This window comes from Sciurus vulgaris (assembly GCF_902686455.1).
Source record: "Sciurus vulgaris genome assembly, chromosome: 2".
Lineage (NCBI taxonomy): Eukaryota > Metazoa > Chordata > Mammalia > Rodentia > Sciuridae > Sciurus > Sciurus vulgaris.
The window spans coordinates 198,752,940-198,866,672 of NC_136462.1; the positions used below are offsets into that span (position 1 = coordinate 198,752,940).

At 58.9% G+C, this 113,733-nt stretch overlaps 1 protein-coding gene across 1 annotated transcript; it reads right to left on the reverse strand.

Moving 5' to 3' along the window:
• Nucleotides 1-20,418: 20,418 nt before the first annotated feature.
• Nucleotides 20,419-90,708, reverse strand: BMP7 (bone morphogenetic protein 7). Its single transcript, XM_079129443.1, has 7 exons — nt 89,816-90,708; nt 62,598-62,790; nt 42,225-42,373; nt 30,608-30,805; nt 24,860-24,936; nt 23,478-23,588; nt 20,419-21,307 (listed from the first exon to the last, which is right to left on the reverse strand). The coding sequence occupies exons 1-7, from the start codon at nt 90,231-90,233 to the stop codon at nt 21,158-21,160; spliced, it is 1,296 nt and encodes a 431-aa protein (XP_078985569.1). The 5' UTR covers nt 90,234-90,708; the 3' UTR covers nt 20,419-21,157.
• Nucleotides 90,709-113,733: the final 23,025 nt, after the last annotated feature.

The following is a 113,733-nucleotide window of genomic DNA, read 5'->3' on the forward strand; positions in this document are numbered from 1 at the left end:
TGAGAAATCTGAGTCACGGTGAGAATTCGCCAAAGCTGCAGTGCCCACGGGCAGGGGCATGGACCCTGGCGCGCCGTCCCGCCGCCTGCTGCCTCGGAGAGTGAGGCCTGGAGAGTTGCAGCCGCAGCTCGAGGCTCCAGCTTCTTTGTTTAACCCACGCGCTTTCCTTTTTAAAACCAACACGTGTTCCTTGCAACATGCTACACGGTTTTCAAAGGCAAGTACATGGAAACGCATGCGGTTGAAGGACCACAGACTTCCAGCAGCTCTGACCCAAGGCCTGGGTTTGGCGGGCTGAGATCCGTGGCTGGTCCTCTTGCCCTGACCCTGACCCAAGGGTATCTTTAACACCAGCAAAACAGGGCTGGTCCTGCCTGCCCTGCGTAGCAAGGCCCAAGGGTCAGCCCCTCTAAGTGCCCGCCGCCACCTGCAGCCAGGGCTGTGCCGTCTGGGAGGCTGCTGGTCCCTCTGCAGCCACGCCGGACGCCTGGCCAGCTGTAGGGCTTGACGCAGGCCATTTCCCCGCCGGCCTCCAGGCCGGAACACTCTGCCCACACTGGATTCTCAGGAAGACTGCTGTGTCCTCCCACTTTTCAGGTGGAAAGCGGAGGGTGGTCGGGACAGACTTCCTGAACCTCAGGGTGTTGCTGGAGCTGGGGTCCCGTGCAGGTCCCTCAGCGCAGACAGGCCAGAGGACTCTGCTCCGCGCCCATCGCGTCACCAAGGCTGGTCCACAGCCATCCTGAGCGGGTCCCTCACAACCCCACTCTGCAGACGGGGAGACTGAGGCTCAGAGATGGGGCGAGATCTGACGGAGACCACAGTCTATGCGGGAGACGCAGATATCAAGGGTTGGTGAAAACCCTTCCTTCTCAACTTCAACCCAAGTCAAGAGCTCGCAGGATCCCTTTGTGACTGGTTCCAGGGACTTCAGTCCTCAGACAGGCCTGGGGTCAAATCCCCACCCTGGGCCAGGTGCTTAATGAACAGTCAAACTAAAGAAATTAGGGCACGTGGGCTCCATATATGAAGAAAGGGATAATCAACTCACCTCAAGAGTTCACTCAAAGGCAGGGACTGGACAAAGCACTTTGTAGGTACAAACTAGATTAATTCTCACCACGACTCTTTGCTCTAGCTACTGATTTTATTCCCATTTCATAAAAGTGGACAGTGAGGCACAGAGAGGTTGAGTGACTTCTTGAGGTCACACAGCTCCTGACTGCCAAGGCCGCATTTGCAATCCAAGCTGCCTGACTCGGGTCTGTGCTCAGCTTCTCAGCTTGCAGGCTGTCTGTGGAGCAGCGTCTGCTCACGTGGCAAACCTGCAAGTTCAGTTTAAGAAGCAGATCACGATCAGCACGGATGCTTGCTGAGTTTTAAACTTTGACATGATGCTGACTCTCGGTGCTGGCAGCGCGGGGACTTGATTCTCAACACGTCCTGGCGTGGGCGTGGCCATGGACATTGGTGGCCTGAGGATGCAGAAGGCTCTGCCTCAACCCCGCTCACCTGCCACCGAGGAGAAGCTGGGGCGGAGACCAGAGCCGGGCTTCCAGGACGCAGGTGCTGACGGCAGGCGCACAGCCCCAGGGGACACACGCAGGCTCCGAATGGCAGAGGGCGTGGCCGTGCTCCCAGCCGCCCCAGCACTGCGGGGGCTCCTCTGAACACTCGCAGCGTGCTCGGTGGCCCCGCTGCGCAGCTGGGCTTCTCGAGCCTGAGTCGGGGATCCAGGCCAGTCCCACAAACCGGCAGCTTTGGCTGCAGCAAGTGGGAGCCAGTGCTGTTCTATGGCCACGAGAGCTGGGAGCCAGGTGTCCCCATCCGGAGGAGCGGCCTCCGAGCCCCACCCCAGCCCCACACGGAGCTCCAGACGACACGGGGGTGACAGGCTGAGAGGCTGCCCCACGTGCAGGCCAGATGCAGAACCAGGAGCCAGAACCACATCAAAGGGGCCACAGCCCTGGCCGGAGCGGAAGGGCCGGAGGAAACACAGGACGCAGTGACGAAAGCCCCAGCCCTGTCCCTCAGGGCCAGCGGGGACACAGGGATGGTGGAGACAGGCCCAGGTCCCCAGTGGGGCTGAGAAGCTGGGGACCCCAAGCTGCCTGCACCTCTGAGCCCAGGGGGCTGGGCTAGGCTCAGGGCCAGCAGGGTACAGAAGGGTCACAGCTGCTCTGTGACCAAGTGTCAGGAGGCACCATGCCCCACAGGGTGGGGCCCTGGAGCAGAGGACCAACGCTCAGGTCACAGCTCGGCCATTACCAGGCTCTCTGGCTGCCCGGAGCCTCGGTTTCCCATCCACAAAACGGGATGAGAAGCTCAGCCTCCTGGGCCAGAGCATGGAGCATTCGGCACAGCGTCTGCACAGCGGGGAGCACCCGGGAAGGCCCGGAGAGCCGAGCGCAGCCTCGGCAGGAAGGAGAGTCGGGGTCCAGGCCCCGCTCCCCTGCTCTGGAGGGCTCGTCCTGCACTGCCTGCCCGGGTCCCCACGCCAGGATCTTCTCTGAACGTGCCCGGCTGGCTTCCTCACCCCCTGGCCTCACCCGCCCAGGCCTCCCATGGCTGCCTCAGTGCCTTGCAGACCCCCGCCCCTGCTGGGACACCTGTGCCAGTGACCGGGGCCAGGGACGCACCTCCTGGCACAGGTCTCCCCTGAGCCAGGCAGATGCCACCACAGCTGGCAGCTGGCCAGGCGGCAGGAGGGCTCCCTGCTGAGCCAGGAGGGCTGGCACAGCCAGGCTGTGACTTGGGGGGCCACTGAGGGAGCCGTTGGCTCTGCAGCAGGCAGGGCCCCTGGGTGGCCTGGACACCGGGCGGCCTGGACACCAGGCTGTGCAGCCCCAGGAGGCGCCAGCCTGCCCGACACTCTCCTTCCTGCGCTGAAGTTGTCAGGGACTCGTAAACAGGTCTGAGTTCCCACCTGGCACCAGGGCTGGAAACCCAGGCGGCCGCTCCAGGGAAATTCTCTGGGCCTCAGTTTCTTCCTCTGCTCTGAGAGGGTGGCCCGGTGTCCGGCGGGAGTATCAGGGGACAGTCCAGCACGTGCCTGAACGAGAGCTGCTCTAACAACCGACAACCTGACGCCCTGGGCCAGGTCTCCTGGGCACCCAACCCAGGCCACACGTGCTGGATGCCCCCATGAACTCCTCAGCCCCAGAGAGCAGCCCCACGGGGAGGAACCAAGCCCCCGGCCCAGGAGCCCTCCCCGACTCACTGCCCCTGCATTCCAAGGCAGAAACAGGCCAGAGAGTCCCGGTGGGACATGTGTGATGTAGGCCTCCCTTGGGCAGGGCCAGCTTCCTGCCTGAGCCCAGAGGTCAAGTGCCTCCCTGCCTGCTTCAGGATGCTGGGGACCAGGGCTCAGGACATCGGTGCCAGACATGGGGCTTCCCAGAGCAGTGACATTCCGATAAAGCTGTGGTGACACAGTGGGTGGTCTCTCCCTTCCTCCCTTTCCCCTCCTTTCTCCATACAATCCCCAAGTTCATTTGTGTCTTTCTCCAACCCTCTGATTCTCAGGTGAGAATCAGCTCAGTAAGGGAGCTCACAGCTGCAGTAAGGTAGCTGTGCCTCCAGACATCACATCCTTATCCCAGGAAGGAAGGAAAAGTAGAAGAAACATTCATCAACATCTCAAAATATTTTTTCAGACACTTGTGACAGAGACAGAACAGAAATGGATGAATGTTTGTACGCCCCTCTTTTGCCTGTGCACCCTCAACTATGGCCATCTGCAGGGATGCCTCATGTTCACCTGCTCCATTTTGCCCCTCGTCTATGCCCTCAAACCAGCCCAGTCTGTTCCTGGATTTTGAGAAGCTCAAGAGGGAGAATTGATAGGAATGGGGCTGGGAGGCCAGAGGCGGGGAGGGAGCAAGGGGTGCCCCCAGCTCCCGGGGTCCAGGAAGCCGGTCAGTTCTGTCCTCTGGTCCTACCGACCCAGCCCCCGCCTGACGCAGCGAGGGCCCATCGTCCCTCATCCATCCTTCACCAGCTCGCGACTGGCCCCCGTCGTCCCGAGGCCCAGGGGCTTTTTGGGAGCCCTCTCCAGGCCACGCTGACTGACCTGTGCCGGTCAGTCTCCCCCAGGGGCCTGTGAGCTGCGGAGTCCCTCGAGGACAGCCATCCTGCATGCTGCAAGCCAGGTAGGAGGGTCGAGGGGTGCAGGGCACGGAGGCTGGGCGGCGATGCCTCCTGCCCAGGGGAAGTGCCGCCACTCAGAAAGCTCGGGTCGAGAAGTGGGACCCCGGGTGCTCCTGGCCACCTTTCCACGGCCTCCTGGAGTGGACGTCTTGCTGACAGCTGGGCCTCCTCTCCTCCACCGTCGACACCCCCAGCGTGGCTTGATCCCCCTCAGCGGCTCCAGCCCAGGAACTGGGAGCATCTCCTTGCTTGCCGGAGGCGGGTGGAGAGGCTCCCTGCCGGCTGTGCTCCGCTCGTCCAGGACCCTCGGAGACGCCTCCGCTCAGCCTGGACCAGCTGGAGCCAGGAGGGGCAGGTCTGGTTGGACGGCGGGCTGGTTAGCCGGATTTCGGTTAGTTGTGGTCTCAGCCAAAGCTCCGCTGGAGGCCTGTTCCTCCCAAGGCCTGCCGGGTCCCCATGGCCACCTGCAGCTTAGTGGGGCGTCAGCTGGGCCTTGAAGAATAGTCAGATACAGTGACAATACCGTGAGATCATGAGATCATCAAGCCAAGCTCGCGAGGGCCGTTTCTCCTACAGCTTCACACAGGCCTGCGAATCGGGCGCCATGAGCACACCCGGCTGCAGATGAGGAGACGGAGGCTCAGGGGAGCTAAGGGCACAGCCGGCAGGTGGTCAGGGTGTGGGAACCACGCGGCACTGGGTGGCCTTGCTCTCTGACCCCTGCTGCCTCCGACTTGGCCTCCGGGACGGCAGGGGTGGGGCGCCTTCCCCTGCAGAAGGAGCTTCGTCCTCTGCCCGAGCTGAGCTGGGCACACCCCAAGAAGCTTGCCTTCTGTCCCCTGCTACGTCACTGAACGCTTGGTGACTGGCTGGATGTGGGCGGCGGCGGTCACAGGAAGGCCTCTCGCACGCCCATCCCCATAGGGACCGGGGAGCCCAGAAAGGCCCGTCCAGCCCTCCAGCAGCACAGGGCCAGCCCCCTCCGCCCACCTGGGCCCCGCGTCCCCCAGGCTCCTCCAGGGCTGCCCAGCCGCCCGCTCTGCTCCAACAGTGAAAACGCCATCTCATATCACAGGGGTCGCGAGGCGGGGGCTGCTCACCGGAGCCCGCTGCACTCCCGTGTCCGTGCAGTCAGCAATTTCAGTAATGACAGCTGTTTGTCCTCGGGGTTTTCAGAAACACAAGGCCTTTTGCGGACACTTGCTGTGTCTGACGGGAGCGATCCGGTCTGCAGCGTTCTCAGTGGCCACCGGGGCTTGGGGCTCCGGGTGGTGATCAGAACAGGCGAGGCAGGGTCTGCCCTGGGGGGACATTTCCCGGGAGGCTGGACTTGCGTTTTAAAACCAGCAAGACCCAGGCAAACCAGGATCCTGGGTCGCCCTACTTCTGTGCCCCAAGGGAACTGAACCGTGAATTTTCTTCCTCCAGACCTTTGTTCAAAGGGAGCACATGGATTGTCACTTAAAGGGACAAGCCTAAAGGACAACAGGAACAGGTGAAGAGACGCCATGAAGGGGACCCACAGGACCCTGCAAAGCAAACAGAGGAGTAGTGGAGCCAGCAGGAGGAAAGCCCCTCAGGAAGGACCCCTGCACCACCGCAGGAGACCCCAGCTGAGCCCCTGGAAGGGGAGCAGGAACTTGTAGGGGTGCCCCAGGCTCCCCAGAGCTCAGGGCAGCACAGGGAGGGGCAGCAGAGCCTGCGTGGAGATAGGACACAGGCGCGGTCCCTGGTTACCGTGGGCACTCCCAGGCCTCCCGCCTCATCTAGGTGACCAGAAACCAAAATGCACAGGCAGAAAAGACCAAAGATGTGGGAAGAGAGGATGCCGGGAACAGAGATGCTCTCAAGGAAAAGGGGAAAGCCCTTGTTAACACCCTCGCCAAGACCAAAGCCCTCGTTTGTGGAACAAGAAGGAAAAGTCATCCAAAAAGAAAAGAAGATCGTCCAGAAGGCAAGAAGGCTCCTGTAAAACTGTAAGAGCTGACGGAAGAGTTGACGGATCAAGGCGAGTCAGACTCCCAAAACCTAGGAAAGCACGGAGAGAGGAAACCAGAAATAAGAGTCAATACAAATCCGAGGCTGACTCCTGGGACCGCACTTCCAGCTAGCAGGAGTCCTCAGAAAGAGAAAAGGGAACACAGGGGACGTCAGCGCTGCGCTGCTGCTTCCGGAAAACTGGGGACAAAGAAGGCGGCAGAGTGAAGGGAACGTTCAAAGGCAAGCTACAGAAATCAGAGCAGCCAACCTCTGGACAGCCACAGCAGGACACCAGAGCTCCCAGGGACAGGGCCTCTCCTGGCTGGCCCTCGCACACACATGCACGTACATCTGCAGCAAGACTGTCCCCAAGTGGGGCTGCGCTGACAAGGAGGGAGATGGGGATGACCCAGGTTCAGGTCTGGAACGATCCAGAAAGTCTCCTCCGTGCCTGTCACTAGGCCTCCCCTGGGGAACCCGCCCTGGCTGCTCAGGATTCAGGAAGGGGAGGGCAAGGGGACACACGGGTCAGTCACAGTGGGGGCAGCAATAGGTCCCCAACAGTGCACAGGCCTGGGAGCCACTGGAAGGAACCAGGAGAAGCAAATTAAAGACCACCCGAAAGACGACGGGGTGTTCCCTGGGAGAGTCGAGACGAGACGAGACAGTGGACATCAAGGAAACTCAGCATCATTTTCTAAAGGCACCATGACCTCCAGCACACGCAGAAGACTGCCAGGTGCCCAGGTACAGCGCACATTAGGCCACTCCTGCGGGGTGGTGGGATCCCAGTCCTCGCTGTCCATTCGGCTGCGCTAATAAAATCCCATGCCCGGGGAAGCCTACGTACAGCAGGAAATAATCCGTCATGGTTCTGGAGGCCGAAACCCCGAGACCACGAGGCCGGCACATCTGGTGCCCGGTGGAGGCGGCTTTCCCGTCCCGAGATGGAGCGTGTGGCTGCGTCCTGGTGGGGGCGGGCTGTCACCTGCGCTTCCTTTGTAAGCACTAATCCCACAGACCCCGCCGCCCACAGAACGTACACCGTCACCTTGGGAGTTAAGACTTCAACTTGTGAATTTAGGGGGACGTGGACACCCAGACCACAGCAGGGGTACGTCCAGGACAGGGCGGGAAGAAAGGGCATGTTACCTGGCAACAGTGGCGTCCATCACAAAGAAGAGCTGAAAGGGGAGGAGCCAAGCAGGGCTTCCTCTGCAGGGCACACCTGTCCACATCTGAAGGACCCGGCCAGTGCCTGTACAGTAAACTTCAACATGAAGGACACCGGTCGGTCGCCCACTGAGAGCGGGGCCCAGGACAGCTGAGAGTGTGGTTCAAGGTCACTGGGGTCTGACTCCTTATTTACCATCGTATGCACAAGAACTGAGCTGAAAAGCAACTGTGGGGAAAAACGCAACTGGAGTCCTGATGGGGTGCACAGCCGAGGGCCTGGGCGTCTGCCTCCAGAGCCCAGGAGGTGTCACTGGGGGCGGCCAACTCGACCTCAGGAGCACGGCAGTTCAGCCTCCTGAGAAAGCGCCTCAGTCTCAAGTTGACCAGACGGCTAGTCGCCCCACCAGGCCTCCAGGGTACCACCTGGCACTCAGATCTGACTGGTGGCCTCAGCCTTGGTGTGACTGTCCCGCCCCCACATGGCCATCACCTTATCTGCTACCTCTACAAACATGTCACTCCAATTCTACTCTCACCCCCTGCCCCCACTTCATGTTTAAGGTTTAACCCTGATTTTGAGCCTCCCTGGACTTTCTGGAGGCCGGCCATCCATAGACCCGGGATCAGTAAAAGCGCCCCTCCTGGGAGCAGGTTCACCGAGGCAGCTCTTCCCATAGACGCCGACCCCAAGCCTGGAGCAGCACCAGTCCCTGCCCTGCGGCCGGGACGGTGGCAGCGCTCAGACCAGCCTGGCCCCGGCCAGCTCACAGAAGACGGCAGGTCTCTCTCCGGCCTCGGTTCCAAACATGCCACTAAGCAGCCATGTGTGGTTGTGACCCTCCCATTAAAAAAAAAAAAAATGATTGAAATCTGGAAGTTCAGAATTCTGCGGCACAGCGCTGGGGTGGAGCTCAAGGGTGGAGCGCTGGCCCCGCATGCACGAGGCCCGGGGTTCCATCCCCAGCTTGGCAGAAAGAAGGAGCAACATCCAAACGCAAGCAAGACGCCGGGGCAGAGCTCACCGAGACGTGTGCCAAAATGAAGTAGACGGGGCGGTGCGCTGGCGAGGATGCCGGGCCCCGCTGCTGGCCAGGCGCAGGGCACCCACGCCCCTGGACAGAGGGTGCCAGAACCCACCCTGGAGGAGGGGCCGCAGCGACTGACCACAGCACCTGATCCGCAGTGCTACCTGTCCCTGGGATCAGACCCAGCAGAGGCGTGTCACCGCCCCAGCCTGCGGGGCCCCCAGCCTGCGGGAGTGCAGGGGGGCTCATGGTGGCCTCTCCCCTCAGGCAGAAGCTGGAAACCACCACAGGCCCGCCCATGAGCAGTGGCAGGGAGACACCTGGCTACCCCTGCTCGGGGACACGCGGGAACAAGAAGGGTAGACTGCAACTAACCCATCTACTCGGTGCTCAGAAAAAGAGGCCCGGACTACATGCTCGTTAATAGAACCTTCTGGAACAGCCAAACCAGTTCCCACCCTGAGAAGCCAGGCGGCTGCTGCCTGCAGGGGAGCAGCAAGGGCTGAGGGCCGGAAGGGACAAGGACGGTCTCTGGATCTGTGCCACTGCTGTGCTCATCTCGCGAACATCCGTTCCTGTAACTCTGGGCCCTTTCTGCATGGCTACCTGACCTCCGCAGAAAACTGGAAATAAAGACAGCTGTATGAACAGGATTCTGCTTCCTGCTGAACGAGGAGCCGAGGGTGCAGGGTGACGGTGAGTCCCCTTGTCACTCTCTCTGCTGAATGCCACCTCCCAGAGGAGCCCCTACATCTCCCCTCAGGAGCAGGTCGCCCCTGCCTGCTGCTTCCTGTGAAGAGCCCGGCTTCCCAGGGCCGAGGCCCAGTCGCTGCTTCAGGTTCTGCTGCGGGCTGCGTTCCATGCGTCTCCTCCTCAGAATGTGAGTGTCTGAAAGCAAGGCCTATCTGTCTCACTGCACGCCTGTTTCTAGAACAGTCCGAGGTGCAGCATAAGAGCAGAGCGAGGGCTCGCGTGTGTGCTGGTGGGAAGGACCAGAGTCCTATCTGCAGAGCAGAGTGGTGAAGTGTGTGCCTGAGTAGGTCCTGGCCAGCAGGCCCGAGTCACAGGAGCCACGGAGCCCAGGAGGAGGGGCTGGAGGGCGGCTGGCAGCGAAGGACAGGCAGGGAGAGGGTCCCGGGGCCTCAGCAGCACTGACGCCTCCCTGTGGAGTCGACAGGAGGCCACCAAGTATCATCCTTTGTAAAATATGTTCATTCATAGATTTTTAACTCACATATGTATATCTCAAGTGTATCTGAATACTTCCTTAAATATATACAGTTACTCATTGGAGAAAGTCCTAAGACTACAATCAAAAAGAAAAGAAAGAAAGAAAGAAAAGGAAAAAATACCCCTGATGATCCCACTAATCTATGAGGCCAATATCCACATTTTACGTATTTTCTTCCAGATTTTCTTCTATACACAATGTGGGCATGAGGGAGGTCGGGAGTCCCAGGGTCTAAGCAGGAGGCGGGCCACGCAGTTGCCTTGGACAGAGGCCAGCACAGGGGCAGGACCAAGGCCACCAGGAAGAGGCTGGTGGAGCCCAGGCAGCAGGTGGGGGCAGCAAGGCTAGAGAGGGGTGCCCTCGGGCTTCCTGTGGCGGGGAGATGACCAGACTCGGCTGGGGTTGGGGCAAAGGGAGACAGTGGGGCAGCTTCCTGCCTGTGGACCTCGAGGGGCCAGCAGGACCCTGCGTGAGGGGCAGAGGGGTGCGAGGCTCATCCCTGAGCACACCTGCAGGGGGTCCCCGCCCCAGCCCCCAGCTGGCCTGCCAGGGTGAGCACTTGTTCTCTGAGGTGGGGTGAACCTCTGGGGTGCTGGGGCCTGTCTGCTGACAGCCCTTCTGCAGGGAACCACCTCCAGGTCTCCAGGGGGACTTGACGTAGGTCAGGGACAGGGCAAAACCACAGTCACAAGAGGCCTCAAGAACTTCCAGAATCTCAGCCGATGCACGCAGTGTGCTGGAGCCTGGTGAGAAGGTCAGGGAGGGAGATTCCATCCCATGGTGCCAACGGAGCCCATGGACTGTCGTGGGGACTTGAGGAGGAGGATCATCAGGAGGGTATGAGCTGTGAGCAGGAGAAACACAGGCTTATGTCCCATGCAGGTGGAGCATCTGAAATACGCAGAAATGTGGGCATAGCAACACCCACGTCCCCGTGCCCAGAACAGCCCCGAGCATCTCCACGTCTGTTCCAGATTGTTAAAAGTGCTAATAAATAAAACCCACACCAACCTCATGAGATCAGCCCCAGGCTTCACAGGAGGGAACACAGGCTCAGAGGACAGTGAGTCCTGAGGTTCATAAAGGAGAGCCCAACCTGACCGAGAGGCCTCCTCCTGGCTGTTAGGCCCTGGGCGTCTCCTGGTCCTCTCCTGGTGTCACGTTCCCCGGCTGTGGAGCAGCTCATGTGCAAGCAGGTATTTGGCAGAGTGGGCTCGGTGCTGAGCTGGATGTTGCCCCGGCACCCGAGCAGCTCACTGGACGTCTGAGTTTCCCGGCCAACAGAGTGTGGGCTGTGGGCGGCCACCCCTGCTCAAGAGTGGCCACACAACTGGCTGTTGCTGGGTCCCTCGACTGCATTACCTCAGTATGCATGCACTTCCCTGCCCAGAGGAGAATAGGCAAAGGGAAGGCAATAGAAGATGGCAGTGATCATGATGGTGGTGGTGGTGATGATGGTGGTGGCGATGGTAGTGATGATACTGATGATGTGGTGGTGATGGAGACAGTGGTGATGACGATAATGGTGATCATGATGGTGGTGGTGATGGTGGTGATGGTATAGTGATAATGGTGTTGATGATGGGAATGGGGGTCGTCATCACGGTGATGATGGTGGTGGTAGTGATCATGGTGGTGGTGATGGTGGTGGTGATGGTGGTGGTAGTGACAGTGTTAGTGGTGGTGGTAGTGATTGTGATGGTGACGGTGGTGGTGATGGGGCTGTAGTGATTGTGATGGTGGTGGCGATGGTGATGGTGATGGTGGTGATGGTGACAGTGGTGATGACGATAATGGTAGTAATCATGATGGTGGTGGTAGTGATGGTGGTGGTGGTGGTGATGGTGGTGGTGGTGGAGATGGTGGTGGTGGTGGTGGTGGTGGAGATGGTGGTGGTGGTGGTGGTGGTGGAGATGGTGGTGGTGGTGGTGATGGTGGTGGTGATGGTGATGGTGGTGGTGGAGATGGTGATGATGGTGGTAGTGATCAAATGGTGGTAGTGATGGTGATGGTGATGGTGATGGTGACTGAGGACAATGGCAACTCTGCAACTTAAGCACTTTACGCATTAACCCATTGAGTCCCACAACACTCTTAGGAGGTTACAAATGGTTGCAAACCCCATTTTACATGTGAGAAAACCTAAACGGAGGCTAAGTAGCTGCACAAAGTCTCACAGCTCTACATGGTGGAGCTGGGTGTGAGCCCCAGACAGCTTGGCGCCGAGGTGCCTGCTCAATCAGACCAGAGGCCACCCTCAAAGAGGGTGCTGAAACTAGACTGTGGTCCTGGGCCTCATGATCTGGCGAGCGAGATGAGGAGAATTACAAAATAGAATATATTTTGTATTAAAAATGCTAACAGAGCATTATAACTGAGGTTAGGAAAAAATCTGGAAATAAGTGTAGCCAGTATCCGTGCATCCAGTGAGAGGAGCAGACCTGACTTGGGGCAATTTTCCACCTTTCCCTGCATGTCATTCCTCGTTTCCAGATCATTCCGGGATCTGGAATAGTAAGTGTGTACAACAAGAGCGCCTAAGATAAGCTCTCAGCAGCCAGAGAGGCACCACAGGCATGACCCTGAGGTGGCACCGCCAGCTAACACAGGGCCCGTGAGGTCAGTGGGCAGGCTGGGGGGCTGAGTCCCCTCCGGCCCCAGAGCTCGGTCCCAGCTCTGGTTTAGGACATGTGGACAGAATGGCAGCAGGTCTCTCTGTGCACGTGACGTTGGTGGATGTCACGCCAGGGGCCAGACTGTGCCCCACATCATGTGCGTAATCAGCTGTGTGGCCATAGTGGCCTGCCAGACCACTGGTGCCCCTTGGAATGCAGGGAGCAAAGGCCTTTGCAGTTTGCCCGACACCCTGGCCTCCGCCCCGTCTCGCCCATCTGCGCAGTGTCGTCGGCAGGCCCCTGCACAGATAAGAGCTCTGCCTTGGCCCCACTAATGGTGTTATTTTAGGGACCACTCAGGGGACAGGCTGAGACGGAGACCCAGCTCATCCGTCATCCTCTCCTCCATCAACACCCCACCCAAGCATCAACAACCAATAGCACTTGTCTGGAGGGCTGAGAGGCTCCAAAGGCAGCTGGGAACGGAAGCGGTTCAAAGCCGCTATTTCCATCCCACACGCAGCACCTCTGGGTGACTCACCCACAGGCCAAGGTGACCTTCAGGGTGGAAAGGAAGAGCATTGCTGCCTACCCCAGGCCAGAGGGAATCTGTAAGGTGACAGGCCACCACCCCTAAGAGAGATCGGGGCTAGATCCAGTTAGAAAGGTCAGCGCTCAAACACGGGCCTTCTCTGCTGCTCTCAGCATCCACACTGTTTTTCCAGACTCTAACTTAATTAGGTGGCACCACCGAGGGCCAGGTGCAAGGATGCGGACCCCGGAGACCCGGGCAAAGCCGCCCCTGCACCCACCCGCCTCTGCCCCACGCCCCTGGCGCGCACGTCAGCTCCTCCTGGGGACTATTTAGTCTGTCACTCGGTGGCTTGCTTCTGGCATTAAACAATGACGTGAATTTGGCAAACACGGCTGAGGTCAGATGTGCCTCACTCCCAAGCCACTTCCTTTCCAGAACAACAAAAGAAGCAGAGGGCTTGGAATGAAGGCCAGGGGGCAGGGCCACGGCTCCTTCAGCCGGTGGCCCGGGCCCTGGGTCCTGGGCCCACTTACTGTGAGAGCTTCTCTCCACTCTCCTAAAGGGGTGTCCAGCCGCCTCCCTCCCTGCGTCCTCCAGGGGAACCTGGGGCCAGACAGCCATCGCTGGTCGCCGGCCTGGCAGGCGGGCCATCTTTAGGGCCTGTAGGGGCAGCTGAGGCTCCTGGCCCAGCTCCCTCACTACAGGCCCGAGGGTCCCTCAGGAAGTGGACTTTACCCCACTGGCCACAGCCTCCGTGGCAAGCTCTCAGTTCTTCATGCCGGGTTCTCAGCTGGGAGCCATCGTGCCCACCAGGGGAGAGATGGCAAGGTCTGGGGCACCAGTGGCAGTCACAACTGGGGGTGCTCCCGGCACTGAAAGGTAGAGGCCAGGATGCTGCTGCACAGCCCACCACGCACAGGAGAGCCGGTCACAGAGACCCGTCCAACCCCAAAGAGTGCCGAGCTGGGACGCCCGACCGACCAGCGGCGCTCCGCTCAGGCCTGGACCTCGAGGCTGCAGCAGGCTCCACACTCTACTCTCAGCCCTGGGTGTGCGGCCTGGCCTCCTCCTGACCTCCAGCTGGCCTCCAGCTGGAGTGCAGTCCATCCATTCTCTGGGTGACTCACCCACAGGCCAAGGTGACCTTCAGGGTGCCACTCTGCCCGGCCTGCGCCCCTGACCGGCCTTTTCCTTCCTGACCTACGTTCTCGCTTGTCCTTTCTCTGCCACTGAAGATGCTATCCACGAACAGGGCCCTGGTCACCCTGCTGTCCACAGCATGTCCTCCATCCTTGGACATCACCTGCAGCCCACAGGTGCTCAAAATGTGCTTGTTGAATGACACACGTGGCAGAATTCAGTCGGACCTGGGACCTCGCGCTGCCCACGGGGCACAGGCCCTGCCACGGAGGCTGCGGGGCCCAGGGCAAGATGAAAACGAGGGGCCCTTGTCCAAAGTGACCAGTAAATCCAAGATGGCAGCAGTGGAACTTGAACCCCCAGGCCCCTCTGGGCTGGAACCCGTGTCCTGGCTGGCTGACGGCTGGACTGGTCTTGCAGCAGGGGCCCTGGGGCAGGCTGGGCCACCTCTGAGCAGGCCTGGTCCTCACACCCACCCACAGGCTGCCCAGTGGTCTTCATGACAGAGTTGAGCTGACCCTGTCTGCCTCGCCCACCACCTCAGAGCCGGCGCGGGGCTGGGGGGTGCCTGAGCCCCGGGGCCGTGCCGCTGGCCAGGTCTACAGCGCCACCTCTGGCCACGCAGATGTGGAGACGCCCAGGTCTTGGAGAGCTCTGTGTTCTCCTCTTCTACTTTTATTTCCTCAAATCTAGGACCAAAAGGGGCCAGCGCCAGAGCCCGAGGGGTCTGAGCCAAGGGGAATGGATCCACAGGCAGAAGGGAAACGTCTGGAGAGGTCACCCCGAGTGTCCCTGGTGGGGACGGACAGACACCAGCCTGATAGAGGGGCTGGGGACCGGCAAGGGCTGGGTCCCAGGAGGGAGGTCACCGGACGCCCCTGACCCGAGGTGGTCAAGGAAGCTGCACCCCCACGCCTGACGGTCCTCAGGCCCAGTCCCTGGGACACCACTTACCCGGCAGCACACACGGGTGCTGTGGCCACTTGGGCCGTGGTCTGAAGAGGGAAGGCCAGCCACGCCAGGGCGCTCAGGCCTGTGAGCACAGAGGCACAGCACGGGCCTTGGCAGGGCCCGCCCAAGGGACAGCTGGCTGGCTCTGCGCTCTCCAACGGCCCCCCGGCCGTCCCATCGCCTTCCCCGGGGCACCCGAGGGGCGGGGGTGAGGAGCGACCTTATAAAGAATTTTGGACTTCCGTTAACGGTGTCAGGGGCAAAAGACTTTCAACAAATTGCTCAGCTAGTTGACAAGGTGGGGGAAGCTTGTGGGAAGAGCACGGATGCCGCCAGAGCCCCATTAGCTCCTGGTGTCTAGTCATCAGGGACTCTGGTTGGCACCTGGTCGCTCTCTTCTAAATCCTCAGGTGTGCAGCGTAACTCAGGCGCTGCAGAAGGCCAGGTATGAAGGAGGCTCCCAAGAGTTCTGCCCTCTGTGTGAAGTCCCCACCCAGCGAGCATGGCGTTGTTCCCAAAGGAAACAGCGCCTGGCTTGAGCACGGTGTCTTCATTCCACAGGGTGAAGGTCTCCTGCAACATGATGGTGGTCCCTCGTTGTTGGTTTGACCTATGGCAGGGGTCATACTGGTGGGTCTGACCTCATCAGGTGAGCCCCTGAGCAAGGCTGCTGTGTGGTGAGGGCCAAGGAGCAGGCCCACCTTCAGAGCTGAAGGAGCCCTGGCTGATGCCCTCAGGAAAAGGGGGGACCCCATCTCATAAGCACAAGAAACGAGCTGGTCCAAAACCTGACCGGGCTTGGAAGAGGCCCCGCACTGCAGAGGAGGACACCGTACCACACCTTTCTTTCAATTGGAAGCTGCTGGGCAAAAAACCCAGCCAGGCCGCATCTGGACTCCTGTCCATGGGCTCCTAGGACAGCAGGTGGGCGTGGTGATGAAAGCCCCTGAATTTGCCGTCATTATTGCACTGCACAGAAAACTAGCCTAGAGAGCTAAAGAGGCATGTCCAGAACCCACAGATTCTGGTGGCAGTAGGATCCCGACCTGGCTTTTGGCTGTGTACACTACCACCCAGGATAAGTGCTTATAGTTCCCAGGTTTCCTTGCAGCTCAGCTTGACCACATGACTGCATTTTTGCTAAGGAGAGCTGAGTGGGCCTTTTGTGTCTAATCTTTGGGATGGTTACCAAGGCAGCATACAGCTTAAAAATAAATATGATGGCAAGCACTCCAGCAGCCTTCTTGGACCACGAGGTACAGAGTGAGGATGAAACCATAAATTAAGATAGCACAGCAAAAAGATAAGAAGAACCTAAACCCTTGACAGCACAGGACAGCTCCACCTTGACCTTGGAGGCTGACCTTCAGGCTTCTTGTGAGGGAGAGGTTTTGTCTTCTTCAAGCTACTAATATTTTAGGTTATGTCCAGCTAATCTTAAACATCCTTAATAAGGGTGGGGACCATACCCATCTCACAGAGGAGGAAACTGAGGCACAGGATAGGTAGTGGTTTGCCCAGGAGGAGGGCTTGCGGCTAACTCGGGAGTGGGGCGGGCTCTGTGCTGGGCAGGGTGGCTCCCTGTGTACACTGCTCTTGCTCTGCAGCCTGAGAAGCTCCTACATCTTGATGAATTTCTCTAAGAAGGTGGCAGGTGTCTTTGCCAGAGGAAGTGAGTGCCGTCCTCTTAGCTGCTGGGTGACACCTCCTGCCCCACACCCTGGGCAGAGAGGCCGGATACTCCCCGACTCCCAGCCTCCGCAGAGCTGCCTCCGACGGGGAGGGCAGGATCCAACTGGGGCAAGATGGAATTAGGATGCTGCTTCCTCCAGGAAGCCCTCCCAGGCCTCTACTCCACCCCCATCATGCCATCCCTGGCCTTGGCGCTTCGCGTGGTGCTCAGCTCCTCACATGAAGCCAGAGGCCCTCCGTGGCCCCAGGACCCGTGCCCAGCCTTATTCCTGCTGTCTCCGCTGCAGCCCCCTCGCCCCCGTCTCTCTTCCTCCCTCCTGCCTCTGCCCCTCAGGGGCAGATGCTCTGCCCTTGGGCCACTGTCCCCTTCACAGGCCACTCCATCCCCAGGGGCCCCCTGGGAGTGGCTCCTGGTGCAGGGCCCAACTTGGCTGCGGTCAGGTTGGCGTCTCCACCACGCATAGGACACCAGGGCCCGGCCAGGGTGCTGCTAGGGGACCACAAAAATATTTTAATGTCCTTTAAAATCAGAAGAAAAGAAACGCATATAATCCAACCTGGTTTATATTCGTCTTTATGCCGACGGGTCATAAGGTAGAATTCTTGTTTTATTTTTATGGAGGAGGCCCAACGAGCACACTGCCGCGGTGTGTTCTCTGGGTTGCCCGAGAGCAGCTTCCTGCCTGCAGACGCTGGGCTTTGCCCCGTCCCACTGCCCACAGCGGCACCTGGGCAGGAGCGGGCCGAGGAGCCGCACTCCCTGCGAGCAGCCCGGCTCCCCACACAGCCAGTCAGGTCCCCAGACCCCACCCGCGCCCCCACTCCCTGCCCAGCTCTAGAGCGCACCCCCAGCAGGCGGGCGGAAGCCAGGGGGCAGGGGCGGAGCTGGGAGAGTGACCTGTGCCCGCACCGCAGTGGGTGGTCGGTGCCTCCAAAACAGGTGTGTCCACCCCTGAGCCCTGGAACCTGTGCATGTGACCCCACCTGGGAAAAGGTCTTTGCAGATGTGACAGTTACAAATCTGGAGATGAGATGACCCCGGGTTGTCTGGGAGGATCCTGTGCCCATGACCGGTGTCCTTACCAGAGACAGAGAGCAGACAGGAAGAGGGCCATGCGGCGGCAGAGACGGTGGCACCGCCATCAACCAGGAGCCCCCCGAGGCTGGAAGAGACGGGGAGGCCCCCGAGAGCCTCAGAGGAAGCACAGCCAGGGTACGCCTCGACTTTGGACATCTGGCCTCCAGAACTGCAAGAATAAATATTTGCTTTAAGTCACCAGTTTGTAGAAATTTGTTATGGCAGCCCCAGGAAACACATGGTCACCTTCTCCAAAGACCTGGAGAGAGGAGACTCAAACGTCCACGGGAGAAGCTCCTACCAAGCAGGCCGATGGTCCCTGCCAACGCCCCCAGTGCCCAGCAAAGTCCATGCAGGGTGATCATCAGGCACCGGGTGGCAGAGGGGAGGGACTGCAAACGGGCAAGGTCCATGGGGTGGCAGGTTGGGCCATCGCCCCAGCCCTGGGAAAGCAGGGGTTCCGGGTCCTGCCACACAGGCTGGAAGCAGGAGGGAGACCTGGGTCCCGAGCATGGTCCAGACTCAGCCTGGACTCAGACTGACACTCAGGGCTGAGAAGGACATTGGAGGGTTGGAGCTAGGGGTCAGGAACCCCCACTTTTCAGAGCAGCCCAAGGGGATCCCGACTTAGGTGAGCACAGGGGGCCGCAGTTACTAGCTGGGGGACTTGGGACAAATTCCATCCCCTCTCTGCCCCACCAGCAGGACTCAGAGGAGAGATAAGGAAAGAATCCAAGAGGAAGATGCTCAGGGAGGGTGGGCTTGCTCCAGGGCTGCCCAGGGCCGGAGCAGGCCAGGCAGCGGGTGGAGGCGCTGGCCCTCCAGCAGCTCTACCCCTCTGTCACTTTCCTGCTTTACGGGGACGTGTCTGCCATTTTTAAAATGGCCACTGGCCCTCACCCCTTGGTGAGAGGGACCATATCGAGTGGTGGGGACTTCAGCCTGGGCTGCCCATCTGCTCGGCCAAGAGCAGCCATGCGGGAAGGGCCCAGGGTGGTCGCATCTGCCGATTGCTCAAGAGAAGCCAGATGAATGGATTTTTTGTTTCACCCCAAACTTCTGATTTTCAAAAACCCGTTGGCAATGAATTCACATTTTTAGAATCGTGTAAACAGAAAGCAGGGGACGAGGCCCGTCTGCGAAGCTACATCTGGGCCTCCGCCTGCGACTCTGGTCTTCGGCCTGGAAAACAGAACAAAAGCTAAACTGCACATCAGGACAATGTCAAGAGGGTTTGGAAATCACAGGGGCTGGAACTTGTTAGGAGCTTGGTCTGAGGCAACAGGGGAAGAGAGAGAGCGGCGTGTCCAGGCAGCAGGCTGAGAGGCTGGATCCTCAGGTGCCTGTAGTGCAGATTCAAGCAGAGAAGGCAGCCACAGTCGGCTCCCCACCCTGGTGCTGAGTGCCCCCCGGGGCATAGCCCAGCACGGGGCATCCCGCTTCACCAGGCCTGTGGCCAGGCACCCGCCTCCAGAGCTAGGCTCCGTGGCAGCCCCCAGCCTGACCACAGGACACAGCCCGGGCCACGCCGGTCCCAGGGCCAGTGGGGCTTTGGAGTTTTGGGTGTGTGCCCCCTTCTCTCTTGTGCCTCTGTTTTATTGGGATGACTGAATCTTTCAACTATGTTAGCAGTAAACACAGCTCATTTACCCCCTGCCTCTTTGAAACAGCTGCTGACAGCTGAACTGTAATCCGACCAAGGATCTCCGCAGCCCGGCGATCAAATGCATTTGTTGTTTGGTCCCATCTCCGCCCGGAGCCCACGCAGCTGCACCCAATACCGAGCAGCCAGCGCGGCTTTGCCCCCAGGCCTGCGCGGTCAACAGGCGCCCACGGTGAGGCCAGGGCAGGGTGCTCAGCAGCTGGAGAGCGCCCGCCGTCCAGCCCCAGAGCGCGGAGGGAGAGCGGCGCGCACAGACACACACGGGCCCGAGAACCAGAACCAAACGTCTCCTTTTATTACAAATCAAAACCCTTTTTATTTTGTCTTTGTACAGAATTTTCACAGAGGGCAGCCTGCCACAGCCGTGGGTACATCGGTCCAACTGTTAATAAATACTCTTAAATAAGAAAACAACCAGGTCAGAGGCCAGCGTTCACGGTCCTGAACGAGGGGCAGGGATGGTTTCAAAAAGAGCTTCAGACGGAAATAAATAATTTCTGTGTCTCGTCACAGCTATTTACAGGTTTAAGTGAACACAGGACGCTAACCGGAGACTGGGAGCGGCAGTGGGTGGGGGAAATCGGACCAAGGAGGGGACACAAAAGCCCCCACTCTGCCAACCAACAGAACAAATAGTAACAAAAATAAACTTTCCCCATGACCAGGCAGAAGGGGCTGCAGCCCAAGCTACTGAAGAAGAAAACAGAAAAGCAGAGGCCCGAGGTTTCCAGGAGAGACCTGACGGAGCTCCCCACTGGGCAAGGTGCTGCCTCCTTCCTGTAGATGCAGGAAACTCTGGCAGAGGGCCAGCCGCCCCCCCGGCCTTGCGTTTGCAGCAGAAGCTGGGTGAAACCACCGCCGAGGCCAAGGGGGTATGCACCCAGAACCACGTGAGAGCCGTCACCCCGTGGGGATTCGAGCCTGGTCACCCTCCTGCTTGGGGTCAGAGTCGGTGGCCCTGCGCCTGTCCGCCCTCCCACCGGGGTCTCTTGCCTACTTTAAGGAGCCAGTCTGTTTGCAGAGCCCTCTAATAGGGTCAGCAAGTGAAGAGAGGAAGCCACAGTGACTTCCTGTGGCCCAGCTTCAGATGCCACCAGAGGGGAGCTTGGGGTCCTGCTCAGAGGAGGAGCGTGCCCTGCTTCCTGACCTCAGGCTGCCCCCGAGTTCTGCCCTACTCTGTCCCAGCCCGTCTGCGACTTCACCCTGGTCTCCTCGCAGGGAAGACCCGTCCCCACGTCCATTCCTGCCCCAGCACACCTTCTTGGACCAACACGCCCGCCTTGCGGGCACATGGCCCTTCCCCCCGGGCTGTTTGGGTCCAGGTAAACACAGGCCCCTGCAGCCTCGGACTGAGACAGGAATGGAACTGGGGACCTCCAGCCCTCCGGTGGCCACACTGCTGTTTACGAATGATCCAAGAAACGGGGATGGATTGCTCAGGAAAATATATCTGTAACATCCCGGCTGTTTCCATTCATCGGCTTTATTGTGACATTTGTTACAGGACCTTCCCCGCCAGTTTTCCTTCAGCTCAGCCACACGGATCCGCCCCTGGCCACACCCTTCCTCCCTGCGCAGTGGCCTGGTCTCCCTGTTGCCTCCAGAGCCGACGAGTCAGTGCGTGGGGGACACCGCGCAGCCAATGACAGCGACCGAGATTTTCCTTGAAGAGATGTTTCCTGGTAGGTTTTGCCTAGTGGCTTGAAGGGTCCTGTCCACAGGGTGCTGCCAGTGCGAAACAGACCCCCGGCCATTTGACACCCAAACCCTGAAACTCCTCCAGCCTACAGCCGAAGGGGAAGGGAAGGTCTCAAAACAGGCAGCTGGCCTGTTGGCGCCCAGCCAAGGCCGGGGCGAGACACTGGGCAGGGTGACACCTGGATCCAGACAGACATGGCCCCAGGGTCAGCTTCCAGCAGGGGCTAGTGGCAGCCGCAGGCCCGGACCACCATGTTTCTGTATTTCTTCAGGATGACGTTGGAGCTATCATCGAAGTAGAGGACGGAGATGGCGTTCAGCTGGGTGGGGGCGCAGCAGGGCTTGGGCACTGTGTCCGGGTTGATGAAGTGGACCTGCAACACACCCAACGTGGACCGTGGTCAGAGGCGGGCCTGGCCCCCACCTTTCCCTACGGGATATCAGCTGCCCAGGCAAGATGACCCGGGTGACATGGACCAAGACCCTGACCTAGGCGTGTTGCACGCACTCACTCAGTTCTGGGACTGTCCCTGTGTTGTGGGTGGGGACTGGCACAGGGCGTCCTCACAGGCACCGCAGGTATAAAGGAGCAGGCTGATGAGATGTCTGGGGCCAAGTCAGCTGCGCCAAGGGGCTGACCGGCCACTGCGGCTGCTTTCTCTGGCTTGTGGGCACCAAGACCTGTGCAGAGCACAGGCTGGAACAGGAGCAAGACAAACCCCCACCTGCCCACAGAGACCACATGAACGCTGTGACCAGCCAAGTAGGCAGGAGCAGGCCCCAGGGCACAGTGGGGGCCACGGCAAAGGGAAGGGAGAGCTGCCACTCAACCCAAGCTGACCAGGACCAGGACCACAGGGTGTGCCCAGTGCTCAAGACAGACAACAGATGGAGCTGTTCTGCTTTGTCTTTAATGGAAGGTTCTGGAGTAGTCGCACAGTAGGGGTGCTAAGCAAACAGGAGCCTAGGCCTCTGCTCACAGCCTCCAGGCTGGGACCTGACGTGGCTTCCTACATCCTTAAAGGTGGGCCGTGAGCATCCTCCTCCTCCCCCCGCGCTGTGAATGATTTTAAAAGCAAACCCAGACATGGGCTGGCTTCCTCCATGCGCATTCCACCCGGATTCCCTGAGGGCCAGCAATCGCCCCTTCCAAGTATCATCGCACTGTCACTCGGAACAGTCTTAAGCACTCTGGTGAGAGGCTGACTGAGGCCACCAGGACCGTCAGAGGGCCGTGAAGGGGGCCTGGAAGAGCTCATGGATGTGCTCCTGGCATCACGGGTGACATGCCCAACACCTACACGGTCCCCAGGGCAGGGCCTCCCTAGGATGCTGACTCCCCAGAGCAGGACGCGGGCCCAGGCCAGCTAAGGACCCTCAGTCCAGAGGACTTTGGAGTTTACAGCCAGGGAAGGAGAGGCTTTGGAAAACCAATGCTTTGAAAACATTTTTTTTTTTTTTTAAATAGCCTTTTCCCCAGGGGACCAGAGGAAGGGAACAGAAAGCTGTTCTCCAGGCCCGAACGAGGAGGGCAAGACAGGAGAGAGAGGCCGATGGCTGGATGAGCACTAAGCCCTGGATCGGGCAGGGACCAGCATGGGGGGAGCAGCCCGGGTGGTGGGCTGGGTCACCAGCAGCTGTCGGGAGCAGCCCAGCTAACCTCGGGGCAGGGAGCCAGATAGTCGAGGTCCCTGCACCTGGGATTCCAAGCTGAAGAACAAAGTCCCCACCTCTGACCACTCTTGTTATTTTGGGTAGAGTAGCAATGATGGCATCCTCTGAGCGTCTCTGTGTGCTGGGCACTGAGCTGTGAGCTTTGACCCCATCAGCATGCCAAATCTTCCCAGTGACCCCGTGGATGAACTTGAACTTGCCCGGGGCTTCCCTAGCTCTCTACTGCACTACCCTCTTTGCCATCTTCCTGGCAAGCTTCTCCCTCTGAAATTTCTTCATCTGTCTACTGAACTGTCTTCCCCACTGGAAAATGAAGCCCAGGGGCCAGGGACCACTCCGGGCTAGCCCCTGCAGCGCCCCTGGCACCTGGCACGTTGTCCACACACTCTAGACACTCGATACGACACAGACAGGTCGAACGACAGCCTCTCCAAGTTCAGAACTGGGAGAGGCATCCAGTAGATCACTCAGGCTGACCATTCCCAGGGACGCCGGGAGAGCAGGGACCCTGAAGGCAAGCCTGTCCCGGCACAGCACAGCCATCTGACGCCCAAGAGCATGGTCCAGACTGACGGGCAGCACCAGGCCCACTTCCTGGTCAGGCACAGCGACGGTGCCTGGTACCATAGGAGCTCATGAATCTGCTTTACTGTTAAAATGAGGAGAAATCAGGGAATTTTACAGCCAGAGACCATGATCATTGACTCCAATGAAGTCACAAAATACAATTCCTAGTATCTTTTCACAGAGCCAGGGGCCCACGGAAGCGGCAGCGTGGCCCTGGGCAGACGGCTACTCGGCTCCGGCTTGACGGCAGCCCACACCCCGTACCCCAGCTGACCACCCACTGGACGGCGCCCAGGCACCCACCAGTGTCTGCACGATGGCGTGGTTGGTGGCATTCATGTAGGAGTTGAGAGGGAAGGCGCACTCCCCCTCGCAGTAGTAGGCCGCATAGCCTTCGGGGGCGATGATCCAGTCCTGCGGGAGAGAGGAGCAGGGGGGCGGTGCTGGCCACTTTCAGAACCACGCCGACAACCTGAGTGGCAGGGCCCTGCCCCCACGTGGACACCCTCCTCCCGCGGGCCGTGACCAGACAGCCGGGGCTCAGGGCTCTGCCACTCCACAAAGAGCAGGGTCCCCAAGAGGCAGGAGAAACAAAAGCAGCCGGGAGCCCCAGAGGAGGACGTGAGAGTCACCACGGGGGAGGCCGGGCCCAGAACGGACACCCCACGACTGCATCTCCTGGACAGGAGACGGCACAGCAGAGAGGACTCTGGTGTTGGAGACGCCAGGGGAACCGACCCTGCCCCTCCCAGGTGATGACCTGTGGCCTTAGCCAGACCTCCACACGGTACACCTGCCTGGAGACCAGAGACCTGCCCTGCTGGGGGAGGGGCCCAGCAGCGCGCACCACCTGCCCACACGGCTCTGTGGGCAGCACGCGCCACGCTGGCCTCTGGAGCCTGTCCCAGCAGTCCAGGCACCCCACCCCCCATGGACTCTAGGGGCACAGACTCTTCCAGCAAAGGCCCTTGGAGTTCAGATGCTGCCCTTGGAACATGGACGCTGTCACTAGTCCCAAGGACAGACTCACGGTGGGTGCCCAGCGAGGTGCGTGCACCTTGCCCTGTGGGTACCTGGGCACGATCCCTGTGGAAGAATCTGGACTATCCCATCAAAGTACAAGCTCCTCATGGGCAGAACAATGTCATGAGTTGCCCCATGATCTCGGGTCAGTGCGCTGAGCTCCGTGGGACAGACACATGACCAGGTTCCTAGCTGCATCTCAGCACCCACGGCAGGCCCAGGGGCCATGGATGCTCAGTGTCCGCGAGTGAGTGTCCATCAGGACTCGCAGCAGACACCCATCAGACTGCAGGACTCCACTCCTTGCCTAGGTTCATCCTTGTGCCCCGCCCCCTTCATCCGAGTGGTTCCAGAGCGAGGTGAAGGGAACTCCCCCAGGCAAGCAGCAGGATTCCCAAAGTGGCCTGGCCACGTGACAGAAAGATGTCCCGGGTGGGAAGGAGGTACACCCGGACCAGGAGGCTGAGTTCAGCGCTGGGGCTCCGGGATCTGGTTTGAGGCCCACTTTTCTGCTGTGGGTTTCATGGGGTGTCCCCATATCCCTGGTCCCCAGCCTCTTCCCTGGCTAGGCCACGTGACACCCAGAGCCCCAACGGCAAAGATGAGGTTCGTGGCTCCTGCCGGGGAGCACAGGGGCACAGGGACCGCGGCCGAGCCCTTACCTGCCAGCCCAGGTCGCGGAAGCTCACGTACAGCTCGTGCTTCTTGCAGGCCTGCCTCTGGTCACTGCTGCTGTTCTCTGTGGGGACGAGGTGGAGGAGCAGAACCCAGGGAGGAAAAACACAGAGGCTCAAGTCCCCTCCGTGCGAGGCAGCAGGGGCACGATCGCTGGAGCTGGGGGGCAGCTGGGAGGCCTGGCTCACTCTGCCTGCCCAGCGCCCCTCCTCTCCCTCGCCGCTCAGCCAGACCCCTCCGGACACCGGCTGCCTTTATGCCTAACACGTTGGAATGCTGGCATTTGCCTGGAGCCCACAGGGGGTCCTGCTCCGAGGGTCTGCTTCAACCATGCTGCCTCGAGTGAGGCCAGAGCACCCCAAGATGCTCTTCCATGGGGGACAAGAGGTACACAGAAGGACCTGGAACAGAATCCCCACCACACCCCCAGGAAGGGGACAGCAGCCCAAGCCACTGACCGCAGGACACACACCACTGCGGGTTCTGTGGGGAGCAGAAATGGTGCCCTGGGGCTTCCCGAAAGAGGAAGTAGGTCAGCCTCTGGGTCCGGCCTGGGCACTCAGCACTGCTGCAGCTCCGCTGCGCCTCCCGCACACCCTGGCTCCTGCAGCCTCCTCCACGGCAGCTGGAGCGCCTTCTCCTTAACCACGACCTGTCTTTCCTCCACTCGAAACTTTCTATCACACCCAGAGTGACGTCCACCTTCCTTTCCTGGAAGGCCTGGGTGGCCTGCTCCTGAGCCAGCAGCCGCGGGCTGCTCCTTCCCAGGTCCCTGCGTTCAGCTGCTTCTCACAGCCTGAAGCTCCACCCGGGTCCTCAGGTCTGGTTCCTACTCATATTCTCGTCTTGGCTCCAACGTCACCTCCTTGAAGAGGCCTTGGGAAGTGACCGCTGGATGCCCAAAGACTTGAGTCCACACTGCACACGTGAAGGAGGGCCAAAACCTCGGCCTCACTCACTCCTCTGATGCTCTCGGGCCCGAGTGCCCCAGTGGGCAAGGTGGCCGAGAACGTCTCACAGGACAGAGAGGGAAGGCCCAGGAGGTGACAGGAGAGCTTGCTGTGCTGCCTGACCCAAGGTCACAGGGCTCAGGTGCTTGTGTCCCCCACAGCCTCTCACAGACCCAGTGTGGCCTTCCTGGGAGACGTGGCACTACCCTCATGGCCACTGCCCCTCCCAGTGACTGGCTGGGAGCCCCAGGCCTGCCCTCGCCACCAGAGGCAGGCACTGTTCAGGGAAGGGCAAGCACCTCCGCTCAGACCGTGGGCCTGGGGGCATAGGAAAGGGTGTCCTCCGTCCTGCACGTTCTTTCTCCCGTTGCTTGGCAACAAAAGAATAATGAGGCCCCAGTGGCTCTGGGTGGCCAGAGCCCTGAGATGGCAGGGCAGAACCGCCAGAGCCAGGGCTTCGCTGCCACTGATGAGCTTCTAGATCAGAACCTCGCCTCGGTTCTGTGGGCAGTACACATTCTACTGGTTGGCAAGAATGGATGTGGGTTTCTGAATCTGCAGGCAGATCATCCCACCTGGTCCCGCCAGCGCAGGCTCATCCCATGGCAGGCAGGTGGTCAGCTAGAGCCCCGGCGGAGGCCCTGGAGGTGCTGGCTCTCCCAGCCCCTGGCTGCAGCGGGCACCTCCGCGGCCAGGCCAGCTGCCCAAGTGATCACAACAGTCAGCCAGGCCTCTTCCACAGAGGGGTACCATGCTCCTGGCCTACCCAAGGGAAACTTAAAATGCACACAGGCACAACGTTCAACCAGAGGGTGGGGGTGCGTCCCACAAACCAGTGACAGGCCAGGAGGGTGTCTGACGGAGAGGGACCCCCGCACCTGCCTCCCCCATCTGTGGGAATTCCAGGTTGGTGAGAAGCGGCACAGGGCCAGGCTGTCACTAAAGCACAAAGGTCACGCTCAGATGCCCTGGGAGGAGGGCCCAGGAGCTGGAGGGGGGCCTCCCCTCGTTGCGTGGAAATCTCGGACAGCCCGCTTGCTGCGGCAATGCAGGACGCGGGCAGCTCCCCCACCCCGTCTCCTCCTCACTCTTCCCTGGCAGGGAGCATCCTGCAAGCTGGGGACATTGCCGACTGCTTGGTGTCCTCAGTACAGGAAGACCCTGAGCTGACGAGAGGGCTCAGAGCCACGGCAGACCAACTACGTCTGCCACGAGCAGAGGAAGGGTCCATCGGCCCAGGGCCACCTCCCCAACCCGTCTGAGAGCCACGCAGCGATGTTCAGGTCAATGTTCAAGTCCCAGGCCCAATGGGGGATTGTGGACATGCTATGGGGGTGGACACTGGTTCTGCCATCAGGGACCCCAGACACCCGTTCTGCACTTCTAGTCTCTTGGGATCCTCAATGTCCCCAGAGAAAGTCCTGGAACTCCTGTGTCTCACGAGGATCTCGCAGCAGAAAAGCAAGGGACTGGAAAAGAGAGGCTCCCAGGCCCTGGTCCTCCAGGCCGCCCCACGCGCCCGCATAGCAGAGCTGGAGGCAGCGCGTGCCACTGGCCCTGGTGGCCTCGGTCTCCACGAGGCCCTGCCCAAGCAGCCAGCAAGTCACGACCAGTGCTCGGACCCAGCTGCCACCCCCACGGGTCGGCTGGTGGAGATGGCTCATCTCCAGGGCGTTGGGCCTGAGCAGGGCAAGGGACCCAGGTCCTCCACCCCAAGCACACCATCTGAAGAGCCGTTGGGGCCCGGGGGAGGGCCTGCAGGCAGGCGGCAGGCTGCAGCCTGTGTCCCCCACCCCCACACCGAGGCTGCCTGCCTGAGAGAGAGGGTTCAGCCTGTGTGGCCCCGGAGCAGGGTTCCTGGCCTGTCGCGTCACGTGAGGGAGCAACGCCAAGGCACGGGCACACACGCCCGAGCGCAGGCGGGAGCGGGCTTCCTAAGCCAGGGTGGGGCCCAGACCTGGGTAGTGGTTTGTTTTTTTTTTAATTAAACTTCCAGGCCGTGTATAGCAGAACTTAAAACAGGCCAGGGGGTTGAAACCCACAGGAAGGAGGAGGAGCAGGAGCACAGCTGCCACGTGGAGGTGAGGGTCCAGCGGGAGGACAGGGGTGGGAGGCCAGGACCTCGAGGCCTCCTTCCCAACACACCCCAACAGGGCTCCAGGGCAGAGCCTGCTGGCATGGAATTCGCCAGCGCTTCCAGCTGGGGGGTTTGTGGAAGCCTTTGCCAAGCCCCCAGACGCTGAGCAGAAGCCATGCCCACCACGTGCCATCCTCAGAGTGGCCAGATCCATCTCCCACCCCACTGCACACAGCTTGGGACTCGAGCTTCTCTGAGCTCCTGGGCTGAATTTCAAATCTGAGAAGCAGCACAGGGAAGGACACACACCTGCCACAGCCACACAGCCACAGGTGCCGGGGGACCTCGCACACGAGCCCTCGAGCTACAGGCCCATGGCCTACAGCACACCTGGGAACAGCTGGCCTGGTCAGAGCCCCCAGTTCACTGCCCAGGGGACGGCTTCACTGCACCCAGCATGGACCTGAGTCCCAAGTCACTGTTCCCCTCTGTGGGCCTCTCACAGAGCAAGGAGAGAATGACGCCCACCTCCCCCATCTCGAATTAGCTCCGGGGCAGCCCTTGCTGAGCTTCGTGCTGAACCCCAGCCCCGAGGGCTCGGCACAGAGGAGGCCCCCATATGAAGGAAGGGATCAGGTGGCCTTTGATTTAGGGAATCACAGACCCTTTCAAGAAGCCAATAAAAGGTTCCACCCGCCAGAAACAAGTCCAAGCAAAACCCTGCACACACTCTGCAGCCACATGGGCCACTGACGTCCACCTGGGGTCAGGAAGCCCTGCTCTCAAAAATGCCTCCTGTCCCAGCAGGCTGCCTCCCCTGGGGCCCCGCTGGGTGAGGCAGGAGAGGCTGTGGGCAGCGTGAGGTGGGTCGGGGCGCCCTGCCGCCCCAGGCCCAGGGGGACACCCAGCTCGTCAGCAGAGAAGGCCACTTGGACAGCCACAGCCAGCTCCTTCCCACCCCTGGTGCGCACCACCACACACAGCGGCTCCAGACCACACAGACTGCTCATGTCCTTCAGCTCGGGAGTTCAAGTCCAGCACGGGCCTGCCAGGTAAAGTCTGAGTGTCGCAGGCGGCCTTCCTTCTAGGGGCTCTGGGGACAGTCCATCTCCACCTTCTCCAGCTTCTGGAGGTCACCTGCTCTTCCTGGCTCAGGTCCCCTCATCCCCAGGGCCAGCAGCATCCACCTGTCCTCACCTCTGCCCACAGGAGGAAAGGTCCTCCTTAAAGCACTCACAGACTGCAGTGCACTAAGCCACCAGGATAAGCCAGGGTCATCCCCCACCAAGGCTGGCTGACAGCGATTCCAGGGGTCTCCACTCTCTTGCCCTATTCCCGCGTCAGTGAAGACAGACGTCGAGGGGCCGTTACCTGCTCACCACAGCCCCCTGGGGAGCCGGAGAAAGACCAGCAGGTCACCTGGAAAGAGGGTGGGAAGGGGGTTTCTTCCAGCCACAACCTGGGACCCTTGGATCTGGGTAGCCGTCGCCAGTCCCCTGGAAACCGTCTGCTGGCGACCTTAGCTGACTTCCTTTCAGTCGGGGAGGTTACGAAGGCGCATCTCCCACTAGCACGGGCACCGCTCCAGGGCAGGGGAGCGTGAGGTGGGCTGGCCACGGTGTCCACAGGCCCCTAACTCAAGATCAAGGTGCACCATCCTGATCCCAGCAACCCAGGCTGCCAGGCGCCATCCGTGACCCACTCTCCAGTCAGCCTAGGGGGACAGGGACCACGTGCCAGCCAGCCACGGTCCCAAAGCCCCAGACAAGGCCAGGCTTGTGTATGGCCTCAGCAAATGCCTGGAGAATTGTCAAAAAAACTCAAGGGGACTATTGAGGGCACCAAGCTCATCCAGGTCAGGCAGGTATCTCCAGGGGACATGGGTCCAGTGTAATGGATGGCCAGTCTGCTCCTGGGGTTCGAATCCCAGCACGGCCACTTACTCTGTGCCCTTGAACAAGTTACTTAACATCTCTGAGCCCATTTATCTCTCTGTAAAATAGGAAGCCACCTATCTAAAACACTCTAAAACTGCCAAAAGCTGTCCCACCCTACAGTGGACCTAAATGCTGCCACCCCCAGCCATTTCCTTTGGGGATGCCTTACATTCAGTACTTCTACTAATCTTTGTCTTTCTTTCAGTGAAGATATTACCTCTATTTTTAATTTTTTTCATAGTAATGAAAGATTTCCAACGAACCTAAAAGTATACCGAATAACCTTCAAAAACACTTTCTGCCCCTATTTTTTTAAGTCATCAAATCACTTTAAAAAAATCAAAATTTTTAAAGTAGCCAATATTTTTCATTTCAGAAAACAAAATGAAAGATGCAGCAAATGAAGCAAAATGAAAACAAAATGAAAGATACAGTCTTCTTCCACGTCCCCCTCCCCTCCCACGGCGCCACCTCCCCAGGGAGCACCCTGCGCCTGCTGCCCGTCTTCCCAGGTCACCTTCCCCTAAGGAGGAATTCACACAATCTGCATCTTGACGTGCTAAAGTTTTTCTATTTGCATTTTGAAACTGATTTATTGGCTTTATTAATAACCAGCTGGCCGGCTCCAGGCAGGCAGGCATTGGGGTCTGTGCCCGCTGGGTCTGCCCTCAGCCATCCCTGGGGCACCCACGCTGGCTTGGAGTGGTTCCCAGGCTGGGCTCCGTGGGCCCCCTGGGGTCCTGGGGTCCGTGTGACCCGCCCTGGGCGTACCTGCCACGCTGGCCATCCTCAGCGCTTCCTGGTTCTTGGGCGTCTTGGAGCGGTTCTGGTTGCGCTGCTTGCCCCCAGTAGACCGGATGCTGCGGAGGTGGACCTCGGTGGCCTTGAAGAAGGCCACCATGAAGGGCTGCTTGTGCTGCGGCCCGTGCCGTCCAATCAGGCCCGCCAGCTTGGGGTTGATGCTCTGCCCTAGGGAGGAACAGCCAGACGCATGCCAGTGGGTACCGGGAGGACGCGAGCGGCTCGCGCTGCCCTGCCGCCCACAGGCATCAGGACTCCTCCACCTAGCACGTCCGGCAGCAGTTCACCACGGCCAGGGACCGTCCTATCAGCCTGGAAACAGCTTTGAGCAAAGAGAAAATGCCCTTCCCCGACTTCACACTGGGGAGGTGGCCAGCAGGCACCGGGGCGCTGAGTGGGGTCAGTGGGTGTGGAGGAGAGCAGGCAGGGAGGGGCAGCGAGCCTGCCGCGGTCGGCAGAGGGACCCACACTGGTGACACCCCAGTCCACTCACATTTCCATGGCCGAAGTTGGTCAGGTGGTCAACCTGATTTGGAAGGGGGCACTCCTGCTCGGTGCCAAGGAGGGTAGGCACTTCTGCCAACAGCCCTAACGGCTGCAGAGGGACTGTTGAGCGGAGATCTGAGGACCACCAGGAGGAGAGCCTGCCAAGGCTCTGTCTGGAGCTGGCAGCTGTCTAGAGGTGGGCGGGGCAGCTGGGGGGGCAGTGGGCAGGGTTGGCAGCAGCAGGGTCCTGTGAGCAACAGCAAGGCTTGGCCTCAGCGGTCCACCGGGTTGACCAGAGGTCCCGTCAGAGCCTCAGGATGTGACTATTTGGAAATAGGGTGTTTGAAGACGTGATTCCAGAAAAGGCCAGACTGCCAAGGTGGGCCTCCATCCGGCCTCGGCTGCCCTCCTAGGAAGGCCAGGTAAAGACAGGGGCACGGGCACACCGGGAGGAAGACGGGCCCGAACGCCAGACCCCCGGGAGCCCCTGCAACGGCAGGAGCTCGGCAAAGGTTCACTCAGGGCCACAGGCAGGGTCCACAGGAGATGGCGTCCAAGGGACAGTGTGTGCTGAATGACCAGTGTGAGAGCTGGGCCCAATGAGGAGGGCGATGGCAGAGACTGCACAGGGTGCCTCAAAGGAAGGACCTGGAAGGGCTGGGCAGGAGGACAGGACACCAGGAGGACACGGGACCATCCAGTGGAGGGAGGGTCCCCAGGTCCTGTGCTCTGCCCACAATCGGACACAGGGCCTGAGCACAGCTGTCAGTTTCTGGGCTCGGACAATGACGAGGCCCTTGGAAATCATAGTTAGTGTCAGCTCTGGGCGGGGTACATGTTCCAAGGGGGAAAGAAGCATCAGATGTAAACGAAGCCTGTCTGACGTGGGGACAGCCAGGGACTGCTGGGGACAGCTAGGGTGGAGGCGTGCTTCCCCCAAGGACATGCAACTTGGAGCCACAATGCAGAACATGAACCAGGTCAGACTGAGGGAGAATCTGGAATCATTTTTCTTCCTTTTGCTGCTGGGAATTGAACCCAGGGCACTTTACCACTGAGCTACACCCCAAATCCTATTTATTTATTGAAATTCTAAGATAGGATCTTAGAAAGTTGCTGAGGCTAGCCTCAAACTTTTGATACTCCTGCCTCAGCCTCATGAGTCACTGGGATTAGGGGCTTGTGCCACTGTGCCTGACCCAGCATCAGGACTCTTGAGGACTCTGACCACCATAGCTAGGATGCCCCCAAGTCAGATGAGAGGGGTCAAGGCCACAAGAACCACGGCCCCAGAGGGCCCTGCCCTGTCCACATCTGGAATTAACTCCACCTGGAGTCCCCCAGACAGGCCAGGAGTCAAGGAAATCTCTCAAGACCAGATCGGCACCGGGGGGTCGCTTTGCTTTTCAACAGCTCATGTTTAAAGGAGCAGACCCGCTCCGTCCCCGCAGCCCGGCCTCCACCCCTCTAAGCGCCAGCTTTCCTGCATTCTTGAGCAAGGTTTCCTTGAGTTCATCCACCTATAACTTGAATGATTCTATAAAAGAAACCATTAAAGCTGAGCCCCTGGGAATCGTGCTTCCCCCCTGGAAGGCTTTTAGGGCGAAATAAAAATACTTGACCTGAAAACCTGGTGCTGTTCCAGACACCTTAAGTCCAAGCGCTGGAACAGAGTGCACCACGGCGAGAGGGCCTGGCTAGGAACCCACAGGATCAGCTGAGCAAAGGTGGGACAGGGGACAGAGGAGAGCTGCAAGGGCTTGACACATCACCTGCAGGGCCTCGAGTTCCTCATCTGCAGAAGCCCTGCCCATCTCTCCACCTGGTGACCAACCACTTCATCTAGGCAGCTGAGCCATAATCCGACTCCACCTGGCCTCGAGGGTGGGACCTGCAGCTTAATAAGAGGCTACTAATCCTCTGGAACAGTCACTGGCTCAGGGATGAATATGTGACCCAATTCAGTCAGCGAATGCAAGAGAAAACTTCTCACTCTACCCTCAGAAGTAATTTTCTCTCTACAAAGGGAAGAGAGATGCATAGAGTCCTAGGACCAGCCACAGGGAGGCCGTGTCAACCAAAGCCGACCAGAAGGAGCAGCAGAGAGACAGGGTCTCTCACGACATCACCAAGACATGGGGTCACACCAGAGGCGAATTCGAGTCGGCCAGCAAGATGAACACCGGCCCCAGGTGATGGAGTCTTGGCTGGTTCTCAGGGCTGTTCTTGTCCCTTTCTCAGTGACTGACGACAGGGGACGTAGGTGCAGGTCCTGCTGGGCCCAGTGAGGAGCAGACCCTCAGCAGGCATGGCTGAAAGACACCCCAGCAGAGGTTCACTTGCCTTCAACAAAGACGGACACAGAAAGGAGGCTGGCAATGCCTCACAGAAGCCAACCCGGCAGTGACCCGTGACCCACCGACATTCCTCCAGGGCACAACGCTCCTCCGCACACGCCTAGGGAAACTGAGCCCGGGGCAGATGACCAGTTGTACATGAGTGTTCACAGCAGCGACACTCACGGAAGCAGAAAGTGGAGACAAACGCCAGGCCCGTGGGGCAGCCAGAGAGAGTGCGCGCTGTGGACAGTGGGCCCAATGACCGTGGGGGCCCTGCTGTGCACTGCAGCAGGGGGCTCAGCAGCAGCGCCCCCAGCCGTGACAACCAAACATGCCTTCAGACATTGCACACGCCCCCGGGAGGCAAAGGTCCTGGGAGAGCCTTCCCTCTGGCACCTCCCTCTGGCTGTCCGTTTGAGACCTTCCTGCAACCCGCCTCCTCCAGCCTCCAGTGAGACCCATCAGCCTGCATGACAACCAGCTCTGTGGTGCCAGTCCCGTGCTCTGTCCTCTGCATCGCCCAGGGTTCCCCGCGCTGCAGGTGCCACGGTCACTTAGCCATTCGCCTGGCGAGGTCCTGGGGCTCCTTCCAGTTCTGACGATGATCAGAGCCACCCTCTCCTGACTTGCGGTGTGGAGCGGGAGCCATGCCCCATGCCGCCCGTTTCCCTCAGCCCCACAGGAGTCCCACGTCTCCACGCCTGCAGTCTGAAGGGGCCAGGAAGGCGTGTGCCGGGCCCGGCCCTGGTGGCTCAGGCTGAGTGCAGAGGGCAGGCCCAGAGAGGCAGTGAGGCAGAAGCAGCTGCAGACCCACGGCCATGCCCAGCCCTGGTCCCATTCTCCCTCCTCCACCCTCCCTGCTCGCTGGTGGCTCGTTCTGGGGTCAGGAACCGCAGGCTTCTGGAAGTGCCTTCCTCCTAAAAGGCAGGCACAGGGGAGATGAATGTCCTTTACCCTGCCCACCAGAGGCTGCCTTTCTCCATCCTTGGGGACATGGAGGCAGCCCTCTTGTCAACGGTGAGTGATGTGCCCCAGGACAAAACACTAGCACATTCGGGATGAAGGCCAGAGGGGACAGTCTTGACTCTGATGACTCTCTCGCCCAGGTCAGCAAACCAGCTTCAGGTCAGGTCCAGTTGCTGCCTGCTTTTCCAAATAAAGTTTTATTGGAATCCTGCCAGTGCACACTGTGTGCACCATGGTCTCTGGCTGCTTTCCCACTGAGGGAACACCACAGAAGACACCTGCCAGCTCCCTCTCAACCAACCTCAGACCAATTCACTTCCAGACTTGTAAAGGAAACCATCCACGTCCCGAGCTAGGACACTCCCGGGTTCCATCATGAGCCTCTAGGTATAGTCCATTCTCTCCATTACTCGTCCTCAATGAAAATAAAAAAAACATTTACTGGGCATCTGCTCAGTGCCAGGCACTGGGTAAGCAGGGTCCACGTAGGAATTGTGACCCAAGTTCGCAGCAGGCGAGGCAAGGTCACAGAGGGAAGTCTGTTGTGGCCCACGCACGGCATCGGCAGGCAGAGGCAAGCCCACACGGGGGTCAGGTGACTGAGCACACTTCACCCCATCATCCGTCAGAGTCCAGGCAGATGTTGGGAGGGGACCCCCCCAGTCCAGAAAGGATGCCAGGCCTGGCTGTGAGGGCCTGTGGGAAGGATCCACCACCACATGGTGGAAAGGCTGGCAGAGTTGAGTCAGGCAGACGCAGGGGTCTAGCAGGGTCCAGCAGGTGCCCCTCAGCCCCACCCACAGGCGGGGCAGTGGCATGAGAACCAGCAAGCCCAGTCCAGGGCAGCCAGCAGGCTCTTGGGAGAGATCCCGGAGGGCAGGCAGGGAGCACAGTGGGAGCCCCTGGCAGCCCAACCTGGAAAAGGCAGTCTTGGCTCTCTTGTGGTCCCTTTGTTTTCCAGGCCCGAGGCCATCAGCTGCCCCTCGGAGGCCCACAGCACGAGAGTGTTCCTCATTAATGGTGGAAAACACTTTAATTCCTACCACTTCTCTTGATGAACCACAGCTCCAGTAACAAGTGAGAACGCGGTAACACTGCAACATCTGCTTGGCCCCAGTGACCCACTTCCGTCCTCACCACCACTGCCCGCCCAGCCCTGGAGGACCCATCCCAGCTGCTGGGTCATCAGGCCTCTGTTTTGGCTCCCTCTCCAGCTTTTGGACAAACAGGAAGTGAAGAAATCACAAAGCAACGGCACCTGGGGGCCAGCTGCCCGAGGATGGAGGTCGGCAGCCGGCTTGACGGCACCCAGGCCAGCGGCTCGCCTCCACTTCCTCCCTGGGGCATGCCCGCCAACCCCTCAGCGTCCCTCTGTCGCACCCGGTCACCTCTGCAGTGGTGGAGGAGTGCGACGCGCATGGAGGACAGAGGTCAGGGCGGTGGACACGCACGTCCAGCTGGAGCACACATCTGAGCCGGCCGCCTTCCGGAGGCAGAGCCGGGCGGGAGGAGATGCTGCCTGGCCTTGGAGGACATGTGCCACAGCAGGTGCTGCAGCAATGGGTCCCTAAGGACGAGGGAGAGGGCGGATGGGCCACCAGACCTCTTCCTGGAGAGGCCGACAGCACCCCCTCCTGCACTTCGCAGTGATTTCTTCTGTGAACAGGGAGGGTGGGGAGGGACCCCAGGGGCCAGGACAGGAAGCTGGAGTCCTCCGCTCGGGAACCAAGGGGCAGGTGCTTCTACAGCAGACTCTGGAGGTGGAAAGCAGCACCAGGAGAGTGGGCTACTGGCCTGCAGGGCAGCAGGAAGGCCTCTCAGCAGCACGCAGGACTCCGGGCACACCCTCTCCTGCAGCACGGACCCTCGCTCACTGCCTCCTCCTGGGAGAACGTGAGCCCCGTGACAGCCAAACCTTGGTCTTGTTCAGGCTGTTTGTTGAGTGAATATGTGTGATTCCAACATGAGCCAAGAGGCTGTCAGATACAGCAAGCCATTGCTAACAACCAGATGTGGCAGCGGAGAGATCCACATTGCTCCCGTCCCAGCATGTGGGGCCGGGAGCCAACGTACATTTAGGGTCCATGAAAATATTTTAATGTCCCTTAAAACATAAGACAAAACATGAACTTTGAGTATCAAAGAAAATGTTTTAGTGCTTAATTCAGCCAGGATTATATCCATCTTTATATCAACACAGTCATAAAACACACTTTTTAATTTTTTTTAGTGGAAGAGGAGTCCAGGGAAGTCACACGTTGCCCGGACTGTCGTCCAGGGCGCCAGCCCTGGAGAGGGCTCTTTAAAAGGTTCTTTTATTCCCAGGGAAGGGGGCAGTGAGGACAGCCAGTAGGACCCAGCATGTGCGGGCACACGTCCAGCTGACCCTGCCAGGCACTGCCCCTCGAGCCCCACCCACACCTGGCTCCCGGTGACCACATTCCGGTGAAGAGCAAGGAGACTGGAGTGGGGCCATCCAGTCCACCTGGACTGGTCAATTCCTCCTCTTTCTCGGCCTCAGTCTCCTGGTTAGCATAATGAGGTGGTAACAACGGGGCTCCCCAGGCAGGGTCAGTGTGAGGACCAAACGAATCGACGGTGATCACAAAACACGACCACCGAACCTAAGGCCACGGGCACAGAGGTGGTGCGGCCCAGGGCTCAGCGGCCTCCAGAGCTCACCCTCTTCCTACTGACCACAGGCACAGCAGCGGCGCTGTGTCCAGGGAGCAGACAAAGGGACAGGCAGGGAGAACGCCGGGGACCCTGGAGCCACCCGGCACCCTGCAGCTCGGGCCTGGCTTCTGCACTCCTCCCTGCCCTGACAGGGCTGCGCTCCACTCGCCTTGTCCAGCTCCCTCCGGGGTACAGGACATGGCAGTGGTCACCTCCCCCCTCTTCTGTACAAAGGGAAAGACCAACAGAAACCAGTCCTGTTCCTGAGGCGCCACCCTTGGGGGTGAGGTGTGCAGCCCGGCCACCTCCAAGGAGAGAGGAGACGCGGGTGCCCGGAAGGCTTACAGGGCTCTCCCTCCCACTCAGGCAGCACGCTGGCCAGAGCAGAGCCCAGCTGGGACGCGGCGATGACTAACAGGAGGGCCACAGCTGGAGAAGAGGGAGCAGCACAGGCTTCCTGGGTGGTCTCAGAAGGGCCCCTCTGGCCCCAAGACTCCACCGGGACCAGATGGGCAGGAAGCCAGAGCAAGCCCAGCTTCGGGCCTCGAGCCCCTGGTGACCAGGCTCCCATCAGGCCAATGTCAGGTTCTTACAGAAGCCCTGGGATGCCTGTGTCTCAGGAGGACGGAAGGGGTCTGGCTGGATGGCTACCAGCCACCTGCCCAAGGGATGGGAGGAAATGGAGACCCGAGGGCAGCTGGCCCCAGGGAGCCTCTCCTTCCATGCATAGCAGCCCAGCGGCTGCCAAATGCCACAAGGCTCCTCCCTTCCTGGGTGGGGACCAGGCACAGGTGCTGCCAGCCCTGGCATGGCCTCTCCAGGTTCCCATCCCCAGCTGCCATCCAAGACAGGGAGCCTCCCAGGGTCAAGGTGAAGAAGGTCCCCAGGGCAGGCAGGCACTGCGCTGCTGGCTTAGGGCCTGGCACGCAGTAGGTACACAACCAGCGCTGACTCGTTAGCAGACCCCAGGGCTTTCGGCTGTGTAAGTATCTGATGGAAAGTCATGGACCCAGACCCAAGTGGAGCCCACTTGCCCCAGACACAGGCACAGCCTGCGCCAAGACTCCACTGGGACCAGATGGGCAGGAAACCAGTGCAAGCCCAGCAAGGCCCTAAGCTACCCAAGAGACTGATGGGAAAAGGCACACCCTGGGCCCATCCCCAGGGGTTCCCACTGGTGGGGACATGTTGGGATGGCTCCTGCTGTATCTCGTGCCTTCAGGAGGTCCTGATCAGCACCCCTGGAGGTCAACACAGTGGGGAGCACGGAATGTTCCCAGCCGTGCACCTGGCCTCCAGCAATGCTGGACTCACTGGTCTGAGCTCATCCCCAAGGTCCAGAAACGCACAGCCAACTGGCCTTTTGCCTCTGATGGTCTGAGGGGGTGGTTCTTCCCTGACCAGGGTAACCACACCAAACTTGCCCCCGGGGATGCACTGCACCTGGACAGGTGCCCAGCCCGCAGACAGGATCCAGAGGCCGCCAGGCATGGAGAGGGTCTCCAGATGGGCTGGAGAACGAGGAGCCCTGGAGGGCTCCCAGGTGCTTAAACCTCCCCATGCCGTGGGCATATTAATAATGACACCCACTGCATGGTGATGGTAGGCGTCACCAGAAACGACAGGCAATGCCCTTTGTGCCTGGTGGCCAGCACGTGTTAAGCAACCAAGCACTTCACTCGCATGAGATCATCTGATCCCGCGCAACCACCCCCAGAGGTGGAAACTATTATCAGCCCCATTTTCCAGATGAGGGACACGCAGTGACTCACCCTGGGTCACAGGGCTAGAAACAGCAGGGCTGGCGCTACAGCCAGGGCAGTCCCAAGCTCTGAGCCCTGCACCCTGCGACTTCAGCGGATGACGAGCCTCAGCCACAGCCCGGGTGGGGCCGAAGCTGGAGGCCGGGGGGGGGGGGGGGGGGCAGAAGGAATCTGGTGTTGGAAGAAAGCGGGGAGCACCGGACTGACGTCAAGAGGAACTGATCCCAGGGTTGGCGTCGCCTATGAGGAAATCAGCCCTGGGCCACACAAGCCAGCAGGACCAGCAGGACGGACACACAGGACCCCCTGGGTCAAGTTGGCAGGGCTAGCCGGTATCTGCGAGTTCAGAGAAACAGTCACTCTGAAGAGGGGGATGAAGGCCATTCACCTCGTGACTTCACTTTCATCCATTCCCCATAGTTCCCCAGGGGCATTTTGGGAAAAGGAGACTCAGAGGACTCTGTTGCCAAATAAGCTTGGAATTCCTCCACGCCATAATTCCAGTCCAGAGATTCCCAAGGGACCCTAGCAAAATAAAGGCTCTGATAGGTCCTGCAGAGAATCCCGTTTAGCTTCTCGTCAGCACTCCTCACACAACTGACCACGAAGCCCTTCTCCCGTCCCTAGGGCACTATCAACACTGTAGGGGACACAGTTTGAGAAATGCTGGCACAGAACAGAGCTTGCAAACTTTTCTTTAAACGACATTTCTGAAAATAATAACTGTTCAGCTTGGACTCTGCGCCAAACATTTGACTTTGCTGCTACAGCACTCAGGCAGGCCACCCAGGGCAGAACAGCAACAGATGAACCCGGCAACGCAGCTGTCAATGGACACTAAACTGGGAACTGCACATCACCTCCGTCCCCAGACGTCCTTCTTTCAATTTTCCCCAGGCATTTAAAAATATACGGGCTGGGGTGTGGCTCAGCCAGCCCCGGGTTCCATCCCCAGCACTGCAACAGAACATACGTATGAAATAATATATAATAGAACGTGCGTGTGCGTGTGTGAGTGGTGTGTACAACATTTTCCTCTCACAGGTGCCCAAAAAGGGCTACCGGCTGAAAGTGGTCAGCAAGGTTCAGTTATAGAGCAATGGAAAACTCCAGTTCTTTCTAGAACCCCCTCTCAAGTCTCAGGGACATGGAAAGGGGATGAAGAAAGGAGAGAGGACGGGGGCAGCTTCAGGAGATAGAAGGCCTGGAGAGCAGGGTCCTCCTGTGTGGCCTGCAGCCTTGGCTGAGGGTACTGAAACTCAGGCAGAGGGGGCATTCTGGACAGACACACACCTAGACCCCCACAGGCCTTAGAAATTGTTCCCACTCCTCACTTTCTACTGCCCTGTTGCTGAGAAAGAGGTAGAAGATGTACATCAGGGGCACTTTCATTACATCAGCCCCAAGATTCTGGCTATTTTTTCCCCAAGCTCCAGACTAAAGCGGTGGCCCCAGAGAGGAAGGAAAAGAGGCAGAGTCCAGAAACGGTCGAGGAAATGGTGATTAAACCAGCTCTGGTGTCTGGATCCACAGACGGCAGGGGTAAGAACAGCACGTGCAGAGGAAACCAGGCCTGGAGGAAGAAACGCTTCACCTCACCAGGAGAGGAGCAAGGTGACCTCCAGGTGCCATCTGTCCTCCTCAGGTCAGCCAGGACGGGCAAGCCTGAGACCTTGAGCCGGCCAGGAGTAAGCAGGCTCCCTCACAGGTAGGTAAGCGCGCACACGACTGGCCTCTGAAGAGGGCCAATTGAAAATGTCTATCGCAATGGCGACAGGCAATGTCTCTTCCAGGAATTTATCTAGAGTTACATCCGCTCCACTGGAAAAGGACCTGCGTGCTGGAGTCTGCTACTGCAGCCCTGTTTGTAAGAGCAGGAGACTGGAAAACCCCCAGCGTCCACTCCAAAAGGCAGTAACAGCTACAACTGCAGCTCTCCTTCGTGGGTCCTGTAGTCAGGCCGTGTTCTAAGTCCTCTGAACTCAAAATATGATCCAGGGACCTGCAGCCTCAGCATCCCCTGGGGACTGTCTGGAAAGGACCCTCGCCCAGACCGGCCCATTCAGAATCTGCATTTTAACAAGATCCCTGTGCAGTCCCCGGGCACATTAAGGCACTATTTTAAAAACTCTTCTCATATGAACTCATAACAATGCCCAGACCCTCTCGTCACCTGCATGCCGGAGATGAGGAAGCCAGGGCTCTGACAGGTTAGGGAAGTTGTTCAAAGTCACACAGTGAAGGTAGAGCAGAGCACATGGACCTACGCAGTCACAAAACAAACTAGGAAGCTGTTTGATGACGGGCAGCACCCATCTCCAAGATGAGCTGTCAAATGAAGAACATGCTCATCATCATTTAAAGGATAAAAGGAAAGTGGAATCTACCTGTAAGCCCTCGAGCACCCCAACAGCATCTCTGAAAAGGAGGAATTTAGCAACAGGAAAGAGGAGTTGCCTCTGGGAAGTAGAACTCAGCAGCTGAGGGAAGGAAGTCAGAGGGAAACTATTCACTGTCACACATTCCCATACTGTGTGACTATGAGGTCATGGGCCTGTATTTCCTGTTCCAAAATAAGTGAAAACAAAAATATATATATTTTTTCCCCTTAAAACTGGTGAAAGGAAGAAGCTACATGCCCAGAAACCGCTACCATTCAATTGGAAACACCATTTGTGGGAAGGAGAAATTGGCACAGCAGGCCACCAGCTCCCCACTCATCTTCCTGTCTGCCCTTCTCACGGGGCGAGGGCTGCAGGGGAGTGACAAGTCCTGGGGAGGCCCATCTGCAATGGACTCCTCAGGACTGGGGACTCAGAACCCGTAACAGGGAAGGAGCTGATGCTATGGCAGGAGCGGTGGTCCTTAGCCAGGGGCAGGTCTGTCCCACAGAGGACGTCTGGCAGCGTCTGAAGACATTCCGGGTAACATCTAGGAGATACTGTGGAGTCTGGCAGGTAAGAGGCCACGGGTGCCATGATTGTGCCCCAGGACCCGGGACAGCCCAGACTGCAGGCATCGCGAGGAGGGCAAGCTGCACCAGCACTCGGATCGCTGTTTACCAGGGTGCCTCAGAGCCTGGCCAAGGTGAGGTTCAGATAGAGCAGCTCTGGGGCAGCCCTACTTCTGCATCTCTGCCAGGAGGAATCCCCCGCCCCCCTGATGTGGGTCCCGTCTTTGAGCAGTGAGCGAGGGCGGTGGCCCAACTCCCTGTCTCCTGAACAGGGGAAGCGGCTGCTTTGGGTGTGGACGGAAAGGCTGGTGGGAGAGGGGAAAGCCTGCTCCAGACGCAAACAGCCCCGCGCTGCCGAGGACCTCATGCCCGAGCACCAGTGGTGGCGGTGGCCAGGGACTCACCATCTAGAGTCTCCACGGAGAGCTGCAGGCCCAGGTTGTGTCTGGGGTTGACCACCCAATGGTTGCTGGTGGCTGTGATGTCAAACACCAGCCAGCCCTCCTCGGAGGCCCAGAGGGTGCGGCTGTCGAGCAGGAAGAGGTCAGACTCCCTGTGAGAGAGAAGAAGAGACACAGGCCCACAGTTAGCTGGGTCACTGCTCAGCTACCCCAACAGCCAAGGCTCAGCAGAGAGGAGAGTCTGTGGGACACAGAGCCAAGGGGCCCACTTGTTTTTCAAAAGTGAGTTCATCGGACCAAGACCCAGGCACAAAGACCCCCTCAGGAGTGGCGGGGCGAAGGAACACAGAAGAATCACAAAGAGACACACAAAGGGGACAGGAGCTGCTACCACGTAACCTCGTTCCACCACGTATCGGGGGACGGGTTCTCTTCTAGCAAGAAGAGTAATCAAGACAGCTGAGGCCTGAACCCTGTGTGTTGCTTGGAGGGACAGGGGGACAGAAAGTGACAGTGGCTGGCTTTTTCACCCTGTGTCTAGCAGTATCCCCAGGGCTCCACACAGCTCACGTGATCCTCATGACCCTCAGGGATGGGGATGTTCTTTCCACTTAGTACATGGTAAAACCATGACTTGCCCAAGGTTAGTTAGCCAGGAAGTGGCCAGACTGGGCACCAAGCACCAAAGCAGACACTCTTCACCTCTAGGTCACGCGGCTTCTTCACAAGCCCACCACGTGTTGGGAGCTGGGCTCCTGGACCCACAGTATTATAGAAAACACCTTTCAATTCTCCCTCACCTCTTGCAGAAGCAAAATGGGTAAGACCACAAATCATCCTGTGGGAAATGGAGGACGGAGAGATGGATAGGTGGATGGATGGATGGACAAAAGAGTAAGTGGGTGAATGGGTGAATGAGTGGGTGGGTAGGTGGGGAAACTGGCAGATGGATGGGTGGCTGGATGTTTGGATAGGGAGATGAGTGGATGGAGAGGTGGGTAGATATATTCTGCACACAAGATCTTCATAAGATCTCTTATGAGCATTTAATTATGAAGACTCAGTTTTAATACTTTGGGTCCTTCAACAGTCAGTTAAACTTTAACAGTCAGTTAAACTGGAACCCCGCATTGTGCCTGGCATTGGGGTATGATGGTGAATAACGCCAGACTGCCCCTACCCCAGGGCACTGGTAGTCTCTGTCATCCCTGGAGTGAACTCAATTTCCTTGGAATCAAGGTGAATTTTCTCTGCTAATACAAAAAGATGCGGGATGCAGCAACTCTTCACTGAGCACTTACCACATGCCAAGCTCTGGGTTGAAAGGCCTGACCAGCGTCCTCTCATTGAGTCTTACAACAACTCTACAGGGTGAATAATCTTGCCCATGCCATTGTTCAGATCTCGAATTGAGGCTCAGAAAGGTGGAGTTGTTTACCCAGGGTTATGCCACTGGGACAGAGTCCAGGTAGGTGGAACCCAACCAGGCTGCCTGCAAGCCCAAGCTTGCAACGTCACGAGAAGACAGAGCTTCTGGACATTACCGTGGCTCTGGTGTAGCTCATTACAAAACACCCCACTAAACCTGCTGCAACCAAGCAGCACATGCCCATCTGGATGAGGCACATGTCTCAGGTGCTCCCCAGTCCCCTCTTCCTACTAAAGAACTGCCAATCATCCCCAGTCATCACCCCCGTCAGCCTGGAGACCTCTGAGTGCGGCAGCTGAATGACGACTGCAGCAAGCCACAGCGCACTGGACACTCGCCAAGCGCATCAACAAGCACAGCACAGGAAACAAGTCTTTGTATTAGCCAGCGACTCGAATTAGTTTAACTCGGAATGCAGTAGCAATGTGTTGGGGGATGAACAGGCCACAGGGAAGCCCAAACAGGGCTGAAGAACCAGGCTCAGAAAGAGCGCACCAGGCGGTGTAATGGTGCAGGCTGGAAGGAGAGAGCCTGAGCTGCTTCCCCTCTTTATATCTCTCTGTCCAGAAGTCTGGAGTCAGAATTTAGTTGGCTGGTCAGGTCACACTCTGTGGTACGGGGGCACATCACACCAGTTCCAGGAGGGGGAGGTAGGACTTTTCCCCACCCCGTGCCCCTAAAATCCCACTTTTTAAGTAATACTCAACAGTCCTGGAACTGGATTCAGAAAGTGTTGAATTCCATCGTTGGTCTGGTCTGAATATTAGTGTCCCTCCCAGAACTCCTGCTGAAACTTAATCCCCAGGGTGGCAGTACTGAGGGGTGGGACCTTTCAGAGGTGCCTAGGCCAGGAGGACTCCCCCATACGTGGATTAGCCCTGCCTCCAGGGAGGGAGCTCATCCTCTTGGTCTTCCCTCCCTTCACCCCATGAGGACACACAACGAGGCGCCATCTTGAAGCAGACGGACCCTGGCCAGACGCCCAGCCTGCCGATGCCTTGGCCTGGGACTTCCCAGCCTCCAACCATGAACCATAAATTCCAACTCGTTAGAATCACCCAGGCTCAAAAGTGGCTCTGCTTTTGTCAAAGGAACACAAATGGTCTAAGACAATGGCACCGGTGTGTGAATGCTCTGTGGCCGCTGATCTCAGAACCCAACGAAACAGCGCACACCAGACAAGGTCACCCCCAGCCAGCCACAGCGGAGCTCCTCCTGACCTGCCAGAGGCCCATAACACAGAAAGGTTCCGGCAGCAAAGACGTCTCCCTAGAGCCACCTGGGATTTTAAAGTCCCTGTGTTTCTTCTCCAATGTGAATCGAGATTACGGGTCAGCTTTTCAGGCCCATTTATTTACTTCTGCTCCTCCCAGGGCCCTTTTAGAAGTCATTTCAGGACTTGCTTGGGGGTGTTCACATGGCTTTCAAACAAGGATTTCCTCTGTCTTCATCTCCAGTGTGCCTTGATGGCTTTCCTGGCCCTGGAGAGTTCCCAAGACCATCAGTGCACCAGTTAGCTGCTCTGGACAACACACAGATGGCAGCAGGCACATCCAAGTCAAAACAGGCTCCCCACTGAGCCGGCTCCCAGGCCCCACAGGAAACATCCACACCTTAGCACAGAAGTCACAAACCTGGGCGGTGATTCTGCTGGAAAATCGTTATTTGCAGGAAAATGTGACCAGATATCTGGACGGGCCGGCGTGGACAGTAAAACAATGAACGGTAACTGAGGGAACAGCACTAGGCCTTGCGCAGCGGAGGCCCTGCCAGACGATACTGAGCGCTCTCATCACAGGCCAGGACACCGAGGCCAGATGCCGCAGGCTAGCGCTGACTCACCCGCACCAGCGGAGCGAGGCGGCTCCCGGCCCCCAGCCACGGTGCGCAGTGTGTCCCAGGCACGCCTGCAGGCCGGGCCTTCTCCGAAGGCGCAGGAGAGGGGAGTCCTGTTGAGGCGGACCACGTGTGCTGGACACTGGCTTCACCTGCAGGCGTGAGGCTGGACACAGGGAGCCCAGGTGGGACTGCATGTCTGGGCACCATCACAAGAGCAGCCGTCCTCACGACAGGAGAGCCCTGAATGGGCGCTTTGTGACAGGTTTATTTACCTTGCACACAACAGCCTCCCTGACCCAGCCCAGGGAGAGCGGAGGGTGGGGAAGGCATCCCAAGGAACAGGAAGGGATTCTTCCCCCTCTGCCACTCCTGAAAACCCAGGTGCTTTCCAGACTGTTCTCTGACTCTCCCCCACAGCTCCAGACCCTGGTAAGGCTGTGGGCCGGTCACACAGAGGATCGTGGCGGGGGAAGGGGAGGCCACGAGCCCACAGGGCAGGCCTCGTTCTCGGCAGGACCAGGCCCGCACAGGGGATCTGCTGGCAAACGAGTACGGAAGGCAAGCCAACGCGTTAGCTCGCCGTCTGCTGAGGGCCAGAGACCAGCCAGCGCGAGTCCTGCTGCCTCACAGCACGTGGGGTGCAGCAGATGGCCGAGGGACGCAGGTCCAGGGGCAGGGAAGAGCTGGTCCTGGGCCTCGGTCTGCTCCTCTGCAGAGCAGGGACAAGGTCATTCTTGTGGACAACTGGGGAGAAGGAAGGAAGGCTAGCCGGGCCACAGAGGCCAGCGCTCCTGGTGTCGGGGGGTGCAGCCGGGGATGTGGCTCTCCCTGCCACACTGCAGGAATTCCAGGTGGGCTCCAGAGGTTACACGGCTTGCCCAAGACCCTCAAAATGCCACGCATCCATCCAAGGACCGCTCACCTCTGACCCCAAAACTTGCCAGACAAATGTGTAAGGATGTTTGCAGTTGTGCGAGGCTGTCTGAACACAGGACCACCGGCACATCCTGCTGTCTGCCCCCCCATGCCGTTCTTGTGGAGTCTGCGCCCATCTCTGAGGTCCACTGTGCCTGGAGGACCCAGGGAGTGAACCCTGCTGGTCGAGGGGCATGAAGGCTTGGAGCAGGTCTTGGTTCTGCCCCTGGGAAGTCACTGCATGGGAAGCCCAACTGCAATGGTGAAGGCGGAGCCCACCCGAGGGGAGAGAGCAGAGGCCACAGAGGGTGAGGGTCTGCAAAGGGACCAAGAGGGAGGAGCCAGGCAGCCCCGGCCAGGGCCAGTGTGGGCGGTCTCGCCTCCTCAGGGGCCATGCAGGCACTGCCCACCCGGAGCAGAAGAACCACTGGCTGAGCCCTGCACAAATCACCAGCAATACAGCAAACGTTTCGAGCTGCTACCTGGGTGGCCAGATGCAGACAGATCCAAACGAGGGTCACAGCTTATGATACAAAGGCCAAAGTTACCTCCTAGGGACTGGCCAAGACATCACGGCACATCCAAGGCAAGAAGCCCTGCACAGTCACTTGGCAGGACCTGTCGCTCCACATGGTGATGAGGGAACGCAGAGTCGGGAAAAGGGGCCGTGAAACAGAGTGTGTCTTAGACGTCTCTAAGACGAATGCTCAGATCAGCGTGAGAAGAAATGGAGACTTTCAAGAGCTGAGCAGGCAGGAAAGAAGTCAAAGGAGGAGCGAGAGCTCTCCTGGTCCTCACGCCAGGCGGCAGCACCGCTCTCACCAGGCTCTCCACGCCAGCAACAGTGACCCCTCCTCACTTTAGCCAGAAAGAGGAAGAAGGGACGTTCCAAAGCTGCCCAGTACAGCCAGCGTGTAGCCGACGCTGCGCAGACCACTGAGCAGACGCTGCGCTAGGGAAGTGTCACAGGCGGCCCGGGACACGTGACAAGATGCTGGACACCACCAGCTGTTAGGAAGATGTAAGTGGAGCTACGAGAAGGCACGCCACACCCTCTGGGAGGTCAGAATGAGAAGCTCAGACACGACTGCATTCAGGAGGATGTGAAGAACGTGGACCCACACGCTGGCCGCGGGAGGGGAGATGGTGCGGTCACTTAGAAGACGGCCGGACAGTTTCTCAAAGGTGAAACATAGGCGTTATTACCAAATGGCCAACTAACTCTACCGACCAAGAGAAGTGCAAACTGACGCCCAGGCCAAATCCCACACACAAACGTCCGTTGCACCATGCACAGCAGCAGGAACGTGGAACCAGCTTAAAGGCACTGACTGATGAAAAGACAAAGAAAACGGTGAATCCCATGACGGAGTATCATCTGGCAGCGAGAAGGCGGGACGTCCTGGCACGGGTACAACACAAAGCCCGACATCGCGGGCTCAGCCAAAGAAGGGAGACAGAAGGCCACGCATCGCTGGCTCCGTTTGTACAACAGGGCAGCACAGGGGTCCACTGAGACCGGAGGCGGGCAGAGGGTCCAGGGCTGGGCAGGGTGCCGGCGGGTCTGGGCCTCCGGGGTGAGGCACGTGATCTAAGGTGCCACAGTGCCACCGTGTGCACACAACCCTGAAAGTACCAACCACTGACCCGCACGCCCAGCAAGAGGGCCTGGGATGGCAGGTAAATCGCGTTTCAACAATGCCGGATCTTCTAAATGGGTAAGAGAGAAACAAGCCCCAGTTCAGAGCGCCATCATGCAAGTACCTGTCCCCCGCCTGGGCGTGGACAGCGAGGCCCTCTCCCCCGAGCTCGCCGAAACATCGCAGCCCAGCCGGGTCCCGCTGGAGGACGCTCCTGCCCCTTCCCCACACTGCTTCTGAGTACAGAGGGGGTGGCAAGACCCAGGTCCACTTCTGACCCGCTCTGCCCAGCTCTGCCAGAGCCTCTGCGGACCCCCACTCCCAGACCCTGGCGAGGTTGATGTGAATCCGCCAGCCTGGGCCCGGGGCGTGAGTGGGCTGCACCTACCCCGGGGGCGGCGGGAGGAGCCGCCCATCATGCTGCAGTTTCCAGCCCGCTCGGCCCACTTCCCCTGGAAAGTTCTACCCCATGGAAAGTGGGTATTTTAAAATCTCGAGTGTAGGAGGGAAGTCCTTTTTTTACTTTCTGGCTACTGAGGCTATTTAGAGGCTGTGACCTCAAGGGCCTTCACCCAGGACCTCCCTCTGGCAGAGAAAGATTCCACCGTGGGATCGAGGTGTCACCCCTCAAACCAGGACCTCAGAGGAACTGCCAAACGCGCACGCGCTCGACTCCAGGGAAGGCAGCCCTGACACCAGCCCTGAAAACCAAGCTGAGTCTGAAGTCTGAGGACGTCCCTGGCCCTGGGCACTCCAGCTATAATTAGAGGCCACAGGAAAGGTGGATTCCATCTGGGTCCTGCAGCGCCCACGCTGCCTTGTCACTCAGGACGGTCCACCTCCCATCGCAGGGCCCGGCTTCAGGGCTGTGGGGACTGTGCCTCCTGCCAGTCAGTGGGTGTCCAGGGCCTGGTGGGTTGAACAGGACCCGGGAACCACTGCAGCCTTTTCAGTCTTGGGCTCTGCAGACCCTGGGGCAACGGGGTTCCATCTTGTGTGCAGACTGCCGGGGACCGAACGGGAATCAGAATCCAGTTCTTGGCCATAATCCGGGTGGTGTAATGAAAACATGGCTCTCCACACCCCTGTCGAACTCCCCAGGGACTCAGATGCAGCCCACCACCAACAGGGAGCAGGTGAAGCTGGGCTTAGAGGGACACTCGGCATTGTCTACAGGCTCTCTGGGAGGCACCTAGCACCAGGTCCCAGGGCGGCAGTCCCCGTCCTCCCACCTCCAACACTGCTACAATCCCGATCCCATCTAACAGACGAGGTGGGACAGGCCAGGAGTGAGGTGTCCTCGGCCAGTGTGCACAGGCCCAGGCAGAAAGCCACAGGGTGCGTCCGCCCACCCAGGGTTAGGGGAGGCAGGTGGAGGATGTGAGCACCCCATGTCAAGAGGCCCGGTCACCACAGGAAGGAAAGCGGGCTTCATATTACGAGGTGGGCAGCATAACATGCCCCTCCAAGGTCCCAGGGCAGGCTCAGACCCTTGAGTGCGCCATCTTATGTGGCCGGAAGGGTTTACAGGTGGGATTGAAGGAAGGATTTGAACTGAGAGAAGATTCCGGATTATCCAGATGGGCCCAGCGTCATATCAGAAGTCCTCATGAGCAGGAGGCAAAGGAGGGGAGGTGGCCATGACAGCAGAGGCCAGGGGGCATGAGCCCCAGCTGAGGAGGAGGTGGCCTGTCCTGCCTGGACAAGGCCAGGAGGCAGATCCTCCCAGGGCCTGCAGAAGGCCCCCAGCCCTTCTAGCCCATGGCGTGGGGCACCAGGGAGACCCACTTCAGACCCCAGACCCGCAGCGCTGCAGGAGAGCACACTGAATCGGCAGTAAGGCTCCAGCCTCCCCTGACATCCTCTAGTCCTTGGCTCTGCGAGGAGCGAGAGAGGCGGGGTCCTGGGTCCAGAGCTGGGAGCGTATCACGGCACAAAGGCAAGTCATGAAAACCGGACCCAGCGCAGACAGAGGGGTCCCCTGGGTGGGGAAGAGAAAGGAAGGCCTGGCCCTGGCGCAGGTGCGTGAGAGGACACTCTGTGAGCACCAGAAGGACGTGCAGGGCCGAGGCAGACGGGGGGCTGGACACACTCCTGGCAGAGGGAAGAGAGGCTGGGCAGCGGGGTGAGCGAGACCAGCAGGAGACGGCAGGTGGCAGGGGAAGTCCAGAGCCGAGTGGCACGGGGAGTTTCAGGCAGGTTCTCCCTGCGCTGACCGGCACCCTCGCTCTGTGCTCTGGAAACGGGACACTGCTGTGAACTGCTGCTGGGCCCCAGAACATTCCTCAGAAGAGGCATCAGGGGAGAGCGGCCACAAGAGGTGAGGGCTGAGCCGCTGTGGCTGGAAGGGCGGTCGGGCCAGCGCAGACACCGGCCTGCAGGGAAGTGCGGGAGCAGGTCAAAGGGCCCCGGAGGAAGCTGGCCTTGGCTACCGGAGGCTTCCAGATCGCTGAATTGGGCCAGGGTGCCCTCCTGTGCCCGGGCTGGGAGCACCCATCATCGACTTCAGGGAATGCCCTGCCTTTCCACCAGTTGCCCCTGAGACAGGAGGGTGAAGCCAGGGAGCCGGAGCTTTCTGAAGCACTTTCTCAAGGCTGTGCGCATCCAGGAAGGCTAGAATCAGGTCTCCGGGGAGGAGGCGGAAACGCACACAAAGCGGACGGAGCTGGGCGGTCCACGGCCGTCCACCACTGCAGGGTCCAGCCGGCCCCACGTCTAGGGAGCCCACCGGGCATGTGCGGAGGGAATAGGACACCCCTGTCCAGCACCCAGGAGGCTGCTGTGGTCAGGGCCATCAAGTCCTGGACCTCAGTTGCCCCAGTTGCAACAGGAAGGGTCTAGAGCTCATGGAGGTCTCAAAAGACACATTAGAAGTCAACAAGTCTCTGTAGTTAAATGCAGTTGGGAACGCCGGGTGACACACTGCTTCTCAGGGGACTTCCAGGGCACATTAGCACTTGAAGGCCCTGACAAGTCCTGCTGCAAAGAAATGTGTACCCCAGCAACAGAGGGGGTCTAGAAGCTCTCCAGCTGTGCTATGACAGGTGGGGCGTCGGGAGGGAAGGGAATTGGGAGGGAAGGGAATCACGGGACACGGAGAGCGCGCCCCATCGGGACGAGCTGCCAGCGAGCGAGCAGATGTCTGGGTGGAACGCGCATCCTTTCTGTGCGGGTGTCCCAGGGTGGTCCTTGGGTCACACTTTGGGTGACCTGGGATGGCAGGCATCACACACAAGCTCTGAGTGGAGGAAAGCAGGAGTGGAGTCCCAGCGGAGAGGCCCTGGGCAGCCTGACCTCTATCTGGAGGCTATCTTGTTTATGAAATGTGGATGACAATGAGGATGGTTCTGGGGATGACTAGATGCCACCACAGTGCCAGGGGCTCAAGGCCCCAGCTGTTTGGAGCAGACCCCCATGTAACGTGAATCTCACCACTGGACTGACCCAACCCCAGCCCTAAAGCAAGGAGCTCACTACCACATGGTGCAGACCCTGGTTCCAGAAGCAATGACCTTAGATCCAGGGAGCGTGCGGAGTCACACACCTGGACAGTAGGTGCTGGTGCCCTGCCCCAGGTGAGGTGCTGTCATCGGGAGCCGGTGGCCAGGGAGCGCGCCCGGACCCCCCCCGGCAGAAGTGAGCCAAGGGTGCCCCTGGAGGAGCCTCGGGCCCCTCCTCCACCTCTCAGCCGCCGCTCGCTCCTCGGGGCAGCCTGCACAGGATAAATCACGCTGCCTCAACCCCACGAGCTCCGGGTAACACGCAAGCTGCCTTGGCGTTCTACAGTTAGGAGACTGAGCAACCGACCCAGAAACCGCAGGGAGAGAGCGAGGCACTGCCCAACTTCCAGGGGGCACACGGGGCTGCAGAGGGCCTGTCCCTCTCGATGCACACTCTGCCCGCCCCGCCGCCTTCGGGCCCTCCTCTGTGCCAGCCGCCACCCCACCACCAGCCTGGCGCATGCTGTCCCCCGGCCTGGCGCACCATTCCTGACCCCCACCTACAGCTCCCCAGGGACTGGACACCCTCAGAACCCACATCCCCCCTGCGGCCCCAAGGCCACATTTCAGGGGAGCTAAAGCTGTTCTTAGGGTTCCCCCTCGTCCCCCACCCATGTTAAGCTCCTCGTTGGCAAAACACAACTGCACTTGCCCTGCACCCAGCACCCAGGGGAGCAGAGGGAGCCTGGAGGACACGTGGACGGTGCATGGTGCCTCCAGGCCCTCTGCAGAGAGGAGGATGCCAGCCTCGCCGGCCGAATTCCCTTCCAATAATTCCTGGGATTCAGGAAGAAGAGCAAATGCGTCTCCTGCTGGGAAAGCACCTCGGAAACGGCCCAGTCCCCTGGGCACCTCAGCCCTCCAGCTCTACCGCAGCCCTGGGAGCCGCTCCAAGTCACAGGCTGGTCTTTCAGACTGGCCAAGGGAGACCCTGGCCAGGCCCTAGGCACCTCCACAGCCTGCCCCCCGAAGGACCTGGGGACTGTGGATTCAGGCCGTCAAACCACCCCAAACTGCCCCCGTCTGGAAATCGTCCGATCTTTGGACTTCCAGCTTCCCTTTCCTGTTTCCTGTCCCCTGTCACTCTTGGGTCACCTCCATTCCCCACGTCAGGAAAAACAGGCAGGGGCGGCAGTGAAGTATCAGGACACTGGGAGCCCCCACACCAGGCCTCACGGGAGGAGCCGAGTGTCCAAACAGCTCTGGGAAGTCCCACCGGGAAGGGCGGCTGCCTGTGTCTGGCGGCGCGGAGGTGGATCTTTCTAGACTTTCCCCGGTTGCCCCATTTCCTCCAGCCGCCAGCTCCAGACCCAAATAGAACAAGGTAAACTCTGCCTCTCCACAAACACACAGGATAAACAAACCAACACAAACAGCATTCAGGCTGCGTCATCTTCCCAACATAAAAAAAGGAGAGAAAAGAACCACAGGCTGATTTAAGGTTGCAAACCCAGAGACCAAAAAGCGCATGAGGCAAGAAGAGACGCACAAAGGAGACGGCCCCACCAGGGGTGTGTGGAGGAAAGCAAGGCCATGACCAGGCTCAAGACACGCAGAGGCAAAGGCAGCGGGGACATCTAGAAGCAGGTGCAGGGGCTGTGGGAGACTCATTCCGAGGGCAGTGTCCCCAGGCCAGAGGGGTGCCAGGAAGAGGGAAGCAAAGGGAAATGTCTCGCACTCAGCGCCAGGGCTGGGCCAGGTGCTACCCATCCTGCTGGCCACCCAGCAGTGGAGACCCTCATCCTGTCATGCTTCAGAGTCCCTCAGAGGCAGATTCAGAGTCAGGACGTGAAAGCAAGTAGTTTTGAGAGGTGACCCTGTGAAGCACCTGGAGGGCAGGGCAGGGGACAGGATGGAAATCAACCAAACGGGGCTCTGGGCATGCAGGACACAAACCATGGAGACCTCTGGGCCAACTGGGATGTGGGGGAGGCTGCAGATTCTACCACCAGCTCTGGTCACCATCCGGATGCACGTGGGCCTCACAGGACTCTACACTTGGTGAGCGGGCAGAGCGCTCCATGACGTGCGGTCAAGCGGGACTCCGCGCCATTGAGCGCTCTGCTGCCGCCATCTTGAAATCCTGGTCACATCTTCAACACACATTTCCCCTTGGCACTGGGCCTGCAAGCCACGCCCAGTCCTGGGAGCTCGTTTTTCAACCCTGGCGGCAGCATCGTCCAGCGCCCACGTCAGATCAGCTGGGATCAGACATGGGGCTAGTGCTGCCAAGTGGTTCTGACGACCGTTTGATTCACAGGCTGACCCAGAAGGCAGCCTGTGAGCTGTGGGAGCCGAGAGGGGGCGGCAGATGGGCAGTGTGACCAGGATGAGAGGCAGCAGGGGACAGGCAGCGCGGGCTTCCTACTCCACGAGCGCCAGCTCCAGCAGCCTCATCTGAGCCCTCAGAGTGGCCTCTCAAGACCCTTCCGCCCAGGAGGGCACCAGGCTCTACCAGCTCTGCTTCCAGGGGACTGGGCACTCCTGGGCATTGACCTGCCCCTGCCACTCCACCAGGGACCAACCTGCACCCCAGGGGACACGATGAAGTCTGGCAGTGTCTTGGCCTCACAGCTGTGTGAGGAGTGTGACTGGATCTAGTGGGGTGGAGGCCAGGGGAGCCACTGGACACCCTGATGCTCAGGACGGCCCGACCACAGAAAGAGACCAAAGGCCAGCTGTGCCAAAGCTAATGGCGGCTGATGGAGCCACAGATACTTCAGTCCCCAACCCCTGACAAAGGCAGGGGCGTGACTTTGTCTCCAGAACCACGCAGGGGTGAGCCCAACTCACCCTCCAGCCTCACTGGCCTCTGGGCCCTTTCCTGGAAGCATTTTCTGGTCATTCACTTCCAGTCCCATATGGTCCTTGCCTCCGTGTGGGCCTTGGGGAAGCCCAAGCTGAGACCAGTGGCCAAGAGGCTCCCCTTGGTGCAGCTTCACCGAGGAGTCGGGAAAAGCTCAGGTGCAGCAGGAAAGAGGCCTGAGATCCACTAGCAATGCCTGTCATGGCCCCGGGGGGAGAAGGGTGGCAGGTGTGCTGGAACGGAGGCCAGAGGTCAGCTTTCCTCCTCTTTCCTTGGAGTGATAAAACGGAAAGTCGTGATGGCCATTTTTAAGGAAGAAGAAGATGGGGTCGGGGGGTGGCAGCAGGAAGACGAAGGAGGAACCAGTGTTGGAAGAACCTCGGGCATTTACCCAGATGCCTACGTCTGGCCTGGACTTGGAATGACCAAGGTCCTTCTTGACCACAGCTGACTCTGGACACTGTCTGCCCAGCACCCTGTACCCCGATTCTTACAGAGTGAATATTTGAGCAGGCACTTTTCTTCCCAGCTACAGATGACCGCTTATGACCAAATTGAAAAATATGAATTCTCTTTGTCTCCTGCCAAAAAGGCTAAAGCAATTACAGGCCTGATATGAAACACAGATGTTAATACAGTTGGAAAAACAGGCTTCTACAGGCGAGCGGAGGTCCCGATTCAAGTGCCAGATCGAGTTATCCAGACGGCCGACCCCGGGTCCATCTCCCCAGATGCATTCCCCGCTCAGGAACCCGGGTCACAGCACACACACGGGCATCTCCCCACACGGCCCATGAGAGCCAGCCTGCCACTGGGTGCCCACCAGCTCCAAATAATATAATTATGATCATCACAGGGAAACTCGCCTAGGATCGAAAGTAGTATAATCACAGGCAATTTTCACTTTTTGGAAATTGAGCTCAGATGCTGGAGAAAGATCGCAAACAAGACATCCTTTCAGTTCTGGAAGAGAAGGCGCGTTGGAAAGTTTGCTGGGGTGGACGAGCCGCAGGGCAAAGACGCTGGCCGCCACCGGCTCACGCAGCAGGTACCTGGCATGCGTGTGCTCCTGCCAGCACGGGGCCCCTGGCTAGGGGCAGCACCGTCAGTGAGCACGGCAAGCCCGCATCCTAGAGCAGAAGACAAGCCCATCCAGCCATGTGTTCACGAGACGGCTGTCGGACTGAGTGCCTACAGTGTGCCTGGCTCCAGGCATAAAGGATGGATGACGAGAGAGAGAGAGAGAGAGAGAGAGAGAGAGACCCTCGCACGTGCTCACACGTGTGCAGCGCCCACTGAGCAGGGGGCCACCCATGCAGCTGCTGCAGTGCCCACCAGGTCTGCCAGGAGACCCACGCAGCTCAGTCACCCAGTTACCCAAGTTCCAGCTGCTCCCAGTGGTACAGCCAGAGGCCTCGCAGGAACCCCCGTGACTACCTCACTCACAACACCGGTGGGACCAGGGGACAGGCCGTGTGTCGCCTCTGCCTCAGTTTCCTTCTGAGGAAAGTACGATTTGTCCCACCACTACCCAAGTCATAAGGGCACCATGAGGGGAAAGGAAAACGTGTGTCTACCAGCCCAGGAAGGAAGGACGAGCCCGGGGAGGATGCTGGGAAGGCCGCAGGCCGCTTCCCCATCACCAGCCTGGCCCTGGGCCTCGGCCTCCTTGTCTGCAGGAGTGGCAGGGCACCTCCATGGGAGCTGTGATGGACAGCACTCAAAGCCACCCACGGGAGGTGGGTTTGTCCTCACTACACTCTTTTTCCAGTATGTGCCGTGTGGAGGTACAGCAGAGGCTAGCAGGCTAACCGTGATGGTGGCAAGTCCTTCCAGTGGCCCAGAGAGCAGCCCTTCCCCAGGCGGGGGCCCACACAGACAGCAGGACTGACTCCCTCACAGGCCACCCGCCCAACCTGCCCCCAGGTGGGTCAACGCCTGCAGTGAGTCAGAATCCTGGCAACCACCAGGCCGGCTCCAGACCCACTATGGGCAGACGAGTCTGTCACCACCGATGCCCCAACCACCACCCGTACCGCCCCCAAGACGCCAGGCCGGGGGTGAAATATGGAAGGAAATAAAAGGCACAGAGATCAAAAAAGCCACCAGGGCCCACCAGATGGCCTCAGACCGCAGGACAGGAAGCCAGCGGCACGCTGAGGGGCCGGCCGCGGGCACTTCCAGCACTCACTGGGTTGGACACAGTGGCTTGCCGTCTCTGCACAGCTGGGTGGTGCTGAACACAGGCTTTTTCCAGAATGGTCTGCACAAACCAGGACAGGACCCCAAGGGGAACCAAGAGGCACAGGGCTGATCACTGCCGCCCAAGCAGCTTGGACCTGGGATTTTGGAGTGGGGACCGCAGACAGGAGCCACAAGGAAAAGGACCAAGGTGCCCCGACCAAGCCTGCTCTGGGTTGCTGTCCCCGGCCCTCCAGGACATCCTGGCTGTGCCGCGGCTGCCAGCTGCTCCTGCCTTGCCCTCTGAGGAGGCTTCTGGGGAGCTAACCCAGCACCTCCTGAGAAGGCAGCTCCAAACCGGAGCTCACGCCCTGGGGCTGAGGTGTAGAGGCACGGGGTAGAAGCCAGCAGACGTGGGGCCAGGCACGTAGGCCTTCGGGAGCAGCGAGAGGCCTCTGGAGCCAGAGCCTGCAGCCACCTCCACCTCGCCGGCCCTTTCCTGTGCCACTGAGACTGACAGTCATGGTCTGGACCACCAACTGGGCTCCGTCCAGTAGGGGGAAAATAGTCAAAGGTAACAGGGCCGGAACCAGAAGAAATCTCTCCCCTCCCTCTGTCCGGCATTCACGTCGGCTCACAGGTGGGACAGAGAGATCCAGTGGCCAGGGCTCCGCCTGGCAGACAGGGGATCACCACATTTTAGAAATCCCAGTGCCCAGTCGAACCCTCGTATTCAGGGTTTCAATCGATTCTAACCAATCAGTGTCACCAATTCAAATGCACAGCCAAGGCTGAGGGCCATCATCTGACCCGTTTGAGCTCAGGTGAGGGAAGCTGTAGAAAAAGAAGACACAGCTCTGCTGGGGCTCAGAGTGTGACACTGGAGTCTAAGATAGCTGGGTTCAAGTTCCACCTGGGCACTTCTTACTGGGCAACCTCAGGTAAGTTACTTCCCATCTCTGAGCCAGTCTCGTCACCTGTAAAATGGGAACTACAAGTCTTCACAGGGTCATTTCCAAGGCACATAACAAAGACGAAGTGTGGCCACACCAAAACAGAGGCCTCGGACACAGGGTGGGGCCCTGCTCCGGAGCACGGCCAACCCTCTGCCTGAACATGCTCACAGTGCTCAAAGTCAGATCCAAACTTGCTCAGAGTCTTGCCACCCAGTCCTGAACCTGCACATAACATGATCACCACCCACAAGTCCTCAGGGGAAGACGGGTGGGGCAAGGATCCAGTGACCCACCCCCCTAGGGCCACCTTGAGGCCACCCTGGGGCGCGGGGACTCAGTGCTCCCCCTCAGCGTCCAGTCCAGGCCTTCCTGGGCTGAGCACTGAGAGCATCCTGCACCTGCTGGGAGCTGGGAGAAGCCAGCCGCTCCGGCCGTCAGAGGCCACTCCCAGGCGAGGCTAGCACAGCAGAGGTAAGACCTGAGGAGTGCAGGACGCTCGCCCAGGCCTGGGGCTCTGCAGGAAGTGCCTGCTCGAGAGGTGAAAGGTCAGAGTTGTGGGCAGTGTGCTCCTAGGGGGCGGGGCACTGCAGGACCTGGACATGTGGGCAGGGCCAGGTGCCCAGGTGGGCTGCAGCAGCTGCCTGGCCGGAGCACTCCCCACTCGAGGCAGGGGACGAGAGCGCTGGCTGTGGCTGAAGGGAAGTTGTGAGCCGCGCCTTGGCCTCCCCTGCCAACCCCCCCACCCCGTGGGGGACAGGCAGGGACAGCCCCTCTTCCTCGGAGTGACTCAGGCTGCAGCTGATCCAAATCTTGGCACGGGAGACCACTCTGAGGTCACCCTCCCGGCAGCCAAAATCCCTAAGATGCAGCGAGGGACATTTTTCATCCAGCTGCCAACATCATCTCGACCTTGGTGGTGGCCAGGGGGGCCGGCCTCCACTTCCCCGGAGTGCCCGGAGGCCTGCTCTCAAAGTTCCAGCACGTCCTGCAGATGGGGCGGCACTGGCAAGATCCCCCCAGGGCTGGCGAGGTTAGGATGCAGCACCCTGGCCTGGTTCCACCAGTGAAGAGGTTAATCAGCGTGACCCCGGCCCCAAACACCCTCCCCAGCAGCTGGGACCAAAGCTGGAACCAATAAGGACGGGCAGGTCCAGACTCTGGAAGCCAGGCCCAGCTTGTCCAAACGCAGGCCGTGATTCAGATAATGAGGGGAAGAATGAGGCCTTCACCCCCCGACCCTCCAAAGGTGCCCAGAGCCAAGGCCACCAGCCCCAGACCTGCCTCACAGCCCACTGGCTCTGCAGCCCGCCCAGGGCGGCTCCCACGCGTCTTACCAGCTGTCTGGGGCCGAGCTGCACGCAGGGCCGAGGGCCATGGAAGGCCTCCAGCTCGGCTCATTATTGGAATTTAATCTGGATTCCAAGAGATCAAGAGGACTTGGTGGAAAGTGACTCCCACAGGGGAGAGATGCTGAGGCCGACCCAAGGCTAGCTAATCCCGGCACCCCAGGGCTTTCCTGCAGCGCCAGATGTCTCAGCCCGGCACTGCTGGGCAGCTGCTGGCATAAGACCATGGCTTCCTTAGCACAAAGACCCGGGTGGCTCCGTGGCTGGGTGGTGGGTAGGACCTGAGCTCTTTGGGGAACTCAGACAAGCAGGCGACCCTCAACTGCAGCAGGATGCGGGGCCCAGCTGGGATAGCACAGGTGAGCTCCACCCCCGCACAGGTGAGATGTGCAAGCCCGAGCGTCCTGCTCAGACCTCCCCCACCCCGCCCGGAGACGGCAAAGCCCAGGGACTCAGCACAAGGAGAAGACAGGGCGGGCCTGCGGCTCCCTCCCCTAGAAGGGACTGCGATGAAGGGACTGTGCTGACCTCCAGGGAGCACCCACCAGGTGGCAAGCGCCGTGCTGAGCAGCTCGACTCCCTTCGCCTTCCGCACAGGCCCGGGAGGGAGAGCCAGGCACCCCCCGTCTATACAGGAGGAAACTGAGGCTCTGAGGTTCCTGGACCTCATGGCCACACTGGTGCCCGGTGGCAGGATTTGAATCCACGCTCAGAAGAGCCGCGTCAGCGCCCCCCCCCGTCCCAATCACCTAGTAAGGGCACCTTGTCTCTAGAGTCGAACCCAAACAAGCTTCTCAGGAAATGAATAAATGACTTCTTAAAGTTTTAACCTTTCAGCTTCTGGAGAAGGAGAGTGATGTCCTCCTCTGAGGCACAGGAAGAAAACCAAGCAATTCAGAGCACAAGTCCTCTTCCCGTCCCCTCCTCCATGCCCAGTATGTCGCACCTGCTGGCTGTCCCCAACCCTGTGGTCGCCTCCTCTGCTTGGGCACTTGCTGATGAGAAGCGTGGCCTCCCAGCAAGCCAGGAGCCACCAGAGACAGACTCGGCACTCAGTGGCTAATACACCAGCCTGGCCACCTGCTCGAGCTGAGGACCCCAGTCTCAGCCTTCCCTCCATCGGCTGCAGCGACTCAGGTCTTCTCCCCTATCTTGGGCACCCAGGATCCACCCTGGACCTCTGGAAGGGGCAGGAGGCCACTACCTTGAACTAGGCAGGACCAAGTGCCCACAAATCAGCAGGACGCAGAGCTGGAACCCCAGAGGAGGAGTCAGACAAGAGCTTCCAGTAAAGGACCCGCCTCACCCTCAGCAAGGCCCAGCCTCGCATCGGCCTCCCCGTCCCTCCTACATTACCTCCTGACCTACGCGGCAGGGCCTTCTTGCCATTCCGATGTCCCAGCTCGGCACCCTCCATGACCGCCCTACCTAAGGCACAGCTGTCTGCACACCTCCCCAGCCAGTCCAGCAGCTACCTGGTCTGTTTGCGCATCCGTTTGCTTCTCACCTTCTGGACCCGGGATGGGATGGATCAAGAAAACACCCTCAAGTCCTAACCCCGGGCACCTGTGCACGGACCTGATCTGAAAGCAGCGTCTCCGCAGGCGGAATCCGTTAAATCAGTGCAGCGGGTGGCACCGCCTTGTGAGAAGACGGGGAGCCGCCCCAGGAGAACCCTGTGCAAACGGGAGCCACGTGACCACAGAGGCCGCGACGGGCTGGTCCAGCTGCAGTCAGGAAGCACAATGGTCAGCGGCCACCAGAAGCAGGACCTCCACAACAGCGGCCCGGCCCCGCATGCTGACCCCCAGCCCTCCACCCAGCACCTCCCCACACCGAGCAGAGAGGGTGTACACAGGAGGCAGGAGCCGTGGGTGGGGACGCCCCTCAAGAGAAGAGCAGCACAGGGTTGCAGAGGCGCCCCAGGCCCAGTGGCCACAGGTCAGCAGCAGGGCACGCGTTCTGGCACAGAGACCTGCCCTGGTGCAGGTGTGTGGATCAGCCCCACTCAAAGCTACTCCATTCCAGAAGCCTCTCGACAGCACTTTCCCAGAGGCAGGCCCAGGTGAGGCACTCAGGGATGGCACAGGTGGACAGATTCTGTGCTGCTGACAAAAAGCCCTGGGTCACCAGCCTTCGCAGGGTCCGTGGAAGCATCCTGGGTGGCCAGAGCTTGCCCACAGGCCTGAGGCCCAGGCAAAACCTGGGGCATTTGTCAGAGTAGACAAACCTCTGTACCTCCCACAAACGAACCTGAAGCTGCTCCTGGAGTTGTGCCCAGGGACCAGGGTACAGCCTGCCAGGAGGCCTGGGCACCTGATGCCTCTGGGAGACGCAGCCTGCCCTGCACTCCATGCCACCCGCTCCTTCCCAGTACCATCCCCTCCAGTAGGAAGCAGTCCAGGGTGGCCTTTGTGGGGGGGGAGCCCCTGAAACAGAAGATTTAAACGACACAGGGACACCATCTGTCACCTGTCAGATGGACAAGGATTGACAGCCTGGTCAAGCAACCTTGGTGAGCACACAAGAGCAGGCTCCGTCCTCCCTGGCTGGGGAGAGATGTCCACACAACCTGTACCTCAGTCAACAACCTGTGCTGCACTCAGGGGCAGTAAGACCCCACAGCACAGCCAACCCATGGGACAGCGTGGGGACAGGAGGAACTGATGGTAGAGCAGAGAGTGCACACGGGGGCACCACGTAGGAACTCGTGGGCCTTTGCTGGTCTGAGGAGGCCAACAAATGGCGGCAGGGCTGTGTCGGGGCAGAAACGGCCTCCACAGTGAGAGGCAGGGAGCCTGGGCCTCATCTTTCCAGACACAAGCGTTTAATGGAAATACATTTGTAGGCACAGGTTCTGGCTTGTCCCTGAACCTCAGCCCAACCCCATGTGGCCATGTTCTCCCTGGGTGACGGTGCACTGTGGCTTCAGGTCACTTCCACTCTCTTTAGCAGAGCTACCTTAGAAGGCCCCCCAGGGCAGGACGTGAGATAAAGGCAAGACGCAGGACACCCACGCAAGCTTTGTCCTCTTGTTCTGTCTGTTCCGCAGAGCTGGGGATGGGACCCAGGGCCTCGTGCCTGCCAGGCAAGCGCTCCACTGAAGTTTCGTGTCCCGTGGTCAGGATGGCACTAAGGCAGCAGCGCTCAGGGGTAGGGGTGGTGGTCTGTAGGTTGCTCTCTGTGGTTACAAGTCCCCTTCCTGCCTGAAGAGCAAGGGCTGAGACTCAGAGGCACACATGGCCCTTCACGAACTACCCGTCATGTCCGCAGGGGACAGTGGGAGTCCAGAAACTAAAGCCTCTCAGCGCCAATCTCTGGCTCCTAACCCAGTGACTTTGGGAGGACCGGGACTTCTCTGGCTGTTTCTTTGGGGCTCGGGGCTGTATTCCCTCTCGTTCCCTCATTTATTACAAATGGCCACTTTCACTGGTGGCCTGACACCACGCGGGGCCTCAGAGTGAAGATCAGCGAGTGGGAGACCATCACCAGGACGCTGGCCCTGCCAGATGCAGGCCACTGAAATCCTGCACGGGCCACACCGGGCCTCCTGGCCTCCTGCCTCTCCTGCCCATTCTCTCTGACGATCTCACCTCAGGAAACGGACACACACCATGCACTGTCTTTTAAGGAGACACCAGTCCAAATGTGGCTGGTGTCCCACGGTGGCATGTGTGTGATGGCCACTGCCCTGTGCCCATCCTGGGCCACCCTTTCTTCCTCAGCAGCTGGAGGCAGCATGGCACCCAGACCCCAGTACCCACCTGCCCAAGTGCTCCTGAAGCACCTGGTAGACGCTGATCCGGAAGGTCTCGTTATCGAAGCGCTCCCGGATGTAGTCCTTGTAGATCCGGAATTCAGCTGCGGTCACGGCCTCCCCTTCTGGGATCTTGGAAAGATCGAACCGGAACTCCCGGTGGTGGTAGCGTGGGTGGAAGAATTCCCGGTCGTGCTCCACTGGAGGGGGAGAAAGCACAGGCCAGCACCAGCGCCCATTAGCCTCTGGGCTTCCCTCTCCCGGCTTGGAGTCCAGCACCCTGCCTAGCAGACTCGCACACCCAGACCCCTGGTCACAGTCCACCCAGCTGACTCGCTGCAGCTGACTGAAGCCCAGGCTCAGACCCCACAGTCCTCAGGAACAACAAGGGCATCACTCTGCCTAAGCTGCTGGGAAGAGTGGGCACTGCCCACAGCCACCCAGGAGGCCCTGGGTCCAAATCCACCCTCAGCCCCTGACTAGTAGCGTGGCCTGCACAAGGGACAGGAAACCCTTCCAGACTTGATTTCGCCATTTTAAAAACTGACACAGATCCTCCTTCACCAGATGCTGTGCAGCATGATGGCCTGATTCACAGAGCCACTCGCCTTCTGCGGGGACCAGCTGGCTGTTGCTGCGGGTGGTACCATGGAGCTTCCTGTGCCCACCCTGGGACACCTCAGCCACGGTCCCAGCCCTGCTGCACGTAAGTCACAGTGGACGCTGTTGAAAAGCAAGGATGGCCTGCCCCGTGGTGGGCTGGTGAATGCTTGCTGGCCAGCTCCCTGGGCCTTGGTCTGTGCAGCTGGCCAGTTTCCACGGTGTAAATGCCACCGTCCAGGCGGATTCCGAGGTGCCATCGCAAAGCCCCTGAACGTGGAACTGGAAGAGGAGCACGCGGTGAGCTCAGGCAGCATGCCCAGGGCCAGCCAGGAGCACAGCTTCAGGACGGCCTGGAGAGCGCCCTCTTTTTAAAGCACCCCCAGATACTTCCGACCAGCAGCCGCGTTGACAACCACAGCCTTGGCCTCATGGCAATGTGAGGCAGAGGCAGAGCCAGGAGCTTTGGGAAATGGCTTCAGAACAACATACGAGCCCCGGCCCAGTCTCTTCTGTTGGCACTGACGTTAGACTGCAATAGCATGTCCATTCACAGGTGCCCAACACCAGATGGAGACAGTCCACGAGCAGGATGACCCAAGGTAAGGAGGCCAGACCAAGAGCCGGGCCAGTCCTGTCACCCATCCAGTCCCCATGCCACCCTAGGTGGTGAGCACATCACATTGGTAAGGCAGCTGAGACCCAAGAGGTGTCCAGTGGCCTTCCCAGGGTCACAGAGCTGGGACTCAAACCCAGGTTCCACCCAGACATGGGCTTGGCCTCCCAGGGAGAGCTCATCCACCCACACAGTGGCTGCAGCCCACATGCAGATGCCCCCTACGTGCAGATGACCCCTATGGGTGGACGCCCCCTACGTGCAGATGACCCCTCTGGGCAGACTACCCCTACATGCAGACGATCCCTACATACAAACGGTCCCCTACATGCAGATAACCCCAACATACGAATGACCCCCCACAGGCACACGACCACACATACGATGACCCTTCCACGCAGACAGATTTATCTCGTGCCAGGAGGTCCCCCTGACTCTGCTCATGCGTCCAATTACCTTCTCCATATCTCCATGGTAGGCCTCAAAGAGCAATTCCAAATTAATTCCCAAAGCTCTCATGAATTAACCCTGCTCAAACTGGTTCTCTTCTAACACTGGCCAGCTGATGGACCCTCACCCATCACCGTGCTGGAGTCAGAATCCCCAGAGTACCTAGGGACCTCCCTCCCGCCACAGTCCAGCATCCACACCAGGTCCTACCGGCGAGCTCTTCAGTCCATTCATTTCTCTGCAGCTCCACAGGTCGAGTCCCAGGGACTCTGTCAGAAGGTGGGAAAGGGCCCTTAGGTAACCCCGTTTCAAGGCACTCCTAGGGCACTGTGGAGCACCGGGGTCACTCTAGGCCCCCTGCTGCTCCTCTGCAGCGGAGGCAGGCCGAGCAGAGCCCAGGTGGAGCAGCTCTGCCCTCAGCAGGGGGCTGCCCTGCAATAGGCACAGGAGCACAGCCAGGTGTTTTCCTGGAATGCACTGAGTCCCCAACAAATGGGGCTGTGGGACAGACCATGCCACCATGCCATCAGAATGCAAAGGCAGTGATCCACCAGAGCAGAGAGCAGGGGTGAGGGGTGGGCGCCCTCCAGCTCAACAGAGGAAGTCCGAGAACCCGAGTGCCAAAGCACGCTGCCTGAGTGCACCGTCTTGATGTGCCCCATGCTGGGCAGGCTCAGCCACCACAGGAGCCCACACTTTTGACCTCGCAGCCCTGTGGCCCCCGCTGCTCGGTGCACCACTGGCTGCCCAGTGCCCTTGGCCACGGCCTAAGTTCTGCGCGCCTCCTCTTTCTCCAAGAGCCACAGGAGCCGGCACCGTGTCAGGACCTGCCACCATGGCCAGACTGCTAAGGGAGAGCCAGGATGGTGAGCCCCGTGCAGGAGGCAGGACGCACATGGGCACTCCACGCTTCAGCTGCGACAGTTTGTTCACAACAGAAAACAAGAATCACAACAGACTGAACAGGAAGGCATGTCAGAGTAGCAGGACGTGAGCTCAGGTGCAGTCACTGAGGTCGCACCCAGCAAAGAACACCTACAGGATGGCAAACCTGATGCTCGCCGAGCGGCTACGTACGACCTTATTTTTTCTTCTGGAACTGGGCATTGAACCCAGGAGCACCACTGAGCTATGTCCCAGGCCCTTTTTTATTTTATTTTGAGCCAGGGTCTCTTCAAGTTGCCTCAAACTTGTGATCCTCCTGCCTCAGTCCTGGCATGGCTGCTGCCACAGGTGAGTGCCATCGTGCCCGGCTTATGCAAGACATTTTTAATGCGTAAGGAACTGTTGAGATAGGTAAGCGATCAAGGTTTTCAAGATTTTCTTTTTCAATTAAAGAAACTCACAGATCAAGTGAGCAACTAAATTTCCTGCAAACACCCGTGGGCTCTTTGGGACAGTTTCCTGGGTGAATTTCCTTCCTTAATTACTTGAAGACAAGGACAGGCATGAATCACGAATGTCCTTCTGTCCTTTCTGAAACTCATTACAACAACCCCCCTTACCACACACACACACACACACACAACGAACCATAAGTGATTCAAAGTGCAGTCCAAACTCCAAAGCCCACCTTCCCACTCCACAGCTGCGCTCAGGGCGATCTCGACTCAGGTCCAGCGTGAGTTCACAGTCAGCACCAAAGTGGCCCAAAGCTTGCAATATTTACAGACTACAGCGCACCAAAGCTGCACACCAAAGCTTGTGGATACTTAAGAGTGAAAAAATAAAGCTTGACACTGTCTTCTTAAGTTACCAGAATTGATTGCTCAGGATTTGGGTTTTAAATAAGTGTCCAGAGTTGGTATCTGTCTGAGCCCATAGAGAAAAGCCTCCCCCAGATCCCGCAGCCCAGGGAGCCCAGGGACCACCTTTGTGTTCCAGGGCCCTGCTGGTCAGAGAGTTCACAGGCACTAAGAAAGGATGTCCATCTCCCCAGGATTAAGAGGGCCCAAATCCCCAAGACCAAAGGATAAGTCCAGAGAAAATGGATTCTGGAAAATGCTACCCTGATGACAACTGCCCCACGTCCACCCCCAAAGTCAGATCGGCATCCTTCCTTTCCAATAGCTGAGCCACAGCCCCAAACTGACCCTGGGAGGGGACGTCCTGTGCTAGAAAGTAGCAATAAAGGGTCAGAGGCAGGAAGGGACAGAAGCCTCCGGCCGGGATACCTCCCTCACAGCCCTCTGACATGTCAGGAGCATCTGGGTCCCAGATGGCAGTCACACCTGTCCCCCAGGGTCACCAAGGGGCGGCGCCTGGCCTTCCCTCAGCATCTGAGACCTCCCTGGCACCTTCATTTACAAGAAATGCTCAGGCAAACGTCTCAGCAGGTTAGAGGCCTCCAAGCCAGGGGATCACAGCAGCCACGCAGAGAGCAGCGAGCCTTGCAGACTGGCCCAGGGCAGCTGGGTGTAGCGGGAACCTGGTGTCCGTATTTGGGACAGTCTTTATAGAACTGGATCCAAAACCCTGAACATTAGGGCTGGGAACCCTGATACACACAGACCTGCGTGTTCATAACCACACACCACTACAGGAGGACGCAACAAATTCTTACAAATGTGATAAAATGGGCACGAGATAGAAATACTTCCCCTGCTTCCCAGGGGATCCCTCTGAGCTGGGGCCAGCGAGATGGGAAAGCAGGGCAGCTGGCACACAGCACTGTGACGCCGCAGGCAGACGGCACGTCTTTCTCTCGGAGAGCCCCCATTACCTTCCCAGTCAAGTCATGGAGTCACGAGACCACCACCTTTTCCTGTGACGCCTTCCTCCTGAGGGACAGATGGGAGGGAGCAAGCCCTAAGCTCCACCAAACACAGCATTTCTTTTATTTTGGGGAAAGCTGGTTTGTTTCGTTTTCTCTTCTTTAAGGATGTGACCCAGCTTGTGGGCAGCCACTGCCCACCGCCAGGCAGAGAGAGCTGGGGTGAGAGAGAGGCTCCAGGGCAGGTGGGCAGGCTTGGAATCCAGGCCGAAACCTGCCCGGTTGGACGCCCAGGCCCAGTGGTCCCCGTCCCCTGAAGTTGGGGGCTTCAGTTCCCCCAACCTATGAGCTCGGCCGAGCTGCCTCAACACGGGCCTCTGCGGATGCAGCCCTCTGAGCCAGGTAAATGACAGACGCCCAGAAGCGACCAGCAGCAGACAGGAATAACGCTGTCCACTCTAACGGCCCTCCCTAGGCGTGGATGATTTCCAAATACGAGCCGGCGCCTTGAGTGATCTCTCGGGAGCAGGGACAGCGATGTCTCCATGCTGCTCCTCCAGACCCAGCCCACATGCGTGGGGCTTCGTGAATCTGCTGGGTTATACAGATTCCTCTTTGCTAAGTTCCTGTCTCGTCACAAGTATCTGATTGACGATGTGCCTTCAGTAAAGAGCTCAGACCGGACCCGGCACGCTCATCGCCAGCACCCGGGATGCAGCTGCAGCTCCCTCCCCGCACCGGCCCCTCCTCCCCAAGGGGACCCCATTCTGCCCCGACTCCAGGCCCCCGCTGCCTCTGGCCCTGGGCCACAGGATCACGACCATCCTTCTCTGTGCCTGCCCCCACGTCCCACTCACCTGCTGTGCACAGCCTCGGAGTGCTCGCTCCCACCGCACGCACGGGCTGAGATTCATTACTTTATGGGCACTTGGGGGTCTTTCCAGTTTGGGGCCATTAAAACCTGTGCTACACAAAAATCAACTCACAATGGATCAAGGACCTTGAAATTAGACCAGAGACCCTGCAGATTATAGAAGAAAAAGTAGGTCCAAATCTTCACCTTGTTGGCTTAGGATCAGACTTCCTTAACAGGACTCCCATAGCACAAGAAACAAAAGCAAGAATCAACAACTGGGATAGATTCAAACTAAATAGCTTTCTCTCAGCAAAGGAAACTATCAGCAATGTGAAGAGAGAGCCTACAGAGTGGGAGAAAATCTTTGCCACTCATACTTCAGATACAGCGCTAATTTCCAGAATCTATAAAGAACTCAAAAAACTCTACACGAAGAATACAAATAATCCAATCAACAAATGGGCTAAGGATATGAACAGACACTTCACAGAAGAAGATCTACAAGCAATCAACAAACATATGAAAAAATGTTCACCATCTTTAGTAATAAGAGAAATGGAAATCAAAACTACACTAAGATTCCATCTCACCCCAAATAGAATGGCGATCATCAAGAATACAAGCAACAACAGGTGTTGGCGAGGATGTGGGGAAAAAGGTACACTCATGCATTGCTGGTGGGGTTGCAAATTAGTGCAGCCACTCTGGAAAGCAGTGTGGAGATTCCTTAGAAAACTTGGAATGGACCCACCATTTGACCCAGCTATCCCACTCCTCGGCCTATACCCAAGGGACTTAAAATCAGCATACTACAGAGATACAGCCACATCAATGTTCATAGCGGCTCAAATCACAATAGCCAGACTATGGAACCAACCTAGATGCCCTTCAATTGATGAATGGATAAAGAAACTGTGGTATATATATACAATGGAATATTACTCAGCTATAAAGAATAATAAAATTATGGCATTTGCAGTTAAATGGATGAAATTGGAGAATATCATGCTAAGTGAGATAAGCCAATCTCAAAAATCCAAAGGGCGAATGATCTCACTGATAAGCGGATGATGACACATAATGGGGGGTGGGAGGGGGGCAAGAATTGAGGAAGGAGGGACTGTATAGAGGGGAAAGAGAGGTGGGAGGGGTAGGGGGAAGGAAAAAATAACAGAATGAATCAAACACCATTACCCTATGTAAATGTATGATTACACAAATGGTATGCTGTTACTCCATGTACAAACACAAACAACATGCATCCCATTTGTTTACAATAAAAACAAATTAAAAAAAATAAAACCTGTGCTACAGCCGGGCATGGTGACACAGGCCTGTGATCCCAGCCACTTGGGAGGCTGAGGCAGGAGATGGCAAGTCGAGGCCAGCCTCAGCAACTTAGCAAGACTCTTTCAAAACGAAAAACAGAAGGGACTGGGGACGTGGCTCGCTGGCAGAAGCCCCCAGGTCATCCCCGGTACCACCAGAAACAAAGGACAGGAAGGTGCTGAACAGCGCCCTGAAACACGCCTGTGGGCAGGCCTCAGCAGAACTGCCGAGTCTGTGCTAGCAATGCACCCATGGCTTGCGCCCACAACTGGGGAAAACGGGGCGTGGGACAAAGGAGACACGGCCCTAAAGGGACTTCAGTGACCGCCAGCAGGAGTCGTCACAGAAAGGGCCCTGGATAGACTCAGGGAGAAGGAGGTGGCCCATTCCAGAGGCCAGGAGGGACCCGGCAGGCAGCAGAGGGAACAGCGCCACCAAGAGCCCGGGAGACTAGCAACAGCGCAGGGCGCGCCTCGAGAATCTGCTGGAATGAGCAGAAAAGACAGTCGGCTCTTCACCAGGAGGCCTCTGGTCACCAACCCTGCCGGCCATGACCGGTTCTGCCCACCGTCTCGCAGGGCAGTACCTGAATCAGTTCTCTGGCAGAGGAGGGGAGATCCTGCAGAAAGTGGGCCGTGGCAAGTGGGAACAGAAGCAGGGAGCTGGGGGGTCCCGGGTCAGGACGGCACCTGACGCAGGCATCACTAAGCGATCCCAACATGCTTCTCTACCATCTGGCACTCAGGCCACCGCTACCAATCCTGGCTGGCCCAGAGGGGACACGCCAGCCTTTCCCAGCCCTGGTCTGGACTACGGAAGAGGCGGAAGGACAAGAAGCACTTCTGCAGGGGCTCCAACAAGTCAAAGGGGATCAGATGTTGCCCACTGGACCTGGTCGCTGGCTGCTCAAAGACCCTGGAAGGTAGCTCTCCAGGGACAGCCATGCAGAAAAGATGCCAGAAGAGCAGATGGGAGCCCGCTGCCCACGAGAGACGTCTGTGCCCACAGAGGGGACCACCGAGCATGCGCAGCTGTCCTCGCTGGCTCTGAAGCCTCCTCGGGCGCTGCAAGGGCTGACCAGGCGACAGAGCAAGTTAGTCACCAGCAGCTCCTTCCTGAACTTTTGGGTTTTCATAAAAAACTGGTTGACCTTTCAGACCACTGACTGCCTCCCAGATGCTGCTCGGCTGAGACAGGAAGAAACCCCACAGGCGCGGGGCGGCCTTCGGTGAGAGCCGCGAGACTCCGTTAGGAGCGTCAGCCTGTGGAAAGCAGATCGCGACCCGTGAGAAAGTGTCCCCTCCTCAGCTCATGCTCGGCCAGGTTCCTCAGCTGCTGGCGGAGTCGGGGACAGACCCCTTAGGTGAGGAGGGACTGCAGAGCCAGCTGAAGTCCCGCCAGAACTGCAGCCATTGACTGTGAGGGTCCCGCAGCCGGGGACCTGCCCACTCCGAACTCAGAAGCCACCGACCCCAGTGCCGTCCCTTCCTCAGGGGGCACGGCTCACCTGGAAGTCTCCGGCACGCACCGGAACTCAGAACCGACTTACCAAGCCTGCTGTTGAGAGGCAACTAATGGCCTCACAGCTTCCGGGCGTGGAATTTGACGATGGTCCTTCATTCATTCAAAGACATGTGGAAAAAGCCACATGAGGCCTGCCATGACCTGGGGGCTCTGGAAACCTGACCATCCCCCACAGGACTATGTGTGTCCCACTAGCGTGAGTCAGGACACACCTGGGGAGCAGAGCACTCGGCCACACGGCCTGGGAGAGGAGGACACTGCCCCTGGTCAGGAGAACGAGCAGGGCACAGAGGCCCGACCGCGCGCAGTGCCAGGGAGTCACAGGGTCTCCCACACCCTGTGCCCTGTGGGCAAGTTCCCAGCCTGGCCCGTGCGGGACGGGAGCCTCGGCAGCTGCCGCCACAGGAGCTCCATCTCTAGGTCAGGACGTTGCCTCCTGGATCACCAGACTCGAGGGCAAAGCCTGTGTGGGACCCAGGTCCCCTGGCCTGTAACCCTGCCTGGGCCAGCGTCACCCTCCAGTCGAGCTCGACTGCTGCATGGCATCACCCATGTCCCCACCTCCCACCCAGGACGGCCCTGCCTGGGAGCCACCCCATCGGCCACCGAGCCGCACACTGCTCTGGAAACTTCCACCAAATGCCCCATGGTCACCCAAACCCCAGGGTCCACCGCAGCTCCCCAAGCAGGACTGGGAGCCGCGGCCACCTTCCAGGCTCAGGGCCGTGTCCAGGGAGCAGCCGAGAGGTCACAGGCCTTGCTCTTGCCGCCTTTCTGCACAGGTGTGGGCAGGGCTGGGGTCGGGACTGAACCCTGGAGCGCCCGCCCTGGCACAGCTCTGCTCGAACGACATCATCGTTGTGAACCCAGCACAGCCTGGGCGCCGGAGCTGGGGGAGAAAGGGGCGGCAGGCGCACAGGCAGCCCCCAGGGCAGCGGAAGCTGCGGCCTGACCTGTGGCGTCCCCACTCTGCGAAAGGAACCCCTTCCCCAGTGCCCTGGGTCCCCACCCCCCACAGCCAACAGAGAACAAGGGGACGCGGGAATCGGCCGAGGTCCTCCGTGGGGCTGGCGGTCCTCGGTCCTCGGAGGAGCTGGTGGTCTTGGCCAGTGTGCTATGGCTGCCACCCTGCTCCTGACCAGGTGCACTGAGCAACATCTGGGGACAGCTCTGCTGTCACAGCCAGTGTGGGTGGACCGGCATTGAGTGGCCAAGGTCCAGGATGCTGTTCTACGTCCTGCCAGGCACAAGACGGCCCCACGGGGGAGGCCGACTCCCCAGGCATGGTGCACCTGTGGACCCAGGTCCCTGGGAGGCCGAGGCAGGAGCAGGCCTGCGCCAGGAGTTCAAGGCCACCCAGAGGCAGCGAGACCCCACCCCAGAAGTCACAGGGCTGAGCAGAGAGTCCCCAGCTAACCAGACGGACCTCGAGAACGAGAACCCAGCGTGGGCCCGTCCCCTGTCCACTGGCCGGGTGTAGCCGGGCTCATGGCCCAGGTTTTCCCTAAGTGAAGGGACGGAGTCACCCTGAAGACCCCTCTCTTCCCGTGGGCTGTACACACACGTGGCCGACAGCTACCAACACTGGCCTTCTCACGGCTGGGCCGACACCCCGAACAGCTGGATCCTGGATCCACTCTGTCCAGTCGGGCAGCACAGGACCCGCGTGGCCACTGAGCGCTTGAGAGACATGAGGCTGAGAGATGGAGGGCTTCCTTCCACTTCACTGGGATCAGTTTAAACCTAGAGGGCCACGTGGCCACGGCCTTCCTATGGACAGCGCCGAGCGGCTCGGTCGCCGTGGACAGTTCTGTGGACGGCACTGGCACGCTGAGACGAGGCTCTAGAGTGGCAGGCGGGTCCCGCCATGGGGGCTGAGGCATGAGGTGGGCTTTCCTCACAGAGCGGGTCCCAGTGTGGCAGAGTCCGGGGAGCCAGGAGAATTCATCCCAGAGCAGAGGCGTCAGGCCCGGGGCCCTGGTGGCGGGCGGCTCTGTAAGACAGGGCGATCCCACTGCAGCCGCGGGTCCCTGGGAGCAGACCTGCACTGCCAAGCACACGCAGAGGAGCAGCGTGTAGGACCCTGGGCAGACGTGCCATGCTCGGGAGGGCCAGGCCACCGTCTGTGACCAGAGCGACTTCCACTGCGGCCTGGCAGGACTGAGGCAGAGCAAGGAGCCTCTGCTGCGGTGAGCTCCAGCACCCGGCAGCCTGGAACACGGCCCGGCCCCCTGCGGCTTCACCAACCCAAGAGGCGGAGGAGGGCTAGCTGGGAACTTGGGTCCCCAGCCCACGCCAGGGCGGCGGGGCACCTCTAAAACCCATCGGGCAAGCGTGTCCTGGAGTATCTACACGTCGACAGCCCGAGAGACGTTCGCTGTCGCCTCTGGAGGTGTGCACGGGTCCACCACATGCCCCAGGCCTGGTCCTGGCAGCTTCCAGTCCAGCTCAAAGGCTCTGTGGCATCACCCACGTCCCCACCTCCCACCCAGGGACAGCCCTGCCTGGGGCAGCAAAGGAGCCACCCCATCGGCCACCGAACCGCACACTGCTCTGAAACCTAGGTGGGAGGAGTCCTTGGAAACTCCCCGTGGGGCCCTGGGAGGAAGAATGTCACCTCTCGACCCCACTCAACCTAGGAAGCAGCGGGGTCCAGCACCATCCCTGGGAGCAGGCAGTCTGGACAGAACACAGGCTCTGCCACCCACCAGCAGGGACTTGGGACAAGCTAACCCTCCTCTAGGAGGCTCAACCTCCCCCCTGTAAAACGGGGACGTACACAGGCCCCTGGTTCAGGGTTGTCCTGAGAGTCACGGAGCAGCTGGTGGGGCAGAGCGGTGTCCCCCTTCCCCTACCCCGCGGCAGGAGGGGCCGGTGCAGACCCTCCCACAGGCAGCCAGACGCCGGGTCAGCTGGGCAGGCACAGCTGGTTTAAGGTACTTTAGAAGCAAATCAAATCAAATGAGAATTTATAATCCTTCCCGAGGTCTGGGGCCCATCAGCCTCGCAGGTGCAGCAGAAGCAACCATCCCGGCCCTCCCCAGACCTCCCTCCCTTTCAAAATAAGAGTCTCCCGCAACGCCACGCTCCACCCCTGCCTTGGAGCACTGGCCAGAGTGGTCAGCATCACCTCTGAAAGGGACAACGGGCTGGTGAGGAGATGCCAGGGCGGGTCGCCCTGGTGGACACGGAGCCTCCCAGGACCCCACCCATTGCAGGTTCACGCTGGAACGACTGGACTCCAGTCTCCAGTCTGCACTAACAACCACCTGCCCTGGGGCCTTGGCCTGTTTCTGGAATGAGAAGGAGGCCCTGGGCTCAGCGGTGAACAGCTTGTAAGTCCCACTTCGTGTCCTGCAGGGAGGTGAGCAGGACGGCCGCGAGCAGACCCCAGACAGTCTTGACGGGGTCCTCTTGCCCAGTCGTGGATTCATTTCAAACAGAATGCTTGGACAACTAAATCCAAGTTTACCTACAGGCAGGAAATCCGTCCCACGGGCCCTGGGGACGAGTTCTGTGTCTCCATCTGGGCACTGGTCCCCGCTGTGCTCCCGCCTCAGAAGGTAGTGTTCTTGATCTCACCCGCTCTGCACACGCTGCATTTCTTAAGAGGCCTCATCCACAGTAGGCGCTAGGGCTCCGTCCACCCGGGGCCGCTCGGCTCGGCACCTCACCCTGTCTCTGCAGGAGAGGCGCCACCCATGAACAAGGGCTCTCTGGAGAAGATACCGACACCTCAACCAGCGCTAAGACATCTTGAGAAGCGTTAAAGCCAAGGACGGGGGCATCAGGCCCAACGTGCAGCACTGCAGAAGCCTGATGTGGCTCCCTCCTGCCCGCCCAGCTCAGGTACTGGACTTCCAAATCCACAGGCACGGACTGGCCACGCATCCCTGGGCCAGCTACTCACCTCTGTGCTCGGTTTTCCAGCCAGTAAAACAGGGATGGTAATAGCCCCCCACACACACCTGAAACGGTGGGTTCAAAAGTTAAAAAGTAGCAGCAGAGGTGGAAAGGGCACTTAGCAGGCAACCCTCAACAAATTTCAGCGACTAAGAGTGTTATTATGATGACTAACGTGGCTATAATTAGAGAGCAGACACTCCTACGCCCCCAACTCAGCCACAGGGACCCCAGGCCGGCCCAGCGTGCTGTTGCTGTTTCAGTGGTCCCATCTACCTCCACAGCAGCTGATCCACGAGCGAGCCCGTGACTCAAGCTGCCTCCCTCATAGAAAACCCTCAGTTGCATCTGCAGCTCAACCAGACCCTCAGGACCTCAAGTTTCTTCTGTCTTTTTTGCTCTATCATTTTCTGCACAATGACTTTTAAACCTTGGGTTTCTTGTCTCATGGTTACAAAATACTTGTCAAGAAGGTACCAAGCATCACGTCTCCGTAGAACCCCCACTGGAGGTGAGAAAAGCGAGGACAGACAGAGAGTTCTGCTTGCTCAGCAATGTCAGTCATCGGGAAGCAAAATACTTTTCAGAACCTGCAAGGGAAGCGGGGAAAACACGCATGAGGCCAGTAAGACAACTGTGACCTCAGGTTTCTGTGAGTGGCCACCTCGTCACCAACAGACCAGGTAGCAAGGAAAGAAGGAGGCAGGGTAAAGAGGGAAGCTGTCCAGCAACAGAGACAGGAGACGTGGCGAGGATGGTCCCAGCATCCTCCAGGGCCTCCCAGCTGCCGGTCCCTGTGTCCTTCCTTAAAGCTTTGGGATGCAGCCTTCCCACCCCCCACACCACTGAGACACTCGGATCGACCTCTGTTGCCTGCAACCGGAATTCTGAACAATGCTCCTTTGCTGACACCAAACGAACACTGCGGAGAACCAGCTCCTGAAGACACCGTCCACCCTCCTGCCCCTGCCACCCCTTCTGACCGGGGGACACAAGGGGGCCCAGACCCCACTGCCTCAGTGTCCCAGGGCAGTGGCAGAAGTACCTGGGAACCTGGACCCTGCCTGCTGGGGGAAGCTTGCTGGCTCGGTGTGCCGCTCCCGCCGGGCAGGCCTCTTCCCAGCTACCTGCCCTTGGCCAGCAGGCGCTGGCGGACCCTTAACCTGTGGGGTGCCCCCGTCTGCTGGTCCTCCGCCCAGAGGAAACAGGACTCCCGCACCGCCACACAACCCAGGCCAAGCACTGCCCCGGCCTCGGCCTCCTCCACGGGCAATGCTGCTGACCCTCTCAGCTCCTTTCCAGGAGGACCTGCCTCTTGTCCAAGCTGAGGCTTTCAGCCAAGCCCTGCCATTGGTGGGAGCACCACGTACCGTCACCTGACGCTACGGTGGTGCCCGAAACTAAGGTCTCCCCGTGGGCCCCAACTCATGTCAACGGCAACGGACCTGCGCATTCGCGGTGGGGCTCTATTCATCGGAGGCTGAAATCAGCGGGGGCCTCCATTTGTCTGTGCACACAGTGGAGCCAAATCATGCACACACTTCCTAAATCCACCAATGTACAAATGGCTCACGACCCAGAGGGGAAGATTTAAATCACTTGAATGGCCACCCAACCACCACGTCCAGCCCCCACCCCACCTCCTGCTCTGGTGCCTCCAGAGCAATTGTGTAGCTTCCCCTCCTCCCGGGGGGCAAGAGCTGTCCTCACCACCCAGTTCAGTCCATGAGACAAGAGGTCTTCCAGTAACCTCAGGGAAACCAGGACACAGACAACAGGGAGCCCTTTGGACTCTTCCTCCTCCTGCAGACTTGAATGTGAGATTGGATGAGGACGCAGTGCCCAGGGCTGTGGCAGCCATCTTATGTCCAAGGGTCCGTGGGAATGAGGAACTGGGCTGTGGGGAGCTCACGGATACCTGGATGACATCACTCACTGAGCTCCACCCCAGACTTGCAGTCAACCCCCTGAAGACCTGCTGTTTTGGGGGACAGTGATGGGCTTGTGTGCTGAAGCCACCCAGGCAGGTGACCTGCAGTGAAGAAGCCCTACGTGAGCCACTCACTGCTCCTCTGCAGAGAAGCAGGCACCACGCCACAGGTGTGTGTCTCACGGCATCTCCAGGGGGCAACAGTCAGCGTGGAGAGTCCCTAAGAAACCCACCTGGAGGAGGAAAGCTTTACCCTGGCGGCTTCAGAGGCGAAGGCAGAACGCCGCAGGGAAGGGCAGGCGGAGAGTGGCCGGCTCACCGCAGCTGCGCCTGGGATGGGCGTGGACTCCAGGCAGGTCCCGCCTGCCAGGGTCCGCCATGGGGTCCCCTCGGCCTGGACCCCTCCAGGGACCAACCCACTGACAAGCCCAGAGTCCTCGTGACTCGTTGCCTCCCCGCTCTGAATGCTGCTGGCCTGGGGACCAAGCCACCAGCTCGTGAGCTCTTGGGGGACATCCCAGGCCCACAGCGTGGCAGGTGGTTCTGGGTTTGAAGATAAGAACTTGGGCACGACGTGGGCCTGGGCCTAAGCCACCGTTTCTGGACCTGGGAAGACTGGCAGGAGGGACCCTCCACGCAGGCCCCCGGGGAGGAGCAGGTGCCCACGGCACCGGAGGGTAGATCTCACTTTGCCCCCTTGGCATGTCCCCCGTCAGCCTGACCCCTAGGGAGGGGGCTGCGCGGCACTACGTCCAATGCCTGGCCCCTCGTCCAGATGGACCAGGGGAATCGAGAAGCAACGTGGGCCGGAGCTTCCGGACCGAGGCCTCTCAGGGAAAGGCAGGGTCACCAGGACGAGGCCACGCTGACCACACAGGAGCTCACAGGGCAGGAGCCGCACCTTGGGTCGCTGCCACCTCCCAGGCAGGCCTGGGCGGCGCTCCCCAGCAGACTGGGCCCTGGGCGGCCAGGAGCACCCATCCTGAGTGCTCCCGCAGGCAGGCCCCTTCCCATGATCTCATGAGCCCGGGTCCCCTGAGCCCCACGCCGCCCAGCAGCAGAAGGCCCTGAAGCCCAGAGCTCACTGACCCCCGCAGCCACACACCGTGACCTGGGCCCCTGGGCAGACAGACCGGCCGGACCCAGAACTGGGAAAGACTGTCATCCCTGAACCCATTTCCTCCCACATCTAAATAAACAGGCCATGTGCTGCCTGAGGGGCAGCTGGCACAGGTGGCCCTCACCAAGGACAGAGGAGGGGTGAGGGCCAGGCCAGAGAGCACAGAGGGCATGGACACGCCACACCCGAAGGCAGATGAGAAGGAAGGTCAGACAGCCGGAAAGGACAACAGGGCGGCATCCTGCGCAACTGCACGGACATGATGTTCAGGAGAGCAGGCCAGCACACGGCCATGGGCTACGTGTAACCGGGCCCTGCACCCTGGACTGGTGGGGGACACCTGGAGCAGGTCCTGGTGGCTCCGGGGATCCATGTCCCGCAATGGTGAGCACATCTGAGTTGGCAAGAGGCAGCCGTCCAGCTCAGCAGGACTCTGGCCCTGCAGCTGGCCTCCCACTGCTAGTGACCTGTCAACAGACGGCTTCCCATTCTGGCCAGTGTCATGGCTGGGGGAGCCACCTGACCCACGTCCCCAGAGAGAGGGCCGCGCCCAGGGCTCCCATCGCTGTGCAGCCTGCGACGTCCCCTGCACGCTCCGACGCTGCCCCCGGGGGTGGGATCTGCACGCACCCAGGGCCGCGCACCCAGGGGACCCCAGGGGAGAAACCGCGACCTCCTCTTCATGACTCGCCCTAGGTCACGGGCTGTCGAGGGGCGGAGGCGGGATTCCAACCCAGGTGGTCGGACCTCAGAGCCACAGTCCTACCGCCCAGGGAGGGCCTGGCGCAAGTGGAGGTAGGAAAGGCACGGGGTGTGCGCATCGGCCACGGGGACCCCTGGGCCCCTCCAGAGAGCAGCAGTGGGCCAGGAAGGCGAGCCGACAGGGACCAGCCCCGCCAGGCAGAAGGGCCGATGAAGCTGGCCGTCACAGGTGGGGCAGCGAACCCTGGGGGCCTGGGCATTAGACAAAACCACAAAACCACTCTGCCCTGCGGCTGTGGGTGGCCCCTCTGCAGCGAGTGTGGCAATAGAACTTTATTTAGAGTCCTGCCACTCAGGCCTCAGGTGGCTTCATCTGAGCGATACCCACCCTCTTCTGACAATTGACCGCTCACTCTAGAAATGCACTGACCCCTCCGGCCTCACCAGCACAAAACCAGGCCGCAGGCCACGGCCAGCCTTTCCAGCCTTGAGCAGCTGAGGAGCTAGCTGCAGGCCTTGAGGAGAGGCGGGAAATACCTCCTCTGCACCCCGCCCCACCCAGGGAGCGGCCAGGGAGCAAGGTGGGCGGAGCTGCCCAGCTCCCCTCGGGGAAGGGAGCTGGAGGGCTGCTCTGAGGGGCTCTCGCCTCGACTTTCAGACACAGCCGGTGAAAGGTGCAGCTCAGCACTGGGAGCCCTCTGCCGAGCCAGGCCTCCCTCCGTCTCCAGGGCGCTCTGGGCCGGCAGGGCTGCGTGCAGGGCGGCTGTGTCCATGGTGGTCCGTCCCTCTGCAGACACTGCTCTGCCCCTCACCACGGGCCAGCGGGATTCAGGCAAAGCCTCCCAAAGGATCCCCAGCTGCAGAAAAGTGCCCTTGTGGGCTGGGGAGATGGCTCAGCTGGTAGAGTGCTTGCCTTGCAAGCACAAGGCCCTGAGTTCAATCCCCAGTACCGAAAAAAAAAAAAAAAAAAGAAAAAAGTGCCCTCAACTCTGGTTCTTGGCTGGGGTGATTCTGTGCCCAGGGCACACCTGATGATGTCTGGAGATACATGTGGCTGTCAAACCTGGGGCCAGGGTGCAGCTGGCACCTGGGGTAGAGGCTGAGAGGCCCTGAGCATCCCACAAGGCACGAGACGTCCCACCCCTGCCCCAGAACAACTTGGCTAAAATGTCCCTAGTGCCAGGCTGGGAAGCCCCCCTGGACTTGCCTAAAAGGGCAGGGCGCTTCCAAGTTCCTGGGTCCCGGGCCCTCCCCGCCCCTGCTCCTCCCCACCGAAAGCAAAGGCCATTAGAAGCCCAGGGTCGAGTGGGCATAGGCAAGTGGCCCCATTTATTGTTTCCTCCTAAAGGAAACGAGCAACCCGCACCTCCTTCCTATAAACATTTACTAGCCCGGGAAGGTTCTGAGGCCCCGCTGCCATTTTTTTAGGGCTTCTCTTTTAAGGTCAAGTCAGTCAGAAACTGGAACTCGAGACGGGGAGGCTGGTGGGGGGCACTTTACAAAGTTCAGGGCCAGGAGGGGCTGAGAGACCTACAGCCTCTCCCCAACCATAAACAAATGGCTGCTTTATGTCGGCCTCTCACCAACAGCAGAGGGAGTTTTAAAGGTCCCAGGACCCTGTGCGGGGTCCCGTCTGCTCTCGCTGAGTCCCCTTCACGCTAATGGGTCTGAAGGTGGATTAGTTACGGGCCTGCAGGGCTCGGTGCCCACGCGCTCCAGGTCTGGCCCCTCTGCCCCAGCTTAGGAAACTGAGGACCCGCTCGGTGGCGTCCTGCTGCCTCCAGCGGGGTTTCTGGTCTGCTGGGGCTGGAGCGAATTCAGTCACTCAGAGAATGCAGAGAAAGCACACAGGAATCCATGTGCCCTGACTAGGGGGCTTCTCTGTGTCTAGATGAACTTTCATTTTGGGATAGCTTTAGAACCACAAGAAAGTAGCAGAGGGGTCCATGGAGCTCCACATGAGGACCGCTCACCCATGTCCCCCAACAGTGCATCTCCCCCAAACAGGCGTCGGTCAGAACCAGCAGTCACAGGAGCAGGATTTCTTCAGGCGGCAGGTCTTTCCACTGGTGTCCTCGGCCATCCAGGATACCACTTGCCGGGAGCAGACGGAGTCTGTCTAGAACCTCTCCCCACCCCGCCCCCTCACCCGCCTCCCCCAAGGCTGCGGTCACCCTGTGGGGAGAGGGCCCTTCCACCAGGCCTCCTGGTAGACCCACCCACGGCAGGCAGCGGCAGGCGGAGCCCTGGGTTCAGGAGATGGATGGTCACACCCTGAACCCCTGCTGGCGTGCTTTCTTTGACCCTCCATCCTGGGTTTACCTTGATGAATGAAGAGGAAGCCCGTGCACTAGGACTGCTCTGGGGCCTTCCTTCCCAGACTTGTACCCTTGCTCCCCAAATCTCCTGCTCAGGGACAGCTAGCCCGCTGGCCCGCCGGCAGCACCATGAATCACCAGCCCGGGCAGCGGGCGTTCTGGTGCCCAGGAAGGGCCGTTCCTGGGCCTTTCCTATGCAGCACCTTGAGGCCTGGCTATTAAAATACCAGCCTACAGCTGCCTCTGGAATTTCCCCACAGAGGGGTGTGAGATGCACATGGCCCACACACAGGCAGGCAGGGCCTTTGCCCTGACATTCATTTTTGAGCCATAAAGACAGGGGAAAGAGGAGTTATCACAAGCAGGATGGACGACAAGAGGAGAGGGGTGTTCTCTTGTCTTCCTCTCTCATCAGAGCAGACCACGAAGCCAAGGCCATCGGCTGGGCTTCTATCCTCAGGGTCTCAGCACTGTCCCCTCCACGCCCCCTCCCTATTCCCACAACCCCACCCGTCCAGGAGGCCAGAGCGAACCGCTCTGCCTTCAGCAAGAGCTGGACTCAGGCATGGACCAGTGTGGGCTGCTGCAGACCCCGCCGTCCTAAAGCAGGAGACCCCGCTCACCCTGCAGACGCTGGGCAACCCGGCCAGAGCTGAGAAAGGTGGCGTTACAAGATCACTACTGCCACAGAAGGACCTGGACCTCCGCCCTGGCACCGTCCCTACATGGGGTCCTCTGAATCTGTGTCCAGATCCGCCACACAAGATTCTGCGAAGCGCTCTGGGGCCCAGGGAGCAGAAGCAGCACTCCAGGGTGGTTTGCAGAGGACGAAAGGGCCCACTCTGACTGGAGGAGGCAGCGGTGGCCCAGACTCCAGGACCTCACAGCACAAGGTGCGACTCTGGGCAGAGAACCTGGCTGAGGCCGAAGCCGCCTTTGCTGAACAACAGGGCCCAGGGAGCAAGGCATTCAAAGTGGGAATGAAAGAAGAATACCTGTGAGGCGGAAGCTTCCAGAAACACTGGCCTAGGGAGGAGGTACGTGCCCTGGGGGAAGGCGAGATGGTTCCATGGGAGACAGGGAAACCTTACAATTGAGAAAGAAGCGTGAACAATGATGGGCAGCATGGAGACGTACCAGCTGCGTTTCCCACACTGCCCAGCGGACGGCAGGGCTAAAGCTGACGGGACCCTGCCTGTGTAAGGCAGGGGACAGCCCACAGCTCCGTGTCCTGCATCTCCTGCGCCTGCTGCCAAGGGACCGCCGCTCCTCCCCGATTCTTCCCTGCCGCAGAGCCCAGACTCCTGCCCACCTGGAGTCAGGCCTGGCCAGAGAAATGCAGAAGGCCCGTTCCTACCCTGTCCCTCCAGAGCCCAACCGGTGACTCTCGTAGGACCTGAGCCTGCCCGGGGCCCCCACGGCCATCCATGTGCCAAGGTGGTGTGACTGCACAGAGCTACAACTCGAGCAATGAAAAGCCAACCTCTGTGGCCTCCCGGCTGTGCCGTGGGGTCCTTGTCACTGTTACTGTATCTGACAGACGAAGGGTCAAAGCTCGGTGACCAAACCCAAACTGACAAACAGGACGTGGGAAACGCAAGGGACAGCCCTCACGCTGCGAATCTTGGTGACCACAAGGGAAATTAAACGAGCACTGCTTGTCAATTAAAGCGGTATCGGTTAGGACTGCGCCGCCAGGACAGGCCAGCGTCTGTATGGTTCCTCCTCAGGATCCTACCCCGTCTTCCACCTTCCCTACGTCTTATAGAGAAGGGGTTGCAACACAGCTGCTGTCATGTGGTTTACTTCTCTTTAGGGTGTGTACTCAAAAATTCACCAGTGGAGTGCAGAATCAGACACCAAGGAGGCCACCTGGAACCGTCCTCCATCCATGACACAGAGGGGACAGCCGCGCACCTTCTCTGCCCAGCCTGGGCAAGGTAGCAAGGATGTCTGGAAAAAAACCAGTTCAGAGTCCTTTACCAGAGGCCAAAACACAAGCCGCGGAGCGCGCGGGACACAGGCTGCCGCTGTGAGGTCCCCAGCACCCAGCACTGGGGCCAGGAGGTAGAGTCAGGCTAAATGCTTGGAGCTTGTTTTGCTTTTTTTTTTTTTTTTTTTTCCCCCAAATGACACAAAATAAGAAAGCGGTTGGAACCACCCAACCCAAGGCCTCCAAACAGGAGAGTCCTAGAGTTTGGAAACAGCACGAGTTTTTATTCACAGTCAAATTTAATTAAGCCAAACAACAAAAGATTGGAACTTGAAAGCGACTGGGAAGACCGAGATGTGACACTCGTGGCCCGAACGTGCCCAGTCAGACTTCTCAGCACAGAAGAGCAGGGTTCCGGAAGCCTGCAGTGAGAAGGCCCAGCCAGGTCTCAGGCCCCAGGGGCGGAGGCCTTCGGCCACGTCCCCCAGCCCAGCTGCAGAAGGGTGGGCTGCCTGGCACCTGCTGCCGTGGAGGTGGCGCAGGGACGCTCCGTTAATGAGTGTCTCGGGCCTGTCACTCCCTGAAGGGAAAGGCTCTCTGTGCTTTGACTGGCTTCCAGGAGCGGGTGGGAGGAAATTCTTAGCAATGCAATTTTTCAAAATTAAACTTTTTCACCTTGGAACCACTTCTTATTTACAGGTGCAGAGATAAAGCAGAGAGGGCCCTTGTGCATCCTTGCTCAGCTTCAGTCCTCAAATAACTGCAGATGCTGAAACTGAAAGGGTCAGCATTATACTCTGCTCATCTTCAAAAAAGTTGGGTGTCCATTTGAATTTCATCCCCCTCTGAAAGAAGAGGGAAGCACAGTTCCAACTGAGGGGCTGCTTCCTTGACATCTTTAAAATAATGAGTAGCTTAACCTCAGTATTTTAAGAGTAAGTACTAAAAAACTGAAATTTGGACTCACACAAAGTGAAGCTCAATCTAGCCACCCCAATAAGAGCTACCATTGATTGTGCCAGACTCTGCACATGGGGGATCTGTTAAGGAGGAGATTACTAACTGACTTTTATAAAGGGAGGAGACAAACTCAGAGATGTTAAGTAACTTGACCAAGGTCACACAGCTAATATGCAACCACAGTGGAAACAGAGACGAGGGTTGAAACTGTCTAAAGGGAATCACTGTGGATGCCATTCCATTCTCCCTTCCAAGCCACACCCACGGCTGTCACCAAGAACTTCCGTTACATGGCAGTGAAACCCCTCAACCCCCCCCCCCTCCATATATCACCCAGAATTAGCTGCAAAGTGTCAGGAAACTTGGCCAGGCAGCCCAGCATCGGCGAGGGCTGGAAGCCTTCACCGTGAAGCCCTTTATAGAAGCCGCGGTTGGCAGCCCCCGCTGCTGCAGGGAACAAATTAACATTGGCATTCCAAACACAGGAAAGGAAGGAAATTGGAAACACAGTTTATACTTGGCCAGCCCTTTGAAATACTGTACCATGCTACCGACATCAATTAATGAAAAGCAGGGCTGTGCGAGAGGGTCTGGTTTGGAAATGCATTAACACACGTTAAACATGTTTGTACAGGAACTGGATTATAAGCACCCTGGCTCCAAAACAATAAAGCAATTACCCTAAAACTGGTGCTCTCCAGTCGCCATTAATTCAATCCACTCCACGCGGATCAGCGAGGGCTTTGCGCCGCTCCCCACAATGCCTTCCGCGCGAGGGCTGGGAGGCCCGTGTGGCAGGCACCGCCCTGGCTTCACATGGGGACGACGGATCAGATCCCAGCACGCCTGACACCCCCACGGGAAACACTTCCTGGGGCGGGGCGCCCTGGCGTTTGCGGGCAGCGCCCGCTCACTGGGTTCGAGCGGGTTTTCAGAGAAGGTTAACTATGAAATGTCTGTTCCCCATTAAGAAATACCAAGGCGCATTTTTGTCAAATAGTATTTGTCAAATGCCATTTGCCACAGAACCCGGAATGCCATCCCTGCGGAACACATGGCTCGGGCCGCCCGGCCCCCAACAGCCCTGGCTGGACGCGGGATCATTTGCAGCAAGCGAGCCCTCTTGCCTGTGTCAGCGTTGCAGGAGTCAGAAGGGAGGCTCGGTGATCCGGGGAAGCTCTGCCCAGGTGGCCCAGCACACAGGACTCACCATCACACAGGGTTCCGGGGCAGAACCGCCTCAGGGAAGGATTTCAGACGGGCAAGTGGGGTCCAGGACTCCCCCAGCCAGGGAAAGAATCGGCTGGTTTCTTGCAAGCCCAGCCTCCCAGGCCGGCCTCTGAAGACATACCCACCTGCGTCCTGGCATTGGGGCCCGCGCCCCAGATGTCCCCGTGTCTCCTCCCTGCTCCGTCACCCCGCTGACGTCAGCCCTCGAGTCCACACCGATCTGGGATCCGTCAGGCTGGAGCCGTTGGAGTGTGTAAAGCTAAATGTGTTATCATTCTCACCACAAATTAACAGTTTCTATGTAAATATTGGTATTTCCTCACCCCACGGAGGCGAGGGAGGCGCAATGGCACCAGCGCATTTGATTTAGGCTAATTAAAAGCAGAGGGTCGTGCAACTCAATATATTGATTTTACCAGTGGGGCTTAAATCTTTCATAATAAGTGTACACAGCTGCGGCCCTCCCACCCCAGCTCCAAGGCTAATCCTCACATTCCTGCTGACAATAACATGACAGGTCCCACACATCCCCGCCTGTGCCCTCACCCGGCAACACTGCCACAGCGCATTAAGACGAAGCTTTGCAGCGAGCATCGCCAAGAAACCAGCGTGTCGACAGCCCCAGCTAACTCCATCACTGAGCTCGAATAATGAGCGCGGCCAGCAGTTTGGTGCAAAGGGCTCCCTGTTCCCATGGGCAGGCTGGAGAAGGGCGGAGGGCGGGCAGCATTAGGACACTCTGCTGCTCACGACGGGCCAAATATGACCTTACCGAAGGCGGGAGGGCGAGATAGTCAAGCGATACGTGTGATCAATCAACTTAGAGGAACTCTCCCTGGAATGAAATCATCACTCGTCTCTGAGTTCAGTGGACATGTGATATTTGCTCACATGGCAGGCACGCCGGTGGTCAGGGGATCGTCCACCAGCTGTGTTTATCTGGGCGAAGGCTGGATGTGTCTACACCACCAAGGTGAGGCCTGAACCTCAGCCCTCACCAGCTGCATCTCAAAGAGCTTTCTTCTGTGCGGATGCAAAGAATCATCCCCTCTTGCTGCCCCGGGCCTTTGGATGGGAGCACGTCCCAAGGCGGTGAGAACGCTGGAACAAAAACCAAAAATAGCCATCCCAGCTGGCAGCCAGGGCTCAGGCTTACCCTGCCTTGATTCCAGGAGGGAAATACATAGAAGATCCCAAAAGTTCAAATCTGGGTCACATATATTCTTGGGAAAAGGGGAGTTCGGGGGGGGCGGGGAATCTTTGATTTATATAAGCAGGAAAATGAGGTTTAAAAGAAGTGATTTTGAAAGGGTTACTAAAAACACAGCTGTTGGTACACTCCTGTAGCGAAGGCGCTCTGCAGAAAGAGAAAGAAGGAAAGGAAGAGAGGAGAGGGAAGCCTGTGTGACATCTATATTAACCTTTGGCTGCTTACCAGGGAGGGCCGCGCAGGGCTGGAATGCGGAGCAGCCCCTTCCAAATTCTAACACAAGCCAGGTTACAGCTGCAGATGCCTGCGGCCATGCTCCGCAGGACTCCCTGAAGGACATTTCTAAACTGTAACAGAATCTTTTCCTAATACTCTACAGTGGTAGGGCCTGTTCCGAAGGGGCAAAAGGAGAGCTCGTAATGCCAAACACTTGTCAACAAAAAGGACAGCCAGATGGTATAAAGCAAAACTCCAGCTCCGCGCCTTCCCCTCCTCGCAGGCTGCATTAACAAAAGCCACTTTTATACGCTGACTCCAATAATGATAGGTTTCCAACTTTCTCTTTTTTTAATTTAGCTTCGAAGATTAAACAAATTTCATTCCTTCATAACCTGACCCAGAGATAAACACGGGTCACACACCCATGTCATGCCAGCCGGCGTCCTTAGGAGATTCCAAACAGAGCTGCTGGCTTCTTCCAAAGAAAGAATGGAAGGACTAGAGTCTGATGCAGTCTGCAGGATCGCCATCGCCTGGGGACTTCTTTAAGAGAGGGTAGCCTGTTTTGAATTCCAAAATTAAGTCTACACAGAGGAGTCAGGGGCTTGTTAATCCAAACCAGTTTACAAATCTTGCCATTGAACTTCAGGGGGGGCCAAGCTGGGAGGATGTGAGCCCCACTCACCTAGCTCAACTGGAGTGCCACAGGGCTGGATCACACCCTGGCCTTTGTCATAGGTGCAGCCTGAAGTCCCCACTCCCAGCACCTGGTTTTGTCGTAAAGTCGAGTTTCCCCCACTAGTTTAGATCCCGCTCAGCCTGGCAAAAAGCTCGAATTCCAAGAAGGACTTATAGGAACAAAACCAGTTTGCAGACAGAAGAAAGAATAAAGGCACCAGGTCTGCAAAAACCTTCAGAATTCAGGCAGGGGTCCTCATGCACAGGCAGCCTTGCAGGGTGCGGAGGTATGCACAGAGGGGGAGGGGCAGTAGAGGAAGTCAGCCGCCCCCCCAAGATCCTCATGGTGGGCCCACGAAATCCTCCCCATGGTAACAAGCCCAGGCTGGACACAGACATGTGGCACATTCTCACTATTAGGTACAATGTGTGAATCAACTTGGCTTTAGAAAAGTTTGCGTTTGCAGGTCACCAAGACTGGCAGTCCAAGAAAAGCAGCACTCTTCCTCGGCACACCCAGCAAACCCATCCCCCCCACCCCTCTTCCAAGTGTCACCCCCAAATCCCTCCTATGGAGAAATGTCAAGTCCTTCACAACAGAAGAACAGGCAGTTAATTCCTGTGCTGTGGCTGGGCAGAAATCCAAGGCCACCCTTAGGTGCACCTACAGGAAGCCTCTTGCCAAACGGCCGCCCAGGTCTTCCCCTAACTAATTAATTACCTCCAGTTTAGGGACAGAGTGGAAAAGAAAATAAGGTCAGTGCGCCCTGTTAAAAGCCACTCTGCCATCTAATTTGGAGAGCTGTTTCAGAAAGCTAGACCTGAGAAAGTCAGGACCGTCCTACAAAGCCCAAAGCAGCCCAACTGATTAAGAGGCTCAGACAAGCCAGTCTTTGTCCTTTCAAGATGAAAGAAATGGATTCAAAGGTGTGTGTACTGCCGGAGGAAAACCACCCAGCTATGGCTTTCCCAAGCAAGTCCCAGCTTGCTCCCCAGGCCTTGGTGGGAGCAGCCCGCCCTGTCCCAAAGTTCCCAGGAGTGCCCAGTTAGCAGCCTGGTCCCTCTCTGGGATGCAGAGCCCAGGTTCCACCACAACTGCAGGTCCAGAAGCACCAGGGCACTATTAGCACTGGGTCTGCAGAGTCTGCTACAGAAGCCAGGGATTACGAATACTTTTTTAATGACCCTAGCCAGGCTCTGAATGCATCCACTGGGACCTGCTGTGTTCAATGAGAGACACAGGACTGAACAGAATAGGAGATGCCATAAATCTGACCACCCTCCCCCAGGGAAAGGACCCTCCTCAACTCTGGCCTCAGGAGAACTACAGAACTCTTACATTCATTAATGTATTTACGTGCATGTATTCAGAAGTCTTTCGTTTTTGCTATTGCTAATAAATACACAGGTTAAAAGCTCACAAAGACAAAAACAGAAAAATCAGACCCCAGCTCCCACCACCCTAAACCCTGCCCCTGGCCCAGTAAAACCTCTCTCCAGCTCATGGTGTCCTCTTCCACTGGGGCAGGGATGATGTACAGGAGCAAGTGTCAGCGCACTGGCCTGCACCTTGCACTTTCCCATACATTGTGGAAGACTGCTGTAAACCAGGGCAGATGGGGCTGCCTGCTCTTACCTGGTTCTTTAGTATAAACTTTCAGTTACTTTGGCAACTCAACCTCCCCCCACCCCGTGCTGGCTGAACCTCATTTCACTATTTGATTTTGACTATTATGAAGGACAGACAATGGCCTCCCGGGAACCCCAGAGACCTTATCTGGAACGGGAAGCCTCGAGGCGGAGACCCGCGATTCCCGGAGCGCCCCTTCCACGCCCCAGGTGCCCAGCGCGGGGCTCCGAGCCACATGACTTCCAAGTTGACACAGCGCCCGTGGGCGTGTTTGCTGTCCTGACTTGGTTCGGGGTTTTCGCAGCAAGTTACACAAGTACAATGAAAGCGGCTCGGGGAACAGCGCCATCCGGGCGTGCTATCTCGGAAACCAAATATTTGATGATCAGCCCTACAGCGCGCTGCCGGGGGTTAGTTTGAGCAAGTCCGGTGAACTTGCGGCAAAGACGGAGGGGGAGCGACCGGGCCCGCTGCCGCCCCAGCCTGGGGTCCCTGGGGTGGTTGTGACCCGGATCGGGAGCCAGATCCCACAGCCACCCCCCGCGCGTCTACTCCGAGATCCCGCGCCGCTCCATCGCTGAAACCCGTGGTTTGCGTGCCACACGTGATAAACGCTGAAAATGGATTCTGCCCGCCCGGGACCTATCATTAAATATTTAAAATAGCTCGCAATGGCAACGTTTCTTCCCCAGCTCCAGCCAAGAGAGCTGAGAGGTGGGCGCCCGGCGGCTGGCGAGGGGCCGGAGGCGCCCGGGGCGCGCAGCGGGCTCAGGCAGACGCACCGCGAGGGCGCAGGTAGGGCTGGCCAGGGCCGGGAGGGGAGTGCGACGCCCGCGATGCCCCGCCGGACAGGCCCTGGAGGGACTGAGGAGGGGCCGGAAGGCAGCTCCACCGAAAAGGGCCCTTTAAATCCAGGTAGCGCGGGCCGCGCCGGCCCGGGACAGCTCACATGACCCAGCCCGGCTCTTTGAACTGAGCCGCGGCGGGGCGGGCGGGCGCCTCTTGCCCCGGAGATGGGCCGACGGCATAATGCCGAGGAGACTTCGGACCGACCCCTCCTTCCCAGTAACCCCCACAGGCCAAGCTAAGCCCGGCCCGCACTACCTGGGGTGGGGGCGGCGGGAGGCGGCGCTCAGCTTATAGTCCTCTGGGGCCCGGGGTGGGAGACCCTCGGTCAGGCACTGCGGTTTTGCAAACGGCCAGGAATGGAAAGATGGGGCGGGCTGGAAATAAGAAGCGGTCCCCTCCCTGTCCCAAAGCGTCCCTGACACAGATGCACACCCCTCCCTCCTGCCCTCACTCACCGAGGTTGACGAAGCTCATGACCATGTCGGCGTCGGTGAGGAAGTGGCTATCTTGCAGGCTGGCCAGAGGGGGGCCCTGGGTGCTGAAGACGGCCTTGTAGGGATAGGAGAAGCCCTGGCCGTCGGGCCCGCCGCCCTCCTCCACCGCCATGGCATTGTACAGGTCCAGCATGAACATGGGCGCAGAGTTGTGCTTGCCCTGGAGGTGGGGGCGCGGGCGATGGGGCAAGCCCAAGATGGAGAGGATCTCACGCTGCATCTCCCGTCGCTCCTGGCTGCGGAGGCGCCGGTGGATGAAGCTTGAGTGCACCTCGTTGTCCAGGCTGAAGTCGGCCAGGGCGGAGCGCAGCAAGAACAGAGGCGCCCAGAGCGCCACTAAGCTGTGTGGCGCCGCAGCGCGCAGCGAGCGCACGTGCATCGCGCCGATTCTACGCGCGATCCGGGCTCCCGGCACCCAGGCCCGCGCCGCCCCAGGTGGCAGAGCGGGTAGGCGGCCGTCCACGCCGCTCGGTCACTTGCTGCAGACGGGCCCCGCTGCGCCCGCGCCAGACATGGCCACTCCCCGGCCGGCTGAGCTCTGCCCGGACCCCCACCCCCTGCTCGGCGCTGGTCCGGGGCCCCTCGCCCCGCACTCGCCGGGACGCACCGCAGGGCTTGGAAACCAGCTCCAGTGAGCGAGCGAGAGAGCAAGGAGGCGGGCGCGGGTGGGAGGAGCAGCCAGCAAACCTAAGAGTCCGGAGAGTGAGTGCCGGGGAGGCAGCGAGGCAGCAGGCGAGCGAGCGCTCCTTCCTCCAGCTCCTCTCCCGCCCTCGCCCTCGGGCGCGGGCGACCCACCCTCTTCCGACCTCCGGCGCGAGAGCAAGGGCCCGGAGTCGCTCCTCCAGCCCTGCACGCGCTTGATCGCACGAGAGGCCGCGTCGGGAGCCCCAGAGTGGTACGCGCTGGGGCCTGGAAGAAGGAGGAGGTGGAGGAGGACGGGCTTCCAGGGCCCCTCCCGCGCCGGCGGCCTCCCACCTGCCCTCGGCCCCGCCCTCCCCCAGCTGTGCCCAATGGGTTCATTCATTCCTTACAGTGCACTGGATAAATATTTACCAAGCGCCCACCGGGTGCCCAGTGCCGGAACGATAGCCGCTGGGATGCGGAGGGAGGAATCCGTGTCGCCCTGCCCTCTTGGGACTCGCAGCTGGGGCAAGGAAGGCGGTCTGCGCCGACCGACGGGATTAGGGCTGCGGTAGGAAAAGGAAAAGCTGGGGACGCGCGGGAATAGGAGCGGGCTGCGCGGAGGCGGTGACCCTTGGCCCTGACTGCGCCTGGGTTCTCCCAACACTGCCCTGACTCCCGCCACTCCGACCCCTCCACACCTCCGCAGCATGGCTTCGCGCTTGCACCTCCCCCCGCTCAGGTGCCACTTCCTGCTGGAGACCTTTTCAGACCAGCGGAGCTCAGGTCGCTTCCTCCCCTCACCCCGCGTTCACTTGTTTCATCTTGTTATTTCTCTCACTGTCTGGAATCACATCGTCCTTGTCCCTCAGTCGCCCCCACTAAAAACCCAGGGATCTTGGGAGCGCCTGTGCTCCTGGTGCCCTGAAGGCAGCGCCTGGGAGCCGCTGTGTCTTACACAGTCCATCATCACCGAGTGCATAAGAGACATCTTTGTCTCGGGATCCTTCCCCATGCCCTCCTGGGCTTTGAGACCACTCCACCCACCCCTCCACCTGAGACAGGTCCCCCAGCCCACCAATGTGGGACCTTCCAGGTGGGCCCCTTACCCCCTCTGGGCACAACTTTTGTATGCAGGGCCCCCCAGGGGCTGAGCCCAGAGACCTGCCTCCTCTTCCCCTCATCTCCTGCCCATCACAAAGAATGAGCAAGCAGCCTTCCCACCACACAGGCCCCTCACAACTCAGAACGGCAGATCCTCTCTGCTCTGGGGCCTTTAAGGCAGCACTACTCCCTGGAGCCTGTTTCCTCACCGCAGGTTCAAGCTTGTGCCCTCCTGTCGGGAGCTGTGCTCCCTGGAGAATCCTGAGGCGTTGGCCTGGCGGTGAGGGATTGAGCTTTGCTGGGGAGGCTCTGGCTAGGCCTTGCTTGAGGCTGGTCCTCCTGGAGCAGGAGGGCTGGGCAAGAACATCCTGGTCTTCCAGTTTCCTTGAGCAGAGGTGCTCTGCAGGAGGCTCTGTGGGTCTCCCTTTGGGTTTTTGGTCAACATGGCAGCCTAGGAGGATGCAGAGGTACAGAAAATAGAGGCCTGAGGCCAGGTAGGAGCAGCAACCTGAAGTCTGCAGGTGCCAGTCATTCCTACATCAGACTGGGAGACGCCATGGGTTCTGAGCTCCTGGCCAGTCAGGGCCTCAGAAAGGCCCGCTCACACCCCATCGTGACTCCCTCCCTCAGCACTGAGGCTAGGCAGGTGGCGCCAGGGCCTGCAACCCGTGCTCTGGGTCTCCTGCTGGGCCCGCACCACGGGCATTTCTTAACACCCAATGAACCGAAGGCCCCGTTTTCATTTTGCACTAGACCCCAAACGTTATGTGGCCAGTCCCAGTGCCAAGCACGGTGCTGGGCAGGAAGACAGAGCAGCGATTGAGCCCGGGCGGCCTCCATGGAAAAAGGAGTTGGGGTCCAGGAACTGGAGCAGGAGCCCTGAGGACGGTTTGGGGACTGGAGCAGAGGCAGTGCTTGTCCCCACCTTTCTCCAGAAGGGATGCTGTAGCCGGGCAGAGGAGACACACCAGAGGGCAGAGGAAGGAGCACCCAGTGTGACCTTGTGGGGTGAGGACATCTGAACCAGAGGGGGCAGGATGCCACTGGCATCTTGTGTCCATCAGAAAATGTGCAACTCAAAAGCCAGGCCACCCCAGCCTGTCCTAAGTGACACCGGGGAGGCGGGCAAACAGGGGGAGGTAATGGTGCGATGCCGCTGACCTGTGTCCCTGGCAGCGGATGTGGAAACAGAAAGCAGGCTTGCTGCCCGAGCCCTGCTGTGCCCGGTGATGGCTTGCCAGACAAAGCGGCTGCAGCTACCCAGCCCTGCAACACCAGCTGAGGAGTGGGAGGTGGCTTCCTTCCAGAGCCCTGCCGTGCTGCCCTGCTATGGCCTTCTCTGCCTTTTAACCCACCCTCCAATCCTTGCGGGCAGGCAAGTAAGGCTGGTCCCCTGCACGACAGCGCCCCGTGCTGCGATGTACTTATGATTCACCTATGAGTGCCAGTTTGTCGGGGGCCAGTCTGTCCTCCCTGAGCCGGGGGAAGGCCTTGCAGCAGGGCTCTAGTGTTCGTGCATCTCACCTGTGCCTGGCACATGGCAGGTGCTCACTAACTACCTGTTGAGTGACTGGCAATCAGCACAGGCAAACCTAAAGAGTGCAGGGGCTGCGGAGGGGGCCGAGGGTTGGCTGGGGCTGCCGTGCAGGCTCCTGGCTAAGCAGCCTCCCAGGCCCCTCACCTGTGGCCCCCTTCCAAGAAGCCATCTTTTCTCCTGGGCTTTCCATACCCAAGCCCTCAGGAGATAAGGTTCCCTCTGAACTCCCACACCCCCTGTTTAGCCTTATCTCTCTGTGATCCTGCTGGGGGAGGGGCAGCTTCTTTCTTTTTTCTGCTTCCTCCCCCAAAGAAGTCCCCAGGCCTGGGCCTGGCCCTCAGTGAGTGCTTGCAGAGCCAGTGAGTGAGCCAGCCCTCAGCCGGCGCTGTGCGGCTGGGTGCAGCCGAGGCTGTGGGAGTGCAGGACACCAGGACAGACTTCCAGATTGTGTGAGGACAGTCTTGGGTGGGGCTGGCAGCCTGGCGTGCTTCACTTCTCCCACGGGCACCTAAAGCTCCTGGCTCCTCGGACTGCTGCAAGCATTCAGAAACTAACCGGACCCAGGGAAGGGGTACCGAGAGGCCCCCTGGATAAGTGTCTTTCCCTGGAGAAGGAGGGAAGTGTGCTGATGGGAAAGCCTCCTGAGCTCAAAAACCACAGCACTTCTCATGACGGTCTGCTCGGGGCAGGTGGGGGCCAAGCAAAGCCAAGCTGCCCAGGGAGGTGGCACCAGGGATGAAAGGGCAGTCCCGGCCTTCCCACCCTCACAGCGGCCCCAGCGCAGGCCGGCCGGGACCCAGGGGCTCCCCTGGGGCCTATCTCCTTTCCCCAGCAGCCAGCCCTCCCGCACACTGCAGTCGTGGCTCCCCAGGCCAGGGCACCCAGCTCCGGGCTCCAGGGCCGTAATCCGATCTGCCCCAGTCTGTTCCACACCTGGGCTGCCTTTGCCTGGATGAAAGACGGCCTGGAACTGTGAGGGGTGTTATTGTGTCTGGGGCCCCAGCCCAGGGTCCGGACCCCTGGCTCGCTGGCCCCCCAGCTCCGGGTGAGGAGTTTTCATTTCATACATCATCAGTCACATCTTGCAGAAGTGATTTTGACCAAGTCAGCATATGTCTCCACGGCAATAAAAAGAAGAAAAGAATTCTGCTGACACGCTGCTCGGCGAGGTGGGAGCCGCGTCTTCACCCGCGGAAGGCAGGCCTCTCATTCCATCTGGGGGGTGAGGGGAGCGGGGTTCAGCCAGACTGGGGGCTCCCACCCCACCTGGCCAAGGCCAGATGATTTGGACCTCAGACCCCAGCAGGGAAGAGAGAACCAGCTCCCGCACACACTTGGAAAGCCTCGTGTTTTCGGACATCCTGCAATCAGCCAAGAAATCCAACCTGCAAAGGAAATTATTTTAGCACACCTGTAAAGAAATTCTCCCTCTTGTGTAAATCCTCCCCTGCGCCGGAGTCGCTGACCCCGTGTGCTTGTGCCTGCTGGGACATTTTCCACGATATTTTAAACAGTAAACCAAGAGACTCAACGTCTTCCACGGGCCCTAAGCACTTGTGGCAGTGGCTAGTTCCAAATGGAAAAGACAGAAAGACAGATGACAGACAGACACACAGGAGTCCAGAGACAGGGAAGTCATCACAGATTTCCAGGGGCTCGCACACAGGGAGCTGTGGCTTCGCCCTTCACCCTCATGGCTGCTGCTCTTTCCTCTCCTGGAGAAAGCCCAGTTTGGTTTTGAGCATTAACTGTCTTTGGAGCAGCTGAAGGCATCCTTTCCTCTCCTCCCAAGAGATGACACAGAGCCCCTGGCCTGCCGTGGTCCCGCTGCGACTCCGGGCCTCGGCCCACATCCTCCTCTGCTCCAGTGGCCTGTTGTACGCCTCACATCACAGAGAAGGCCAAGACTCTGAGAGCAACTTGCCTCAAGTCCCATGACAGCCCCAGGAGAAGCCGGGATCCAAAGCCACCTCTGTCTGCCCAGCCCGGGTGCCCAGCTGGGCTCAGTGACCTGGGAGCCCTCAGGATCTGTTCCAATGAAGCCTCCCCCACACAGGCTGGGTGGGGCCGCGACCAGTTTCCCTGGGCTGTTGGCGTGGCCTTCTTCCGACTGTGTGCTGAGGAGCACAGCTCTAAATTTCTGAAGTTACAACCAACAAACTGAGACTTCCAGTGGGAAGTTAAATATCTGCAGCTCCACTTCTAAATATTCTATCAACTGATTGCCCCCCCCCTTATAAGATCTTCACTATTGTTATCCCCATTTTACAGATGAGCAGTCCAAGCTCAAACACTGGAGGGCACCTGCCCGAAGCAATGCTGATGCCAAGTGAATACCGTCTGGTTCCAGGCCTGGGCCCTTCGACCTGGGGGCTCTAAATCAGGGTGTGCCTGGCACATCTCCCAGCGCTGGCAGAGGCCTGGACACAGGAGGGGCCCTGTCAGTGTTGGACAAATGCCCAGAAGGCCTCTGCGACCCCTTCCGTCCCTCCTTTAAGCATAAGTCTGTCATGCACTGAAACGTCTGCAGGCATCAGGTGACCGACGTAGAGACGAGAGGCCCACTTGGTGAAGCCCGCACAAGCTGTGCTTTCTGCCTAAGTCCACTAAAGGACATGGCAGCACAGGTACAAAGACAGGTGGCAAGGGGCACCAGCCTGGTTGCGTGGTGGGGGTACCAGGAAGCCTGGAGCCCACCCACCTGGGTGATGCACCCAGGGCTGTGCGTCCAGGGTTACCAGACAGTTCTTACCGCAAGAGCAGCTGGACACCTGGGTTTGCCTGTGACCGCTCTCAACCTTTCTGTGTTGACATCTAACTCAATTTGGTTTTGACTATAAAGCAGACGAAGACTCTTCCACTCATCTGGTTCTGCACATCCAGCGTGCCCCTGGCCATGTGAGGGGCTCTGTTGGGTTTGAAGGATGGATCCAGACCCTACCCCAGGCACCCACCCAACACCACCGGCCGCCGAGGCTGGTGCTTTTCAGGGCAGCTCCATTCGATTCCTTACTCAAGGGCACAGAGTGAGAGACTGAAAAAGCAGACGTCCCACAGGCCCCGGTACTGACCCAGCAAACTTGCCGCTGCAGAAACATGGAAGCCCAGAATTCCTCGTTGAAGAGCAGGGTGTTCGTGGCTCCGGCCCTTCAGCATCTCCCTCCTCCTCTGGTGACATCTGAACGCTTTCTTATATTTGGGGATTCCCTGTCTTTGAAGCAGAACCTGCCCAGAGGTGGGAGCTGAGCTGTCCTGCCGGCTCTGCGGCTGGAGGGCTTGCACGTGAGCGAGTCCCAGCCCATCAGAGGCATCCTCCCCAGTTGTCAGCGCCACCCGCGGTCACCAGGCCATGCTCCCAACCGCAGAGTCCCCAGGCCTGCTTCTGCGGCCTTCCCGAGGTTCTGGGAGCCCACAGGATCCTTTGGTGAACTCCTCACTGCTGACTGCAGGAAGGAGCCTGCGGGCACCGGAGCTGGTGGGGCTGTGAAATCCTGTCATTGACATCGACCACCTTCTCTATTTCAGTAGCTCAAACTTTTGATCAGGAGGGTTTTCACCTATGTCCAGCACAGAAAACAGTGACTGAGTTTCTCTGGTGAGATAGAGCAGGGGCAGGGGTGGAGGCCGGGTCACCCCACCTGTGGGTTCCCTGAGTGTCAGATGCAGAGGAAATGAGTTGTTAGACTCCGTATGTCCCGAGAGTGCACGGGGCATAGCTGCCAATTTATCCACCGTTTATGTGAAATTCACACTGAACAGCCTGCATTTATCTGGCGAGTCTCGCAGGGGTCTGCCCCAATCCTGACTTCCTTCCCTTCTCCCTTCCTCTGCTGCTAGGAGTCCAGGACACCGCTCTGGGAAGTGCCCCAGCGCCTCACTCCCAGTCCCTGTATTTCAGGTGGGACAACCCCCACCCCACCCCTTTCCCAAATTCAAGAGCGGGCATGTGACCAGTTCTGGCCACTGCATGTAACTGGCTCAGTAAAGGTCAGATGATTCCATCTAGGCCAGCAAGACTTGACTTCAGAACTTTGCTGGAACTCCCGGGAAAGGGTCCTCTCCCCCCTCAGGAGCTGCCTGGTCAGGGCGGTTGGCAGCATCTTTCTTCCCTCCAGGGAGAGCCTGCCAGAAAAACAGTGATGGGGACAAGGAAGCAAAGGAAGGCCACAGACCAACGGCACCGGTGAGCCCCTGGAGCCTGCTGTGCCTGAAGCCAGAGCCATCTAAGACTTTTCAGTTTAAGCCGTCATGTATACAACCAAAGTCCTACACCTCTGTGGTTCAATTCTTTCATCTTTTATGGTTGTTTTTTTTTTTTTTTTTGGTGGGGGAAGGGATGGGTACCAGGGATTGAACCCAAAGGCACTCAACCATTGAGCGACACCCCCGGGGCCATTTCTATTTATGTATCTATTTTTATCTTGCACCAGGATCTCAGTAAGTTGCTAGAACTGGCTTTGAACTTGGGAGCCTCCTGCCTCACCTCAGCCTCCCCAGGCGCTGGGATGACAGGCACACGCTACCATCCTGGGCAAATTCCTTCACCTGACAGACTGAGAAATCGAGGCCTAGAGAGAGGCGCCAGGACCAAGGCCTTACCTTGGTGGGTAAGGGACTGGGGTCGCACATGAGCCCTGCTCTGTCCTAGAAACACCCCTGGCCCGGTGCCTCTTTCCATCACTGCTCTTTCCCCTTCTATCACCTGCCAGGCTGGATGGATCTCTGCTCTTTTTTGAATTGTCCTCTTCTGTCCTTTGTGCTTCACCCCCTGCCTCCCTTGGTAAGACCGCACCCTGAACTGGTCTGTCCCGGCTCAGGTGAAGACAACCAGGGATTCGCAGGTGGGCACCTGGCACGCTCGGGCAATCCCACTGGAGCATCCAGGACCAGTGTCAGGCTGGGCAGTGTATCTGCGAACCCCCCAGGTCTGATGCTGTGACCCATTTCACGGATGCGGAAGGTTCATGGGCACAGGGCTGGGGAGGGGCAGGGCCAGTCCTCACGCCCAGGCCTCCTCGTTCTTCCACTCCCGACGCCTCAGTCCCCCTCACAGGGTCAGTCCCAGGTTTTATTTCCACAGCTCACACTAAGACTGGCCTCTGAACAGGGCGGCCAGGTGTAGCAGAGAAAAATGCAAGTCACTCAGTTACATTTGAAAACTTTTAGTGTAAATACGTCCCAAATCATCACATCTGAAATTCAAGCGTGACCAGGCATCTGCTCTTTCCCTGGGCACTTCTGTGCCAGGGGCTCTGCTCGGCAAAGCGAGAAGCATCAGCTCTGTCCCATTGTCTTCCATGTGACAAATGCTCCCCTGGGCCTTTGTACTTGCTGTTCTAGCTGCCCGGAAGCTCATCTCCAGCACCCACATCCCTCCTCTGCCTCCTCTGGGTTTCTGCTCACATGTCATTTCAGCATGGAAACTTTCCCTTCCCACCTGCTGGAAACAACCCGTGTTTTCTTTTTCTCCATGTAACCTACCCCCTCCCAAAATATGTAACCTGTTTATTGTGCCTCTCCCCTGCTGAATATAGGTGTGGATTTTCTCAGATCTGTGCACTACCGTGAGCACTCACACGTGGTGGGGCTCGGCGGCCTGTCGAGGGAATTCATGAACTCTGAGAACACGCGGTGCGGCCAGGAACACTGCTCTCTCCTGGATCCTGCCTTCTGAAGAGTCTCAGTTGATGCTCCTGTTACAGATGAGGAAACTGAGGCTCGGAGTGGTCTGGCAGTCTACCCAGGACTGCGTGACCAGGAGGCCGTGAGCCATGCTGGAGTGCGGCCAGCCCAACACAGTCCACCCCCTTCCTCACCTGTAAAGTGGGCACAATGATATCACCTCCTGGAGAGGCTGTGGGATAAGGCAGAGACCACGCGGGCCCCAGGGGCTGTGGGCAGCGGTCACACAGGTGACCCTGCCCCTTTCCCAGAGAGAAATGATCAGGCAAGAGGGTGTCACTTGGGGCCACCATCACTAAGCAGACTCACTCTCCGGCGTTTGAAGTAGAACATTCTATGAAAATGAGGCTGTGGAAGGGGGGTTGAGTGTGGCCACGGCAGGTGACAGGTGACAGCAGGCTGGCATCATAAAGGAGCCCTGGCCACCAGGTCAAGAGGTGCAGCTCAGACACTGGACACTCTTTGGTCCCCACTGCCACTCTCATCTTTGAGAATGGTGACCTCCAGAGTTGTTCAGTGCACACCCTGAGTACCTGTGCCCAGCAGCCCTGGGATTTTAATCACCCACTGATTCATTCAGGTGCACTTATTATTCACACCATGTGACAGACCCTTTTCAAGCCCTGAAGTAGCAGCAGTGGAAAGACATGCAAGGTTCCTTCTGCTTAGCTGAGGGGGAAACATAGGAAACTAATGAGTGACAGGAGACACAGAGAAAGAGCCAGGCAAAGGGCCAAGAGGGAAGCAGTCAGAAGGCTTCTCTGAGGAGTCAGGTCTGGGAGGAAGCCAGCAGGTGACAGAGAGTAGAGGCACTGGCTGGAACGGAGGCCCAAGGTGAACCCCAAGAGCAAATGGGCACTTGGTCCAGAAACACTTTCTAACCTGGCTTCTCCTGGCCTGAGCCGGGCCCGCACATCTGGGTGACACCACCATGCCCCTCGTTCCTCGGGAGGGCTTGCGAGGGCCCTAGTTCTTAGAGCCCAAAAACCCTCAACCCGGGGCTGGGGCTGGGCCTCAGTGGTGAGCACTTGCCTACCATGTGTGATGCTCTGGGCTCGATCCTCAGCACCACATGCAAATAAATAAGTCAAATAAAGGTGTTGTGTCCACCTACAACTAATACACACATAATTAAAAACCCTGAGCCCAGACCCCGCCTGGAAGCAGCTCCGACACAGGCTCCACCTGGCCGCCTCCATCAGAAGTGCTTCCTCCTGTGCCCGGCCTGCCCCAGGGAGCCAGCTGCAGCGGCAAAGCAGGAGCCCTGGCGTTCACAGACGCCAGAGGGTCACAGAGGAGAGCGGTGGCCTCCACCCACTTCCTGGGACCAGAGCTTTTCCCAGTGGAAGCTGCCAGCCGGCTCCTCCCCCACACTCGGCCGCGATCCCTGGCCCCCCACGTCCTTTGCATCTCTGGCCCTGTGCCCCTGATTTTGCTTTTATGGAGTAAGATTCTTTGATTTCCAAATGCCATGTGGCAATTTGCTGGGTGGTGGGGGGAGCCAGAGGAACAGAAGGATGCTTTACAGGCTTCAAACGCTTCATTATAACCAGAAAATTCAATTTGCAGACATTCGGTTCTTTCATTTCCACGTTTGAAAGAGGAGGAAGGGAACCGATGGAGTGTGGCCGGATCAGCCTGGATCCCCTGGCTGATCGCAGTCCAAGGAAAGCCGTCCTGGCACTAAGCGACCGGCCCAGTGGATAAGGCCGTCCTGTGTTCCGGAGCCGGCCTGTCTCTTGGGCAGGCTCTGCAGATGGACAGCGGGACGGCCGGGACTCAGAAATGGCGCTGTGAGCTGGGCCCACACAGGCAGCACCTTCCTGCTCTGAGGCTCAGCCCTCGACAGCGCGCACGGCCGGGGTCTCCGCCGTCTCTGGGGCCCACTCCCTGCCCTCACTTGCTCTCTCCTTTCCTCTCGGGTGGCCAACATGTTTGTACCTGTCCTGCAGGAAAAGGACTGCCCGCCAAGCATATCCGGGAACCCACGCTCGGGAAAGCTTCTGCGTCTGGTGTCGTGGGGAGAGACCAGCGCTCCCGGCTGCCTGGTTCTGTGTGTGTGTGTGTGGTGCTGGGGACGTGCCAGAGCCTCGCGCCAGACAGGCCCTCTGTCCTGAGCCACACCCTGAGCCTGCCCGGAGCAAGTGGCAGAGCAGCGCCCCAGCCAGAACCGACCGATGCCCACCAGGGCCGTGCCCCCAGCAGGGGAGTCCTGCTGGCCCGGCTCGCTTCCTCTGCGCCTCTCCAGCTTCATCTCTGGACAGCTGTCTGAGGGCTGGCTTCCTTCTCTCCTGCCACAGACAGGCTGTCGGGCACTACGGGGTCCCTCCCGCGGCTAGAGATGAACAGTGCTGGCAGGTGACCCCAGGGAAGAGGCAGTGGTGGCCCAGGCTGGAGGCCCGCACAGGGTCAGCCCCACCACGTCATGGCCCGGGAGCAGCTGTCCCCAGGGCACAGGAAACACAGGAGAGGGACTGCAGACAGGCGAGAGCCAGAGCAAGTCAGCGAAGGAGCCTTTGTGGTCTTGCCAGGGCTGGACCCTCCGGGGGTCAGCACTTGCCACTGGGAGGGACCCATTTCAGAGTTCGGTCCCGCCCAGTTGTCCAGTCATCACACTGGCCTGCGAGCTCCTGGGACTTGCTGTGCACACAGTTCTCCACTTTCCGTGCCAAATGCAGGGCTGCCCGGTCGGTGCCCAGTAAGCACTAGTCAGTGGAGGCGCCACCCTCGTGCCCCTGTGCCCGCTGCACCTCCAGGAGGCCGCGTGGGGCACCCGCCTGTGCCCCACGGGGCAGGGCAGGGCACACGGGGACGGCTTCTCCCCACCTTGGTTCCTACCTGTAGACCCACTTCTTTCTCTTCTGGGCTTATTTCTCCCGCGTTCTGTCCCATCCTCATGTGACTAGTACTTCCTGAGCATGGCTTGGGACCAGGCGCCCTCTGAGGTGGTTCATCCGGGGGCAGGGGGAACAGCATGGCCAACTTGCTGACTGGTGAACCTTTTTATCCTCACAGGGCTGTCAGACAGGGACCCAGTGACAGAGAAGGAAAGGGCTCAGAAAGGACTGGGCTATGTTGGCCGCCGAGCTCAGAAGCAGCCCTCTGGAGATGTATCTGAGCAGAGACCCCTGAAGGCAGCAGGGAAGGGGGCTTGCATCTTGGGGAGAAGCATCTAGGTCAAGGGAGCAGCAGAGCAAAGGCCCTGTGGCAGGACTCCAGGTCTTTTTGGAAAGTAGGTCACCACCCTTCTCAGATGGGTTGGCTGTGGGGTGGAGGGTAGGGTGGAGCTGAGCAGCTGAGTGAATGGGCGGAGGCCTCGTCTCCATCGCTCTGCAGCGCACCCCACAGTGGCTGGCTCTTCTTCCTCGGACTCGTCACTCACGGTCACAAGTGGCTGCCACGGCTCCAGGCGTTAAGATGGAAGCCAGCGGGAGCAGAGCCCTGGCTCCGCCCCTCTTTTCTGGGGAGGAGACCGCGGCGCTCAGGGACCGCCCCTTGCACTCCATTGGTCAGAGCGGGTCACGTGGCCACCCCCGGCTGCAAGGGAGGCTGGGAAAGGAAGTTCCCGGCGTGGCCCGGCTGCTCTCGGAGCGGCTGGCGGGGAAGGCGGGTGGAGTGGCCCGGGGCGGCGGAGGCGCCGCTCCAAGCTCTGCAGGTCGGCGGCGGACGGCTTCCAGGTGCCGGCACTAGAGGGAGAGAAACACGGCCAAGTTCCGACCAGTGAGAAACGCTGTGCAAGAAAGTAGTAAGACGTCGCCTCGCTCTTCCGGACCCAACCCAGCTGCTCGCCGAACTGAAGAAACTAGGTGTTAAAATCAGTTCCCAGCCAAACACGTCACCTCGCTTCCGCCCCTATCATCCAAGATGCCCAAGAGGGTGAGCGATTTCCCTTCTGAGGTCCGCGGCACTGCATGATGATTGCTTATCCAGCAGCAGAAACCTGCCCGCAAGGGCAAACGGGGGTATGATTGCTTATTTACTTCTTTCCATACAGAAATTCTACAAGGAAGAAGACTAATGCAGCTTTAAGTTCCTCCTCTTAAACTGCTTGGCTCTCCTGCCTATGGTATGCAATGTGGCTACTTCAGCTCCAGGTATCACATCACCCTTCCAGTAAAAATGAATGGAAAAAAGAGGAAGGATGAGAGGCACCTGCCTGCTGAATCTGCCCCACCCTTTGAAGAAAATAAGGGCTTTCTTGATATCATCACATCCCTCCCCACATCTCAGCCAGCACAGGATCAACAGGCGTGCTTAGTTGCAAGGAAGGCTGAGGGCTGAAGGACAGCAGGTCAGCAACCAGCGGCTGCCTCTGCACATCGCGAGGTTTGCATTGTGTCCTCCAGCATCTGTGCAAGGCAGGGACCACGTACCTCCCTAGATGAGGGGACCAATTGCAGTTGCCTACTGTAGTCTAAAAGCTTTTATTGGCTCAATCGTGGTCTTCCCTTCTTTGCTTACATATTATCTATGACTGATTTTTTTCCCTACCCTGTCAGGTGAGAAGTCGCAACCAGGACCACATAATTCACGGAGCCAAAACAAATTTACGGTCCCACCCTTACAGAAAATGTTTGCCCAGCCCTGCACAAATCCCTGCCACTCTAAATGTGATTGGTGAGCCGGGCCTGAACCAGAACCTGCCACTCCCGTGTGACCCTGGACGGTTTCCCAAGCCATCCTGCAACCAGCATCTCAGGCTGAATTACTCCTGTTGCTTATCTCCTGCACGCTGCCCCAAAGAATCACGGAGCTAGCCCCCAGGAAGCATGCTGTCCTTGTGTTAGGATCATATCTAATCACCAGAGGCACAGAAGACGTTTCTTCAGCCAGACTTGGTGGTGCATGCCTGCAATCCTGCGATCCCAGTGGCTTAGGAGGCTGAGGCAGGAGGATGGTGAATTCAAAACCAGCCTCAGCAACTTATTGAGGTCCTGTCTCAAAACAAAACATAAAAAGGGCTGGGGATGTGGCTCAGTGGTTAAGTGACGCTGGGTTCAATCCCTGGTACCAAAAAAAAAAAAGACATTTCCTCAGTGGGACACTTCCAAATTCCTCAGGGGAGGAAGCAGGGCTGGCTCTGGCCTGCAGAGTGGCCGGGATGGAAGCCCGCTGACCTCCTGCTGGCACTGAATTCTCTTTGGAATTTTTACTCCACATCAGGCAGAAATGCCGTAGCACCTGTCCCCACATCGCTCTCTGACCGGTTCTGGTGGGTCCTCCTCCCCTTCCTGGGTTGTTCTGCCTGTGTCCAAAACAGGCAGATTTGTCCCTTTGACCCTTCTCGCTGAATTAACCCGGGGCCTGAAAGAAAGTGGCTGTGGGCTGTGTTGGGCCCTGGGAGGCCAGAAGGGCTGGCAGTTGGAGGATGACCGTTCTGGAGATCCGAACAGAGAATTCAGAGGTCACACAAATGAGCTCCAGAACCCAGCCACCCCTCACAAGCCCACCTTTGCCAACACAGGGACCATCGGCACAATCAAGAGCTAACTCAGGAAAATTTTAAATGACTTCTTTCCAGTGGCCTCTCCAAAGATGAGGTGACACCTTGTTGCATGACCCAGAGTGCTGGCTGCAGAACCCCATCCCCCGTGACACCCAGGCAGCTCCCCTCTGGGGTCATTCTGCATCTGGAAGATTCTGGAGGTTCACCGCAATGCCCCTGCCTGTTTGGCACTTCTCAGCAGCAGAGAATCCCCGACCATCTAGGCTGGGCAGTGAAACTCCACAGTCCCTCCCCTCCACCACATCTGTCCGTGGGCTTCTGCAGAGTCCATGTGGACACTGTTCCCACAGACAGGAGCAATGTCCAAACCAGGATCTCTTGGGGGACGCCGTGCACACAGATGATCACCCCGAGCTCCTCGCGGGGAAGAGAGCTCCAGCTTCCAGGGGCTTCCGAAGGTTTTTAATAGAAAACACTTGGGCCCAATAAAAAGGCCTCTGCCTGTGTTTTGCTTTAGCCGTAAATTATCTGCTCCAAGGATCCGTCCAGACATCTCTGCCGAGGCTGAGGACTCCAAGACCCGGCTGGATTCAGCTCTGCCACTTGGTCCAGATAGATTTTCAGCTGCTGCATCCCAACTGCAGCCAGGGGGACGATAAGAACAGAACTTCTTTTGTTCTGATTAAACTGTGTCTAATGGTCCCTTCCAGGCTGGGCCTCAGTGGAAGCCTCAACAAGGCGGCTCATTGAGACGCCCTGAAAGAGCCAAGCTGGGCAGAGCGCGAGGGAGCCCACGGGAGGGGCCGCGGCCCTTTGCTCAGCCTTGGTGGTCCCGCCACAGAGGAGAGCGGGGCTCTTTTGTTTGTCTAAGATGGAAAAGGGGAGGGCTTCCGTGAGGCGAGGACTGTCCCTCAAATTTCAATAATTAGTGCCTGCAAAGCGTCAGTGCCTTGCATGCACACACCAAGGCACACACACACTCGGTGACGTCAGACCTCGTCTGGAGGGACAGGGGTTCCCAGAAACTGGTGGAGCAGATCTGCCAAATGGAGCAACATGTGGTGGCCTGGCCCAGCACTGTGACCACGCTAAAGGACTCATGCTCAATCCTTTGTTTTTCTGGAGGCCTCTGAGCCCTTGGGCTCAGGCAGAACCTGGAGAGAGGGAACAGGGCCATGTGCACCTGTGCTGGGCCAGGAGCTGGCCACCTGCCCCACGCCATGAAGCTCTGGTGCACGGGGGTCTGTCCCAGAAGATCTACAGGCAGCACCAACGGCTGGTGGCCACGAGGACAAAAGAGGCAGTGTATCCCAAGAAGGGTGCCCTGTGACTCTCCATGAGGGTGCCTCATGCCCCACATGAGTGACGTCCAGGAGGGTGTCCCCTGGCAGGGGGCGATCGTGCCCCCACGGAGGACCTGCGGCAAGGTCTGGGGGACAGCTGTGGGTGTCGCCGTGGGGAAGGGTGTGTTGCTGGCCCCTAAGGGTGGGGTGGGGCGCTGTGTCACACACCAGAGGCTCCTAGGGTCTGCCCACATGTCCACAGGGCTGGGGCTGAGAACCTGGGCTGGAGGAGGTGCCCAGACCCATCAAAGCACCCACTGACCTTGAGGGTGGAAGGGCCTGGACCCTCGGGTGCTCGAAGGTAAGGAAAGGTCAAGCTGCACCCTGACCCACAGAAACACATCTTCCTCCCAGACGCCGGAGGACAGCGGGCGTCCTGTGGCTCAGAGGAAAAGGCTTTGGGGTTTGCCTTTATTTGACACTAAATCTTCTTAAATTGCATGGGGAAACGGAGCCCAATTCAAGTTATGTACTTAACAATCTCTGAGAGGAATAAATCACGGAGTGATGTCCTATTAAGTCTGAAGGTGACTCGGGCTCATGTGCATCTGCGGGGTAAGTGCTGGCCCTTCACCAAGCCCTGCCAGGCTCAGCCTCCCCCCCGCGACCCCAAAGATGCACCTGCCTCTGCCGCCAGGGGCTGGCTGGGACTAGAGCATGCGTAGGATTTGACACATTGATTTACTAACCACATCTCTTTCCTCCAATAAGTACCCGGAAGGTTGATAGGAGAGGGTTTTTGAACCGGGCGTGGGTGAAGGGTAGGATGGAGTCCCCTTTGGACCCAAGGCAGCTCCCCCCCCCCCCCCCCCCCCGCCACCTCTCAGCACCACACCTGGGATTTCTCTTCTCTACAGAAGGAGTGGGAACAGCCCCTCTTCCTGGAACCATGATGTCAGGTGCTCAGCACACTCCTGGCCCTGAAAGGGGTCAGCATGTGTTGGCTGCTTTTAGGGTGTAGCCGGTCTCTCTGCAGGCTCTGAGGAGTCTGGTGTGCTGGGGGCCACCCTGCCATGTGTTGTTGGAGACCCCACTCCCCACACCCCAGACCACAGGTCCTAAAGACGCTGGGGAGAGTGGAAAGAGTCAGCACCAGGCCCACAACAGGCACTGGATAAACACGTGAGGAAGGCAGAAGCTGAAAAGGACTTTGCTGGTGTGGAAACACGGCTTCTAGACCTTTCTCTACAGTCGACTCGCTGTGGACTTGGGGTATCAGCCTCTCTTTCTCTCCTGCATGTCTGGTCCACCAGCAGGTTCTGCTGCCTTGACCTCAGGAGATGCTGGCTCCGCCCACTTCCTCCACCTGCGGGGTCCTGGCCACCTCTGCCTAGACCACGGCAGCCAGGCATCCGTCCTGGCCCCACAGTCCATGCCACAGTCCACACCTGCCCAGCTGGCTGGCTGTCCTTCCCGCTCTTGACCCACCCCAGATGTTCCAACCACCCTAATCACTCCTCCACCCCCCCCATGCAGACCACCCTGTCAAAACAGCCCCCCAGGTGCTGCCGTCTCTGCAGTGCCTCTTGTTGGCCTGCTGAGCCTTCTCTCCAGCTCCAGGGAGCGGACAGTGTCTGTTTCTAGTGCCTTGAACACGGCATTAAAACCAGTGAAATCTCCATAAGTACTTCCTGAACAAGTGACGGTAAGTAACCGGTGCTGGATTGATAGACGGTCAAGGGCCCAGACTCGAGCCAGACTGGCGCTCCAGCCCCAGGGCAACATGCCGGCCCATGTCCCTGGGCCCCAAGAGCCTCGGTTTCCTGCTCCGCAGCACGGGGCAGCCCACCTGCCTCTGCCCCGCAGGGACTCAGCAGCTTGAGCAGCGAACACCGCTGCGGCCTCGGTGGCTGCCGTGGAGGCTCCATGCGTGGCCACGAGCCATGTCCAGGTCCTTGGGCTCTGCTCTCGGCTAGGGCAGGACCTGCTGCTCCATTTTCACCTACAAAAGTGGGAGTTTCATAGGGCTCCCTCTAAATGGGCGGGCAGAGCCGGCATGTTACGGATCTTGTCTTGCAGATAAGAAAGATCCCAGTCGAGCCACGGCCGACACGCGGGAGCCAGCCCTGGTGTCGCGAGCAGCAAGAGAGGAATCGAGTTTGGTTCCAACAAGTGGATTTTATTCATGCAGTGCACTCTCAACTTAGCATTCCTAGTGATAGCAAGTCACCAGTACATTGAAGATTCACTGCCTTGTCCACCTAGAGTCCAGTCCCCATGGACTTACTCAACACAACGTCTCTTAGCCAAGAAGTCAGTCAGCAAGACTGAGGGGATTCTCAGCTGTAGCCTCTCTCAGCTCCTGGGATGTCTTCGGATGTCCTCAGGGGTCCGATGAGCCAGAGGCTGGGTGGCAGCCATTGCCACGGGAGAGGTGGTCCATCGTCTGGCCTCGGTGACAACGGTCAGTCAGCAATCAGTGATGGAGTAGACAGCAACCTGGGCAGTCAAGAGACAGAGCGACGTGGAGTCCTCTGGTCACAGTGCTTGCTGACAGTTTGCTCCAAAAGTCCAGGGGTTTAAGTCGTGATCTTCAGCCCAGTCGCGCTCTGGTTTTCATTGGTAAAGACCAGAACCCGACCAGACCAGGAGCCCCCACTCAAATCATAGATCACGGTTCATATCGGCGTTGTTCAGGAGTGTCATCCTGCCACACAGCAAGTTTGTCACCAGGCGCCTTTATTTTAGTTTTACGAGTCCAGGCAAATACCAAACACAGCTTATCATTACTGCATAACACACAGCTACGGCAACTCCTGCTGCTTCCTTGTCCCTTCACAGCTGGTCAGTCCCGCTCGACTCTCGCTGGGCCCCCTCGGGCCCTTAGCAGCGGGCACGTCGCGATGCTAGGAGGACCTCAGATTCACCTCTTCCCCGCCAGGGCGGGAAGGGGTGCTGCCACACCAGGAGCCAGCAGAGCAGAGGGGCGATGGCGGGCGAGAGCAAGAGGTGCCCCGCACGGGCGTCTCGGGCAAATCACGGGCTCCTCCCCTGCCCTCCCTCCTGCCCTCCTTTCCTTTTTTCCTTCATTTTTTAATTAAACAATGACAGGATTCCTTTCCTCAGGGCTCCACAGGGGGTGAAATCACTTAGCAACCCGAATTATTTTCAACTCAATAACTTCCCAGGAGCAGGGAGGCCTGCGCAGTGGGGAGCGGGCTGGCCGGCTCAGAGGCAGGCCGGCCAGAGGCTCTGACCGAATGCTTCTCATATTTTCCCTCGCCCTGGTAGGGCTTTTGTTTGGAGTCCACCTTCCTTCTCCCCTGACAATCCTGAGTGACTGCAGTGTGCCGGCCGCTGGCTGGGCTTCAAAGGCTTTAGGGCCTCGAATTCCAGGCCTTCGGTTGCTTTTTTCCTGACTTTTGTGGCTCTCAGACACACCTACAGAAGATAGTAGAAATATGAACTTCATCTCCGAATAAAAAAGAATCAGAGAGATGTGTTGCTGGCAGTGGTTGTCAGTAGGGTCAGGCCAGTGTGGATATTTTCCAGTTTCCAGCGGATCATTGTGGCCCTGAGCGACGACAAGGCGGCCAGCCTCTGCTGCCGAATGCTCCCCAGAAATGAGACCCAGAGCTGACCATGGCCAGGCGCTGGACAGAGCCCTCGCTAGAGATACGCACTCACAGCCTGGGGCCACCCTGGAAAGTGGATGCCAAGGCGTCCAGTGGAGAATCTGAAGCACAGAGAGGTTAAGCAGCTTGCCACGAGTCACACAGCTCCACAGTGACTTGGGACCCAAGCACGGTTTGCTCCCAAAGTCTGCCTGCCTCCCCAAGTCCTCTCCTCCCACTGAAGGACTAACATGTTCTGAGTAAGGAGCTATATATTCAAGACAGAATATCCACTGAAGTGCTGCCGTGGTGATTCAATGAGATAAAGGGCACGGGAGATTTGGTTTGTGATTCTGTAAGAAGCATTGGCCCACTTCCTGCCTCTCCCAACGGGCAAGACACATTTGTAAACACTGAAGGCAAAGATGCAGACAGATTAGGGCTCAGGTTGAACACACACCGCTGACTGGCGGGGGGACCTTGGCACCGTCTCTTTCTTAACCCTTCCTGAGCCTGGCTCCTCCCTGCCAGCCAAACAGGACTGGTGGCTGGGGGACCCGGGGAAGGAGGAGGCGCACGGGGTGGGACGGAGAGCACGGTGGAGGCCGAGAGCTGGCCAGGCCCCGGGCAGCTGAAGAGACCCGCGGGGACTTGAGCAGCAGTTCCCCGGTTCTCTTGTGCTGGTGGGTGGACGGTGCGTGCATGAACTGTCCTGCAAGTTGCAGCTCTTCTCTCCTTGAACCCTGGCAACAACCCAGAACAAAGCCCAGGGACGCGCTCCGCTTTACAGGTGGGGAAACTCAGGCTCAGAGGAGTCACTTCAAGGCACACAGCCAGGGCAGGGCAGAGAGCATGTCAACCCTGGCCAGTACGAAGTACCTCGACCCACTTTCCAACCCCAGCGGTCCGTTGCTCCGACGGCCTTTCTGCCACATTTCCCATCTTAGGCATAGGTCCCTGGGCACGCGGCTCCGACCGCAGACCGCACAGTGGTGGCTTGCTTGACGGGCAGATGACTCAGTAAGGAGCAGGCTGCAGGGACCTCCAGGTTCTCCAAACACCCAAACCCCACAAAGCAGCAAGACCCCTGCCTGTACCCATGTGCCCACTAAGCCCCACAAGGACGGGCCAGCCCCTGACCCCTGGAGCCCTCCGTCCTCGGGGCTCCTGGCGTGTGGAGGCTGGGGACTGTCCCGCCAGTGAATCATTTTGATTGCTGTCTTGGCAGGAACACTCATCACTTTTGTGCAACCTGGAGGTTCCTTTTGTTCTACCTAAATGGCTAAGGAGGTAATAAACGCCTATCAGCTCCGCGTGCCGCCTGCTAATTCCTCCACACCGTAAATCATAGGAGGATTATTACTGTCGCAAGAAGTTAACGCTGGGAGAACTGGGAGGCCAGGGTTGGGCCGTCCGTCCTGCAGACTGGGGGAGAGGCTGGGGCTTCTTCAGGGCGCGGTGTCACCGATGGCTGGACAGTGCAGGTGGGGGGTGGCCACCTCCCACCCCGCCAAGAGCTGCCTTGCCACCAGGGCTGGCACTTCTCCTGCCTGCTGCCGTGAAGGGCCTGGTGCTCTGCTGGGCCTGGGGCAGCTGGAGAGAAGGGATCAGCTGGCCTGCTCGTTCTCAGGAAGCCAACAAGCTCCTGGGGGAGCGGGCAGCTGTGCAGGTGTCCCCGTGCTGCTTGGTCTCCCGAGGGCTCACTCCAGGTGCTGCGGTGACCGGGCTGGGTGATGTCACCCTAGAGGCAGCGGTGGCTCCGCTGCACCAACATGACCAACCAAACTGCACTCCCCGAAGTCCCCTTCTCTAGGTGTCTGCCGTGACGGTTTCAAAACGCAGGGCTTGACCCACAGAAGTGTCTTCTCTCATGGTTCTGGAGGTGGGGTTCGAAATCAAGATGTTGGCGGGGTCCGGGTCCCTCCAGAGCCTCTCAGGCTCCTGTCCAGCTTTCAAAGCCCAGGAGCGACTGGCCTGTGGCTGTGGCTCTGGGCTCTGCCTCCTCACCTGGCTTCCTGCCCGCTTCCCTCTGCATGTGCCCATGTCCAAAGGCCCTGCTCCTCGGGGACAAAGTCCTATTGGATCAAGGGCCCCTACCCGAAGTGATCTCTTTACCTGGACTGACTACAGCCTACTTCCAAATCCTGAGGTGCTGGGGTCAGAACCCCAGCATCCTTGGGGGACACAATTCAGGGAGATTCCTGGAGGAGGCCTGGAGGAGGAGGAGGAGGCGTGGCCTGCCCGCTTATCCTTGATCTCCCTTTCCTCAGTTCTGGTTACCTGCGGTCCACCCCGATCTGAAAATATGAAATGGAAAACTTCAGAAATGAACAATCCACGAGCTTTCAATGGGTGCCATTCAGAGTGCGTGGTGGAGTCCCTCATATCCTGTTCTGTCCGCCCGAGAAGTGGACCGTGCCCTTGTCCAGCGTGCGTCTGGTGTATGTGCTGCCCACCCGTTAGTTGCCTAGTGGCTGTCTCAGTTAGCAGGCCCACTGCCCTGGTATCACTTGTGTTCAGGAACCCCATATTTTACTTAATAATGCCTCCACCGTGCCAGCATGGTGATGCTGGCAGTGTGGACATGCCAAAGGGAAGGCGCAGCGGGCTTTAACGGAACAAGATCAAAGATCGCCAGAGGCATATCTGAGTAGGAAACAGCCTAGGTCACGTAGGTTTGGTCTACCTGTGGTTTCTGGCAACCACGGGGCTCTTGGAATGCATCCCCACAGAAAGGAGTGGCAACCATATCGGCCGGCCCGACTCCTTGACCCGGCCAGCGAGTCTGCCACGCTCCACCTTCCCCGGCTCCTCCTCCAGTTTCTCCAGCCCCTGTGCAGGTGTGTGTTCAGCTCCACGCTACAGGGCCCAGGGCCCCTCCACAGGAGCCCCAGGCACTGACCTGGGCTTCAGCCTGAGCTGGTAGGCTGCAGCTTGTCCCTGCTGTCCCTGCTGTGCCTCTGCCTGCCCTTGCGTCTGCGGTCTCGACTTCCAGCCCCCGCTCTGCCCAGTGTTCTCGGAGCCCCTCTGCTCTACTTCGCCCCCCAATACCCCCCAACCCCGCACCTGCCCCCCTGGCTTCTCTGCCTGCAGGTGCCGGAGCAGAAGCACCCAGCGCCACCCCCTACAGTACACCGCCATGGCTGAGAGTTCAGCCCTGCCTCCAGGCAGATCCAGCTCTGCGTGATGTCCCGAGCCCAGAGCTCTCCGGGATCGGGCCAGGCTGGGGCTGTGCCTGGCTTGGGGAGCAGGACTGGGCTTTCTCCTTGCCCTGCCCTGCTCCCCGAGCCCAGCACGAAGCCGTGGCTCGGGTCTGCTTGGGCACCTGCTATGCAGAGGCCCCTAGTGCCGGTCCTCCAGGCAGGTTAGCACCTTAGCAGGCAGACTGTGCCAAATGATTGGACGCCGCGTCCTGGCGTATCAGTGAGCCAGCATGTGCGTTTTGAGTGGCTTTGAATTCACAGGAAACACACCTGGGCTAGGGTGACAGGTCTCACAGGGCCAGTAGGTCTGGCCACACGGGTTGCCCTACCCACAGGATCAGAGGGGACTGGAATCAAGCCCATTGAGATTGTCAGGAGGTACAAGCAACTTTGCTTATTAACTTTTTATTTTGGAAACAATTTTAGACTTACAGCAAATTTGCAAAAATCACCCCAAGTTTCTGTGCGCCCCCCACCCAGTGTCCCCCTGTTCGAGCATTTTGTAACATAAGGAACATCGGCATTCAGTGGGAGCAGCTGTGCTACGCCACACGGAGTGGGAGTCGGGAAGAAGGGTGGGAAGGTCAGCCAGAGAGGGCGGAGGTGTCAGGCAGAGGACAGCAGGTGCAGAAAGCAGAGAGCATGTTGTGGCCTCTGGGTGCAGCTAGAGGTGGGGTGAGGGGGCAGCGGGGGCGGCGGGAGGCAGGCGTGTGAGCAGTTTGCACATGACCAGCAGGCAGGGGACCCCTGGCCAGCTCTCAGAGTCTATCTTCATCCCAAGGGACTAAGTGAAGATGGAGTCCAAGAATCAACAGATACCAAGAACCTCCTGAGAACCCCATTCCCAGGACAGACTTGGACAGCCACGGGCTCAGCCCCAGGCTCAGCCCCAGCTGCATCAGACCAGGGCTTTCCCAGTGCAGAAAAGGCAGGTGGCCTCGTGGCCAGTGTGGGGAGTCTGGCCCTCCCCCTTTCCTCCAAGCCATCGCTAAGCCAGCACCTTCCTCTGGCCCATCTAGAGGGTGGAGTCATCCTCCTCCTTCTTCAGTGGCTGGAAAACACACCCACCTTTCGTTCAGACCTTCCCAGAGGGTCATGCCCACTGGCTCCTGCTTCTTTCCTTAGAGATGAGAGTCTGCTTCCTGCTCAGCCCCAGGGAGGGAGAGGGAGGGGCCCTTCCCAGCCCAGGTGCACGTGTGGACCTCCAGGGCATTCGGGAGGAGCTGATGCTGATCTCCTCAGCCAGGAAAGCAAGTGGCACCAAGGTGTGAGTGACCAGTTCCCCTGTGGAGCAGCTGCAGGCCACAAAGGAGCCACTGGGAGTCAGGGAGAGCAGCAAAGGAGGGGCCAGCTCTGCTGGGACAGGCTGACCTGGCCGTTTCTTCCAGT

Coding starts and splice junctions, on each gene's coding strand:
- BMP7 (XM_079129443.1), bottom strand. CDS start 90,233: ATGCACGTGCGCTCGCTGCGCGCTGCGGCGCCACACAGCTTAGTGGCG. Junction 62,791..89,815: donor CATGAGCTTCGTCAACCTCG/GTGAGTGAGGGC, acceptor CTCCCCCTCCAG/TGGAGCACGACCGGGAATTC. Junction 21,308..23,477: donor ACGCCATCGTGCAGACACTG/GTGGGTGCCTGG, acceptor GGTGTGTTGCAG/GTCCACTTCATCAACCCGGA.